General features: G+C 36.0%; 4 protein-coding genes, 1 long non-coding RNA gene and 1 other non-coding gene across 7 annotated transcripts; 3 read left to right on the top strand and 3 right to left on the bottom strand.

Moving 5' to 3' along the window:
• The first annotated feature begins 24272 nt into the window (after positions 1–24272).
• On the top strand, positions 24273–42038 carry LOC112727593 (kinesin-like protein KIN-7O). Of its 2 annotated transcripts, none has more exons than XM_025777401.3 (33): positions 24273–24543; positions 24635–24724; positions 24835–24953; positions 27952–28065; positions 28155–28236; positions 28375–28442; positions 28523–28594; positions 28763–28908; positions 28989–29091; positions 29379–29459; positions 29840–29908; positions 30027–30086; positions 30161–30322; positions 32000–32056; positions 33257–33499; positions 33578–33643; positions 33726–33908; positions 34600–34704; positions 35166–35234; positions 35386–35535; positions 35682–35795; positions 35872–35958; positions 36050–36253; positions 36371–36535; positions 37623–37829; positions 37954–38043; positions 38132–38272; positions 38929–39026; positions 40880–40955; positions 41029–41178; positions 41252–41371; positions 41447–41518; positions 41675–42038. In XM_025777401.3, the coding sequence occupies exons 1-33, from the start codon at positions 24420–24422 to the stop codon at positions 41897–41899; spliced, it is 3912 nt and encodes a 1303-aa protein (XP_025633186.1). In that variant the 5' UTR covers positions 24273–24419; the 3' UTR covers positions 41900–42038. The 2 variants fall into 2 exon arrangements, with proteins under 2 accessions (XP_025633186.1, XP_025633185.1); XM_025777400.3 differs by having other exon boundaries at positions 33575–33643.
• Positions 42039–46334: 4296 nt separating this feature from the next.
• Positions 46335–47516, top strand: LOC112730178 (uncharacterized). The gene has a single exon (XM_025780278.1). It carries the CDS (start codon positions 46335–46337, stop codon positions 47514–47516), a length of 1182 nt encoding a protein of 393 aa, XP_025636063.1.
• A 15325-nt stretch (positions 47517–62841) lies between these two features.
• On the bottom strand, positions 62842–66098 carry LOC112727592 (uncharacterized). The gene is made up of 7 exons (XM_025777399.2): positions 65508–66098; positions 65332–65424; positions 64251–64395; positions 64016–64126; positions 63781–63863; positions 63649–63706; positions 62842–63278 (listed from the first exon to the last, which is right to left on the bottom strand). Exons 1-7 carry the CDS (start codon positions 65766–65768, stop codon positions 63199–63201), a joined length of 831 nt encoding a protein of 276 aa, XP_025633184.1. The 5' UTR covers positions 65769–66098; the 3' UTR covers positions 62842–63198.
• A 7004-nt stretch (positions 66099–73102) lies between these two features.
• Positions 73103–73210, bottom strand: LOC112730792 (small nucleolar RNA R71). Its single transcript, XR_003166601.1, has one exon. It is a non-coding gene; the product is annotated as a small nucleolar RNA R71 (small nucleolar RNA).
• Positions 73211–92944: 19734 nt separating this feature from the next.
• LOC112730177 (uncharacterized) lies at positions 92945–93283 on the bottom strand. Its single transcript, XM_025780276.1, has one exon. The coding sequence runs from the start codon at positions 93281–93283 to the stop codon at positions 92945–92947; it is 339 nt and encodes a 112-aa protein (XP_025636061.1).
• A 29457-nt stretch (positions 93284–122740) lies between these two features.
• Positions 122741–125770, top strand: LOC114924870 (uncharacterized). The gene is made up of 2 exons (XR_003812718.2): positions 122741–123927; positions 125469–125770. It is a non-coding gene; the product is annotated as an uncharacterized lncRNA (long non-coding RNA).
• The last annotated feature ends 2970 nt before the right edge of the window (positions 125771–128740 follow it).

Raw genomic sequence — 128740 nt, 5'->3', positions numbered from 1 at the left:
ATGGAGTTCCACACAAACCATGGGCTCCCAAATTTGATTCTCCTTGTGCGATCCGGGATCCCACACTTTGTTTTGACACCCATCTTCAAGTTGATCATCACAATTCCAATTGGGTGGCATGACCTTAGAATTCTCAATCGAGCATCCAAACATTCTCCTAGACCCATGCAATTTGGTTTTACACCAACCATTGCCATTCAACTTTGAGCATGCAACCATCATGAACTTAGAGTGATGTGTCCAACCACTACACAACTCTCTCTTACTCTTAACTCCACAAAGAGCTCTAAATTGACCATCATTTTCAATCAAATCATATTCAAGTGGAAAAGTAAAGATTAGGGATAATAATTTTACCCACTTGAATGTTGTGTAGGATGGTGACTTAGGAAGGGGTGGTCCTAATGATCTTGCAAGTTCCACTCCCTTGTGCTCTTCTTTGACTACCTCCACCTTTTCACAAGTTTCTTCAATTTCAACCTCTTCCTCTTGGTAGCTTCCTTCCAATTCAATCTCTTCTTCATTGCTTACCAAGGGTATGGGAGGTGAGGTATCTTCTTCCTTACCCTCTATGTCAAACCCAATTGGAGAGGATTCAATTGTACATAAAAATTCTTCAATGATTGAATCCATCTCTTGGTCAACCTCTTCAAAGGCTTCAACCACTTCTTCCGGCTCAATTATCTTAACTTCCTCCTCTTGTTGCACTCCTTGCTTCAACTCCTCTTCTTCACCTTGAAGCTCTAAACTCACTCCCTCACTATGCTCCTTGGTTGCTTCTCCACATTCGTCAATGGGAGTGCCTTGGTTGCTTAGGCTTAGTCGGGAGGAGGCCATATTGCTAACGGCTTCCACTAGGATAACCATCTTGGCTCCTAGCTCTTTAAACTTCTTTTCATCCTCCTCTTGTCGCCTTAAGATATGAGATTCAAGATCTCTCAATTCCAACATGGAGGCTTTATCGAGAGGTGATGGTGGAAGAGAAAGTTCATTGTTTGAGGGGAAGGCATTATAGTTGGAAGGTGGTTCATTTTGGTAAGGGTATGGAGTTGGTGTATATGGAGGTGGTTCTTGGGAGTAATTGTGTTGGAATGGTGGTGGTTCCATGTGTGGTTCATATGGTTCATAAGGTGGTTGGTATGGTGGATAAGAATTAGGGTCATAATGAGGTGTTTGGTGGTAGGGGGCTTGTGAGTAAGGTGGTTCAAAGTCATGTTGAGGGGGTGGTTCATAGGCATGTGGTGGTGGTTGTTGACAATTACAATAAGGGCCACCACATCTATTAGATTGATATGCATTAGGATTAGAATTATACCATAAGAATCCGGAGGTTGCTGTTGCCAAGAAGGGTGATCAATCCTTTGAGGCTCCTCCCACCTTTGATTGTTCCATCCTTGATGCATATTGTCATTGTAGTTCTCATTCCCTACAACATAATTTGAGCCAAACTCATAGCCAAAGTGATGAGAATTCATAGTGAAAGAAAAAAAATAAAAACAAAAGCTAATAAAAATAAGCAACAAAGTCCTAAAGCTAGCAAAAACTAACAAATAAGCAAAAAGCAAACATATTCACAATATTCACAATAGCCAATAACATAAAACCATTGCAACTCCCCAGAAACGGCGCCATTTTGATAATGAATTTTGCTCTATGGTTTAGAATTTCTCTTCTAGAAATAAGAACTTCGTTGTAAGCATAGTTCTAAACCAACAAACAATTTCCACATCAAAAATTTGAGTTGTCACAAGTACAAACCCCAATAAGAATTAACCGAAGTATTTGAACTCCGGGTCGTCTCACAAGGAATTGCAATGAAGTGCTCAATTATTGGCTATAAAGGGGTAAGGGGTTTTGATTTTGTGTTTTGGCAAGAAAATAAATGGCAAGAAAAGTAAATGAACAATGAACTAACAAAAGAGATGGAAAAGAACTCTTGACTAGACATAGGTAATTGAGATTACCATCCTTGTCTACATACCAAATATTGATAATTATGAGAGGCCAACCTATTAAATCTACTTCCAAAGCCTTAAGTACGTAATATCTACTCCTAGGCTTGAAGTACGTCAAATAGGTTTGATCACATCAACCCATAAGTGCCAACCTACCTACTAATTAGATTAGTAGTGGGTTGGCATCAATGAGTATCAAATTGATCACCAAAGGATTCTCAAATCACCAAATCATTGAGACCCAATGACTCAAGTTCACTCAATTCCCTTAGCCTAGGCCAAGAGTCAAGAGAACTACTCAAAAACTAAAGGAAACATTTTAACAAACACCTAGTGTGCAAGAAAAGTAAGCATCATAAATGCAAGAATTAAGGAAACCCATAACTAACATAAGCAAGAAATCAATAATAACAATCAATATCAACATAAAAGAGACATGGAAATATAAAATTACATTAAGAGTAATCAAGATCCAACAATTGTTCATAAACATAAAAATGGAAAAATAAAGGAAATGACAAGTAAAACTAGAAGAATAGAGATGTAATAATAAGAAATTAAAAGGAAGAACTAAATCAAAACAAGAATTAAAAGTGGATTTAAGAAAATTAAACCTAAACTACCCTAATTTCTAGAGAGAAGAGAGAGCTTCTCTCTCTAGAATTCTACCTAAAACATGATGAAAACTAAACTATGACTACTTGGTTCATTCCTCCTTCAATCCTTGGGTTCAATAGCATCAGAAATGAGTTGGATTGGGCCCAAAATGCTTCAGAAATCGCTGGGGGCGATTTCACTTTAGTGGGCCACGAGCAGCATCGGCGTGCATGCGTACATGGCGCGTGCGCACCCCTGAACGTGAAGCAACATATGGAAAATTTTATATCATTACGAAGTCCCAGATGTTAGCTTTCCAACGCAACTGAAACCGCCTCATTTAGACCTCTGTAGCTCAAGTTATAGTCGATTGAGTGCGAAGAGGTCGGGCTTGACAACTTTACGGTTCCTTCATTTCTTCATGAGTTCTCCCAATTTGCATGCTTTTCTCCTCACTTCTTCCATCCAATACTTGGCTTATGAACCTAAAATCACTCAACAAACATATCAAGGCATCGAATGGAATTAAAGTGAGTTAAAATTGGCAAAATTAAGGCCTAAAAAGCATGTTTTCACATTTAAGCACAAATCAAGGGAGAATTGCAAAACCATGCTATTTCATTGAATAAATGTGAGAAAAGGTGATAAAATCCCCCAAAATAAGCACAAGATAAACCACAAAATCGGGGTTTATCACATACACACGGATACGGACACGAGACACGACACGTCACGCGACACAGCGACACGCAAATTCTAAAAAGTTGTCGGACACGGGGACACGCATATATTAATAATATAATATATTCATTAAATAGAGATATGTCTTAATAGAGATATTTTCAAAAACAACCATATGATATGCATTTCTTCCTAAAGTGTATAGGTATTCAAAAGATAAAATTCTAAACTCCTATGTCTTAATAGAGATAGTAAAAATTTTGTACATCATATATACACACACAAAAAGTTATCTAAAGTTATATTATTTCTCCATCATATATGGTTGATATCTTTATCATTAGAAAAAGTCACTCTTTCCAATTCCGGTTGATCAAGAGAAAGATGAGCAAGTTCAAGAACACCATTTTCTTCATCAATTGGTGAAAAAGTATCTCTAGCAATATCTCACATCATAGTTTCTCCTTTATTGTATTGTGAAGTTTTTCTTGAAAGAAGACGAAGATTAGTGTGGACAAATACTAAATTTTCTACATATTTAAGCTTCAACTTGTTTTTTTTAGGGAATGGATAAAAGAATATGTGCTCCAATTCCTTTCACAACAAGAAGATGAAGATGGTTGCCTTAGTAGCCTAAGAGCAATTGGTTGAAGAAATTTTGCTTTACCACCATGAATTAGCCACCAAGACTTTGCATCATCTATGCCTCTGTAATTCAAAGAGTCATAATCATCAAAGACACCTCTACCATCAGAAAAGCTTGCAAATTCAATGTTTACCTTTCTCCTCTCTTCTTCATCAGGAAAATACCTCTTCAAGCATTTAACTCTCTCATTAGTGATCTCAATATCTTGATGAGGAGAAACTCGTGTAGGATCTTCTCTCAACCATTGGTGGCTATAATACCTATATAATTAGTGTTTAAGCAGAAATTAATAATGATTTAATTATCTTCACTTATAAATAAAAGTTATAAACAATAAATATAAAAAATTACCTTGGATTCAATGAATGTGCTAAATAATGAAGAGGTGTGCTACTTTTCGTCCATCTTTGAACTAATATTGAGTGCACAACATTGTAGAAGGATGATGACTCTTGTTCATCTTTTCTTTCATAGAGATATATAGCACTTTTTAATTTCTTGATCATTGAATCCCACATCTCATGGACCAAATGAAGAGTAGGTGCATTCGTGTCTGTACTTCTTAAAACATCATAAATAGGATTTGTGAAAGCAAGAATATAGTCAATTTTTTGCCACCAATTTTCACTCAAAATCTTTTCTGTAATAAACACAGCTTTGCCAATATTATCTTCCTTGTATAAAGACCACTTCTCACTTATAATCATCTCTTTGAGGCATTGCTTTAACAACCTAAATCTTTTGAGCATCACAATAGTAGAAGCAAATCGAGTAGGAGCAATATTAAGCAACTTCAATGTATTAAATTTATTGAAAATAGATAACCTTATATGATGATTAACAATGAAATTTTTTTATAAAAGAAGCATCTTTAGCAATTTGAGTAATCCATGAGCATTCTTGATAAACAAAAATTAATCTTCTCTGTATTCTTAACTACACAAATGTCCTTTAAAGCAAGGTTGAGAGTATGAACAATATAAGGAGTCCAATAAACAGATGGAAATTCAACTTCAATCAATAAACCAGCCACTTTACAAATCGGCGCATTATCAATCACAATCTGCACTACATTTGAGAGACCGACTTCTCTTATCACATCTCTTATTTGCTTTGCAACATAATCCTTATCTTTGATCTCATTTGAACAATCTACAGCTTTCAAAAACATAGGCTCACTTTTAGTTACAGCCATAAAATTAAGAAGAGGCCTCCTTTAGGGATCACTCCATCCATCACTTACAATGCTCACTCCCTTTCCACTCCATGAATTCTTAGTAGGTTCTAACATTCTCTCCACATGTTGCTTCTCTTTCTCAAGTAAAGTTGTCCTCAATTTATTATATCCAGGAAGAATATAACCATCAATATAATTATTAGCAGCATAAGAAAAAGCTTTGACAAAATACGGATTTTTTGCTAGATGAAAAGGTAATCCAGATGAAAAAATATTCTAGCAATATGTAAATCTAGAGTCTCCCTTGCATTCACATTAAAAGCTTTCTCTAAAGATCCAGTAGCTCTTCTTTTTGTTGAATCAAGTTCACTTGCATTAGATAAGGGTAGAAGAGGAATTGACTTAGCCTTTTTACTTTCATGCAACAATGTACTTTCACTATCAAGTTTCTTAAGTTCTTCAAGCTTTGTTGATGTAACTTTTGCACAAAATCTAATTCTTTTTCCTGAAATCTTCAATAAATGTGCTCTTACTCTAGTATAAGAACCACTGAATAAAACCTTGCTAAATTTACATTCAAATTCAAGATTTCTACCCCCTTCAATTTTATCTTTCTTTGTTACAAATTTTCATAAAGGCTTATCAACACTTTCTTCAAAATTGTTTTGAACACTCTCTAAACTCATCTCTCACAATCCTACAATAATTTAAGAACCAAAATTATTTTTTTACAATTTAATTTCTTGAGCAAACCATAACCAAAAAAAGCATAGAGAGAAAACAAAACCAAAGAAAATTATTATATAATACTAAACATTTGTGTAAGTTTTTTATTGCTATTTATTCAGTTCTCCATCCAATTCAAGATAAACAATAATACGAACAATGATGTTATATCAACAAAGTAAGCTGAGTTCATTCCCAACTATTATTGTTTACTAAATTATTCAACACTTGACAAACATATAAGTTTATTTTTGACAATATTGAAAAGACACTTAATTTGACACTTAATTTTTGATTGCAAGCTTTTGTGCTATTTCTAAGCCCCATGCCATATATGTGTCACAAACTATGCTTATGATTCTGTTACTCCCACCATCCCTGGAATTAATGACCCTTATAAGCATTTCAAGATAACTAGGCATGGTTCTCACCATTGAAGCAATTAAACCAGCCACGTCACTTCTATCATCTTCAGGTCCTAACTCCTAACCCATCAGGAAGTGAGACTAGCTCCACTCTGAACCATCAAGAGTAACCTTACCATTCATTGCATTAAAAACTCTCTTGTGGTTGAACTCAGTGTTCACAAAGGTAACTTTGCAACCATGTTGAACTAGTTTGTGTGATAAGTGTATTAAAGGGTTCACATGCCCCTGTGCTGGAAATGGCAGAACTAGAACATGTTTCAGACCCATCTTTCTTATTATATATGCTAAAAAACACATTAACAATCAATCCAATTTTTTTTCTCTTGTCTTTCTTCTGTGTCTTTCTATTACTTTCTAGTTTATAATCTTCTCATAGCAGCCAGTAAAAAATTCTGAAAGAAGTCTCTAACAATACCTAATTCTAGAAGCACAAAACAAAACAAACCAAACCAAGGAGATGCACAGAACAAAATAAAAATCCAGAATCAAATGGAAGCACAGAACTGACAAAACAAATCAGAACCAAAGAAAAGCACAGAGGCCAGATCAAAATAGAAATACAGAACGAGAAATTGATTGATGAAAAAATAAACATTCTCCCTTACTTGAAATGGAGGATGCAGAAGAGCACGAAGGAAGAGCACGAGAGCAGGGCAACGGTCACGATAAAAGTGGCGACCGGAAAGGTGGCAAACATGGCAGCGAGAACTGGAGCAATGACGACAACAAGTGGTGGCTGGAGAAGCAGTGAACAGCAGCGAACAGCGATGACAAGCACCGCAGAAGAAGTAGCAGCAGTGAAGAAGAGATGCTGAGATTAAGAGTGAGGGGGTGTGGAGAGAGACGACGAACATCCACGGCGGTGATGACCGGAGGTGGCGGCGATGACTGGAGGTGGCGGTAGACTGGCGGTGAGGAGAGGGTGAGTGGGTGTGGAGCCACTAAGCCAGAGACGGGTTTGGGGGTAGAGGTGGAAAGTTAGGTTTTTAACTTTTGTAAAAGTGAAAGGGTAAAACTGAAGAGAACTTTCAAAAATACTATTGGGCCGTGTCCGTCCGTGTCTGGGCCGTGTCCGGGCTGTGTCTGACTGACTTTTTTGTTTTTTTTCGACAGGACACATTTGGACACGGGAGACATGCGTGTCGGACGAGTGTCTCCATGCGTCGTGTTCGAAATGTGTCCCACAGCCCGACACAGAAATTAAACAAAGTGCCCGTGCTTTATAGATTAGGATCAATTAACATTGATTATAATTATTTAGCATATCTGAATATTCTTTATAGGATATTACGTCTTTATTATTTCGATTCTCTTAACACTTATGAATATCCTTCTATATTGTATCGTTCTATACAACTTGAATACACTCAAATATTTTCTCTATTGCTCTCTCTTACCATTTCTAACATGGTATTAGAGTCATGGTATCCTCTTTGAAGAAGATGTGTTATTTTTTCTTTATGTGAAAATCACCGTATTTTTCACATTATGAAGATTCGTGCACGGATTCTAACTGCTCAGAGTCGATAGAAGAGTTATGCGGATCAGAGGAGGAAACCGCTAGAGTTTGAAGTGGGAGAATATGTATTTCTTCAGGTGACACCGACAACTGGGATTGGAAGAGCAATTAAGACCAAGAAGTTGAACCCAAGATATATAGGACCGTTCGAGATTCTGAAAAGATTCGGGCTGGTGGCGTATCAAGTTACCTTGCCACCTCATCTGTCTAACTTGCATGACGTATTCCACGTGTCACAACTCCATAAGTACACGTCGGATGCAGCTCATGTGTTGCAGCCTGAGTCGGTTGAGTTGAAGGAGAACTTAACTTTCCAAGTAACGCCAGTGAGGATCGATGACATTAGTGTGAAGAAGCTGTGAGAAAAGGAAGTCTCGTTGGTTAAGGTTGCTTGGGAGCGAGCAGGAGTTGAAGAGCACACTTGGGAATTGGAGTCCGAAATGCGAAAGGATTATCCCGAGCTTTTCTCAAGTAATTCAAATTTTGAGGGCAAAATTTCTTATTTGGTGCGGAGAATGTAAGAACCGTAACTAATCAACCGATTAATTACGTAATTAATATTGCCCAAATTAGATTTCGAAAAGTTAGAAAGAGAATTTGAGAATTTAAAGGTGATTTTTGGACTCAGTGGGTTTTTCTGAGTCAGAAAATGTACTTTTTGCGAAAAATCGTAAAAAACCGCGAACAGGCAGTTAAACCGGTTGAACCAGTTCAAGTATGCTCGGTACCGCATGAAAAAAAGTGAAAACCGGCAAAAACCTTAGAAAAATATTAGAAATAGAAAACCGGGCATTAATTTTAAAGATTTGGCCCGAAGTTGGGCCAAACGGGTAAAAAATGCTAACGAGTTGGACCTGGCCCAAGCCCAACATATAAAAGGGTTCATTAAGTGAACCAACTCACCACACAACACTCATAACACACACACATCAGAAAAAAGAAAAGAAGGAGAGGAGAAGAGATTGAGCACTATTCATCTCAAACTTCCAAAGCTCATATCTTGAGGTAGAGAGCTCCGATCGCCGCACCGTTTGTGGCTACGCGTTCCTCGTGAAGCGCTCTACAAAACTCATACAAGAAACTGGGGAGATAACCATGAAATCCCTTCTATTCTTCTCTCTAAAGTTTCGGTTCCTAGGGCTTTGGGGTTAAATGAGTTTTTGTGATTTTGGATGTTTAGGTTTGCTCTAAGCCTTGCTTAGCCTTGGATTTTGACATCCAAATTTGTTGGAAGAGGTAAGAGCCATTAAACCCTTGTGAATTTATGTATAATTGGAACCCTAGGTTGATTTGAGGTGAATTGTATGCATATAGTTTTATTATTGTGGCTTTGGGAGCTTTTGGAACCTAATTGTGCTTATTGGAGTGGAATTGAAAGCTTGGATTGTGTTGGAAAGCATAGCTTGTGCTCGTTTGGATTTTGGTGCATAAAGGGAATCGGCTAAGGTATGGTTTTGGTTTTCTCTATGTAGTATGTAATATTCATGGACACTTAGGCTAGTGACCCATAGGATAAGTTTGAATTATAATGGTTGATGAGTTGTTTGAAATATTAATGTATGATGATTTATGATGGTGTGATGATTATTGAGGTGAAGGTATGACGATTGCTAATGTTAAGATATATGTGAAATTAATGTTAATGATATGGTTATGTAGTTTGAAGAGTTGAATGGAGATTTGTTGTGATATTGCATGATTGATATTGATGGTTGGAGAGTGGTGAAATGTGATGAAAATATGTGGTAAGTGGTGAATTTTTTACCCAAGAGGGTAGTTGTGCTGTAAATGGGAGGTTGATGTTGTTTTGGTTGGAGGTGGTTTGAGAATTGTGAAAATTTGGTAAATTGTGACTTTTGGTAAAATGGGATTTTTGGTGAACTTTGCTCGATCATAACTTTTACCTCGATTTTCAAAACTTATTGAAATTTGTTTAATTAAAGATCTTTGAAAATCCTTTACATCGATATAAAGTATGTGAAATTTAGAATTTTGTAGAGGAAGTTATGATCATTCAAAGTTGGTGTTAAAAATCTGAAATTCTGCAAAGTTGCAGAATTTCATGATTTCTGATATGTGTGGGCGCACACCCTCGTGCGAACGCACACCCTGTAAAAATTTTGACCTGTGTGGACGCACACACCTGTGCACATGCACAGACAGGGAAGTGCATTCTGTTTGCAGCGCTAGCACACTTGTGCGTGCACATATCTAAGGAAAAATTTTAACCTGTGCGGACGCATACGTCGGGAAGGCCAGTCTGTTGGGCGAATAACTTTTCCTAGTGAATTTGCATTTAAATTGTTGAGTTTAATCAAGAATTTATTATCTTTTAGCCACTATGGATGATACTTTGAGTCTTGTTCATTTATGTTTATTTTAGGTAGCATTTGGTTGGATTTGATGGAGTTTCTGCAGCACAAGAACCAAAGGAGATGGCAGCAAGGAGCGACACGTACGCGTGACTGACCCGTGCGCGTGACTGATGCGTACGCGTGATTTGAAGATTTGCTAAGCGACGCGTACGTGTGACTGACGCGTACGCGTGACTGACGCGTACGCGTAACTGACGCGACATGCAGAAAACGCAGAAAATGCTGGGGCGATTTCAGGCCAAGTTTCGACCTAGTTTTCGGCCCAGAAACACAAACTAGAGCCAAAGAATAGCAGAGACTCAAGGGAGATTCACAAAGGAATGATTATACCCACTCCAAGTTGGGCGTGGACCCTACAAAGTAAGTGGTCCCCATCCATCAATTGAAGACATGCTGATTGCTTTAATTAATTCTGAATTAAACTTTATTTTATTTTAAAAAATAGAAAAATATATTATTTTAGTTTTAGAAGATAGATATTAAATTAATTAGGATTTGATATAAAAGGAAATTCCAACAGGGTGATTCGAACAGAACATTATTCCATTCCAATTTACAATCATTATTTTTCTCTGAACCATGAGCAACTAAACTTCCATTGTTAAGGTTAGGAGCTCTGTCTATTTGTATGGATTGATTTTATTGCTTTTTCTATTTTAATTCATGTATGGATTTATAATTTAAGAATTGTTTTCGCTCTTTATCTTATGAATTTGGGTGGAACGGAAGTATTACCCTCTTTCTAATTGAGTTCTTGTATAACTTGGAAAAGCTCTTTAGTTGAACAACAGCTTGAAAACACATTCTCCTAAATTTCTAGTTTATCTGAATTTAATGGGATACGTGACATATAATCATTTTATTTTTGGGTAATTAGGATTTTTGTGGCATATAAACTGGAATTTGATCATCACACTCTAATTAGAATTAATTGACCAAGGAATTGGCAGTTGATGAATTTTAAAGGAGACTAGAAAGGTCTAAGGAATTAGGATCTAGTCACACATAGTTTGCCATGAATTAAATCCTGCATAATTAAAATAGTTAGTAAGAAAAGTTAATCCGAAAAAATAGATAACTCTGAAACCTTAACTGTTTCTCCACACATTATTCCTAACTTATTTACTTGCCTTTCTTTAATATTCTTGCTATTGTTTAATGTCTTTGAACCCTCAAACATTACTTTCTGTGTGCCTAAATAAATAAATCAATTAACCATTGTTGCTTAGTCCTTCAATCCTCGTGGGATCGACCCTCACTCACCTGAGGTATTACTTGGTACGACCCGGTGCACTTGCCGGTTAGTAGTGTGGTTAGAAATTCCGCATCAAGTTTTGGCACCGTTGCCGGAGATTGATAGTGATTAACAACTATCAGTTGTTTGATTGCTTAGATTAGGCATTTTAGTTTTAATTTTTATTTAAATTTTGCTTAGTATTTTTCGAATTTTTTTTATTATAAATAGTACTACTATTTTTCCTTAATTTCTGAAATTAAGTTTGGTGTCACCTAATTAATTTCATTTTAATTTTCTTGTTTATTTTTTCTGTTAATTTTCGAAATTTTTGTTATATTTCAGTTATTATTTTCGAAATTTTTTCTATTTCATTTATTTAGTATTTTTATTTTATTATTTTACACAGGTTACCTCACTGGGAATTCTCTACACTCTAACGTAGAGATTCCCATCTTTTTTTTGTTTTCTGTTTGTTTATGCGTAGGAACAAAGACAAAGAACATCCCTTAGACTTTGATCCTGAACCTGAAAGAACTCTCAGGCGATGTTTACAACAAGCAAGACTTTGCAAGGCTGCAGAATCTACTATGGATCACAATAATGCTGTTAATGCCAATGTGACAAATCCGAATGGGGATGATCAATAAAGGAGAGTGATTGGCTCTTACTCTGCTCCTACTGCAGATCTTTATGGAAAAATCATTGTGGTGCCTCCTATAGCTGCGAACAACTTTGAGCTGAAGCCACAATTGGTCACCCTGGTGCAACAAAACTGTCAGTATCATGGTCTTCTCCACGAAGACCTAAATTAGTTTATTTCTAATTTTCTGCAAATTTGTGATGCTGTGAAGACAAATGGAGTGAACCCAGAGGTGTACAAACTCATGCTCTTCCCGTTTGCTCTGAGGGATGGAGCAAAGCTATGGCTAGATTCCTGACCCAAGGAGAATTTGGATACTTGGGACAAGATTGTTACTGAGTTTCTTACTAAATTCTTCCCACCAAAAAAGCTGACTAAGCTTAGGGTGGAGGTTCAGACCTTCAGGCAGAAGGATGGTGAAACTCTTTATGAAGCTTGAGAGAGGTACAAGCTACTGACTAGGCAATGCCCTCCGGACATGTTCTCCAAATGGACCCAACTAGATATCTTTTATGAAGGCTTGGGTGAAATGTCCAAGATGTGCTTAGATAATTCTGCAGGTGGTTCATTGCACAAGAAGAAGACACCGGAGGAGACTATTGAGCTGATTGAATTGGTTGCTAGTAACCAATATTTATATTCATCTAACAGGAATCTGTGAACTCTGAGGCTCCTCAGAAGAAGGGTGTTATGGAAGTAGAAGCTCTTAATGCTATTCTTGCTCAGAACAAGCTTATGTCTCAGCAAATAAATCTACTTACTCAGCATATGGGTGGCATGCAAGTATCAGCTATCAACACCCAAAATCCACCTCAAGCGGTCTCTTATGACATGACAGGTAATTTTGTACAAAATGATAATTATGATTATGCTCAATCCTTTTCTGAATAGGTCAATTACATGGGGAGCGCTCCTAGAAATCCCAATAATGATCCCTACTCTCAGACCTACAATCAGGAGTGGAGAAATCACCCAAATTTTGGGTGGAGGGACCAACCTTAGAGACCTCAAAATTTCAACAATAATTTTCAGGGCGGCTTCCAACAGAATAATCACAATAACCGCCAATTTCAATCTCATCAACAACAACCACCTTCACAGGCAAATTCAAAATCCTAAGAAGATTCTAATTGGGAGATGATGAGGAATTATATGCAGGAAACCAGAGCATCAATCAAGAATTTGGAGATTCAGATGGGTAAAATAGCCACAAGAGTTAATGAAATTGATCAGAGGACCACTAATAGCCTTCCTGGTAACACAATTCCAAATCCAAGAGAGGAATGCAAGCCTATCACCTTGATAAGTGGACAAGTGGCAAGTATTAAAGCACAAGTTAATGAAGAGCCAGTTGAAAAAGAAGATTGCAAGGTTATTCAATTGAGAAGTGGTAAAGTAGCTGGCTCTGAGACCAAGGTCAATGGAGAGTTAGTTGAAAAAGAAGCTCCAAAAGAGAAGAAGGAAGAAGTAGAGCACGTCCCTCCAAAGCGTGCAGACAACCCATTCCCAGACTCTCTTGACACTTATCCTACATTGCCAAAGGCTCCCGAGTACAAGCCAAAAATGCCATATCCTCAGAGACTTCAAAAGGAGACCAAGGACAAGCAGTTTTCAAAGTTCTTGGAAGTCTTTAGAAAGTTACAAATCAATATTCCTTTTGCTGAGGTTTTGGAGCAAATGCCTCTCTATGTCAAGTTCATGAAGGAGCTATTATCAAAGAAGAAGCCTTTAAAAGGAGATGAGACAGTGGTCCTGACTAAGGAATGTAGTGCCATCATTCAGAATAACTTGCCAAGGAAGATGCCGGATCCAGGGAGCTTCCAAATTCCATGCACCATTGGGAGCACAACCTTTGAGAAAGCATTATGTGATCTGGGAGCAAGCATCAATCTAATGCCCTTATCTGTGATGAAGAAGCTGCAAATCCAAGAGGCACAACTCACAAAGATAGCATTACAGATGGCAGACAAATCTATGAAGCCTGCATACGAATTAGTGGAGAATATCTTGGTCAAAGTGGGTAAATTCTTCCTCCTAGCAGATTTTGTGATTCTTGACACATGGGAGGATGAGAATGCCTCTATAATTCTAGGAAGACCATTCCTAGCCACTGGAAGTGCTCTGATTGATGTAGAAGTGGGTGAATTAGTGCTTAGAGTGCATGATGAGCAACTGGTCTTTCATGTCTTCAAAGATATACATTCAACAGGTGAAGAAGAGAGATGCATGCAGGCTGAGCTTATTGATCCAAACCTTCAAAAATTTGATGCGTAATTTCTAACCACACTACTAACTGGCAAGTGCACCGGGTCGTACCAAGTAATACCTCAGGTGAGTGAGGGTCGATCCCACGAGGATTGAAGGACTAAGCAACAATAGTTAATTGATTTATTTAGTTAGGCACACAGAAAGTAATGTTTGAGGGTTCAAAGACATTAAACAATAGCAAGAATATTAAAAAAGGCAAGTAAATAAGTTGGGAATAATGTGTGGAGAAACAGTTAAGGTTTCAGAGTTATCTATTTTTTCGGATTAACTTTTCTTACTAACTATTTTAATTATGCAGGATTTAATTCATAGCAAACTATGTGTGACTAGACCCTAATTCCTTAGACCTTTCTATTCTCCTCTAAAATTCATCAACTGCCAATTCCTTGGTCAATTAATTCCAATTAGAGGGTAATGATCAAATTCCAGTTTATATGCCACAAAAATCCTAATTACCAAAAAATAAAAGGATTATATGTCACGTATCCCATTAAATTCAGATAAACTAGAAATTTAGGAGAATGTGTTTTCAAGCTGTTGCTCAAGTAAAGAGCTTTTCCAAGTTATACAAGAACTCAATTAGAAAGAGGGTAATACTTCCATTCCACCCAAATTCATAAGATAAAGAGCGAAAATAATTCTTAAATTATAAATCCATACATGAATTAAAATAGAAAAAGCAATAAAATCAATCCATACAAATAGACAGAGCTCCTAACCTTAACAATGGAAGTTTAGTTGCTCATGGTTCAGAGAAAAATAAGGATTGTAAATTGGAATGGAATAATGTTCTGTTCGAATCACCCTGTTGGAATTACCTTTTATATCAAATCCTAATTAATTTAAAATCTATCTTCTAAAACTAAAATAATATCTTTTCCTATTTTTTTAAAATAAAATAAAGTTTAATTCAGAATTAATTAAAGCAATCAGCATGTTTTCAATTGATGGATGGGGACCACTTGCTTTGTAGGGTCCACGCCCAACTTGGAGTGGGCATAATCATTCCTTTGTGAATCTCCCTTGAGTCTCTGCTATCCCCTGGCTCTAGTATGTGTTTTTGGGCCGAAAACTGGGTCGAAACTTGGCCTGAAATCGCCCCAGCATTTTCTGCGTTTTCTGTATGTCGTGCATGTCACGTGTACGCATCAGTCACGCGTACGCGTCGCTGAGAAAATCTTCAAATCACGCGTACGCGTCAGTCACGTGCACGCGTCACCATGGAAAGCTCCAAATCACGCGCACGCATCAGTCACGCGTACGCGTCACTCCTTGCTGCCATCTCCTTTGGTTCTTGTGCTGCAGAAACTCCATCAAATCCAACCAAATGCTACCTAAAATAAATAGAAATGAACAAGACTCAAAGTATCATCCATAGTGGCTAAAAGATAATAAATTCTTGATTAAACTCAACAATTTAAATGCAAATTCACTAGGAAAAGATAGGAAAGATGCTCACGCATCAGGGGCGCTGGCACAGGTTGTGCGAGTGAACAGATTCTGAAAGTTTTGCCACCTGTGCGTACGCACACATTTTAAAATTTCCTGGGCGTGCGTACGCACACACCCCTGTGCGGCCGCACACGTCCTGTTTCTCAAATTTTGTTTATCTTTCAACTATTCTACCTTCCCAACAAGGTTGTAAGCTTCTAAAACACCATTTTAAGACTTTTGGGCCTAGTTTTGAGTAATAGAATATGGGATATGACTTAAGGGTCCCTAGTACATAATTTTATGATAAATTAGAAAACGGAGGCCTAGGTTTCTGGTATACTGAGAACGGTTTGACATTAGGTGAAGGGGTGATGAACATATGAGATGAGGAATGATGAACTTTTGATAAGTGAAAACTGAGTTATGAATGGACAGTGGTTGAGATGAGTCGAGGACTCGGATTGAGATGATGGATCTCTGTATACTGAAAATGCTTTTTGAAAACCACTGAAATAATATTTTTACTGAGATTATGAGACGATATGCGCCCGGCAGGGACGGTGGTTAATCCCGCCTGTCATGGTAGCGGTGGCGGCGTAAGGACGGTGGTTAATCCCGCTTACGTTAGGATGCGAGGTCTGAGGCAAGAGTATCCCGCTCGCATCCCTTAGGATCTATAGGCGTGCAGGCGCCGGTACCTAGACAGTGATCCGGGCACTATATCTTGGGGGTTCCCATATGAGAAATCCGAAGGGCGACGTCTCCATGGAGATGTGTCGGGTTAGCAGTTGAACCGACAATGTGATATCACGGCCAGTAGGGCAGGCATTCATCATATGCATTTTCTATCTATTTGTTTGCTTTGCTGACTTGTAATTGTATGCCTAATTGAATAACATGCCTAATTGCTTACTTGATCTACTTGCCTTGTATGCTTTTACTTGTGAATTACTTGCATTGTTATTAATTGTGCTTTCTACTGGGATTGAGGAGGTTCGGAAGGCGGTGGCGATGGGATCGCATGGAGGATATGTTGGTGAAGGCTATGGGACAGCAGTGTTTGGTTAGAATAGAAATCCCTTAAGATAGATTACCCGGTTTAATTATGATAAGGTTTATATTATGCTTATATTGTCTTAGAATGCTTTAAGTTTGAATCTTGTGATGGATATGGAGCTTAGGATTGCCTTTGGCATCCCGGGGTCTTATATCCTACATCACTGGGTACTGTTACCATATTGAGAACCTCCGGTTCTCATACTATATCTTTGTTGTGTTTTTCAGATGCAGGTCGCAACCCACCTCGGTGAGTTGCTTTGGATGGTGACAGAAGCGGAGGATTCTGGATTCTTTTGGAGTCTTTTTGGTTTATCTTGTTTATACATCTCTCCTTTTGTATTTTGTTTAGCCTAGAGGCTTGTATTATGAGAGAAAAACTTGTATAAGCTGTTTTCATTGTATAGTTCTGTATACTTGTTTATGGCTAGCCGGCTTAAACTCCGCGAGTAGAGGCTAGTTTTTTATGATATTATATACTTATATTTTGTTGTATCTTATCTGTCTCTTGTACCTTAAGCTAGTAGCTTCGTTAGTACGTTTGCGCTTTTGAAATCCTGTTTTTGAGCTATATCCTTCATCGGGCTTCTAGATTATATTATTTCTTCTATATATTATACGTATGAGCTTTAGAACTGTCGTAATCTCTGATTAACCTTTGATTTACGGCACGAGGTATGGCTTAGGGTAATTAGGGTGTTACATTGGTTCCTCCCACGACGGCAATCTTTTGCAATATGTCCAGGCAGTCCATAGTTAAAGCATATACCTCTTCCTATCGTTTAGTGAAACTGATCATAGTTAGTTCCTCTAAAGTTGCCTTGCCCCTGAGGATGCTGAGGAGTATGTCCAATTGTCCATCCTTCTTGAATTTTCGTTCCTTTGGTTGGAAGAATTCTCCACAGCATCGGTCGTTATTACCTCCATGAGTATCCCTTGCTAAAGCTGTAAGAACCGCGATTAATTAGCCGCTTAATTAAATTAAATTAATTGCCCAAAATAGGATCCAAAAATTTAGAATGTTAATTAGAAAATTTAAATATGATTTTTGGACTCAGTAGATTTTTCTGAGTTAAAAAATATAATTTTCTGCGAAAAATTGCGTAAAAACGCGTACCGATAAATTAGCCAGCAGTACCGGCTTAAATCTGCCCGGTACTATGTGAAAGTAGTAAAAACTGTAAAAAAATTTAGGAAAATAACTAAAGTTGAAAATCAGGCGCTAATTTTAAAGGTTTGGCCCAAAATTGGGCCAAATAGACTAAAAACGCTAACGGGTAGGACCGGGCCCAAGTTGGGCCCAAGCCCAACATATATAACCAATTAAATGAACCCCATTCAGCCCATTCATCACTTAAACAACACAAACACATTTGAAAGAAAAGAGGAGAGAGGTGAGAGCTTTTCCAAAACTGTTAGGTAAGGTAAGAATGTCTTGAACCCTTGTAGATTTATGATTTTGGTAAATCCTAGGTATTAATTATGATGAATTAATTGTGTATAGCTTGGAATTTATGATTATTGGAACTTTTGGATTGTGTATGATGGCTTGATTGAACTTGGAAACTTGTGAAAGCTTGGTTGAGGTCAAATTTTGGTGTTTGGTGCATATTGGGAATCGGCCAAGGTATGGTTTTAGTTTTGTCTATGTAATATGTAATATTTCTGGACACTTAGGCTAGTAGACTTTAGGATAGGATTGGATTGATTGTTGATAATTATTGAAATGAGGTTGTTATTCATAAATGGTGTTGATTTTTGAGTTAATGTTGCATGATGATGAATTATTGATGTTGAGCTATGGTTGGTGGTGGATGACTATTATAATGATGGGTGGTATGTGATGAATTTATGTATGAGGAATTATTGATGTGTGATGTTGTTGCATATTGTTTGAGAGATTAATCAATTGAATTATTATTAGGTGTGAAAATGATGAAAATGTGAATTATAGGTTGTGGAATAAATTGGAAGATATATGAATGTAATTTAGATACATTAGGATTGGTTTGGATGAAAAGCAATTGGTTTTGAATTGAGAGATTTAGTGAAATTAGATTTTTAAGGTTTTTGGTAAAAACAGATTTTGGGCCAACTTTGGTAGATCATATCTTGAGCTACAGTTTTTGAAATTGATTGAATTTTATATCAAATTAAAGATAATTCAAAGAGCTTTAAAATGATATATATTTTGTGGAAATTGGAATTTTGTAGAAAAAGACATGATCATTGGAAGTTGGTATCAAAAATCTGATTTCTGTGATGTTGCAGAAATTGTGAGTTCTAGTTTGTGTGCGCACGCATATTGTTGTGTGCGTGCTCTGAGCAGGGGCCATGTTTTACTTGTGCAGGTATGCACACGCACACCCTGTAAAAATTTGAAAACGTGCGTATGCACAGACTGGTGCGCACATACACACATGGATATGCCTACTGTTGAGAGCGTTCGCACACTTTGGTGCGCACACACACCATGTGAATTTTGCAAGTTGTGCGTACGCACAACATCATGCATACGCACACACTGGGAAGTGCCTTCTGTTGAGGGTGTTCGCACATATCTATGTGTGCACACACAATGGAAAATTTTACTATGTGTGCGTACGCACGCCTCTATGCGTACGCACAAGTTAAGAAAACTCCTCTGGGCGTGCGTACGCACAACCCTATGCATATGCACACTGTCTTGTTTTTCAATGAAAACCTTGTTTTTAACCGTTTTATCTTCCCGGCAAGCTTGTGAACTTCTGTAAAGCTTATCTAGGGTGTCTTAACTTGTTTTTAGGCTTTGAAACATAAAGAAATATCATAAGTGAGTTTAACTATATATTTTCTGGTATAAAGTTTAGAAGGCGAAGCCTTAGGATTCTGGAGTATTGAGGGTGGATTAGTTGAGTGAAGTGGTGAAGTACTGTAAAGACGATTGGTATGATGAAATTGTGGAGTTATGGATTTGAAGATATTTGAGACGAGTCTAGGACTCGGAGTGGAATGATGGTCCTACTGAGTACTAAAAATGATTTCTGAAAACCATTGATATACTATTTTATACTGAGATTGTTGAGACGCTATGCGCCTGGCAAAGATGGTTGGTTAATCCTGCTTATCGAGGTCGCAGTGACGGCGTAAGGACAGTTGGTTTATCCCCTTACGTTAAGGCTCACATCCTTTCGGATCACAAGAGTGTGCCTGACACTATATCCGTGGGGGGGGGGATCCCACTTATATTCGTGATCAAAAGGCGATGTAAATGTGTCGGGTTGGCAGTTGTACCGACGATGTGATATCACAGCCAAATAGGACAGGCATTCATCATGTGCATATTCTATATGTTTGTTTGCTTTGCTGACTTGCATTGTTTGCCTAATTGTATAATATGTTTAATTGCTTCTTGCCTTACTTGCTATACATGATAATTACTTGTACTTTACTTGTATGAATTACTTGTGTTTTCTGCTGGGATTGAGGAGGTTCGGAAGGCGGTGGCGATGGGATTGCATGGAGGTTAGGCTAGTGAAGGCTGTGGGGCAGTGGTGAACTGACAGTTTAGAAATCCCCTAAGTTAGTTGACCTGTTTAAGGATTTGTTTATCTGTTTTATAAGCTTGAATATTTATGATTGATATGAAGTTCTAGGATTGCCTCTGGCGTCCTAGAATCTTATATCTTACATTACTGGGCACTATTACCATACTGAGAACCTCTGGTTCTCATACCATATTCTATTGTTATTTTTCAGATGCAGGTCGTAACCCACCTTGGTGAGTTGCGAGACGGTGACAGAGCGGATAATCTTAATTATCTTTTGGAGTTTTTTGGGCTGAGGGGAAGAACTCGGCATTGCTTCCTCGGATAGAACGACTTCTGGTTGAAGGGACTCTACCCAGGGCTCCCCTGAAGTCTTCAGATCGGACATGTTAATGTCCCCTTCTTGGAGAGGAGGGACAATCTTGCCATCGTCCACAACCATATCCGGGTTAAGAGGAGAAAGGTCCAAATCGGGAGCAATAACCCGAATTTGAGACTTCAGGTTCTCAAACATTTCCTCTGTACCCTCAGCAATCGACTCCTCCAAGTTGGCATAATCATCCTTAAGTCACCACACCTCTTCCTTCAGATCCAAGTTTTCTCCAAAAACTCGGGTGTAGCTTTCTTCAGCCTTTTTCATTAACCCCTCGGCCATAGCACAAGAGGCCGCGGACTATCTTTCCTTCTCCCGAGTTTTAAGGAAGTCGGTTTCCAGTTTGGATTTCTCTTCCTCCCATTCATTTTTGCTTTACGGAGAGAGGCCACCTCGGCCTGCAAGGCCTCCAAAGAATGTTGAGTAGCATTCAAATGAGCTTTCCGTAACTCTTTAAGCAAAGTAGAGTGCACCCCAGCTGTTTGAATCCCACCTCGGATCAAGACTTGGAGGTGGTTTTTGATAGAAACATCATCCATAGCAATGAAGCTATGAGGAAGGATGTATTTCTCACAAAATCTCACTCTGTCAAAACCAATGTCGTAAATATTGACACCACCCGATTCCGAAGTCTTTTGCTTTTTGAAACTCGGCTCCGAAAAAGGGGGAATAGGAGGAGTGGAGACAAAAGGAGGAGGAGGAGAAGGAGAAGGAAGAGGGGTTACCGACTTGGAATGAGAAGAGGTACCTGAGTCTGATTTTGTCGCAGAAGGAACCTCCTTGACTCCTGCAGCTGTGCAGCTCGAGCTCTGGCGTTCCTCTTTACCTCCTGAATTTTCTGGTAAGCTTTCGAGCTGCTTTTCATTTTTTCTGCACGAGAACATGGAAGATCAGAAACAAGTCGGAGCAACAAACAAGTATTTACAAATATTAACAAAACTACCTGACTCGGTACGAACATAACTCGGCTTTCCGAGAAGTAACTTCTTCGTATCAAGGTTTGGAGCCCGCCCCCAAGCCTCTAGGAAGAATTCAACTACGACTTCCTCGACCTCATCCAAATCTATCAGATTATACTTATCGACAGGAGCTACCTCTACCCAATATAGTTGAAAACAGGGTTCATTATTTTCATTTAAGAAGAACGGACGGTGTCCCTCAGTAGTACGAACTTTGAAAAACAAGATTTTGAAGTCGTGAAATGAATCATCAAATATGGAGAATACCTTTTGACCTTGAATAGCCCGGAAGGAAACCCATTGTTGTTTATTCGAAATGGAACTGAAAGGTTTTGAAAGATGAAATAAGAAGAAAAAGATCTTCAAAGAAATCGAAAAGTCAAGCTCACGGCTAACAAGTTGGTAGATTTTCATGAACCCCCCAAGAATTTGGGTGAAGTTGGGAAGGAGCCACTTTGCAGTAGGACAAAACCTCGATTTCAAAGTCGGAAAATGGGGAAACTACCCCAAGTCGGGTGAAAAGATACTCGTACATAAAAAGAAAATGGGGTTCCGACATGGCAACTCGGCTAAAGCAAACTCGGTCTTCCGGGTCAGGGGCCACTATCTCAAATTTCACCTCATCATCCCTATAACTAAAAATCCTATGGTGTCTACGGAAATCGTCTACAAAAACATTATCTACTACAGGAACTACAGAAAGAACCGAAGAATATACCCATTTCAACAAATCCTCAGGGACCTTGGACGACATTTTTGAGACAGTTGAACGAGACATATAGAAGAGTTATACCTACATTACAAAATAAAAATTATCACTGCAAGTTAAAAGCAAGGAAAACTCCCTTCCACAGATAAAAATAATCAACAACCACAAAGGGAGTATCTTTGAAGAACAGAAAAATGGCATTGTTCTTAAAAAAGCCACAACAATCTCATTTAGGGGCATCCTAACACAAAAAGAGGACCATTGGCAGTATCATAACAGCGAGAAATAAACCAACTAATAAAGAAGTGCAACAAAACTAACTTCCATGAAACTACCAACAAGTAAAGATTCTACATTCAAAGGTTTTCTAATAAATAAGGAAACATTACATAATACGAAAAAGCTAACCTTTATTTTCTTCAAAGAAACCAAAAGCAAATACAGGTGCGGCAGAGCAACGGATGATTTCCTGTTCTTTAGAGTTCTTTGGAAAAAGGAATGAAGCTCGAATACAAGAAGATGAAAGGAAATGAAAAAGCTTGAGGAAGAAAGAAGAGCACAAAATTCACAGAGGAAGAAGAAACGAAATAGAAGAGAGAGAACGCGGAAGGGGTATTTATAAGACCCAAGGGGCAAAATTATCAAAACCCCTTCCCTCATTTAAAGAACATGCATGGTTACAAATGTAACTACATCCCACGTGTCGAAGTTGGAAGCCAACAGACGCAACAGTTGGCATTCTAAAATGACATCGGGTTTCTGATTTGAAAACGGAGATCTGAAAAACCCGATGTGATAGCTCTACCTCTCGGCACCTGTCCGACTTCACGCATACTTGTATCCGACCTAAGCAAAAGATCAGACTCAAGTAGGGGCACTATTCATACCTGGCCCAAAAGCAGAGAAAGCCCAAAAAATAGCTACCGTAAACGCTACAAAGTAATAACTCCCCCCCTAAAGGAGTTATAAATAACCCTTAATATCTCTTACCCACTTCTAGAAGAGAAATCTCAACAACTCCTAAATAAAGGAACGATTATCCACCATCAATAGTGAAACTACTCCAATGGTGATTATTGGCTCATCACCTATAAATACACTGACACTCTCAGGTATACTTAAGATCCAATACACTATAAACCTACTTATACTTTTGATGACTTAGACATCGGAGTGTTTTACAGATACCACCCCTTATCTGCTTACAAAACAACTCGGACGACGGCCACTTGACACGAGCTAAGTCGAAAATCACCTCACTAAAAGTTTGGACTTTGCGTTCAAGCCCAAACACAATCCAATTTAAGGTAACCCTCAGAACAAGTGTAATTATAAAGTTGATTTGGCATTTGAATTTTAGATAAGCTAATTAATTTGCGATTTTGCTTTCGTGATAATTATGCTATTTTTTATTCTTATTTAAGTTGAGAAAATATTTTATATTAGAATAGTGACTAATTTATTGTCTATTTTTATATTATTAATTAAATCTAAAATTGATGTCAATTGTTATTAATGGATTTGGATCCTCTAAATTTTGAAACTTACTTTAGAGGGTAAAGTATGATCTATCACCATTTATTTCATAGGTGGGACCAAGAGAAAACATGAGAGAGAAAACATTCAATGGTAAGAGATTTAACTTTATCCTCTAAAGTAAAAATCTAAAATTTAGAGGATCTAAATCCGTTATTAATATATTTGCGAAGATATAAATTTTAAATTTTAATTTTATTTTTTTATTTATAACTGAGTCGATCAATTCGACTAATAATTCACTAATTAAATTACTGACTAACCAATTCGATTTTAATATCTATCATTTTAAGAATATTTTTGTCATAATAAAAAAAAACAGAATATTAGTAAAAAATATTTTTATTTGCGAAGAATTAGAGATCATTTTAGGAATTTACCCAAACTTTAAAATTGAAAGGCGAGGGCTAGGATTTCAATAAGGAATAAACCCGCCCATTCTCTCTTCCTTACATCCTCATCTTTCTTCCTCTTGGCGCGTGCCTCTCTCTTTTTCTCTTTTTGAATTTTAAGCACACTTGAGAGCTCCGTTGCTGATTCCTTTGCCTGCATCGGAGAGGGAAGAAACACTTGAGAATGGAGAGGATTCATGTGAGTGTCCGTGCAAGACCCCTCTCCCTTGAGGATGCCAAGACTAGCCCTTGGAGGATCTCTGGCAATTCAATTTTCATTTCCAATCACTCCTCCAAGTTTGAATTTGGTGCTTCCTCCTCTCTTCATTCCATTTTCACTTTCTTTTCTTTTCTTTACTTCTCTATTTCTATTTTTTTGAATATTTTTCTGCTCCACAGATAAAATCTTTAGTGAACATTGCAAGACCGTGGAAGTATATGAAAGTCGTATTAAAGAAATCGTCGCTGCTGCAGTTCGCGGATTCAATGGTTTAGGGTTTCCTCTACTCTAATTGTTTTGCATTTTACTTTTTAGTCTTTAGTTTTCACATTTTCTTTGGTAATTTGCGATTTTTTAACTTGTGGTTTGTGATGTGAAGGCACTATTTTTGCTTATGGGCAAACAAATAGTGGGAAGACTCATACGATGCGGGGCTCAAAAACAGAGCCAGGAGTGATTCCTCAAGCCGTGCATGATTTGTTTCGGATGATTCAAAAGGTTAGCGTTCTGCTCCTTGTTGAGTCAGGTTATGTTGCTTGTGCACATTAGATGTGCAAATTATACTAATTGGTTACCTTGTTAGATTATAGTTGCATGTTGAAATTTTGTTATAGGTAAGCATTTATGGTAGTGCAGTAGCTTGTACAGTAAATTTTGTTATATGCTGAAAAAGCTTACATTTGGAGACTGCTTTGGCAACTAAGTCTGCTGGCCGTTCTTTTGAGGGATTGTGAGCAATTAGAAGCTTAACCTGCATCACTTTCTCTCAAACAAAGAACAAGCTTACCTCCATGTGTTTTGTCGTGGAGTGCAAAACCTGTTTGTGAAACATGACAGTGCTGAGGACCTGAGGTTATAATAGATTCATAGTACACAACCAGCCTGATTGTTGGAACTTTCGGCTCTTCCTGCAGTGATTGCCCCTACATAATATCAGCTGTTAGATCAATTAGGCTTCTGAATTCAGCCTCTATGCTACTAGAACTTGCCACATGGAGTTGTTTCTTGGTCCACTAAGAGATGAGATATTGGTCCAAGAAAGACAAGCTCCTAAAGTTGACCTATGATCGTCAACATATGATGCTCAATTATCATCACAATAACCTTTTAGGCGGTTAGGCCCAAATCCTCCGTGGCAGGTTTTAGCTACAGCCATGATGTAGAGACCAGCCAAGTATTGTAGCATCCTTTTCACAAGCCTTCTAATGAATATCAACAGGGAGGCTATGACTTGGCAACCTTTGTTGACACTGAAAGAAATTTCAGTTTTGGTTAAAATGGCATGTTGAACAGCCCCAAAAATGGAGCTATAGAGGGTGACATTCTGCATAGTACGTTTTCGTGTTTTAGACATTTTTAGACCTGAAACCATAGGAGGGCAATCCTTTTGCCTTCTCCATATTGCTGTGCTGTGGTAGATCTCTCAGTTGTTTATACTGAGATACAAATAGTGTTCCATCCTGCAGCATGTGCACATATATCTCTAGAAAATACTGCATAGTTACCACGTCCTTTAGAGAAAATCCAGTATCAGCTTTGCTGGTTAAATGCTGAATAAACTGACGAGATTAGCCAAAACATAGGTAACTTGGGACTTGTGGTTGCATGAACACTTATGGACAACAGTTGCTTCTCACAACCAATTTGTGTTACGCTGTTGCCAAGCCATAGCCTGAGGGGCTTGTTAAAGGCCATATAGTGCTTTGTGGATCTTACATTCTGATTTGAGCGATTGTTGCATGAAGACTTCCTCAGTTAGAATTTAGAACACTTTTTATGTAAGCATTGCTCACATCCAATTGCTTAAGCACCTACCCTTTGGTCAAGACAAGTGTAAGAACAACATGGGTAGTTGCTGGTTTTATCATTGCTGAGAAAGTTTCAGAATAATCAAAACCAACTTGCTGATGAAAAATATGGGCACAATAATCAAAACCAACATCTGGGTTTTGCTTTACTCAAAAAACCGATTTGTAACGAAGCAATGAAATGGTCAAGGCTTCACTTACATAAGTTCAGTGTGAGTTAGAAGTTCGGTGAGTAAAGGGAGGGTGAAAATGTATTAGGTATTAGGAGAAGGTGAAGTCGGTAATAGTCCACGAACCTTAGATCAAGTAATAACTCAATGAGAGGATGAGCGTGGAGGGAGCAAGGATGAGGATGATGATAGTACATGTCACTGGAAGAAGAGAGTGGGAGTACTGGCTGTTGCAAAGTCTGAAGATGAAATAGGGGTTTCTGGAATAGTTTGAGCTGGTGTGGAATCAGGATTGCAGGATTGGTGGATGTAGATGAGGGTTTAGTGGGGCTTCTGTTATGTGAAGGGGTGGGCATAGGTGATGTTGGTAACAAGGGGAATTCTGTTCAGTTAGAGGAGATGGAAGGGCTTGCTTTGAGGGGAAGGTGAAGGGCAGGGAACACATGCAGGTGGATTCAGAAGTGTAAAGAAAGGAATTAGAGTGAGATGAGAGGAAGAAGTATTGTGTTTTGGTATGAATAGAGAATGCTCCTTGAAGCAAAACTTAGTCTCATGAAACAATACTTTCAGAGATGATCAAGCAGCCATTCAAGTACAGGCAACTAAAACCTCTATGATGGGAACTGTATCGTAGGAAATTGCATTCATGAAAATAAAATTTATGTTTGTCGTATGGTGTTAAGAATGGAAAAAAAATGCACATCTAAAGACACAAAAGTGAGTGTAATAAGGTTTCTTGTTAAAACGAGTCTCAAAAGGTGAGGGAGAGTGAGGTTCAGATGGGGAATTTTTTCTAATGACATATGTGGTTGTGGCCACTGCATCATCCCAATTGCAGGGGCATAGATGCATGAGCAAGGAAGGGGAGGTCAGGTTTAGAGAGATGGTGATGCTTGCACTCAACAACACCATTTTCTTCATGTGTCAGAACAAATTAACCTCTAAGAGACACCTTGCTACTAGAACTAGTTAGAAAAAGCTTGAAATTCAGCCCCCTAATTAGACTGAACAGCCTTAATTTTGAAACCTAGCTGCAGTTCTACAGCAGCTTTGATTTGCAAAAATTCTGGAAATGCTTCAGATTTAGTTCAGAAAATATACTGATGTAAAACAACAAAAGGCATCAATAAATGCAATATAATATCTGTATTCTCAGGTAATGGTCCCCACAAGCCAATGAATACTAATTCTAGAGGATATTTGCAAGTATTGAGAGAAGAAGGAAGAAGATGTGCTTTGCCAAGATAGGACACAACAATTTTCAGACGTTCTATTAGAACATCTTTTGTGCTATTATCCAACTAAATACCAGTAAATCAATAAAGTAGTTTTAGCTATCAACATTACTACCCCTTGGAAGTTTAACCTAATTATGTATCAATACATCATTAGAAGATAGCATAAGAATTTGTATAGAAGTGTGAACTCTGTCTTTTGCTTCATCATTCCCATAATACATGTAATGATTATAATAGTAACGAACTAATGATAATCAAATTTTCTTTTAAAATGTTTTAGGATATAGATCGAGAGTTTTTGCTTAGGATGTCATACCTGGAGATTTACAATGAAGATATCAATGATTTATTGGCTCCTGAGCATCGTAAACTTCAGATTCATGAAAATCTAGAGGTTGTTGTCACTTCTTATTGTGATGTTTGTTTATGTTGGTTTTGTATTTGGATTCCTTAATATTTTAATTCATTTATGTAAACTTACAGCGAGGAATATATGTAGCTGGGTTGCGCGAAGAGATTGTCGCCTCGCCTGAGCATGTGCTTGATCTCATGCAGTTTGGAGAATGTAATTTTGATTTTTATTTTCATTTTCTCTCATGTTTTACCTCTTAACTCCTATTTTTGGCTTTCACTATAAGTGAATTCGGATTTCTTAACTCCCTTTGGTTAGTTTTGTTCCTTATATTTGTTTTATGTGTACCAGCTCATAGACACATTGGGGATACAAATATGAATTTATACAGCAGTAGGTCTCATACTATTTTTCGCATGGTAATCTGTTTCTTTTGTTCTCCCTTTTTTCCCCTATAAAAGAAATACTTATGGTTGTCCTTCCTTCATTGGTTCAACAGATAATTGAGAGTAGGGATAGAAGAGAAGATGAAGGCAATGGAAGTTGTGATGCTGTTCGTGTATCAGTGTTGGTATGTTACCACTGCAGGCAACAATGGTTTCTCTTTTCTTTTATTTTAAAACTTTGTATGTCGCTGGTTATGATTCACACATGTGTCTTCCTTCCAACCCCTCTTCTTTCTAACAAATTAATCTGTGTACTGTAAACTTTCTCCTAATAATTATTTTCTCATATCTAGAATCTAGTGGATCTTGCTGGTTCAGAACGTGTTGCAAAAACTGGAGCAGAAGGTGTTCGGCTCAAGGAGGGTTCTCATATAAACAAAAGCTTATTGACTTTGGGAACTGTCATTAAAAAATTGAGTGAAGGTGCTGAGAGTCAAGGGTAAGTGTATGCTATTACATATTTTTTTTCTACTTTCTATTTTTCAATGATCTACAAAGAAAGTATAATATTCCGTGCAGAGGTCATGTTCCTTACCGAGATAGCAAGCTTACACGATTTTTGCAACCTTCACTAGGTGGAAATGCTAACACAGCTATGATATGCAACGTTACACTTGCACAAGTAAGATTTGCCTGTATTTCTTTCAATGTTTTATATGCACAACTCTTTCCTTTCGCAATTACATGTCTTTTGTGGATTACCTAATTTAATGTTACTATTTAGTTGACGTGCTTGTTTGTGTGTACTTTTGATTTTTGATATACTTTGGTAAATATCTTTTGTAAAAGTAGAATAACTAGGAAAAGTACAAGATCTTTTTACAATATTTTCTTTCTCTATGGAAGAATCTCATTTTTTCCTTTAATATTATTTCGTCTAGTTATATCAGCATATTTGTTGTGTGGCAGATACATACAGATGAAACTAAAAGTAGCCTCCAATTTGCAAGTAGAGCATTGCGTGTCACAAATTGCGCTCAAGTGAATGAGGTTCCTTCTTAATTTAATGCCTGAATCACTCTTTTGTTTTGATTTTGTTCCTTTCTTTGAAGTCTTATCTAATATCAAATTAGTCTCTTGTTTCTATGATATTATTGTTATCTTTCTTTCTCGTCTCTCTTCCATCGTTAGCTTGTAATAGTTATATTTTAGAAAGTAATTTTGTTGTATCATCCCTTAAATACAAGTCAATTATTGGTGCAACCACATCATTGTTGGAAGTTGTAGAGCAGCTTAGTTTCTGTTTGCCACTTGTCCTGTGTTGTATGGCGTCGTTTGATTCATGTAGCCGACCCCACTTAGTGGGACAAGGCTTTGTTGTTGTTGTTGTTGTTGTTGTTTCATGAAGTGATGGTTGGTTCTCACTGCAGATTTTGACAGATGCTGCCTTGTTAAAGCGTCAAAAGAAAGAGATTGAAGAGCTTCGTGCTAAATTGATGGTTGATCTATTATACTATCGTTCTGTTTTATATTTGATTCTATATTTTGTTTTTGTTTGATATAAATTGAATAGTAAAAATGTTTTCTAAGCGCTGCTAAACTATGGTTGTTTTTCAGAGTTCTCATTCAGAGCATCTGGAAGAGGAGATTTTGAACCTTCGGAATACATTATTACAAGTGTGTGAATTTTCCTTCTTTGTTTATTATTGCCAAATGCTTGCTTATTCAGTATGTCATACTTTCTGTGCCAGACTGAATTGGAAAGGGAACGCATAGCTTTGGAATTGGAGGAGGAAAAGAAAAATCAAGCTGAATGGCAGAAAAGAATAAAGGAGCAAGCAAAGAAAATTGAAAATTTAAGCTCAATGGTTCTGTTTTCAAAGAGGGATGAGACATGTGAAATTATTAAGAAGGTATTCTTGGTTACATTTCATAATATACCTTTTATTTGCCCCGCAGGTGTTATTTACTGCTTTATTTTTTGCCATAATTATTTTTTAATGTTGTGTATCTAGTTTGTTTCCTAGGTCATTAAAATAGGCTTGCTTTCTTTTGGATATGTTTATATACAACCCGTACAGGGTTAGTTGTTTGTAGTGATATGTAGTGTTGACCCCAGAAGAGGACATAAGTTCGTTTCATATTCTTGTAATTAGAAATATAACCTGTGTCTTGCTTTAGTCAAATAAAATAGTCTTATGATGGTTCATGTAGGCCAAAATTATGGGGAAGGCACCCTATTGTGTCACTAAAAGTATTATAGATAGGATTTTATACCTCATTGAAGTTTATATTGTTTGCTTAAGGAGCAATAGTTTCTTTACTTCAATGGAGATGCAAGTCATCAACACTCTGCAAAAGATAATTCGAAGCTTTAATACTGCGTGTCTTTATAGTTTCTTTATAGTTGGCATTCAGCTTTCTTGATAATGATAAATGTTCCAATGGAACACGGCTGTGCAATTCTCTGCAGATTTTTATTTTTATTTTTCTTACTTTTTCCTTTTTGACCTTTTCCCATTTGTTTATGAAATCCATGGCATAGCAAATCATGTAAGGAGTCAACTTTGCGTTTCAGTGTATGTTAGACAAAGGTTATGATGTTCACTGCTAATATTAGGCTAGTGTCAAGGTAATGGTGTAATGGAGCTGGAAATTATATGGATAGGATGCTTTTATGAGTATATTATGCTTCGTTTGGGGATTTAGATGTCAGGCTATTCACGTGCTTTTGCTTGATAGCATGAGGTTTGGGTGAGATGGTTCTTATCATGGTATTGGATTTTGTACGAGCCTGGTATATGTTCGATTCTTGTTGCCCATGTTCTACCATTCTTTTTTATATTAAAAGCCAGAATTTCTCACGCAATAAAGTGTGTATATGCAATGTCCATGCAACCTCTTGCTTGAGGTGTTATGTTTGCTATAAATCCATTCACATGCCTTTTCTTGACAGCTTAACTATATGGAAGAAATGGTTCTTGAAAAGAATTAAAAGTTATCCTTAAATTAAGGGCTGCAACTGCAAGTTGCACAAGGAAACTATTTTGGGATCTTTGACAAATAATCAAAGAGGAAACAAGGATGTGCAGAGAATGTTAAAGTCTGAAACTTGTATAAGGGTAGAAATATGGGGACAATCATCACTTCATCAGATATTGGGGGAAGTGTGAAACTACTTCATCCACTCGTTCAATCAAACTACTCATCCTGGAATGAGAGTGTGGTCTTGATGCCACTGGAACTTGTAATCTTATTGAGTTGTAGCTCAGAGCTGGACCACAAATTCAGTAAACTTCACTCAAATCTAAAATACTGGCAGACATAGTTAAGAACAATATTATTGAACTATCAGCTGCTTCTAGAGTAGTCGTCACCAATCTAGTCTAGTGAAGAATTATAACTAATTTCATCCTGCATGAAGAACTGCTTTCCTAGTTTTATCTTCCATTCTTTTTTATTTTTAAGTTCACATTTGCTGCCTACCTAATCATATATTTATTTACCTTTTTCTTTCTTTTGGTTGGTATTACCTCAGATAACTCATTTGCTTATATCTGTTGATGTAAATTACTATGCATGCTTTGCAGGACAAGAGACGGGATACATGGTGTCTAGGAAAACTATCAAGGGAGAATCCAAGAGATGTAACGTATTTCTTTCATGCTAAAGATAATTTCATTAGTTCATATCATAGGGGACTTATTTTATGCGTATTGTGAATTTTTTAGTCTGTTTATGGGGCATTTTAAATGATTTGAATTGCTCTATACATCATTTATCTGTTGAGGTAGAGTATAGTATTTTTTTCTTTTGCCATTGAAACAAAGTATACTAATTTATGGTAGGATTTTGATAAGATTCTGAAGTGTTCAAGGATTTTAAATGTATTAAAAAGTTTACTTGTTCGGTACAAAATTTCTATTTTAGTATTCTTAACAAGTGCCCTAAGGGAGCTTGTTAGCAAAATCCTATATAGTATAGTAAAATTATAAAATTTTACTAGTGAGCATCTGTTTGCTTATAAAATTTCTTGTAGGCAACATGTGTGGTTTACTGATTGACTTTGTCTCAGTTAGTATCTTGATTATCTATGCATAGTTCCCGTAGAGCTGCATATCTCTATTCCTATAAACTTCGGGTGAGATGAGTGTATATGCATTCAATACACAATATGCTGTTTTAAGTATTTGGCTTTGGTCCATCAAGATTTGGTTTTTCATCATCAATATCATTCTCACGTGTTATTCATTGCTACCAAGTGTGACCTCATTGAAGGCACAACAAAATAGTAATGCTATAAGGAACTGATTGGAAAAAAGACCAAATGAATCAAATTTAGCAAATGCATGATGCTGTGTAGATGGTATTGGTGTTTTGAGGGAATCTGTGGATAGTCAATGGCCAATCTGAAGAGTTGCCAATCTGAAGAGTTGTTCTGCCTTATCTGATTTTTGCATTTGGTTCAAAGATCAGTCTGGTAATTCAAGGGGTTCCCTTGGGGAAAAAGAGTCAGAGTAGGATATCAAATGACTTAACTTGTTAATGCTAGATCTTAGTCTGACTTTATGTGCTCTTTTTTGAATTTAATTCCTTTCTTGTTCTCTCTAAACATAAATCATTACAAGTTCTATTCATTTCTTGACATGTTTGTAGGTATAGATAGGATTTTTATTTTTATCTTTTTATCGCTTCAAATTTTTAGATAAGTTGGTATTCATATGTTAGAAATCAGAAAATTACTTTCATTTTTGCTTAAGGTTGTTTCTTCCCCCTCCTAATATATTGTATGACACTTACGTTTGTTCTATACTTGTGATAATAACTAATTTATTTCTGCAATTCAGGCCTGCTCTAGCATCCAATCAAATGCTTCTACTGTAAAACCTGGAAGACAGAAGCAATGCATTGGACCACTTGTTCCTTTTGACGAACTTATGATTGAGGATGCTTTTGTGGAGCAGTCTTCTAACCAAGAGGACAATAAAAATGGTGATATGAATGAGGACTGCAATCTGCCTAACCCAAGTGCTTTATTGCATGTAACAAGCAGGAAAAAGATTCCATCACGGAAAAGAAGTTTATCCATGGTTTGTAATATTGCTCACCAATATTCCCTTGTGATCAACTTTCAATAGTTTTATGCTAATATCTTGCAAATATAGCAGGAGGATGATGAGTTTCTAAAGTTACAGGAAGAATATGAGAATTTGCTTTTAAGATTTGAAACTCAGGTTTTGCTTATCCTTCTTGATTTCACTGACTGTGAGCCAGAAGTTGCTAGACCCTAAGCTTGGCCATGTTTTGTTACTGCAGAGAACTGCGAGTGAGATAGAAATAAAGTCATTGAGAAAACAGCTAGTTGAGGCAAATTCTCTTCAATATACAGAACCTATTGGCTGTTTAAATAGTGCAAATGGTGTTAACTGGAATGAGAATAAAGATGTGAGTTTCCAAGAGTCAGAAGCTATTCTTGTCATCAAGAGACTTGAAGAACAGGTTTTCTTCTCTCTCTCTCTCTCTCTCTCTCTCTCCAACATTCTATCAGAGTGTTGGATTTTAGCACATTTGTAACATGTCATAGGAAACTAAAATATGCATTAGGAGATGGCTTAGTATTATTACATATTGTTGGAAACAAATCATGCATATATTGTCCAGTGTCTTTGTAGACATTGCTGCTTCTATCTATGCAGTGAACATTGAGATTATTTCTACCAATTTGATATTTCTCTCGTCTTACACAGTTACACCTCTTTTATCTTCGTACAAATTCAAACTAGCATTAGAGCAGTGTCATCCATTTTCTCTATTGCTTGTGAGTTGTTATTCTTCTGCAAAGTCCTACAATTGAAACTCATTTGCCATTCATGCCATACCTTCTAATACATTCTAAATATTTCTACAAATGTCTTTGGAAATAGCTTAATATTTATTACATGTGCTTGAAACCATGCTGCATTTATTCTCCGGTGGCTATAGCTGTACACAATGTTGCTACTATCTAAGTTACATTTGCATTTTCAGTCCAAACATTTCTACCAATTTGGTATCTTTCTACTGTTACACTCTTCTTTCATTTATTTTTAAAAATTTAACTCTTTTAATATTGACTTCCTACTTTCTGCTGCATGAAATTGTATTCAAATATATATATTGACTTCCTATTTTTATTCCTAATAACTTGAAGATTAAGGTTTTGGAAATGGAAAAGTTATCAAGCCAACAAAACCTGGACAATGTTGTTGATCTAGCAACTGAGCAGAATATATGTGATCGGAAGAAATTTGACGAGGTGATCATATTTAAGTTAGATCTATGCATAATTCGCATTTCAAGCCCAAAAGAAAGGATCTTCCATTTTTTTTTGGGGAGGGGGGGGTGTTAGAAATAGTTTCATGACATGGTATGTGAATTTCTATAACTGAAAAAAGTAGAGTTCAATATTTATTGCCCCAAAGAATTTTAGCATAAGGCAAAACAGATCCATGCGGATTCACGTTTCAAACCCAAAATAAAGAGATTCTTGTGTAAGGGGGTGTGTTAGATAAATTACTATTTATGTGTTTTTTACCTTTCAAATTTTTGGGATAAGTGGTTGCATGACATTAGGTGAATATATATTCTTTTCTGTGCATGAAGTTGATTAAAATATGTTGATGTATTTTGGCTACTCATCAATTATCCTTGAACTTGCTGTTTATTCTATTTCCTGACTTATATATTTATTATTCCTTTATTTCCCTCGTTTCTTAGTTGTATGAAGAGCTTAGTAAAGTACAGAAGGCAGCTCAAGTTGCTAACAAACAACTTGCTTGTGAAACTGTGAGTAAAGTTAATGTTTGCATTTCATGTTTTATGCACACAGAATGTTGCTTACTAAAAAAGTCATGATTATTTTCAAGATTAAGTTTATATGACTATGGTATATTTTGTGTCATGCCCAAGATAATTGATTCCCAAAGCTTTTATGTAGGATGAAAATTTGAACTTTGTGATCAATCTTTCAATGGAAGTTCAAGAAATATTTTCAGATGTACAAAATGCAAAAGAAGCTGTTCAAAGTGCATTGTTGATGGTGGATGACACCACTAAAAGTTTCTTTGCTCTCTGCAATGTGTTTAATGTAAGTACTATTGAGGCACTATGGAGTATATATTTGTAACAAAAAATGAAGTTCACTCTGTATTTTTGTATGATGTCTATAGCTGTTGTCTTTGATTTGTGTGTGATGTTAAGATTGTTGTTTTCATATGTTTGTCTTTATTGCAGGATTTTAAAACCTCAATATCTCAGCATGTTGCAGAACTAAGTGTAATCTTGAGTAACTACAACCAGTTGAATTCTTGCTCAAGACAACAAATTTCTGAGCTTGAGAATGAGAAGGTAAAGTTATCTAAACGTCTAGAGCTATTTCTAGTTGTATCTGTAATTCCTAGACGGGCTAACACTTTTGCTGCAGATTCTTCTAGACAACCAATTAGCTGATCTTCAAAAGCAGCTTCAGGATTCAAAAGTGGATTTTGAGAATTCCCAAAGTTCTTTAATGGTGGGTCCTTTCTTGATGTTGATATCCATGTTATCCCATTTTATTCGAATGTGCAGCGCAGCTAATTGGTAGCACTAAATCTCTATTACAGAAATGCATTGAACAACAGGAATTGCAAAATGCAGACCTGATTTCACATATCCATACACTTGAAAAAGAAATATCAGTTTTAACATCATCTTCATTGGTCAAGGAAAAGGAAACATTCAGAAAAGATCTTGAGAAAACAAAATCCAAGTTGAAAGAAACTGAGTCTAAGCTTAAGATTGCAGTACAAGAGAAAACAAAACTTGAGGTTCATTTTTTTTTGTTATTTTATCCAAAATTTTCTTGGTTTCCTTGCAATTGACTTGTTAAGTTCATGTATTTTATTCTCTATTCTCAATTTTCTAACATATCATATCTGCCTAAGGGTGAGAAAGCCTCTATTGAACGTGAGCTTAAACGGTTGCATGGTCAGAATTCTCTTCTTGAACGAGACATTAATAAACGTGATTCACTTGCTGGTAGAAGACATGAGGTGTTTGATCCCAAAAGACCAAAGAGTCTTGCTTCTTCTCTTGAGCAAACATTACAGGTTTGGACATTCTCTTGCATCTTCTTTTGCAGTTATTGTTACTAGCAAATTTAAATCCTGGTTCAAAGGTCAAAGAGCTTTAAGCTAAGGAGATCCCTTATCCTCTTCATTTCATCTCAGTGGTCAATACTCTTAGTTTTAGTTGAGTTTTTGACTATTGGCTAGTTAAAGGTCTTAAAGGTGGTATGGAGCCTAGGATGATAGGATGCTGGTTCTTTAGCCTTTCATTTTCGTTTTAGCTGCTACTATGTTTTCATTTTTGATTGAAGAAAGAGAAAATGAAACTAGTTTTTTTCATTCTAATCAACTTTTGAAGTTTTCTGCAAGTCTGTAGGTGTTAGAAGCAAAGAAAACAATATGATTTCACCATTTCCGTCACAAGATATTGAAAATACTCAATACCGAGTAGAAACAAGGTGGCTTTTATTGTAGTGATTAACAAAAAATCATATCAAGTGACATGAAAATAGATAACAAACTGAACTATACCCTAAGATGTAGCAGATTGTAGAAGTGTTTAATACTGCAATCTTGCAGTAGATTGCCCTATGCATTTGAATGATATATAATCTTTTCGTTTTTCACACAGAAGGATATAATATTGTTTGAATGATCAAAATCCCATAAGCTTTACTTTTTCTTTTGACAGGCATAAGCTTTACAATCTTAGAGTGAGTTGAGGAAGTGTCTAGAAGAGTTTAGAAGTGGTTAGAAATGGTCAAGGAATTCAACTGATATGTTAAGACAATGCCAGCTAGGATAGATTCCCCTAACTAACTTTAAGTGTGTAAAGACTCCTGCTCTTCTTCACTAGCTATCTGAAACACACTCCTCTCATGTATATAAGAACAGATTCAGTGCTTTGATGAATCACTTTCAGAATGAGCAATTCGCATTTCTCTCTCTAACTTTCTCTCTCTTTCTCTACATTCTATCTTACTTCTCTCAGTTTCTCAAACTCTATTATTTCTGATTTCTTGGTGTGTACAGTATATAAACATGTTGGTCTATTCTCTGATGATAAAGAGGTTCTCCAATCTCCTCAGGAATGCATTTAGTTTGATCTAATATAAATGTCACTGTACAGGAAGAGCTCAAAAAGATGGACGCTTTTGCATTTGAAGCAGAATCAAGAATCACTTCTTTGGAAGAAGAACTGACAGCTGCATTGAAAGAGAAAGAAGAGGTGAAATTTAGCAATGAGGATTTAACTTCACAGCTGGAAGGCTTGATGGAAAAGCTGAATGAATCAAACTCTGAACTGTACAATTTAAAGGAAGAGATTTCTGTTCTTGTAAGATTATCTGTGAAGTTCTTCTAAAGTTTCTCCTTTAAAATCACTTGTTGGGTGTGTTTACTAGATGTTATTATTTCTCATTCAAACTGTCAAACATGGCATCTTATTCTTGTCCACTCAGAGACAAATGTTGGAGGAATCTGATCAAAGGCAAGAAAAATTGAGAAGTTCTATCAAAGTATTGTTGGAAGAAAAGGAGGAGCTGGCAATGGTTGGCAACTGCAACTACTCTTTTTTTTTTCTTTTATTGTGATTCTACCTAATCAACATTATTTCTCCGGGTTTTGCAAATCTTGCAGCAACTCACAGATTCCCTTTTGGAAATAGAGGAGGAAAGGGCAATATGGTCTGCAAAGGAAAAGGCTACACTTCTAGCCATAGAAGAACAAACAAGAAAGAACAACATGCAAATTACATCATCGTCAAAAGAGTTATCAGAAGTAAGATTCTTGGATATGCTATTGTACAAACCTTGATTTGTTTCTTTTAAGTTTCTTACACGGTTTTTCCTTTACTTAGTTTACTTTTTTGTAAAGGAAATCATTTGATGAATAGGAGGATAAGCAATCCTCTTTACAATAATAAGATCAAAGAAGATGAAAAACTGTCAATAAAGTAGAGTATTCTAGTCTCTCAATATATTGAAGGGAGAAACTCTTCATGTGGTTTGCATCAAATAAGGGCCAAACATACAATTCTATTTTATCTCTCAAAACTAACTTGTTTGAGAATTCATTATCAAAAGGTGCAGGGGCCATGCTTAAAAATACATCAAATAAGGTATACGCAGCGTACCACCACAAAGACTTCATTTGTTTTCCCATATATCACAAAATTGATCATCATGAATTGATCCTAAGGTTGTAGTGCACACCAAATACTCATCAAAGATACCAAATGGAGTATCCCACAAATATTTTCTAAATGGCATAATGTATATTGTGATACAATTGATTGTCTATTAAGAAAACAGTGAGCGGAATAAGAGTCAGTATAGAAAGTTGGTGGATTTTCTAAGTTGTTTGATAGTTGAAGTTTCTTTTTAATTGCCATTTTTCATGATATCTAAAATTGATAAAAATTTTATAAATGTAAGGTAAGAAATGAACTAGCTTCCTGTAGAGAAGAATGTCAGACACTGCAAAAAAGGTTAACTACTTCAGATGAAAGTGGACGTCTCATGGAAAATATCAGGTTTGTTTAGCTTATTTAATTTTTTCCCCCACTCTTCTCCGCTTCATCTTTTTAAGGATTTTTGTTGTTATATGTAACCCTGTATCCTAGAAGTGTTTCTGAATATTTGATTTACGTTCAACCATACTAAATTCAGAAAGGAGCTTGGTGATTAAGCTTTCTTCAAATACATATGCTTTCCTCAATTTGACTATACACACAGTATTATCTAAAGTTAACCTCTATTATTAATGTAACTTTCGTGCTGCCATTGGCATTAATCAGGTTGATTCTACTTACCCAAAATGATTTAAGCAGTACCTACTATGCTAGAAGGGTTAGTACCTCATGGGGCCTTAAAAGTTTATTCTAGAAAATTTCAAAAGGCAATTGAATATTAATGATTTTCGACCTATTAGTTAGGTATTAAATCTTTATAAGCATAATGAAAGATGTTGCTGCCAGATTGTGCAAATTCTTTCTTGATGCCATTTCTTGAAATCAAAGTTCATTTACGGTAGGTAGCCAATCTAGATTTGGCTGTCATTACAAATGAGATGACAGAAAATGTTAGATCCTGGATAAAACATAGTTTTGATTGAAGAAGAAATGTAATTTAGAAAATAAAATGATAATAGAGAGAGCGTAAAGGACAAGAGATCTTCAATGCCATAAGATAGGAAAATACAAAAAGTATCAAAGGAGCAAAGAGCAAGACATTGGCTGCTAAGTAGGATTAGATGCCTGACATCTATAAAGCTCATAATATTTATAGATAAATCTTTTGTTTGTTTTGCTTTTGTGTAGGGTAGCCCTTCCTAATCCCCAATTTGTATTATCCTTCTCCTCATCTTAAAGGGTTTTTTTTTTTTTTTTTCTAATCTAACATGTTTATGAAGATATGTTTAGGTTAACAATAGTCTTCTTAGAAAGGCTTTTTCCCTAACTCTTTTGCTTACGACTTTGCATCTATCTGTCAATTTTCCCCCACTCTGGTCTCTGGTTAAGATCACTTGGGGCTTCCATCTTTTCAAGTTTTTATGATAAAAATGTTGTTCAGTTAAAATCTCTTGAACCTTTATTTGATTCTATTCATTTTTATGACACCCCTGTACTCAAGAACTTGGACTCTATCCCTGCTCCCAATGGATTTTTTCTTTTATAATCATTTTAAGCTCTTGCATTCCTCTCCTAAAAGAGAAGATTTGATTTCTACTTCACAAAACATTTACATGTACCATTGAAGTAACACAATTGACAGTGCTCCGAAAGTGCAAACCTCTCACTGCTTTGTCCTTGTATACATAATTAAGAGTTTTGGCTGTTGTAAAGAAGCAAAGTTCTTGTGGGAATCTTCCATTTGATATATCTGGTTATAAAAAAGTTTATAACTTGTAAGCATTTCTTTTTCAACCATAACTTTTTTGGTATAGAGTTACTCCTGCAACATCTCTTTGTTGCTTTGCTCATGATCTCACCAATGGCTTTTCTTTATCAGATATGCAAAAGGATTTGTTTATTTAACTGTATATTTTATCCTCTGGTTTTAATTGTTTACTTTGGTTCTCTGTCAAGACTCAAGATGCATTCTCCACTTTAGTAATGATTTCCTTCTCATGGACTTCATTTGGCTCTATTACACTTTATCCTATGTTTTTTTCTTTTTCCTATTAAATTTACATTCTGCTTTTGCCAGTCATGCTTTCGTTTTTGGGGTCATGGTTGTATTGGGTAGTTTTTAATGGTTACTTGCAAATTAGAGATGCTTCAGTTGTTTTTCTTTTATTTTATTCTTTCTTTTTTTTCGGTTATGATTTCCCATGAGCTTCAATTGCCAAATAAATTAATAAATATTATGTTAACAATGGCTGCAGAGAAACAACTTTGGAGTTAGACCAGCTAGAAAATCACACTGAAACAATCAATGCTGAGAGCAAACAATCACGAGAAGTAAGAATGTTTGATAATCATTTCATAGCCGATTTTCAATGCATAGCTGTCACTAAATTGACATGAATTGCAGAGTCCAAAAGCCAATTCAGAGATGCCGTTGCCAGAGCCGCGTGGCAGTCTTGAGAAAGATAACGCTGATGATAATCTAAGTGAGCTTTATGTCCTTGTTAAAGGCGTTGATCTCTCAAGTCAAAGCCAAGAACTTTCGAATGAGTTTCAGGTTTTCTTCATTGTCACAACTCATAGATGCATATACAGAAAATTGTCAATATATAACTTATGACTATGGACAGAAACTCAAGAACGAACTTGCTGTTGCAATAAGCGAAAGGGATAAATTGGCATGTCAGATGGAAGACCAACAGAAACATGTTACAGAAATGGAATTTCTGCAAAAGCATTGCCAAGCTCAGGTAAACTGAAGAGGTATATCATTTGGTAATTACCATATCAATCTCTGATTTCTGAAATCACATTATGCTTCTCAGTTGTCAACAGCAAAGAACCAGGTTGAGGAACTTAGTCAAAAAGTTTCTTGCTATGAAGCAAAAATGCACGCGGTGAGTGATATACTAGATCCTGCTTTAACTATCTGTATATATCTCACTTCATTGCAGTCCTAATTTTCAGGGAAAAAATTTTTTGTGGTAATTTTAGATCTTGCCTAAATGATCTCAACATCATTGACATTTTTTCCATTCGAATCTTCTGAACAGGATAAAGTAACTAACAACAAAGAGACGACCAAACTTCGAATGATGCTCCGTGGAACAAAGGCAAGGCTAGATGCTATCCTCACTCGATATAGAGAAGTAGTAGATGAATCAGATTTAATGCATAGGAAGTTTGAGGAGGCAGCAGCAAAGCTGAAGGACAAGTTGGCTACAAAAGGAATAGAGGTCCTTAATCTAAAGAAGCAACTAGCTGCAAAAGGAATGTAAAAAATATTTGTATAGAATTTTGTACAGGAAACCATGCGTTTCTTAGTTACAATATGAAAATATATAAATGATGGTTATTTGGTTCTCAAAATTGATTAACTAATGGTAAATATATATTTTCTTTTATTCCGGTGATGAATTAGAGTTATCACTTTTTGTTGAACTTTAATTTGCAAGTACCGTATAGAGTTGTAGAGATTACAATAAACAATGGGGTAATACTATGATGAAGAGTGAATTTGGGGGAAGAGTGAATATTACACTTTCTAATAAAAAAAGAAAATAAAAAAAATTAAAGATATCATATGTAATGTACACTTCTCTTAAAAACTAATTACAATTTTTACTCTTTACTTAACATCATTATTCACCAAAGAAATTTTCAAAAATGGATATTCTCAATTGTTAAAAAAAATTGAGGGAGTAAAGTGTGATCTCTAACCTTTCATTTTCTCTCATGTTTTTTCTTGGTTCTATTTATAAAATTAATTGTGAGAGATCACACTTTATTCTCTCAATTGTTAAAAAAATTGAAAAGATTCATTCCCGAAATTTCCTAAGCAATGAAGTTAGATTGTTATAAACAAAATAAAATGATTTAAAAGGTGAAACAAAATTGACATTTATATAAAAATGAAAATAGAAGTGCCAAAGTTATAGGTTTGTATGGTTGTATTTTATTGTGCCATAATCTTGCATTAATTTCTAGAAATAGATTTATTAATGCTGGCAAAAACCATAAAAAATACATAAGGAAAAAGATAAAACTAATAGAAAAAGGAGAAAAAGAGCTTAGTGTGTAAAATCTTTTGCTGATATTTATAAGATGTCGATAATGAACATCTTTTAATTGACACATTTACGATAGATATTCAAGTATTTCTATGTTAAAAAGCAAAAATAGAATTTGGAAAAAGAAATATTTGATAAGAGAATTAAATTAAACTAAGTAAAAGTGGGAGAAAGAAACTCTACCGAGGATGTGCTGCACAAATTATAAGAAATAAAGAACTTCAGAAAATGAACTAACTTAAAATAAAATTCAGTACCCAATCAATAACAAAGAAGACAAGACAGAAAATAAGCAATATTCAGAAAAGAAAACAAAGATTAAAAAGAAACACAACCTGAACTAAACGATCCTATGTCTCACACTACAAGGTTTTGAATTCAACGATTCTACGAGAAGAAAGCTCACGATCTAAATCACAAGATAGATTCAAAAATGATTGCAAAAGGAATTTGGATATATAGATGCAGTTAAGGACTGGTATATTTGGATAGAACGAAATATTATAATAAAAAATTGATAAGCTTAAGAATGTTACAAGGATGAAGTTTAGAGAATTCTATGAAAAACTCAAAGAGAGAGTAAATCTCACGATCTATCTATTTATCTATTTTATTTATATAAAAAGTTGATATACAAGTTTTACTATAATTAAAAATTATCTCATCTATTATTGTATTGGCACATAAGTTTTTTTTTTTATGTTGTAATTTTTTAAATTTTTTATTTTTTTAATTATGTCTATTCATTCAAAAGTTTTTATTAACATTACCTTCTAATTAATATTAATAATAAATTTGATCAATAACTTTTATTAGCATTATTTTTTAATTAATAAAATTAATATCACTATTAAATTATTTTGTAAGAAAAACTATCCTGTTATTTCTTTGTCATTAGCTATGTTTATTAAAATGTTATTCTATTTTGGTATATTTTGTGTTATAAATCAAATAACCTATATATTATATCTTTTTCTAAATTCTTTAATTTTAGATATTAAATTATAAGTTATGAAGTCAATTGATATTCAAAGATATTAAGAAGAATTATTAAAATATTTGAATTTATTCTAATTTTCTATAATTTTGTTTTCTTTAACTTATATAAATAATTGTAGAATTTTATTTGACGAAAAAAAATTTTGAAGTAGAATTTATGAGTCAAACTGTTTGAATGTCAATATATTACTTTTGTGTTTATATGTTATTTTTTTGTTTAAATATAATTTATCAAAATTAAATAGAAAAAAATTAATTCTTTTATATATTTTATCAAAAAATTCTACTTAAATAAATATTTTATTTACACCAACAAATAAAGAGAAGTCTATTTACTTATAAATGATTATATTAAATGATAAGATACGAAAAAAAAAAATATTGCATCTTTAAAAAGAAAAACACTCCTATTAATTTTACTTTATATTTTTTTTATTATTTTAATACTTTAAATATAATTATATTTTAAGATCCTTATAAAATTATAATTATATGTTTTGTTTACTAATTTTTAACTATAATTTACTAACACCTTAGGAAATATCTCTTCATATAATTGTGAGAAAAAAGTCTATGCCATAAAAAATTTAAAAATAGAAAATGCAAATAATTTGTGTAAGCCAATTAATGAAATAATAAAAATATACTTTTTACTCAAAATTATTGTGAACGAAATTAAAGAATCAATTTTAAATATTTTTTAATACTATTTTAAGTTTGTATCACTTGAGACACTATTTGATAAAGTGGGTCAAAGAAAAATGTTAACATATATTTTTATTTTATACAATTTAAATTAATCTTATTAAAAATAATTTATTCAATATTTATCTACATACGTAATAAATATTCTAAAAATTTTTATTCTTATTATTATAAATGTCATTAAAAAATTGCATGCATTAGGAGAAGAAGAACAAATAAATATCAAAAGAAAAGCTATAAAATCCGAAAAATAAAGTTAATATTTAAAGAATAAAAAAAAATATACAATTCATTTTAATTTACTTATTTACATATATAGAATATCATATACCTAATGCTAACAAATAAAAAATAGAAATTTTAAATAGAAAATTTTTTTACAATAATACATGGTTATCAAAATATTGTCCCAACAAAAAATACTAAAACTCAATTTCTATTATAACAAATAAAATAGGTAATACTATAAAAATTTCAGTTATTCAAAACAATTATTTATATTGCTCATTTATACATATAAAGATGGAACAAAAAAGACAATAAAAAATACATACAAATCAACAATTTAGAAAGAATATGTCCTTACAAAAACATATGACAAAAAAAAAAAGAAAAAGAAATAACTCAACAATAACCAAAAATAAAAAAAGACAAATACCACATAAAAAGATTAAGTCCGTCAACTAAAATAAATACGAAAACAAAAACAAATAAAAATGTAACTATGTACAACTTCAATATAAAAAAAATGTGTACTACAAAATATTTTAAGTAAAAAATACAATCAAATTTAACATTAATTTACATATATTTTAATTAATTTTTAAATAATATAATATATATTAAAATATATTATATACTATCATTATTTTTTATTATGCGCATTAGTATTTTATAAAAGTTGATACCAAAGTCATTCTACATTCAAGTGAAGAGATTACTTATAATTTTGCCATATAAATATTATGGTAGATGCCATTTTATTATGAAACCAAACATATATACTTATTTCTTTTTAATTTTAATGTTACTTCCTGAAATGGTTTTTACAATAATTAGCAAGATGATCCATACTACTAAAATCTCTTCTTAACAATATTAATGTCCTCTTAACTATTTAATTCGAATTTAGTAACTGTTCTCGTAATAATTAACAAAATTAATCCTATAACTAAAATCTTTTTTAAGTAATGTTAATTGTTTTTTAAATTATTCGATTTATATTTTTAAAACATATAATTTACATGTATATAGACACTGGAAGTAACATTTAAAGTCACAATAACGAATTAATAATGACAAATATTAAAAAATATTAGAGTTTTTCAAAAGAGTAATCGTAAAGAGGATGACATATAAAATCAACAATGTAAAGTGATACATAACGTATACCTCGGCAGGTAAGATATATAGATTTTTCGGATAGAAACGCAACCAAATAATAACAAACCCACCAAGTTCAGACGAGTTATAATAGAGCTCAGAAGTCATAACTAACACTTTCAAACGTTATCCTAAAGATAATCTCGGAGGCCATAACTAACGTCATCATAGAGATAATCTCGGAACTCATGGAAAACTCCGAAAAATACTATAACCGAACATATCAAAAATGCCTATATAAACAGATAGGTAACCTCGGAGTAAAACATGTTACACAACTCACTCTGATTCATTTTCTCTTATTTTCTCATAACTCACATTCTTACTTGAGCGTCGGAGTGCTTTTTGCAGGTGCTTCCGCCGCGGTGTTCCAACCCAGCCGACGTATACCTCTTCCACCTGAGCACAGTTGCAGGCAGAAGGAGTCGCTATACCTCGGCAACATCAAAACGGAACATTTGGTGCCACCGTGGGGCCGGAATTAATCTAATCCCACTATTACTGCTACACTGCGTTTTTCTCTTTTCTTTTGCGCAGGGATTTCGACCTTCTAGATATGGCTGAGAACGGAGCTCAACAATTCAACCAAGCCGAACTTCTAGGCCAGATGGCCGAACTCCAAGCAGAAGTCCAAAGACTTGCTGAACATTCCACACAAAATAATGCAGGAAAGCATGAAGAAGGTAGCTCCAAAAGCTCGGCCCTGGGGAACTCAGATCCTTTAAGCATCACCCCGCCAAAGGAAAAGCTGACGCTGGATAACCCTTTCTCCGAAGAAATCACAAACTTCAGGATGTTGAAGAATTTCGTGCTGCCTAACTCCCTGGAACCATATAAGGGGATTGGCGACCCCCGAGCTCATATAAAAAAATTCCAGTCTATGATGTTCTTTAACGGCGCTAATAATGAACCTATACTTTGTCAATCTTTTCCCACTTACCTTGACGGTGCTACTCTACTTTGGTTTTCTAAATTATCTGCAGGATCAATTTCATCCTTCGAGGATCTGGCGAGGTCTTTTATCGACTACTTCGCCGCCTCAAGGATTTACGTCCATGGATCAGACTACCTCGGGACGATCAAGCAAGGACAACATGAAAGCCTTAAAGACTACTTAACCCGATTCGCCGAGGCCACCATGGAGATTCCAGATTTGGACCCTAAGGTCCACCTGCACGCGCTTAAGACAGGCCTCAGACCTGGGAAATTCAGAGAAACAATTGCAACTACTAAACCCAGGTTGTTGGAAGAATTCCGAGAGAGAGCTGCAGGTCAGATGGAGATCGAGGAATTACAAGAAGCTCAAAAAACGGAAGAACAGCCGACAAGAAGAGAGGAAGAGAGGACATTCAAACCGCCGAGCAAAAAAGAGCAAAAGAAGCCCTTTAAGCTCACACCAAAGTTCGATACCTACACCAGATTCAATACAAAGAGGGAGAACATAATCAAGGAAATCCTCAACGCCAAAATAGTCAAACCCCCCGCCAGAGCAGGAAGCTATCAAGATCAACGGTTCGTGGACAGAAGTAAGCACTGTGCCTTCCACCAGAAGTATGGACACACGACGGATGAATGCTTAATAGCCAAGGACCTGTTGGAAAGGTTAGCTCAGCAAGGGCTCCTAGACAAGTATGTCGAGGGACGAAAAAGCAGGGAAACCAAAAAGGAGCCAGAAGAGCGATCAACAGAGAAAGAAAAAGGAAAATGGACAACAATAGACCCCCCAGGGGGATCATAAACTGCATATCAGGAGGATATGCAGGAGGAGGTGAAACAAGCTCGGCACGAAAAAGAAATTACCGAGCAATGTTGGCAATCGAAGGAACAATACCTACAACAAAGCACAACACAACAGAGCCATAGATAACCTTTAGTCAAGATGACCTAACCTCAACAGGCCCAAACCTCAATGACCCAGTGGTGATCTCCATCCAAACAGGAGAGTTATTGGTAAGAAAGGTCCTCTTGGACCTAGGTAGTAGTGCTGATGTACTATTCTATTCAACCTTTATAAAAATGCAATTATCTGAAAAAGGCCATGCAACCTTCATCGGGAGAACTGGTTGGGTTCTCTGGAGAAAGGGTCCCAATAAAAGGACACATATGGCTAAAAACAACCATAGGCAACCCCCCATTAGCAAAAACTATTGACGTCCAATATCTTATAGTTGACTGTCCTAGTCCTTATAACATTATTCTTGGAAGGCCCGCCCTGAATAACTTCAGGGCGGTAGTATCTACATTACAATTGTGTGTTAAGTTTCAAGTACAAAACAACAAGATAGCAACAGTACATTCAGACCGACAACAAGCTCGGCAATGCTACAACGCCAGCCTGAAGAAAACCAACATACAACCAAGGGCTAATCAGGGAACGAAAATAACTCACACCACATCCGAGGTATTGATGCTCGCCGACTTGGATCCAAGGGAGGACTTCCAGGAAAGGCCCCAGCCAACAGACGAACTCCAGAAGATTCCTCTGACGACAAAGGCCGAACAGTTCACTTATATCGGCCGAGAATTAGAAGGAGAGGAGAGAACAAAGCTAATAAGGGTGCTCCAAGACAACGCCGACTTATTCGCATGGACACCAAAAGACATGCCAGGAATAGATCCGAGTATAATCTGCCATAAGTTCTCCATAAACAAAACAAGTAGGCCGATCACCCAGAAAAAGAGGAACCTCGGAACTGAAAAAATGAAAGCAGCCCTTGAAGAGACAAAGAAGCTCCTCAACGCCGGCTTTATCAAAGAGCTCCGCTTCACCACGTGGCTCTCAAATGTGGTAATGGTAAGGAAACACTCAGGTAAATGGCGCATGTGCATCGACTTTACAAATTTAAATAAAGCTTGTCCAAAAGATGCCTATCCTTTACCTTGCATTGATAAACTAGTAGATAATGCTTCTGGGTTTAAAAGTCTAAGCTTCATGGATGCATACTCTGGGTATAACCAGATCCTTATGCATCCAGAAGACCAAAGCAAAACGGTTTTTATAACAGAACACGAAAATTTTTGTTACAAAGTTATGCCATTTGGCCTTAAAAATGCAGGAGCAACATACCAACGACTTATGGACAAAGTCTTCCAACATCAGATAGGACCAAACATGGAGATCTATGTAGATGACATGGTAGCAAAAACCTAGGCACAGGGATCACACTGTGATGACCTGGAAGAGGTCTTCCAACAGCTCCGAGCATATAACATGAGACTCAACCCAGAAAAATGCGCATTTGGAGTTCAAGGAGGGAAATTCCTCGGATTTATGCTGACCTCACGAGGGATTGAGGCAAACCCAGAAAAATGTGAAGCTATTCTTAAAATGAACAGCCCGAAGACAATAAAAGAAGTACAACAACTAGCAGGAAGAGTTGCTGCACTATCACGATTTCTACCTGCAGTAGCAAACCGATCATACCATTTTTTCTAAACAATCTCCAAGAACAAAAAGTTCAACTGGACAGAAGAATGCGAACGATCTTTCACAGAGCTTAAACAAATACTATCATCACCACCAATCCTCCAAAAACCAGAGCTCGGTAAACCATTATTTTTGTACTTATCAGTTTCTAACCATGCCATAAGTTCGGTGCTAGTGTCTGAAACAAGGGAAACACAAAACCCAGTGTACTTCGTCAGCAAAGTTCTACAACCGCCAGAAACCAGGTATCCGAAGATAGAACAGCTCGCATTAGCCTTGGTCACAACAGCAAGAAGACTGAGGTAATATTTCGAAAGCCACATTATAATAGTCAGAACAAATCAACCACTGCGACAGATTCTAACCAAGCCCGAGCTGGATGGACGTCTAACAAAGTGGTCCGTTGAGCTCTCTGAATATGACGTACAATATTAACCTCGGAAGACTCCAAGACTGCAAATACTAGCCGACTTTATCTCTGAGCTAACAACGGATTACAAGCAAATAGAACATAACTGGAAACTTTATGTAGATGGCGCAGCAAACAAAAACGGAAGTGGAGCGGGTGTAACACTTAAAGAAGGCGAACAGGTCATAGCCGAGCAGTCATTACAATTCTCCTTTACAGCATGCAACAACCAGGCGGAGTACGAAGCTCTTCTAGCCGGACTAAAGCTCACCCAGGACTTGCAAATATCTCACCTCACTTTATATTGTGACTCACTACTTGTCGTCCAGTAGATCAAAGGCGACTTCCAGGGAAAAGATTCTTTGTTAGAGAAGTACTGGCTCATAACAAAGGATCTTATTTCAAAATTTCATAAGTTTGAAATTATACATGTGAACAGAGAACAAAACACAAGAGCCGATGTTTTATCTAAGTTAGCAACAACAAGGCCACAATCACACACACCAACACTTTCACAATTAACACTTGAAAAACTAAGCTTTCAATTAAATAGCATATTGAGCATTACACAGGAAAGAGATTGGAGGACACCGTTTCTCGAATACATCAAAACATGAGTCATCCCAACAGATGAACAAAACCAAAAGCTCTTTCGAAGAAGAGCAAGCTACTATAGAGTAGTCGGAGACAACCTATACAGGCGAAGATTCTCGCAACCCCTTTTAAGATGCATAAGCAAGAACGAAGCCGAAATGGTAATGGCGGAGACGCATGAAGGAGTATGCGGCAACCACATTGGAGGCCGAGCATTATCCACCAAAATATTATGAACAGAGTACTACTGGCCAACAATGAAGAGAGATTGCATAGCCAAAGTAAAAAAATGTGACAATTGCCAAAAAAACGCCGTGATATCCACAACACCAGCCGAGAAGCTACACACTCTAGAGGTAAGCGGCCTTTCGATAGAAGGGGGTTAGATATTCTCGTCCCCTTTCCGAAAGCGCCAGGACAGGTAAAATTCCTTTTAGTATCAATAGATTATTTTTCAAAATGGATTGAAGCACAACCTCTGGCACGAATAACAGCAGAAAAATGTGAGATCTTTCCTATGAAAAAACATCATTTGCCGCTATGGTATACCTAGAGAAATAATCTCTGACAACGGAAGACAATTTACAGATCAAAACCTCGCCTTATTCTTGCAAAACTTCAATATAAAACATCATTTTAGTTCGGTTGAATACCCATAGACAAATGGCCAGGTAGAATCGGCTAACCGAATTATTTTGCAGGCCTTGAAGAAAAAATTGGACGACGCTAAGGGCGAATGGGCCGACCTTGTTCCAGAAGTCTTATGGGGATACAATACAACAATCCAATCAGCAACTGGGGAGACCCCCTTCAAATTGGTATATGGAGCAGAAGCCCTTATACCCGTAGAAATCGGAACGCCAACCCTCCGAGCCGAGCTATACGATCAGAATAGGAACAACAAAGAAAGAGCAACCGACCTGGACCTCTTGGATGAAGAAAGGGAAATACCAACAATAAAACCACTAGCGATGAAACAACTCTTACAAAAACGACACAACAAAAGAGTGGTTTCCAGAACATTCGAACATGGGGAACTTGTCCTCAGAAAAACAGAAGAGGCAAGAAAGCCCAAAACCCATGGGAATCTAGCAGCGAATTGGGAAGGGCCATTTCAAATTAGCAACATACTCGGCAAGGGAGCATATCAGCTAGAAACATTATTGGGAGATCCAGTACCAGAAAACTGGAATGTATCCTCTTTGAGGAAATATCAATCATAATCTATGCAAAGCGGATGAAGGTACTCTTTTTCCCATTTGAGGTTTTATCTCAAGTAGGGTTTTACTCAAAGGGTTTTAACGAGGTCGGACGCCATATCTTATTTCAAATACTAATCTTAACGTAATTCCAAACAAATAAACATGGTCCATGTAAATCGCAAAATCAATTATCTGAAAGACGTCTTAGCAATATATATATATATATATATATCAAAAGAAACAAACCGAGCTTCATACTCGGGCAGTTATAACAATCAAACCAAAAAGTCAAACAATACAAACCAAACAACGAAAGGTCAAATCCTGAACAATATTAACAAAACAGAGTTTATAAAACAAAAAGGCCTAAAAATCCTCATTCTATCTTATTATCGATACTTGAGCTATCACTCTTATCAGCTTCATCATCAATCAACTCCCCATTAACAATAATTTTTGTAGCATCCAACTTGGCGACATCAACCTCAGGAAACAAAACACGGACCTGACCGGTAGCCCGTTCGAAACCCTGTGCAAAGGCCTCATACACCCAGTCTCCAGTTCCTTAACCCGAGCCACAAGCTGACTATTTTCAGACTTCAATGTACCAGCTTCTTTGACAGCCAAAGAATGAAGTCGCTTTTCCTCATCAAGCTCGGTCCCCTTCTGCTTCAAAGTCGATGAAAGATCAACAATGGTTTTTTCTTTCTCCTGAAGAGCAGAAGACAACTCAGCAACATTCACAGATTCCTTCACCTCTGACTCGATAGCAAGTTCTTGAGCTCTCCCAACAGCAACTATCCTAGCACCCACAACCTGCGACAAAAGAAAAGCGATCAGACACAAAAAAGGAGAAATCGAACATAAACAAAGCAGCGCAGATACCTGAAGGAAGCGACTGATTCCAGCACGACCGACCTCCTCGATCATTTTTGAGTCCTCAGGAAAACGGCACAACTCATTGGCAAGGGTTGCAAAAGGGAAAAACCTTGACCACAACGATCTCATGTTATCGTCATCACGATAAGCATGAAACCGCTTCTGAGACTCATAAGCAGCCTCGACAATTGGCAAAATAGGAAAATCCCCCTCTTTGCTCTCAGCCAGATCAACATCTTTCTTACCCCTCTTTCTTTTCGGACGAGGATTAACCTCGGACGGCATACCAGGCCCATCTTTCTTTACGTTAGTTGTCGATCCCTCATTTTCATTCTTCTTCCTCTGACTGAAGAAGGACTTCAACCCAGCAGTAGTAATAGTCGGCGCTTTCTCAGCTGCAAGAACAGTAAAACAACGAGTCAGCAAAAACCATGCTACAACACTAGAAAATATTTCCAAAGTAAATTACCTAAATAATCCAACACAGCTTCCTTATCAGTATCCCACTTTAACAATTCTACAACAGACAACAGCCCTGTTGACTCCGACATCTCTAACAGAAACTCCAACATAATGTTCTCATCAGACACCCTATCGTCTACATCTAGTACTTGAACAGGATCGGGTGACCAAGAAATAGGAAATCTCTCCTCCAGAAACTCATTCAGGTAAAATGGAAATTCCTCTTCCACAATCCTTACTTTCACAAACATTGTCTTGAAATCCTTGAATGATGATTTGTAAAGAGAAAAAACAGATCGACGAGGGTGACTACTAAGGTTTACCCATAAACCACGCCTAACACCCTTAGTTTGAAACAGCGAAAAGAAAACCCTAAGGGAAGGAGGATATTCTAGGAGAGACATCAAATTCTCAAAAGCTCGGATAAAGCCCCACGAATTGGGGTGTAACTGGGAGGGAGCACAGTTTAACCAAAACAGAAACCCACACTCAAAATCAGTAAAAGGAAGACGAACCCCAAGCTCAGTAAACAAGCATGAATAACAGTAAAAGTAGGACCACCCCTCCACCCTCTCACACACACGATCATCCCTACCACAAGACAAAAATTCCACCCTTATATCGTGGCCGTCCCTAACCCACACATTAGACCCTAACACCTTCACTGACTCCACATCACTAAACTGGGATACACAACATTTTACCTGATCACTAACCCAGCTGCAAGGATCATCCTCTGCCACAACAGTCTTACCTTTTTTCATTACAATACGACAACAAACAAAGAAAATAGAGAAGAAAGGGAGAGGACTAGAAGACATCAAAACCTACCTTTTTCACTCATTTTCTCTGAAAAGATGAAAGTGCAGAACCAAAACAAAATAAAACTGGGGGCTCACTCCAAATAAGCCAGGCAATAAATCTACAAAGAAATTGAAACGATTTTTACATCCATCGATAACCGTCCCAATCCTCACCATCTATTTATTACATCAACATCTAACGGCCATAATAGCTCCGAAAGCCGAGCCACGATTCCCCATCAATCATTTTCGACGCGGAAAACGAAGCGGTCATTAAATGCTCCATATTTCTCTTCCCAACAAAAAACTAAGGCAAGCTTGGGGGACAAGACCACCACTAGATATATATTTTCGGCCGAGGTACACGGAAAAACTCAAAAGCTTGCCTTCGTTTTCTTACAACAAGGCAAGCTTGGGAGCTATGATACATAACGTATACCTCGGCAGGTTCTATGCAGATATTTCGGATAGAAACGCAACCAAATAATAACAAACCCACCAAGTCCACACGAGCTATAATAGAGCTCAGAAGTCATAACTAACACTTTGAAACGTTATCCTAAAGATAATCTCAGAGGCCATAACTAACGTCATCATAGCGATAATCTTGGAACTCATGGAAAACTCCGGAAAATACTATAACCGAACATATCAGAAATGCCTATATAAACAGATAGGTAACCTCGGAGTAAAACAGGTCACACAACTCACTCTGATTCATTTTCTCTTATTTTCTCATAACTCACATTCTTACTTGAGCGTCGGAGTGCTTTTTGCAGGTGCTCCCGCCGCGGTGTTCCAACCTAGCCGACGTATACCTCTTCCACCTAAGCACAATTGTAGGTAGAAGGAGTCGCTATACCTCGGCAACATCAGGATGGAACATAAAGTATTACATGTTATAAGATATTTAAAATAAGAGAACGAAAAAAATTTATATAAAAATAATAGCAAAGATATTTAAAAATCAATTCACATTTAAGTATATATATCCACATAGGTTCCTAAAATTTTTTTTTATTGAACGTTTTTGTCCTCAAAATTTTTTTATTATATTGAGATTTTTAAATTTTACAAAAGTTAACTTAAAAAGCTAACTTTTGAACTAAATCAAGTAGTCAACCTATGTAATTTTATTTTATTTTAGTATTTATATTTTAATTCTATCCAATGAAAGCGCAATCTATTTGTACTTATCAAAATAGTTGATAATATAGATATATAAAATTTTAATTTTTGAAAGAAAAATTAATAAAAATAAACTGATATTACGTGCACACACAAAAAATAGTTACTAACATAAAATAAATATTAAAATATAAAATACATATTCTAAATGGAATAACATAAATATTTATACACAAATATATAATGATTATTTTTTTATGTATATATAATATTTTTAATAAAAATAATTTTTGATATTATATAAATAATTACGTGTCTTAAAATTGTTATAAATTTACAATGTATATTTTTATGTGATTAAACTTTTATTATTTCACCAAATATTTTCTATTTTTATTTATAATTATGTATTTAAAATTATTTTATAATATTTATTAATTATTAATATCATTTATTCGAGTTCGCACAACGTGCGGATATCATTCTAATTAATAATCTTCTTTGTCCATTGCATATTCCATGAGCCTCTTCTTAAAGTGCTTAATGGATGGCAAACATATTAAGCAATTCACTAAGCATTTGTTACTTCACTGTATTGAAAACCATTAAACATTTAAAACTCATTAGAAAATTAAATAGAGTCTCTTTTAGAGTACTGAATGAATGACAAGTTTTCTAAATAATTCACTAATGTTGGGATAAGAACGTAATGGATCTCCATTTATTAATTGAGTGGCTAATCTTTTTTATATTAAAGAAATTATTTTTTAAGATAAATTTAAAATTAATGAAGTTGTAAAATGAAGGTTTGTTACCTGTATAAATAAGAGAAACTACACTTAAAACAAAACACAGCAATAAAAATAATTTTTTCTCTTTTATATGCTTTATGTTGCAACTATTCTGAATATTTCTCTTTCATCCTCTTACAATATATAGATATACATTATAACATGTAATATTAGTAAATACAAATATGAATCATCTCTATTATATTGAGATATTAATATTGGTGAATATTAATATTAGAGTTTTTTATTTATATTTTTGTATTTTATATTTATTTTCTCTTTCTTATTTATTTATTTTACAACACGTTATCAGCACGAGATTTTAATCAAATTTTTGGAAGACTCAGGTAATAAATTTTCATTATGTCAAAACTTTCTCATCTTGAATTTAATGCTCTTAATATATCTGGACACTACTTATCATGGATACTAGATGCCAAAATCCATCTTGATTCAATGGATTTAGGAGATACCATTAAGATTGAAATTAATGCATCCTAGAAGGATAAAGCCAAAGCCATTATCTTCCTTTGTTGACATCTTGAGGAAGAATTGAAAAACGAATATCTCACACTAAAAGATCTTGCAGATCTATGAAAAAACCTTGAAGAAAGGTATAATTATCAAAAGACAGTGATACTTCTTTAAGTCCGGTATGAGTGGACGTACTTACGTCTTCAAGATTTTAAATCCATAAATGAATACAATTCAGCAATGTTCCGAATTACTTCACAAATGAAATTATGTGGGAAAAAGATAACGGATAATGACATGTTAGAGAAAAAAACTTTCTCAACTTTTCATGTCTCGAATGTGCTCCTGCAGCAATAGTATCGAGAAAAAGAATTTAAAAAATATTATGAACTGATTTCTTGCCTTCTTGTTGCCGAGCGTAACAATGAATTGCTTTTAAGAAATCATAAAGCGCGCCTAGTTGGCACCGCCGTCCCATTTCCGGAAGCAAATGCGGTAAATCATTATCCCAGAAGAGGTAAATGGCAAGGTTTTGGTAATAAGAAAAATTATGGAAGGAAAAATAAATTATGTTCACAGGAAAGGATCTCACTAGAAGTGCGATAAAGAAAGAAATAATGGGTAAAATAAATCAACAAAGAATAAATATTTCCGTTGTGGTGGAAAAGACCATTGGTCACGTCCTTATTGTACCCCAAGGCACCTAGTCGATATTTATCAAGTATCTTTGAAAAAGGAGGACAAAGGAAAGTGGATGAATTTTGTTTCAAAGGATGTTGCTGAAAATTACACCACTCATTATGAAGTATCTGATTTCTTTGAAGATTTTGAAGAGAATATTGATCATTTGATCAATGATAAAAAAGTTTGATATTTGGCTTCAGTACTTAGGTAAATAAAAAAACTTGAGTTTTATTCCCTATGTATTTGAATTTGAAGTATGATGTATATAAATAATGTTTAATAAAATATTTATGTTTATAAATTTCTAAATTACTAAATGTGTCAAGTTCTAAAATAATAATAATAAAATTTTTAGTATATTTTTTTTGGTGACTGAAATAAATTAAACAAAGAAAAACAAAAGAAACAAAACAAGGAACTGCTTAAATAGAGGGACAGTCCCGTTTAAGACTACTCTTAAACTCCTCCCAAGGTGAAAGAAGCTCCACATGCGAAAGTTGTAACTTCATCGCCATCTTTGCCATAGTATCTGCCACCGTGTTTGCATCTCTCATAATCAAACGAAAGTCAACATGCCAATTCCAATGCATGATATCTCTTATTTTGAGCACCAGTGGATCAATAAACCCAAAACCATCTTGAGTAACAAGATTAAATGCTTCCACACAATCCGTCTCACAAATAACATCTCGTTGACCCACATCCCAAGCTAAGAGATATCCTCTCCAAATAGCAAACAATTCTCCTTGAAGAATACTATTACTCTCAATCATTCCCAAACACCCCATTTGCCAGCTCCCATTACAATCTCTAATAACACAAGCAAAACCAACACTATCACCCGAACCAAAATAACTAGCATCACAATTAATCTTAAAAGTACCAATGGATGGGGGATTCCAAAAACCATTTAGAGTAGAGGGAAGGGACATACATTGTAATTCAAAAATATTTCTAAGCTCCTTTTCTGAAGTTAATGCCAGACAAATGACTTTTTCCGGAGGCCAAGTTTCATGGGGATTAAAGATGTCGTTATTCCTTGCTCGCCATATCCACCAAAATTTTTAGTATATGATACTATGTATAGTACTTCTTAGAAAAATAATCAAGAAAATAATTTTACTCCATGTATACTTTTACTCATTTTATTATTATTATTATTTGTCTTTGAAAGAAATGGTAAAGATATATAGTGAAGATGTTTGCCTTGCGGATAGTGCAAGTTCGCATACCATTCTCAAAAGTTATATATTTTACTCATCTTATACCAAAAGAAGAATGTGTTAATACCATTATTGGCTCAGGCAATGTAATATAAGGCTCCGAAAGAACTATAATTTTGTTTTCCGAAGGAACAAAATTCATAATAAATAATGCACTATTATCTACTAAGTCTCTAAGGAACTTGTTATGTTTTAAAGATATTCGCCGAAATGGATATCATATTGAAACAATGAATGAGGAAAATCATGAGTACTTATGTATCACAACTCATGATTCAAATAAAAAGGTGATATTAGAAAAGTTACCCTCACTTTCATCTGGGTTATATTATACTAAAATTAGTACAATTGAATCACATGCCATTGTAAACCCATAAGTGGAGAATTATTGAAAACTCCCATGGACATTCACTAAAGAACCAGAAGATACTTAAATCTAGTGAATTTTGTTGTGCTACATGTTCTCAAGGAAAGTTAATTTTAAAGCTATCACCAGTAAAGATTGGATTTGAGTCCCCTAAATTCCTAGAAAAGATTCGAGGCGATATATGTGGATCTATTCATCCACCATGTAGATCTTTTAGATATTTTATGGTTCTAATAGACGCATCTTCAAGATGGTCACATGTGTGCTTATTGTTTTCTCCCAACTTGGCATTTGCGAGATTACTTGCTTAAATTATTCGATTTAAAACACAGTTTTCGAAAAATCCAATCAAAGTAATTTGACTTGATAATGCTGGTGAATTTACTTTCCAAGCCTTTGATGCTTATTGTATGGCTAACGGAATAAGCGTTGAACATCCAGTAGCTTATGTTCACACCCAAAATGAGTTAGCCGAATCACTTATTAAACGCCTCCAATTAATTGCTAACCCTTACTTATGAGAACAAATCTCTTAATTTCGGCTTGAAGGCATGCTATTTTGCATGCCGCAACACTTATTCATTTGAGACCAACAAGTTACCATCATTTTTCTCCTATTCAATTAGCTTTTGGCCAGCAGCCAAATATTTTCTATTTAAGAATATTCGGATGTGCGATATATATTCCCATTGCACCACCTTCTTGCACTAAAATTGGACCCCAAAGAAAATTGGAGATATATGTTGGATATGATTCTCCTTCTATAGTGAAATATATTGAGATACAAACTGGAGATGTATTTAAAGCCCAATTTGCAGATTGTCATTTTGATGAATTAAAATTTTCAATTTTAGGGGGAAAGAATAAGCTTCCTGAAAAGGAACTTAATTGGAATGCATCATCCTTGATGCATTTAGATCCTCGATCAGAGCAATGTGAACTAGAAGTTTAAAAGATTATACATTTGTAAAAAATAACAAATGAATTGTCGAATGTATTTTTTGATGCCAAAAGGATAACTAAATCCTATATACCAGCTGAAAATGCTCCAATTCAAATTGATGTCCCAATTGGAGAAATGGCCACCAAAACAAATTTACGCCAGAAGTGTGGTAGATCTGTCAGTTCCAAAGACAAAAATCCTCAAAAAAGAAAAGAGATAAATACTATTCCTGTTGAAAAAGATAAAGACATAATAAAGACACCTATAGTTGTCCAAAATTCTGATATAGTTTTAACGCCAGAAGACGTTCAGGTACCTAAAAATTGTGAAAATGACGAGATCTCAATAAGTTATGTCTTTACAGGAGAAAAGTGGGACCTAAATAAGATAATTGTCAATGAAATATTTGCATATAATGTGGCATTAAATATCATGCATAAAAGTAAGGATCTTGAGTCAAGAACAGTCGAAGAATCTCAACAAAACGAATGATTGGCCAAAATGGGAAGAAGCTCTGAAGGCTGAGTTAGACTCACTTGCGAAACGTGAAGTTTTTGGACTTGTAGTTCGTACACCAGAAGATGTAAAACATGTTGGATACAGATGGATATTTGTGAGAAAACAAAATTAGAAAAATTAAGTTGTACACTACAAAGCTCGACTTGTGGCACAAGGTTTTTCACAAAGTCCCGGTATAGATTATGAAGAAACATATTCCTCTGTAGTGGATGCAATAATATTGCGTTATTTTGTCAGTTTATCCACATATCATAAACTACATATGCATTTAATGGATGTGGTAATAACCTACTTATACAAATCATTAGATCGTAATATATATGAAAGTTTCTAAAGGAATAAAATATCTAAACCATCCAATGAATATTCGCAGAGATTATACTCAGTTAAATTGCAAAGATTTTTATATGGTCTAAAGAAATCTGGACGAATGTGGTATAATCGTCTTATTGAGTATCTGACTAAAAACGGATTTAAGAATGATGATATCTGTCCATGTGTTTTCATAAAGAAATCTACATCTGGATTCATTATAATTGCTATGTACATTGATGATTTAAATATCATTAGAACCCTTGAAGAAATTCCAATTATAAAATCTCTAAAAGAAGAGTTTGAGATGAAAGATCTTGAAAAGTCTAAATTTTGTCTCGACCTGCAAATTGAGCATACAAAAAATAGAATTTTTATTCATCAAATAACATACACAGAAAGGATCTTGGAGAGATTTTATATGGATAAGTCATATCCATTAAGTACCCCAATGATCGTAAGATCTTTGGATGTGGAAAATGATCAATTCCATCCTAAAGAAGAAAATGAAGATATTCTTAGTCCTGAAGTACCATATCTTAGTGTCATTGGGGCACTAATGTATCTTGCTAATAATACACGACCCGATATATCATTTGCTGTGAATTTACTAGCAAGGTATAGTTCTTGTCCAACCAGAAGATATTGGAATGTAATTAAACAAATCTTTTGATATCTTCATGGAACGGTTGATATTGGATTGTTTTATCCATATGGATCTAAGTCACAACTAGTTGGCTATGCAGATGAAGGATACTTGTCTAATTCACACAAAGAGAGATCTCAAATAGGATACCTGTTCACATATGGTGGTACAGCTTTATCATGGAGGTCCACGAAATAGACGATTGCAGCAACATCCTCTAATCATGCAGAAATACTAGCGATACATGAAGCTAGTCGCGAGTGTTTTTGGCTCAGGAGTTTAATCTAATATATTCTGTCATCATGTGGACTGGTTGATCATAAGATAGCTTCAACTGTTCTATTTAAAGATCATACAACATGCATTGCTCAACTTAAGAGTGGATACATCAAAGGTGATAGAACAAAGCATATTTCTCCCAAATTTTTCTTCACTCATGATCTTCAAATCAAAGAACAATTGATGTCCAACAGATCTGCTCAAGTGATAATCTGGTAGATTTATTCACAAAATGACTTCCAAAATCCTCCTTTGAAAGATTGGTACATCAGATTGGGATGCGCCAATTTCGAGATATTGACAAGAGGGGGGAGGCTGTACTTTTTTTTCCTTGGTCAAGTTTTCTTTCCATTGGATTTTTCTTGACAATGTTTTTAACGAGGCAATAATCATCACAAAGGATATTATACTCTTTTTTCTTCACTAAAGTTTTTTTCCATTAGATTTTTCTTAGTAAGGTTTTAACGAAGTATAATCTTAAATGGACATTTAAGGGAGAGTGTTGCGATAAAAAGGTAATGGATGCCCATTTATTAATTGAGCGGCTAATCTTTCCCATATGGAAGAAATCACTTTTTAAGATAAATTCAAAATTAATAAAGTTGTAAAATGAAGGCTTGTCTCCTGAATAAATAAGAGAAGCCACTCTGAAAACAAAATACAGCAATAAACAATTCTAAATACTCCTCTCTCTCCCTCTTGATATATATATATATAAAATATTAGTAAATACATATATGAATCATTTTTATTATATTAAAATATTAATATTGGTGAATATTAATATTAGAATCTTCTATTTATATTTTTTTATTTTATATTTATTTTCTCTCTTTCTTATTTATTTATTTTACAACAACTAAGCATTTATTACAATTAAAACTAACGTAAAAATGAAGACAGACTCAGACTTGGATAAATATCATTAAATTCGTATAATATATTAGTCCACAAGTAAGCTCTTTTTTTTTTTTGGATTTTTCACTGTATTTTCCAACCCAACAGATTAAGAACTAATTCATTGCAAATCGAAACTCTATTCAATGGTTTGTTACTGATCAATAGATTGCTGCATGCACAAAGTCGGATTCAAACCACCGACACTTGCTTAAGCGAACTAGTGAGCTAACTACTAAACAAACCTAACTTGATTCACAAGTAAGCACTTTTTATTCATGCATATTTGGAGTTCATGATGTAAAGAACAATCTTTTTTTTTTTAGCCAAGATGGATTAGACAACTCTCAATCTTGGATACTACAACACATCCACACTACACACTTACCCACACAACACTAAAAGACTCATATTTAACACTTGGCGCATTCGCCAAGGTTTGAACCCATGTGCAGCTCAAAGACTCGAGTTTCTCTCGAGTTTCTCTTGCTTTGGACTGTCTTAAGTATAGTTGCAATAATTTATTGTAGAATCTCTGTAACGGTTCTTGCTTTTGCTCTACTCATAGGACCGCCTAATCCTTGTATGTCTCGCCATTGATCAAGCTCAATTGTGCTGTTAATGCTTATACCATTATCAAGCTTGATTGTGTCCACAATATAGCCACTCTTGTTTAGCCAGGTTCTAAATTAAATTATTCGCCACCTTAGAAACTCCTTATTCCGTGATACTTTTGAACCCTAAATCAACAAGAACAAAATTCCTTCTATTTCCAAGGATACTTCCTTTAAACAAGTTTGTCGCTGAAGAAGAGAATTAGCAGTGTACATATGAAGTCATGATTTTAAATGCACATTAATATTGCATAATTCACTAGAATAATTGGCATTTATATTATGTAGGTCTTTTGGATTTGAGATAAGGAAAATTTGTGCTGCTTGCTAGTGTTATCTTGGTAGGGAAAATTACTGTTGAATTCAAATAAATAATGAATTAAAAAGCTCATACAAGAACACGAGAACAATTTTGCAATCAAAGCCACTCCTAAATATAAATAAACAACGAATCCAAAAACTTATACAATATAAGTAGAATATAAGTAGAAACTAGGACAAAAAAAATATACCCTACCCTTAATCATAATACATTATACATCACTGTAAACCAATAATTAGGCATGAGAATTAACTAATCTCCAATTCCTACAACAATGACCAATTCTATGATGTTGCATGAAGTGTTTAGCCACTCAAACTATAGTCTACTTTTGCACAAGGCCTTACATTCTTAGCTTTGCGCAAAGGGACATTGGTGTTTAACTGGGTACGGAAACAAAACTGCTCCAGAAAACTGTGCCTCAGGGGAATGCAAAGAAGTTAATTCACAATATTTTCCACATATCCTCGAGGGCATTACATATTCTCGCGATACAGTAAGCAGCACTTAGAGGGTATCCAGATACTGCATTCAAAAATCAAATAAGAAATGAACAGGGAACTAAAATTTTCCTCATAAAACAAGATATTATCAACAATGAAGGATAGGTAAAATGTAACAAAGAAAACTTAGAAAAGCAAAATTTTTCAATCACTGCATATCTGAGAAAGGTCTAAAGATGTTAAATATTTCTTTTCATAAGACTTGAACATGAGACCTTACTATTGGTAAAAGTCTCAGGTCCTGAATAGGGACAAGGCGATAGGCTAAAGCACCGCAAAGACAAAAGACTAAACAGAAGAAAATAAATGTGGCTAAAAAGGTGAGTGTAGAATTATTTGTATATAGCTATTAACAAAACCAGAAGGCAAGCGCATATATAGTGTATACATACTTGCTATGTAGTCCTCTGTATAATCTGTCTCAATTTTCCCATGGGCCATTGCTCCCACCTGAAAAATAGATTATTAAATTTCATATCAACCGAGATAATAACAATAACAGAGAGTTGAACTTCAGAGAGTACCACAAAGACAAGGTCTGTATTACTGGGTATAGTTGATACATAGTCCCTCATGGTTACCAGCTTGTCTGAACTGTAGGAGAGACCTAACATTGAAAAAGGAAAAAAAAACGACGGTAAAAGATGGAAACAAGCATCATACTGTTTTCTCTTTCCAACCAACAAGAGAAACTCCTTCTCAACAATCATTTAACCTTGCTTGAAACAATTTTCAATACAATTGTAAAAGAAAAGTTACCTATTTTTCTAGAGTTAAGAGGCAAATACTGGGTTACAGGGTTTTTTATTGCGCGTAGAAGCTTCTCACGCTTGCCAGCAGCAGATATGCTCAATTTTTGCAGCAGTTCCACTGCAAGATAGTAAAATTTATTGAGATTTGATAAATGAGAGCTCATTCAGTTTTCTCGCTGGAAAAATTCAATACAAAATACATAAAAGTGCACACAGATGGGAATCTACAAGTTGTAACTTACACATAACACCAGAGAACCGCTTAAATGTTCTGGGAATACGAACATATGGCTTAACCTCTATAAGAACACCTTTTTCAGTCTTTATATATACTGTGCGCAACCTCCCAGCCTTATTCAGTGGGCTATCCAAAATAGATAGAAGAGCCTAAAAACATAATTTGGCAAATATCAAGATTTAAAATAACACAGAGCAGCAAGAAAAAGCTATAATGATACAACTTTCAAGAGAAAAGTAAACAAATGAACACACACCCTGCTATTTAGAACATTGTTTGGAAGTATAAAGATCAGAGGAATGACAGTGATATTTTAATGATACCCATGTTTGAAAATGATTTATAAGGAGGGAATGGGACAAGAGAAGGCTTCAATCCATCAATAACAGTAAGCCCTAAGGGCTTTAGCAAACTGCTCAAAACGTTTGGCTATGTTTGGAAGATTTTTGGAGGTGGGAAGGAAGGGCCACTAATGCATTGGAGAGGAGAAGGGAGGCGCAGAACGGACCACCCTGTGCTGTTTGAGTGCTCAAGGGGAGAGAGGGCACTGCGCTCGCCTGTCTCTGTCTTAGACCCCCCGATTTGGAATCATCATTTTTACTGTTCGGAGACGGCAACTGAGGGCTTCTGCATCCTTCCAAACATGTTCCTCTTGACCAGTGCCACACCACTCCTTGCTATTCTATGTGCTATGCTAAAGCTCCCAAACATAACTTTTGTTTTTAATGTTAACCCTACCCTTCCATTCCACCCACTTATCAACAAATGGACACGGTCCTTCCTTCTGAGATGTACGCTAAGACCGTGGATTTCAATCCCCACGGTATAACTTTCTCAGTGTCCCCAAGACACTAGCCAGACGGAGTAAAAAATCCAAGAAATGAAGTGGAAAAAAACATACCATCTAAATTCATTTGGAAGTTGAAAATTAAGTTTAACGAGGTAAAGGAAGAGACTAACCATAGGAGTGACTCTGGTTATACGAACAAGGACCATAACAAAGCCAATTGAAACTCGTAGGCATGTAAATATTTGAAAAAACAAAGTCAAAAACAAATTCTAGAAAGTTCAACCAACAAACCAACCTGATGAGTAATGTCAGGCCTATAATCACCGGGGTTCTTGTTATTCTTTCGGAGGAAATGGCCATGTTCATCCGAGTTCAAGAGCTGATAAGTCTGCACTCAAAAGACCCCAATTTACAGTGAAACGCAATAACCAAAAGCCATAGGTCCAAAATGCAATTTAATAAAATTATTACCTTGCCAACTTTGGCGACCTCCAAAGAAGCCTTTTCGAGGATGAAGATGACGTTGGGCTTGTCAGTTTGAAGTTCGGTTGGGGCAATAGGGATGCCCGGCAGTTCTTCGTTGTTATCAGCGGGTGGTTGTTGCTGTTCTGGTTCTTGGCGCTTTGGCTGCGGTTGCTGGTCTTCTTGGTGGTAATCTTGATCTTCCTGGCGGTCGTATTTGGGCTCAGCTAGCTTTCGCTTCCGCCCCTTCCCGCCGTACGCCCTCGTCATTGCCTCACCCTTTTTCAGTCAGTCAGTGTGCTGCTAGGGTTGTGGAATGTGGACTTCCCTTGTCCTAAAAGTTCCCTTCAATACAAGGAATTGTCGGAAAGTAGATTGTGGAGTTTGGAGGACCAATTATTTAAACAATTTGGATTTTTTAAATTTTAAATTTTTAAATTTTATTTTAAAAAATAAATTATAATTTTTTATTTTTAAATTATTTTTATATTTTTTTAATTTTATTTATAAAATAAATGAAGAAAAGTTATACTTTATTATTTAAAATAAAATTTAAAATTTAAAAAATTCAAATTACAATTTAAAATATTCTATTTGTATGACCGGAATTCATTCTTTACCCAACTTTTATAATTTAGATTATAGTTCATAAAAAGATCAAATTAAAGTCATGCCTAATTCTAAATCCTACCCAAGTGTTCCTTCCTCATATTCTCAACGATTAAACCTACTTTTCACGTTGTCCATGACTTATTTCTCTCATGTCCAACAATGACAGATACACAATCAGACTTTATACTATGAAAAATAAATAAATTTAATGTACAAATATACCTATGCTGCATTACGAGTTACCACATTCATGCTCTCTTCCATTTTTTTATTTATAATTTTCAAAAATTGTTTGATGAAATTTCATTATTATTATTATTATTATTATTATTATTATTATTATTATTATTATTATTATTATTATTATCTGAAAGAAAAAGTTAATGAGGTCTACTGAAAAAATTTTAACAAATTAATTGTTAGAGATCTATTCAATTCAAAACCTCGATCTCAGTTTCAGAACCACAATCGAAAGTCGATGTTTCAACTTGCTCGTTGTCCACTTGAGGTAGAGGAACGAAGAGCAGACAATGTTGTTGAGCAAAGAGTAACTAAAAGAAGAGAAGAAAAAAACTATTGTTAACGGACAAAGCAAAGGACAATTTGCCAGCAAAAATGGAGTCGGAGTCCACAGTGGCAGTGAAAGAGTTGGAGTTGGAGTCATCTTCAGTACGGTCCTGTGAAAAATTTTCGAGGTGCTGTCTTTTTTTTTGTTGGAATTCGGAGAAGTCTAGAAGGTCGTCGATGGAAAAATTTTTGCCAACGGCACAGCCGTCATTGACGCGTTGAAGCACAGGTTGCCAAGTGCATCTGTGGTGGATGGATTGGTTCTTGTGATGAGAACCCCATATTTACAAAAGAACCCCAAAATTATTTTCTATTTCATTATGTTTCTTGGTCTTTTAAGGTCATGAAGATACTTTCACCACCATAGAAAGCTCCTCAATACAATAACTCTATAACACGTACACATTCAGTTTTCAATTTTGATCCGGACCAATGTATGTATAATCTGAATTTTTTATTTTAATAAATAAATTAAATATAATAATTATCAAATTAAATAATTTAAAAAATATTTATCGAAATAAATATTCTTCTCTTATTTCGTTTACACTGTAAACGAGATAATTTTGCATGTATCTCGTTTATAGTGTTCGGTAGCTCGGAGCTTCGGACGGGAAAGAGGGGTGCTCCAGATGAGAAGGTGGGGATCAGCCTGGATCTGGGTCTGTACGTGAGATGCGCAAGCCGACAACCTCTCGAGCTCTTCGTGAGGCGTGGGGGATGCCACCTGCAATGACACTCCGACGCCCAAGTCAGAAAGTACGCAGGTAACGTAGAGTAAAAAGGTGGTAGTGACGTACCTTGGGGAGGGGTAGGGCCCTCCCCTTTTATACCTTATCAGAGGGGTGGGTCCCACGAGGACAGACCCACCTTCCTCGAACTTTTCTAGCTCCAACTGTGGGGTAGCTGGCTCCATATGAGGAGAGGTGTCCGGGTCAGGGTCAAGACGTGTGATGCCCCGCAGTTCGGCCGCTCGGGTCGGGTGGAACCGTATTTTGGGCCGGGTCGGCTATGTGGCCAGCTGGGTTGGGCCGCAACAGTGCCCCCAATGTGCCAGCTATGGCCGTGAGCATCGTAGTTGGCGCGTTCAGTTCCTCTTTGTGTGTGTTGTCGCTTTGCCGGTCGCTCGTGCTCGGGACGCGTCTCCTGCGCACGTGAGTCTCTTCGTTGCAGGGGTGCGCCGCTTCTCGCCTCGTTTTTTGCGCTGAGCATTTAATGCTCATAATGAGTTATTCAAAATCCTACGTGAAATGACTGTTCTACCCCTGTCTTTCGCGCTTCTTCATGTCTTAGTTTCCTTTTGGTTTTCCTTCATTTTCGCGTCCAGTTCTTCCACTATCATCACGTCTCTTCCATCTCCTCTCACCCTTTCCAAGCTCCTTGCTGTGCATCTCTGCTTTGTCCAGATTTCTCCTAGTTTTTCATCCTTCTTCGATCACTACTATTAACCTGGTAAGTTATCTATATGTATAGCTTTGCTCTGCTGTTATACTGCTTGCTTTCCTATCTTGCTTTCGGACGTGCGTTGCTTGTTTGGTTGGATTGCATGGTGTTAGTGTTAGGTAGATGCATTAGGGGGTTACCATTCCAAAATGTTGATTTTTTAGGCTTTACTTTGGCCATAGATTTATCCTTTGTTTGACTATAGCTATCGAATAGGAAAACTGTAGTTTCTGGGCCATCTCGATCTTCCGGTCTCTTAGACTAACTGTGAGTGGTGCCCTCACTGTAGGTATGGCCCAACGTCCTGTTGCGCAGGCTTCCATTGCGAGAGCACCTTATGACCGGTACGCCTGGGTAACTTCGGACGTGAAGGATTCCCCTAACCAGATGGATGTAGCGGAGCTCACCGAGTTCCGACAAGCCAAATACTTGTGTGGTGGGAGTGACGAGGAGGCCAATTACGAGGTCTTCGTGCCCGCCCCTCACGAGCGGATATACCAACTAAACCTGCACTCCCCCCGGATTGCCGATTGGATCTGGTTTTAGAAGGCGATATTCACCCAACTGGGAGTGTGTATTCCCTTTCCCCTTTTCAAATGGTGCTGTTCAACTGGTGTGACGTAGCGCCGTCTCAATTGCATCCGAACAGCTGGGCTTCGATCCGCTGTTTCGAGATGGTCTGTGAATACTTGGAGCTGCCGGCCTCTGTCGAGGTGTTTTTATTCCTTTTTACTCTTACAAACCCTTCAAAGGAGGGGAAAGCCAAAAAAGGCTTTATGTCCTTCCGGTTCGCTCAAAGTCGGAGGATCTTTGCCCTTTTCGAAGATTCCTATCATGGTTTCAAGGACAAATACTTCAAGGTTCGTCTGGCTGAAGGTCGGCATCCCTTCTGGTTGACGTTAGAAGGTGAACGTCGTTGATGAGCGGATAATTTATACGCTTTTTGACATTGTTTTTAGTATGTTTTTAGTAGGATCTAGTTACTTTTAGGGATGTTTTCATTAGTTTTTATGTTAAATTCACATTTATGGACTTTACTATGAGTTTGTGAGTTTTTCTGTGATTTTAGGTATTTTCTGGCTGAAATTGAGGGACTTGAGCAAAAATAAGATTCAGAGGTTGAAGAAGGACTGCTGATGCTATTGGATTCTGACCTCCCTGCACTCAAAGTGGATTTTCTGGAGCTACAAAACTCGAAATGGCGTGCTTCCAATTGCGTTGGAAAGTAGACATCCAGGGCTTTCCAGCAATATATAATAGTCTATACTTTGCCCAATTCTGGCGTCCAGCGCCAGAAACAAGTTGCAAAGTGGAGTTCAACGCCCAAACTGGCACCAAAACTGGCGTTCAACTCCAGGAATGACCTCTACACGTGTAACACTCAAGCTCAGCCTAAGCACACACCAAGTGGGCCCCGAAAGTGGATTTATGCATCAATTACTTACTCCTGTAAACCCTAGTGACTAGTTTATTATAAATAGAACTTTTTATCATTGTATTCACAGTCTTGGTTACTCCGGTTCCCCTCTGGGGCCGAGACCAATGAACTCCATTATCACTTATGTATTTTCAACGGTAGAGTTTCTACACTCCATAGATTAAGGTGTGGAGCTCTGCTACTTCTCAAAGATTAATGCAAAGTACTACTGTTTTCTATTCAATTCATCTTATTTAGCTTCTAAGATATTCATTCGTACTTCAACCTGAATGTGATGAATGTGACAATCATCATCATTCCCTATAAACGCGTGCCTGACAACCACTTCCGTTCTACATTAGATTGAATGAGTATCTCTTAGATCTCTTAATCGGAATCTTCGTGGTGTAAGCTAGAATGATGGCGGCATTCAAGAGAATCCGGAAGGTCTAAACCTTGTCTGTGGTATTCCGAGTAGGATTCAATGATTGAATGACTGTGACGAGCTTCAAACTCGCGATTGCTGGGCGTAGTGACAGACGCAAAAGGATAGTAAATCCTATTCCAGCATGATTGAGAACCGACAGATGAATAGTCGTGCCGTGACAGGGTGCGTTGACCATTTTCACTGAGAGGATAGGATGCAACCATTGACAAGGGTGATGCCTCCAGACGATTAGCCGTGCCGTGACAGGGCATTTGGATCATTTTCCCGAGAGAAGACCGAAAGTAGCCATTGACAATGGTGATGCATTACATAAAGCCAGCCATGGAAAGGAGTAAGATTGACTGGATGAAGATAGCAGGAAAGCAGAGGTTCAGAGGAACGAAAGCATCTCTACACGCTTATCTGAAATTCTAACCAATGAATTACATAAGTATTTCTATCCCTATTTTATTAATTAATTTCGAAAACCCCATTACTATTTTATATCTGCCTGACTGAGATTTACAAGGTGACCATAGCTTGCTTCATACCAACAATCTCCGTGGGATTCGACCCTTACTCACGTAAGGTATTACTTGGACGACCCAGTGCACTTGCTGGTTAGTTGTGCAAAGTTGTGAACCATGGTATTGGCATCATGTTTTTGGCGCCATTACCAGGGAAAGAAAGAGCGATGAATTTTACATAATCAAAGTGTAATCACAATTTCTGCGCACCAAGTTTTTGGCGCCGTTGCCGGGGATTGTTCGAGTTTGGACAACTGACGGTTCATCTTGTTGCTCAGATTAGGTAATTTTCTTTTTGTTTTATTTTCAAAAATTTTTCAAAAGAGTTTTCAAAATTTTCTCCTTTGTTTTCGAAAAAAAAATTTTTAAAAATAAAATGTTTTCCAAAATATATTTTTCTTCAAAATTTTTAAGAATGAATTCTAGTGTTTCATAAGGCATGTTGAAGCCTGGCTGGCTGTAAAGCCACGACTGTAGGGTATGTCAGGCGTGTCATGTTTGAGTTACACACTAAAGCTTGGCTGGCTATTAAGCCATGCCTGACCCTTTGATTGGAGCTTTAGATTAAAGAGCATAAGATTCCTGGAATTCATATTAAAAATTTTGAAATCCTTATTTTTCTTTTTCAAAATGATTTTCGGAAAAAAAATTAAAAGAAAATACAAAAAAATTATAAAATCATAAAAATAAAAAATATTTTGTGTTTCTTGTTTGAGTCTTGAGTCATGTTATAAGTTTGGTGTCAATTGCATGTGCATCTTGCATTTTTCGAAAATTCATGCATTCATAGTGTTCTTCATGATCTTCAAGTTGTTCTTGGTAAGTCTTCTTGTTTGATCTTTGCATTTGCATGTTTTGTGTCTTTTCTTGTTTTTCATATGCATTCTTGGATTCTTAGTGTCTAAGCATTAAAGAATTCTAAGTTTGGTGTCTTGCATGTTTTCTTTGCATTAAAAATTTTTCAAAAATGTGTTCTTGATGTTCATCATGATCTTCATAGTGTTCTTGGTGTTCATCTTGACATTCATAGCATTCTTGCATGCATTCATTGTTTTGATCTAAAAATCTCATGCATTGCATCATTTTTCTTGTTTTTCTCTCTCTTCATTAAAAATTCAAAAATAAAAAAAATATCTTTCCCTTTTTCTCTCTCAAAATTTCGAAAATTAGATTTGACTTTTTCAAAAATTTTTAAAATCAAGTTGTTTCTTATGAGTCAAATCAAATTTTCAATTTGAAAATCTCATCTTTTTCAAAATCTTTTTCAAAAATCAAATCTTTTTCAAATTTCTTAGTTATTTTCGAAATTTTCAAAAATATTTTTCAAAAATCTTTTTCTTAATTTTACATCATATTTTCAAAAATAACAATAACAATTAATGTTTTGATTCAAAAATTTCAAGTTTATTACTTACTTGTTAAGAAAGATTCAAACTTTAAGTTCTAGAATCATATCTTGTGATTTCTTGTGAATCAAGTCATTAATTGAGATTTTAAAAATCAAATCTTTTTCAAAAAAAAACTAATTTCTATCATATCTTTTTAAAAATATCTTCTCATCTTATCTTTTTCAAAAATTTGATTTCAAAATATCTTTTCTAACTTCCTAACTTCTTATCTTTTCAAAATTGGTTTCAACTAACTAACTAACTTTTTGTTTGTTTCTTACCTTTTTCAAAACTACCTAACTAACTCTCTCTCTCTCTAATTTTCGAAAATATCTCCCTCTTTTTCAAAAATTTCTTTTTAATTAACTAATTATTTTAATTTTTTTATTTTAATTTTCGAAAAAAAAAACTACTAACCTTTTTAAAAAAAAACTATTTTCGAAAATCACTAACTCTTTTTCAAAAATTATTTTCGAAATTTTCCCCCTCTCATCTTATTCTATTTGTTTATTCATCTACTAACATCTCCTCATCTCACATCTCTGCTCTCCTCACCCTTGTGTTTCTTTCCTTACATTACATTCTTTGTCCCATTCCTTTCTTCCACTCACACAGGGACCTCTATACTGTGGTATAAAGGATCCCTATTATTATTATTATTATTTTTTCTGTGCCCTCTTCTTTGTCATATGAGCAGGAGCAAGGACAAGAATATTCTTGTTGAAGCAGATCCAGAACCTGAAAGGACTCTGAAGAGAAAACTAAGAGAAGCTAAATTACAACAATCCAGAGATAACCTTTCAGAAATTTTCGAACAGGAAGAGGAGATGGCAGCCGAAAATAATAATAATGCAAGGAGGATGCTTGGTGACTTTACTGCACCTAATTCCAATTTACATGGAAGAAGCATCTCCATTCCTGCCATTGGAGCAAACAACTTTGAGCTGAAACCTCAGCTAGTTTCTCTGATGCAGCAGAACTGTAAGTTTCATGGACTTCCATCTGAAGATCCTTTTCAGTTCTTAACTGAATTCTTGCAGATATGTGATACTGTTAAGACTAATGGAGTAGATCCTGAAGTCTACAGGCTAATGCTTTTCCCTTTTGCTGTAAGAGACAGAGCTAGAGTGTGGTTGGACTCTCAACCCAGAGATAGCCTGAACTCTTGGGATAAGCTGGTCACGGCTTTCTTAGCCAAGTTCTTTCCTCCTCAAAAGCTGAGCAAGCTTAGAGTGGATGTTCAAACCTTCAGACAGAAAGAAGGTGAATCCCTCTATGAAGTTTGGGAGAGATACAAAGGACTGACCAAAAAGTGTCCTACTGACATGCTTTCAGAATGGACCATCCTGGATATCTTCTATGATGGTCTGTCTGAGTTATCTAAGATGTCATTGGATACTTCTGCAGGTGGATCCATTCACCTAAAGAAAACGCCTGCAGAAGCTCAAGAACTCATTGACATGGTTGCTAATAACCAGTTTATGTACACTTCTGAGAGGAATCCTGTGAGTAATGGGACGCCTATGAAGAAGGGAGTTCTTGAAATTGATACTCTGAATGCCATATTGGCTCAGAATAAAATATTGACTCAGCAAGTCAATATGATTTCCCAGAGTCTGAATGGAATGTAAGCTGCATCCAACAGTACTCAAGAGGCATCTTCTGAAGAAGAAGCTTATGATCCTGAAAACCCTACAATAGCAGAGGTAAATTACATGGGTGAACCTTATGGAAACACCTATAATCCATCATGGAGAAATCATCCAAATTTCTCATGGAAGGATCAAAAGCCTCAACAAGGCTTTAATAATGGTGGAAGAAACAGGTTTAGCAATAGCAAGCCTTTTCCATCATCCACTCAGCAACAGACAGAGAATTCTGAGCAGAATCCATCTAGCTTAGCAAATTTAGTCTCTGATCTATCCAAGGCCACTGTAAGTTTCATGAATGAAACAAGGTCCTCCATTAGAAATTTGGAAGCACAAGTGGGCCAGCTGAGTAAAAGGATCACTGAAATCCCTCCTAGTACTCTCCCAAGCAATACAGAAGAAAATCCAAAAGGAGAGTGCAAGGCCATTGACATAAGCACCATGGCCGAACCTGTAAGGGAAGGAGAGGACGTGAATCCCAAGGAGGAAGACCTCCTGGGACGTCCAGTGATCAATAAGGAGCTTCCCTCTGAGGAACCAAAGGACTCTGAGGCTCATCTAGAGACCATAGAGATTCCATTGAACCTCCTTATGCCATTCATGAGCTCTGATGAGTATTCCTCTTCTGAAGAGAATGAGGATGTTACTGAAGAGCAAACTGCCAAGTTTCTTGGTGCAATCATGAAGCTGAATACCAAATTATTTGGTATTGAAACTTGGGAAGATGAACCTCCCTTGTTCACCAATGAACTAAGTGATCTGGATCAACTGACATTGCCTCAGAAGAGACAGGATCCTGGAAAGTTCATAATACCTTGTACTATAGGCACCATGATCTTCAAGGCTCTGTGTGACCTTGGTTCAGGGATAAACCTCATGCCCCTCTCTGTAATAGAGAAACTGGGAATCTATGGGGTGCAAGCTGCTAAAATCTCATTAGAGATGGCAGATAATTCAAGAAAACAGGCTTATGGACAAGTAGAGGACGTGTTAGTAAAGGTTGAAGGCCTTTACATCCCTGCTGATTTCATAGTCCTGGATAATGGAAAGGAAGAGGATGAATCCATCATCCTAGGAAGACCTTTCCTGGCCACAGCAAGAGCTGTGATTGATGTGGACAGAGGAGAATTGATCCTTCAATTAAATAAGGACAACCTTGTGTTTACAACTCAAGGATCTCTCTCTGCAACCATGGAGAGGAAGCATGAAAAGCTTCTCTCACTACAGAGTCAACCAGAGCCCCCACAGTCAAACTCTAAGTTTGGTGTTGGGGAGTCTCAACAAAGCTCTGAACATCTGTGAGGCTCCATGAGAGCCCACTGTCAAGCTATTGACATTAAAGAAGCGCTTGTTGGGAGGCAACCCAATGTTTATTTATCTAATTCTATTTCTATTATTTTTCATGTTTTCTTAGGTTCACGATCATGTGGAGTCACAAAATAAACAAAAAAAATTAAAAACGAAATAAAAAAAAAACAGCAGAAGAAAAATCACACCCTGGAGGAGCATCTGTCTGGCGTTCAGCGCCAGAACAAAGCATGGTTCTGGCGCTGAACGCCCAAAATGGGCAGCTTCTGGGCGCTGAACGCCCAGAACAGGCATGGTTCTGGCGTTCAACGCCAGAAATGGCCAACAAATGGGCGTTGAATGCCCAAAATGGGCACCAACCTGGCGCTGAACGCCCAGAGTTGCGTGCAAGGGCATTTTGCATGCCAAATTTGGTGCAAGGGTGTAAATCCTTGAACACCTCAGGATCTGTGGACCCCGCAGGATCATCTCAGGATCTGTGGACCCCACAGAATCCCCACCTACCTCCACTCACTCTCTTCTCTCTTCTCAATCATCCTCTCTTTCCAATAAACACTCTTCCCCAAAACCCTTCACCTATCACCTCCATCCCTCCCTTCTCTATATAAAGCCCTCCATTCTTCCTCATACTCACACAACACACCCCTCTATACCCTTCTTGGCCGAAACACATTCCTCCATCTCCTCCATATCTTCTTCTTCTTCTATTCTTTCTTCTTTTGCTCGAGGGCGAGCAACATTCTAAGTTTGGTGTGGTAAAAGCATAGCTGTTTTTGTTTTTCCATAACCATTGATGGCACCTAAGGCCAGAGAAACCTCTAGAAAGAGGAAAGGGAAGACAAAAGCTTCCATCAAGGGTCTATAGCTCAGTGGTAGAACATTTGACTGCAAATCAAGAGATCCCTGAGATACCTCAGGGGATACATTTCCTTCCACATAATTATTGGAAGCAACTAAGGGTGGAACATCAAGAGCACTCCATCATCCTTTATGAAATTAGAGAAGATCAAAAAGCAATGAGGGAGGAGCAACAAAGACAAGGAAGAGACATAGAAGAGCTCAAGGACATCATTGGTTCCTTAAGAAGGAAACGCCACCATCACTAAGGTGGATTCATTCTTTGTTCTTATTTCTTCTGTTTTTTCGTTTTCTATGTTATGTGCCTATCTATGTTTGTGTCTTCATTACATGATCATTAGTAGTTAGTAACTATGTCTTAAAGTTATGAATGTCCTATGAATCCATCACCTCTCTTAAATGAAAAATATTTTAATTCAAAAGAACAAGAAGTACATGAGTTTTGAATTTATCCTTGAACTTAGCTTAATTATATTGATGTGGTGACAATGCTTCTTGTTTTCTGAATGTATGCTTGAACAGTGCATATGTCTTTTGAAGTTGTTGTTTAAGAATGTTAAATATGTTGGCTCTTGAAAGAATGATGACTAGGAGACATGTTATTTGATAATCTGAAAAATCATAAAAATGATTCTTGAAGCAAGAAAAAGCAGCAAAGAATAAAGCTTGCAGAAAAAAAAAATAGGCGAAAAAAAATATAGAAAGAAAGAAAAAGAAAAAGCAAGCAGAAAAAGCCAAAGCTCTTAAAACCAAGAGGCAAGAGCAAAAAGCCAATAACCCTTAAAACCAAAAGGCAAGGGCAATTAAAAAAGATCCCAAGGCTTTGAGCATCAGTGGATAGGAGGGCCTAAAGGAATAAAATCCTGGTCTAAGCAGCTAGACCAAGCTGTCCCTAACCATGTGCTTGTGGCGTGTAGGCGTCAAGTGAAAACTTGAGACTGAGCGGTTAAAGTCAAGGTCCAAAGCAAAAAAGAGTGTGCTTAAGAACCCTGGACACCTCTAATTGGGGACTTTAGCAAAGCTGAGTCACAATCTGAAAAGGTTCACCCAATTATGTGTCTGTGGCATTTATGTATCCGGTGGTAATACTGGAAAACAAAGTGCTTAGGGCCACGGCCAAGACTCATAAAATAGCTGTGTTCAAGAATCATCATACTGAACTAGGAGAATCAATAACACTATCTGAACTCTGAGTTCCTATAGATGCCAATCATTCTGAACCTCAATGGATAGAGTGAGATGCCAAAACTATTCAAGAGGCAAAAAGCTATAAGTCCCGCTCATTTAATTGGAGCTATGTTTCATTGATAGTTTGGAATTTATAGTATATTCTCTTCTTTTTATCCTATTTGATTTTCAGTTGCTTGGGGACAAGCAACAATTTAAGTTTGGTGTTGTGATGAGCGGATAATTTATACGCTTTTTGACATTGTTTTTAGTATGTTTTTAGTAGGATCTAGTTACTTTTAGGGATGTTTTCATTAGTTTTTATGTTAAATTCACATTTCTGGACTTTACTATGAGTTTGTGTGTTTTTCTGTGATTTCAGGTATTTTCTGGCTGAAACTAAGGGACTTGAGCAAAAATCAGATTCAGAGGTTGAAGAAGGACTGCTGATGCTGTTGGATTCTGACCTCCCTGCACTCAAAGTGGATTTTCTGGAGCTACAAAACTCGAAATGGCACGCTTCCAATTGCGTTGGAAAGTAGACATCCAGGGATTTCCAGCAATGTATAATAGTCCATACTTTGCCCAAGTTTAAACGACGCAAACTTGCGTTCAACGCCAGCTCTCTGCCCAATTCTGGCGTCCAGCGCCAGAAACAAGTTGCAAAGTGGAGTTCAACGCCCAAACTGGCACCAAAATTGTGTTCAACTCCAGGAATAACCTCTACACGTGTAACACTCAAGCTCAGCCCAAGCACATACCAAGTGGGCCCCGGAAGTGGATTTATGCATCAATTACTTACTCCTGTAAACCCTAGTGACTAGTTTATTATAAATAGAACTTTTCATCATTGTATTCACAGTCTTGGTTACTCCGGTTCCCCTCTGGGGCCGAGACCAATGAACTCTATTATCACTTATGTATTTTCAACGGTAGAGTTTCTACACTCCATAGATTAAGGTGTGGAGCTCTGCTGCTTCTCAAAGATTAATGCAAAGTACTACTGTTTTCTATTCAATTCATCTTATTTTGCTTCTAAGATATTCATTCGCACTTCAACCTGAATGTGATGAACGTGACAATCATCATCATTCCCTATGAACGCGTGCCTGACAACCACTTCCGTTCTATATTAGATTGAATGAGTATCTCTTAGATCTCTTAATCGGAATCTTCGTGGTGTAAGCTAGAATGATGGCGGCATTCAAGAGAATCCGGAAGGTCTAAACCTTGTCTGTGGTATTCCGAGTAGGATTCAATGATTGAATGACTGTGACGAGCTTCAAACTTGCGATTGCTGGGCGTAGTGACAGACGCAAAAGTATAGTAAATCCTATTCCAGCATGATTGAGAACCGACAGATGAATAGCCGTACCGTGACAGGGTGCGTTGACCATTTTCACTGAGAGGATAGGATGCAACCATTGACAAGGGTGATGCCTTCAGACGATTAGCCGTGCCGTGACAGGGCATTTGGATCATTTTCCCGAGAGAAGACCGAAAGTAGCCATTGACAATGGTGATGCATTACATAAAGCCAGCCATGGAAAGGAGTAAGATTGACTGGATAAAGATAGCAGGAAAGCAGAGGTTCAGAGGAACGAAAGCATCTCTACACGCTTATCTGAAATTCTAACCAATGAATTACATAAGTATTTCTATCCCTATTTTATTAATTAATTTCGAAAACCCCATTACTATTTTATATCTGCCTGACTGAGATTTACAAGGTGACCATAGCTTGCTTCATACCAACAATCTCCGTGGGATTTGACCCTTACTCACGTAAGGTATTACTTGGACGACCCAGTGCACTTGCTGGTTAGTTGTGCGAAGTTGTGAACCATGGTATTGGCATCATGTTTTTGGCGCCATTACCAGGGAAAGAAAGAGCGATGAATTTTACATAATCAAAGTGTAATCACAATTTCTGCGCACCAGTCGTATCCCTACCTATTGGAGCTTTGATGTGGGGTCCAATGCCTTCACCAAAATGACATATAAATGATTGTCTGCCGAGAACAAGAAGGTTGCCGACGTCTTGTTGGCCGTTTTTGGTAGGAAAAATGTAAACCCCCATCTTCTCATGGGGGATCAAGACATGGCTAGAGGTTATATTGGTGGGTGGTCACTTGATCGCTTGTTTGTCTGTTGTTTTTGTCGTTTTATTATCCGTCTTACCAACTAACGGGTTCTATCTACTCTTGTAGTGTCGATGGCTGCCGACCAGGTTATTCTTGATGCTTTGTTCAATACCTTTCTCGTTAGTGATAGCGACGACGAACCGGCTACCGAGAACCAGGAGGTGCCTCCCCATAACGCCCTCGAGGCCGGAGCTCAATCCCTGCCCACCCAAGGTGAGGTGATCGGGACTAGGGTGGCCCGGATCCCCAGCCAGAGATTGAGGTTGAGAACCCAGATGTGATGATCGTTGACAACCCGATGAAGAGGAAGCCGTCTTCTAGCCCCGAGGGAGTTCTTATCGTGATGATGAAGAACTTTGATGCTGGGAGCTTTATTGATTCCCAACTGCTCCCGGGCACCGAGGACTTCTTCCATGGTGGAGATCTCCCTTCACAGGCCAGGTGGATGTACCGTACCCTACTCCGGGGAGCCGCCATAGCGAGGAAGGCGGAATTCGCCCTGGCGGGGACGCATTCATTGGAGAACAAGCTCGAGTCCTCCGTTCAAGCTAATAACAAGTACAAGGCCGAAGTCCAGTCACTTCGGGAGTAGTTAGCTAGTGCAGAGGAGAAGGTTAAGACTTCCGATGTTGCCGTGGCGCGGCTTACCAAGCGGGAGTTGACTCTGGAGGGTCAGCTCAACGCCGCTTAAGGCCGGGTGAAAGAAGTGGAGAAAGAGCGCGATGAGGCCCTTGCATCGGCAACCGCAGCCAAAAACAAGGCGGCTGAATTGAAAAGGAAGTATAAAGAGACCGTGAAGCAAGGGAAGAGCGCTATCTTGATGACTGAGGAGGCCCTCAAGGCTCAAGGGATGCTGCTAGCTCCCGACTTCGATACCTCGGCTGTTGGTGTCTGACGAACGAATTTTTGATGGTAAAGAATTTCATAATAAACTCTTGTTGCTAGTATAGTTTCTAAACCAACAGAGAATCCTTTCGTACAAAAGTTTTGGTTGTCACTAAAGCAAACCCGATAAAAATAAATAACCGAAGTATTCAAACCTCGGGTCGTCTCTCAAGGAATTGCAGGGAAGTATGATTTATTATTGGTTATGAAATTGTATATTTTTGGGTTTTTGAAATAGAGAACGAGTAATTTAAATGGCAAGAAAAATAAATTAATAATTATAAAGAAAACTCTTGGCAAGGTATAAGAACTGGAAATTCTATCCTAGTTATCCTTATCAGGTGTGATGAGAATTATTATTGCTCCTACTTAGTTAACCCTTACTAAATAAAGGAAAGTCAAGTGGACCAATCAATTTGATCCTCAAGTCCTAGTCAACTCCTGTGGAAAGACTAGCTTTAGAGCGATCCAAATCAATCAGCAATTCCCAATTTTCAATCAACTGCTGAGTCTGACTCAAGTGTTACCAATTACTTAACCAAAGCAAAAAGGGAGAAAATATACTCGAATAAAAATGCCTTCAGATGGGAAGCAGCAGTAACATAAATAAAATAAAGAAATCTTAAATCTGAAATACCTCAAATTATATTAAATAAAAAATCAACTCTAACATGAAGTTCATAAGCCAAATTGAAAAGATAAATAACAATTAAAGTAATAGAATAAATAAAAGTAGAAAATAAATTAAAGGAACATTGAACCTGGAATAAAGAGAAGTAGCCTAATCATAATAGAAATCCTAAATCTTAATCCTAATCCTAAATCCTAAGAGAGAGGAGAGAGCCTCTCTCTCTAAAAGCTACATCTAAACCTAAAATTATGAATTATGAATGTTGTCTCTTATTGTTTCAGTTGTTCCATGATGAATGGATGTATTTCCCCACTTTATAGCCTCTAATCTGTGTTTTTTGGACCGAGAACTGGGCCAGAAACAGCCCAGAATTCTCTGGTTGTGAAATCTGCCACGCTGGTTTTTTGTCACTGCGACGCATCCGCGTGATGCACGCATCCGCGTTGTCTATCCTCAGAGCAACTATAGCAAATTATATATCATTTCGAAACTCCGGATGTTATCTTTCCAACGCAACTAGAACCGCATCATTTGGATCTCTGTAGCTCAAGTTATGGTCGATTTAGTACCAGGAGGTCAGGCTGGACAGCATTAGCAGCTCCTTCAGTTTCTTGTATTCCTTCCACTTTTGCATTCTTCCTTTCCATCCTTTAAGCCATTCCTACTCTATAATCTCTAAAAATAGTTAACTCACATATCAAGGCATCGAATGGTAATAAGAGAGGATTAATATTAGTAAATATAAGGCTAAAGAAGCATATTTTCAATCATAGCACCAAATCAGGAAGGAAAACGTAAAACATGCGACTACATGAATAAGTGAGTAAAGAATTGATATAAACCACTCAATTAAGCATAAGATAAACCATAAAATAGTGGTTTATCAACCTCCCCACACTTAAACATTAGCATGTCCTCATGCTAAGCTCAAGAGAAACTATAAGAGTGAAGAGGAATGGTAGAATGTATGAAATGCAACCTATCTGTATGAATGCAGCTATATGCAAAATGCTTTTACCTACTTGGTTAAAAGTAAATAAATCTTTTAAGAACGAATATGAACTGGATTTCACTAATTCGAATCACAAAATAAAGTACAAGTGAACTTACAGAAGAAAATAGCTCATAAAAGTCGGGAACAAATAATAGAGAATCGAACCCTCACCGGAAGTGTATACACTCTAATCACTCAAGTGTTTACGGTTTGACTCTCTCAATTCTCTACTAACCTTGCTTTCTAAGGCTTGCTTTTCTTCTAACAATCAACAAAAATTTAATGCACAGATACACATATCAAGAGGTCTTTTAAGGGTTGTAATGGGGTTAGGGTCAAGGTAGGATTGTATTTGGCCAAGTGGACTAAAATATGAATCCTTAATTAACTTAAACTTTTCCCACCTAACTTAATACAATCCATGTAATCAAAATACAAAACCTAACTATCCATTAACCATGTTTTCCACATATCTATGCATTCTAATTTCAAGTATAGTACATATGCATTGCTACCAACATTTACTTTGGGGCATTTTGCGCCCTTTTATTATTTGCTCTTTTTCTTTTCTTTATCTCTCTTTTTTTTTCTTTTTCTATTTTTCTTTTCTTAATTTTTTTTTTCAATGCATATGATTAAAGTATTGAATGCATAAACATGTTGTTTAATATTTTTGTTCATATTTTCTCAAGAATGCACAACACCCAATTCTCAAACCAAATATTGGCAAACCCAATTTCCCCACACTTAATTCATGAGCACTCTTACTAGTCTAAGCTAACCAAGGATTCAAATTAAGGACATTATTTCTTTTCGCTTAGAGTTAATTATGTGCTAAAATAAAGAACAAAAGGGGTAAAATAGGCTCAAATTGGTTTGCAAAGGATAATGAAAGGTTAAGGCCATATGGGTATGTAAGCTCAGTGAAACAAAGGCCTTAATCATATAAGTGCATGCATCCATCAAACCATGGAAATATAGAATTAAGCAAGACAAAGATCACAATTTTAGAGAGAAAAACACACACCAAAAATAAAATATTGGTTGGTAAAATGCAACCAATCAAATAGGCTCAAAATCTCACTGGTTTTGTGTGTTCGAGCTCTAAACCATGTTCCAGTATAATATTCCTTCAAACAAGTTTATCAAAAATTTTTAATCAAATTAGTGAAATGTTATAAAAAGTTTCTTGAAAAAGAAAATATTACTTTAACCAAGTGGTGGTAAAATATGCACAAAATCAAACAAATATGCAATCAAAATGCAAATGCAACAATGAACAAAGAAAATAAAACATTCGTGTTGAGAAGGAAATAAATAACCCATGGAGATCGGTATCGACCTCCCCACACTTATAGATTGCACCGTCCTCGGTGCATGCTGAGATGTGCAAGTGGACGAGCTGCTGCAACTGATGTTTTTCTCCAAGGATTGTGCAGATGGACTTGTTTGTCGCCCCATATAGAAGCTTTCCCTTTCCCTTCTTTGGTGGCCATCCTGAAAGAAGAGGAAAAGAAGAAAAGTAACCCAGAAATAAAGATAAGAAAATAAATAGAGTCTGGGTGGGTTAATGCCAAATAATGAGGGTCTCAATTATATGGTAGCTACAACATGCAAGTGAGAAAATAATAGAAGCACATGGCATACCATTGGTGCAAAAGTTGCAACAATGGAGGAGAGAGTATGGGCAATGCAAGATAGTGTAAGTTCATGTCAATGCAAGATAATATAAGTATCATGAAGGAGTAGCATTGACTTATGAGTTATGAATAATAATACCCAATCAGAATAAAATAATTCATGAAGGACCAAAATAATACCAGAAAAGATGCAACAGTTGAATAAGGAAATTTAACACCAATGGAAAAAAAAATAAATTTAGAAAAGAAAATAAAAATATGCACAAAATTAAAATGCAATGAATGAAAGTATACAAATAGATTAAGTAAAATAGAATGGAAGTGAAGAAGGATGAGAAGTTAAAGAGATGAAGTAAGAAAGAAAGAAGAAAAAAGAAAAGATAGAAAAAATTAGGATTAGAAAAGAAAAGATAAGATAATTGGCGCTGATCTGGATAACTTGTGCGACGCAGGCGACGCGGACGCGTGGCTGACGCGGTCGCGTGGTGTGTGATATTTATCAGGTGACGTGGACACGTGGGTCACGTGGTCGCGTGGTCTGATTTGTGCTATTGGCGCGAGTGCAGCCCCGCGTTCACGCAACTCTCTGTATTAAATGCATTTTGCCAAAAATCTGGGTGATGCGTTCGTGTGGGTGACGCGATCGCGTGAATGGCCATATTTTTAAAAACGACGCGGACACGTGGGGCACGCGTTCGCGTGATAGGGCTTGTGCTTCTAGCACCATTCTAGCTCAGCTCCATCATAACTCTCTGCCATACACCTCTTTACGTCGATTTTGCAGGGCCACGCGTTCGCGTGGGTGACGCGGTCGCGTGGGTGATGTGGTCGCATGGGAGGCTCTTTTTTAGAATGACACGGACGCAGCATTGACGCGGTCGCGTGGGCGTATTTGTGCCTAAAGCACGCCTCCAGCCACGCTTTCGCGTGACTTTCTGTTCAATTCTATTTTCTTCCCAACGCAACTATGACGCGGTCGCGTCAGCGATGCTTACGCGTCGCGTGCATATTTTTTTTTATATATGCAGGATGAAAAATGCAATGCTGAATGCAGACTATATGCAGAAATTATAAGAAGATTATGAGAAGAGTCATTAACAAAAATAAAAATAGAATAAAATAAAATAAAACTAAGACTGAAACTGAACGATCATACCATGGTGGGTTGTCTCCCACCTAACACTTTTAGTTAAAGTCCTTAAGTTGGACATTTGGTGAGCTCCTTCTCATGGTGGCTTGTGCTTGAACTAGTCTTGAAACTTCCACCAATGCTTGGACTTCCAATAAGCTCTATCAATACCAAGTAAATTTCTCAAGCTTTGATGGAGTTCTTCACAAGCTTTGAGGTCCTAAATTTGATCCTCATATATTCCTGGATCCCAAATCTTGTTTCTGCACCCGTCTTCAAGTGGAACATGATGATTCCATCCGGGTGGTAAGCAATCCGAATTCTCACTAAGGCATCCAAACATCTTCCTTGACCCATTCAGTTGAGCTTTACACCAACCCTTGCATTTAAACTTTGAGCTCCCAACCACAACGAACCTAGGATTGTGTTGCCAACCACTAACCATCTCCCTCTTACTCTTAAGGCCACAAAGAGCTCTAAGCTGACCATCTGTTTCAAGTAAACCATATTCAAGTGGGAAAGTAAAGGTCAAGGATAAGAATTTTACCCACTTGAATGTTGTATTGGATGGTAATGGCTTTGGGGGAGGTGTTTCTAATGATCTTGCAAGCTCCACTCCCTTGTGCTCTTCTTTGAATTCCTCCACCTCCTTGTAAGCTTCTTCAATTTTAACCTCTTCCCCTTGGTAGCTTTCTTCCAATTCAATTTCCTCTTCATTGCTTTCCAAGGGCATGAGAGGTTGTGCTTCTTCTTCTGTAATCTTCATGTCAAGTCCAATGGGAGAGAATTCAATTGTAGATAAGAATTCATCAATGATTGAGTCCATCTCTTGATCAACCTCTTCAAAGTCTTCAACCAGGCTATGCCTTAGAGGTTGTACACCCTCCTCAACATCAATTTCAAATGTCTTTGAAAGAGGCTCTATAACTTGACTTTCCCATGGAGGTTCAGCATCTCCTAAGTCTTCAACCACTTCCTCCTCTTTAGTAATTACTGCTTTGTCCAGTTGTTTTTGTATAAAATCGTACTCATCCTTGATGATTTTCTTTCCATGACAACTCCTTTCGACTATTCCTTCATCTTCAAGGGTCTCTCCTATCTCCACATTTTGGGCCTCCTCTTGCTCTAAGACAAAATCAGACTCCTCTTTGATGTCTTCCTTCACTAATTCTTCAACCACTCCTTCGACTTCAAGGGTCTCCACTACCTTCATCTGTAGGGCCTCCTCTAGCTTCTTATGAAGTATGGATACGCGAAGATGATTCCTTCTTTCTTGTTCCATATCAATAGCATAATTGGGATCGTCTTGCTCTTGGATTGATGGATGTGGGTGCTCTTCCATGAAGGGTGGTGATGGAATGGAAAGATCATTATATGGTTGAAAAAGAAGTGTACTAGAGCTTGAGGGTTGAATATTGGAGGTAGAGGATTAGTTCATGCGGGATATAAGATTTTGGAGTGTAGAGGTGAGACCAATGATGTTAGAGATGAGTGTGTTGGTATCCAGTGGAGGTTGGGGTGGATAGGAGGGTTCATTTGTTTGGAGAAAGGGCTCATAATACGTAGGTGGTTCATCTTGATAAGGATATGGAGATGGTGAATATTGAGGTGGTGGTTCTGGGTGTGGTTCATGTGGTGGTTGGTGTGGTGGTTGGTGTGGTGGATGTGGGTTAGGGTTATATGGAGGTGAATGGTATAAAGGGGCTTGTGAGTATGGTGGTTCAAAGGTGTGTTGGGGAGGTGGTTCATAGGTGTGGGGAGGTGGTTCATAAGCATATGATAGGGCTTGTTGGTAACTACAAGGGGGTCCACCATATCTATCATCTTGGTATGCACCTCAGAATGGCTCCTGACCATAGCAATTTGGTGGATGTTGGTTGTCACGAAGGGGTCTACCATATCCAATGTCTGGGCATGTATTGTAGGATGGTCGTTGTCCATGGTATCTTGGAAGGTGTTGTTGCCGAAAGGGTTGATCAGATTCTCGTGGCTCCTTCCAACTTTGATTGTTCCGACCTTGATGTATGTTCCTGTTATAGCTTCCATTCCTTCCAACAATATTAGAACCAAACTTGAAACCAGAGGTGTGAGAATTCATAGTAGCAAAAGAAAATAAAAACAAAAACTAATAAAAAAATTAATAAAAATAAACTCCTAAAACTAGAAACACTTACAGCAATATAAGATAAAGATTTGAAAAAGGTTTAAATTTTGAAAAGATTATTTTTAAAATTTTAAATTTAAATTTTGAAATAAGATAAGATAAGATTTTGAAAAAGATATGATTTTTGAAAAAGATTTGAATTTTGAAATTTAAAACTAAGATAAGATAAGATAAAAATTTTAAAATAAAAATCTGATTTTTTTTTTGTAATTTTCGAAAAAATCAATTAAAATAAAGAGAAAAGATATTTTTGAATTTAATGAGGAAAGAGAAAAACAATAAAATGGCACCAAACTTAAAATTTTTAGATCAAAACGAAGAAAACAACCAAAAACAACTTGAAGGTCAAGATGAACACGAAGAACAACTTGAAAATCAAGAAAGAACAAGGAACATTATTTTCGAAAATTTTAATAACTAAATAAAAACCAATAACCTCTTAATTTACGAAAAATCAAAAATAAAAACAAAAATAAAAATAAATAAACAAGCAAAAAGCAAATATTTACAATAACCAATAATAAGGCACACGTTTGCAATTTCTCGGCAATGGCGCCATTTTGACGAACGGATTTTTGATGGTAAAGAATTTCACAATAAACTCTCGTTGCTAGTATAGTTTCTAAACCAACAGAGAATCCTTTTGTACAAAAGTTTTGGTTGTCACTAAAGCAAACCCAATAAAAATAAATAACCGAAGTATTCAAACGTCGAGTCATCTCTTAAGGAATTGCAGGGAAGTATGATTTATTATTGGTTATGAAATTGTATATTTTTGGGTTTTTGAAATAGAGAATGAGTAATTTAAATGGCAAAAATAAATTAATAATTATAAAGAAAACTCTTGGCAAGGTATAAGTACTGAAAATTTTATCCTAGTTATCCTTATCAGGTGTGATGAGAATTGTTATTGCTACCACTTAGTTAACCCTTACTAAATGAAGGAAAGTCAAGTGGACCAATCAATTTGATCCTCAAGTCTTAGTCAACTCCTGTGGAAAGACTAGATTTAGAGCGATCCAAATCAATCAGCAATTCCCAATTTTCAATCAACTGCTGAGTCTGATAACTCAAGTGTTACCAATTACTTAACCAAAGCAAAAAGGGAGAAAATCTACTCGAATAAAAATGCCTTCAGATGGGAAGCAGCAGTAACATAAATAAAAGAAAGAAATCTTAAATCTGAAATACCTCAAATTATATTAAATAAAGAAATCAACTCTAACATGAAGTTCATAAGCCAAATTGAAAAGATAAATAACAATTAAAGTAATAGAATAAATAAAAGTAGAAAATAAATTAAAGGAACATTGAACCTGGAATGAAGAGAAGTAGCCTAATCATAATAGAAATCCTAAATCCTAATCCTAATCCTAAATCCTAAGAGAGAGGAGAGAGCCTCTCTCTCTAAAAGCTACATCTAAATCTAAAATTATGAATTATAAATGTTGTCTCTTGTTGTTTCAGTTGTTCCATAATGAATGGATGTATTCCCTCACTTTATAGCCTCTAATCTGTGTTTTCTGGGACGAGAACTGGGCCAGAAACAGCCCAGAATTTGCTGGTTGCAAAATCTGCCACGCTGGTTTTTTGTCACTGCGATGCGTCCGCGTGATGCACGCGTCTGCATCATCTATTCGCAAGAAAACTATAGCAAATTATATATCATTTCGAAGCTCCGGATGTTAGCTTTCCAACGCAATTAGAACTGCATCATTTGGACCTCTGTAGCTCAAATTATGGTCGATTTAGTACCAGAAGGTCAGGCTGGACAGCTTTAGCAGCTCCTTTAGTTTCTTGTATTCCTTCTACTTTTGCATGCTTCCTTTCCATCCTTTAAGCCATTCCTACCCTATAATCTCTGAAAACACTTAAAACACATATCAAGGCATCGAATGGTAATAAGAGAGAATTAATATTAGCAAATATAAGGCCAAAGAAGCATGTTTTCAATCATAGCACCAAATCAGGAAGAAAAACGTAAAACATGCGATTACATGAATAAGTGAGTAAAGAATTGATATAAACCACTCAATTGAGCATAAGATAAACCATAAAATAGTGGTTTATCAGCGTCTTCAAGACTATTAAGGATGGCAAAATTGTTGACATGCCGAAGAAGTGACGTGGTCTTGCTTTTGTACTTTGCTTTTTGTAATATGTATATCTTTGAATACTTTATTTTGGTAAACTTGACTGCCATTTTGGCGTACATGTAACAAATTGTTTGTTTACCATTTTCTCAGTACATGCTTTGGTCGTTATTTCTTATCGTTTTACTGGTAGTTAGCGGTTTTGCTTGTACTCGTTTACCTTTTTCGTTGGTAATTATCAGAGCCGAATTGTGGCTTTTAACGATTTGACAGTCATTTATTGCGTCCTTCGTTGTCTTAGTGGTTCCCGGGGTGATTAGTCCCGGGGCACCATCTTGTTTCGTCGCTAATTACTTTGGTAAAATAATTTGGTCGGGTAATTTTTTGAACGCAAACAAAATTAATTGGGTATAAAATAGCAATGTCAAGTAATACGAATGTAAGGTAATGGCAAATAAATAACAAAGGGCAAACAATCCCACATATAACCATACAGGTCTTACTCAATCGATTGAACCGGTAGAACGCTTGCTCGCCTAGTGTGCCTCGGCCGCTAGGGGTAAAATCTCCTTAGGTTGCTCGCGTTCCAAGTCCTCGGCACTTCTTTGCCATCAAGCCGTTCCAGTTTGTAGGCGTCGTTGCCGAGTACCTCATTCACCCTGTATGGGCCTTCCCAATTCGCCGCTAGCTTTCCTTCCCTAGGTGTCGGTAGTCCAACATCGTTATGTCGCAAGACCACGTCGCTCTGCTCAAACTCTCTCCTGAGTACTTTGGCGTTGTAACGCAGGGCCATCCTCTACTTCAACGCCATCTCCAATAAGTGGGCCGTCTCCCTAGCCTCGTCTATCAAGTCCTTTTGTACGGCTTCTTTGACTCCTCCTAGGAGTAGCCGTGGGCTTGGTTCACCAATCTCCACGGATATTATTGCATCTACCCCATATGTGAGTCGGAAGGGGGCCTTCCCGGTAGATGACTGCTGAGTTGTGTGATAGGACCAGAGGACCGAGGCTAACTCGTCTGCCCATGGTCCCTTTCGCAGCTTCGACTTGGCCGTTGGTTCGGGGATGTTCAATTGATGAGAATTTCTACCTTATGCCCAAGCCGGCGAGAAACTTTCCGAATTTCTTATCGGTGAACTGCGTCCCATTATCCGAGATGACGACTTCCGGGACTCCAAACCTGGCTATTACTTGCCTTCACATAAACTTCCGACAATTTGCTGAGGATATGCCAGCCAATGGCTCGGCCTCTATCCACTTGGTATAATAATCAACGGCCACTACTAGGTACTTGAGCTGCCTTGGCCCGACAGGGAAAGGTCCTAACAGATCGATTCTCCATTGGGAAAAAGGTCGGGAGGCCGTTAGCAGGCTCAGTTCGGCCGCTGGCGCTTTGTGAAAATTGGCGTTCTCCTGGCATCTTCTGCACCTTTTCACGAATTCCTTAGAATTCGCCATCATAGAGGGCCAGTAATAACCGGCTCTAACGAGCTTTCTGGCTAAGGCCTTTCCCCCGATGTGGTGACCACAACATCCTTCATGGACTTCTCTAAGCATGTAGTCCGTTTGGTCGGGACACAGGCACTTCAACAAGGGTTGGCTAAGTCCTTTCTTAAACAACTGGCCTTGTATGATCGTATACTTGATCGCTTCTCGCCTTATCGTCTTTGCCAACTTCTCGTCACTAGGGAGTTTGCCACTATCCAAGAAATCAGTGATTGGGTTTATCCAGGAAGGATCTGCCTGGATTAAATGCAAGGTCACTGATGGTTCTTTTACCAAACCCTGAATGAGAGATCGGTTCCCCGTCCCTGGCTTTGTGCTCGCCAGTTTTGATAGGAGGTCTGCCCATGTGTTCCTCTCTCTCGAGACGTGCTGCACCGTGACTTCCTCGAATTGCTTGCTCAACTCTTTGACTTTCTCCAGATATTTCTGCAATAGTGAATCTCTGGCTTGGTACGTCCTATTTATCTGTGAGGTCACGACCTGCGAGTCACTATATATTTCTAGTCTGGTGGCTCCGACCTCTCTCGCTAGAACTAGGCCGCCCAGCAGAGCCTCGTATTCTGCTTGATTATTTGATAGCGGGAATTCGAACTTGACTGCCTGCTCATATACAACTCCGGTTGGACTTTCCAGGATGATTCCTGCTCCTCTGAACGTTTGGTTGGATGCTTTGTCCACATGGAGCTTCCACCGTGTGCTCGGTGTCCCGATAGGGTCTCCTGTGACTTCTACTAGGAAGTCAGCCATGGCTTCAACCTTGATCGCGTTCCTGGGTTCATATTGCAAGTCGTACTGGGACAATTCGACAGCCCAAGTCATCATCCTGCCCGCCAGATCGGGTTTTTGGAGTACCTGACGGATTGCCTGATCCGTCCTGACAATTACCTGGTGTCCTTGGAAGTATTGCCGCAGCCTGCGGGACGAGGTCAGGAGTGCATATGCTAACTTCTCCAGCTTACTATACCGCATCTCTGCTCCTTGTAGTGCTTTACTCACAAAATATATTGGTTGCTGGATCTTTCTTTCTTCTCGCACCAAGACCGCCGCCAGAGCCTCATCGGTTATTGCCAAGTACAGGTATAGCACTTCTCCACTCTTAGGCTTCCCGAGGACATGTGGTGCCGATATTATCTCCTTGAAGTGCTTGAAGGTTTCTTCACATGCCGGGGTCCACTCGAACACTATCCCCTTTTTCATCAAGTTGAAGAATGGCAGAGCTTTAGCCGCCGACGCACCGAGGAAGCGGGATAGCGCGGTAAGTCTTCCCGCCAACCTTTGGACATTATTCATACATCCCGGGCTCTTCATTTGTAGGATTACCTCGCACTTTTCTGGGTTGGCCTCCACTCCTCTTTGGGTTATCATAAACCCCAAGAATTTCCCATTTTCCACGGCGAAAGCGCACTTGAGCGGATTAAGCCTCATGCCGTGTCGCCGAAGGGAGGCGAACACGTTCTCCAGGTCGCCGATGAGGTCCTCAGCTTTGGTGGTCTTGACCAGAATATCGTCTACGTACATTTCCACCGTCTTGCCGATAAGAACATTGAATATCTTATTGATCAGCCTTTGGTACGTAACCCCTGCATTTTTTAGTCCAAACGGTATCACTTTGTAGCAGTACGTTCCTCCTGGCATTATAAACGCCGTTTTCTCTTCGTCTGGCCGGTGCATCGGTATCTGATTGTACCCAGAATAGGCGTCCATGAAACTCAGATATCGGTATCCCGCCACCGCGTCAATAAGAGCATCAATGTTGGGGAGGGGGAAGGAATCCTTGGGACATGCTTTGTTAAGATTGGAATAATTCACGCACATTCTCCATTTCCCACTGGGCTTTTTAACTAAGACTACATTCGACAGCCAAGTCGAGTAGTCGAGTTCCCGAATGAAGCCCGCTTCTAGTAGATTGGCCGTTTGCCTGGCCACCTCCTCCGCCCTTTCTTGGGACATTTTCCTTCTTCTTTGAGCCACCGGCTTGGCCTCTGCCCTCATGGCCAGGTGGTGTGACATGAACAGGGGGTCTATTCCCAGCATGTCGGCCGGCGTCCAAGCGAACAGGTCGACATTAGCTCTGATCATTTCCACCAAATGTTCTTTCAAGTCATGGGGTAGGTTTCTATTCACAAAGGTGAACTTTCCCTCCGAGTCGCCGACCCTGAACTTCTCGAGGTCCCCCTTGGGTTCCAGCTTGGGTTTGTCGTCTACCCTGGCGTCCAGGTCGGCGAGGAAGACTCCGGATGCCTCTTTAGATTTCTTCCTAAGGGAGAGGCTGGCATTGTCGCACGCGACTACCGCTTCCAAATCTCCCCTGATGGATCCAATCGACCCATCATCTGCAACAAACTTCATCATCAACAGCTTTGTGCAAATCACTGCTCTGAATTCGTTGATAGTCTTTCTTCCCAAAATGAGGTTGTAGGTCGTGGAGTCCCTCAAGACCACGAACTCCGCCATCACCAACCTCTTCCCTCCTCCTCCTCCTCCTATGGACACCGGTAGAGAGACTATTCCATCTGGTTTAATAAAGTTATCCCCCAAGCCAACTACGCCGTGTCGGTGAGACTTTATGTCGGCGTCTCGGAGGCCCAAAGCATCAAACACATTGTGAAATATGATGTTTGAGTCGGCTCCAGTGTCCACTAGGATTCGCTTTACTAAGCTAGTTCCAACTCTAGCTGTGATCACCATCGGAGGGTTCTCTGATAAGTCGTCAAACCATTGGTCCTCGGGTCCGAATGATATTGACGGTATCCTCCTGGAGTGTTCCCTGGGCCTTTCCCCGCTACTGGCCTGACGGGTATGGTTGTAGGCGGGCTGCCGTTTGTTGGCTGCCACGACCTGGCTAACCTCTTCATCATTGATATACTCCTTGGCCACGTTCTGGATTTCTTGCATTGTCTACACGGGCTTGGTGGTGAGATGTTTTCTGAAATCCTCGTTCAACAACCCGTTCGTCAAGCACAAGCTGGCCACCGAGTCGGTTAGGCCGTCGATCTCCAAGCACTCGTCATTGAACCTATCCAGGTACTTCCTGGTCGGCTCGCCATTTCTCTCTGTCACCCCGAGCAGGTGGATCGGGTGCTTCGCTTTAGTGATGCGTGTGGTGAACTGAGCTAGAAAGGTGCGACTGATGTCGGAAAAGGTGGTTACAGAACCCTGAGGGAGAGCATTGAACCAGTGAATTGCTGGTCCAGCTAAGGTCACGGGGAAGGTGCGACACCTTACTTCATCACCCATCCCTTCTAGGTTCATCCTGGCCTCAAAGGCCGTTAGGTGTTCTTAGGGGTCTTGGGTCCCATCATACCTCATATCTGTTGGCTTATCGAAGTGCTTCGGTAGCCGGACCTCGAGGATCGAATGGTAAAAAGGGGTTGCCCCCATGATCACGGGTGGTCGCCTTCTCCTCGGTCTTTCTCTGCTGTCTTCTCGGTTCTCCTCTGCAGTATTTCTTGTCAGGGGTCGGGTGTAAATCACGGGATCTCGACGTCTCCTTGGCACTTCCCTGCTTTCTCCTTGACTTTCTGCCTCCAATCGGGGGCTCGGGGTACATCTGGAGTGACTCCTTCGGGGACTTCTCCATCTTATTTGAGGAGACCGGGAGCGCTCGTGCCTTGGAGTTGGTCGGTGGTGCTCTCTGTTGGCCACCTCCCACACCAGGTTTTGCACTCTGTGGCGTAAATCTTGTATTATTCTGGCACTATCACTACGTGTTCCTCCGAATGGTCGCCTCTCGTAGGAGCGCGAAGGGAGCTCAGGTTGTCGAAAAGGGGATCTGGTGCGTTTGCGAGAGGAAGTCACTGAGGCTACCCTGCCGCTTCTTGGGACCATTTCCTCCCTGCGTGGTTCACCTCCATTGTCCGCCTCTACGGGACCTAACAGAAAGTCCATCTTGGCCAGGCAGTCCCCACAGACGCCGCCAATGTTCGGTAGCTCGGAGCTTCGGACGGGTAAGAGGGGTGCTCCAGATGAGAAGGTGGGGATTAGCCTGTGTCTGGGTCTGTAGATAAGATGCGCGAGCTGACGACCTCTCGAGCTCTTCATGAGGCATGGGGGTGCCACCTGAAATGACACTCTGACGCCCAAGTCAGAAAGTACGCAGGTAACAGTGAGTAAAAAAATGGTAGTGACGTACCTTAGCGAGGGGTAGGGCCTCCCTCCCCTTTTATACCTTGTCAGAGGGGTGGGTCCCACGAGGACAGACCCACCTTCCTCGAATTTTCCTAGCTCCAGCTGTGAGGTAGCTGGCTCCATAGGAGGAGAGGTGTCCGTGTCAGGGTCAGGACGTGTGATACCCCGTAGTCCGGCTGCTTGGGTCGGGTGGAACTGTATTTTGGGCTGGGTTGGCTATGTGGCCAGCTGGGCTGGGCCGCAACATAGTGTAAACGAGATATATGTTATCTCGTTTACACTGTAAACTAGATATATGTATTTATAAATAATTAAATATAATTTTTGAAGATAATAAAAAATACTAATGCTTTTAATTTGACCAAACTCTTAAAAATGGATTGTTTCAAATAGTAGGAAAGATAAACCGTCCATTTTGAATAAGAGGAAAGATAGACTGTCCAGTTAAAATAAGCACGTTAACACGTTCATAAGTGCACCGTTAAATTGTCCACTATTAACACGGTTATATTAGATTGACTCTTAATGGAATCATCCAACCAATCAATCCATCTCCATTGAATCTGGGATAAGATTATTTAAATTATATTTCAAATTTTTATGTACTCCCATACAATAAACGAAATTTCGTAAATTTAAAATTTAAAATTTCAAAAATTATATTTAATTATTTCGTTTAAAATTTTGAAACAGTTAAGAGAGGTTGACGAGAGAGAATTGAAACGGTTATCTCCCACGTGAATAGTGGGAGATAACGTGGGGAGATAACCGTTTCAATTCTCTTCCCACTATCCCATCAACCTCTCCTAATAATTGACAAACGGTTATCTCATTTTTTTTATTTATCATGCATCAACTTCAGGCTTCCTATCCCACTATCCCTATCAACCTCTCCTAATAATGGGCAAACGGTTATCTAATCTTTTTGTGTTTTATTTATCATGCATCAACCTCACGCTTCTCATAATTGGATCATAAGTTAACCTAAAATTTTTTAAGTACTCTTTTTGAGTACTAATTGATCAAATATATCCATCTTAATCTCTTCTACCAACTTTTTTATGTACTAATTGCATGCTAAAAATTTGGATTATTGATATTATTAGTATTTTTTTTATCATTTTCAATTATTTTTTAAAAATACATGTATCTCGTTTACACTGTAAACGAGATATACACATGTCGCGTCCAACTGTCTTATCTCGCTTACACTGTAAACGAGATACATGCAAAATTAGGGGTATTTATTTCGGTAAATATTTTTTTAATTATTTATTTTAGTAATTATTATATTTATTTAATTTATAAAAAAAAATCCATGTATAATCTCCTTTTTATTATTTCTTTTCGAATAAATGCCTTTAATATTTTTCTGTATCACTTGTAGTCATTAATTGAATTCTTTTAATTTAGTATTTGCCTTACAATTAAGAAAAGAGAAAGTATTAGAACATATACTAATTATGTACAATGTGTACAATAAATTAAAAAAAAATAAAATTAAAAATTAGATTATTAATTAATTATTTAATTTTAAATTTTAAAATTTAAAAAATTAGGATTAGCATTTAAACTCATTCAAATTATGTACAGTTATTTCTAATCTTACCGTAACCTCCAATACACGTCTAAAATTCACCGTCATCTTCTCCGGTCTTCACCTCGCGTCACTGAATTCCTTGTCGGCCATACCGACACCGCCGCATCCTCCCGCCGTCACCTCCGTCGGTCAGCCCAACGCACCTCACTCTCCGACGCTCAGCCCAACGCTGCTGCCGTTGTTTTCACGCTACTCTTTTGAACTAGCTTCGCTTTCTCCCATTCCTTCAAGCTTCTTCTCACTAAGGATATTACCATGCTCTTATTCTTCTTCGGATCCAAACATAGTTAGATTCTTTTATGATTTGAGCCATATGCTTCTCAACAATGCCGCTTTTGTCATGCCTAATCCTTCAAACTATGTTTTACCACAAGTTCCAACTATAGAATTATTCAACTACTTCCTAGACTGATTATTAGATCTTACTACAGACATACCATTTATTCATTAAAGTGTTGGATGAACATAGTTATTTTTTCTGTTTATTCATCTTCTTCTATTTTAATGGTCAATTTAGGATGATCATTTTAGTAGGTATGCGGATGGTTATTTTAATTTTATATAGATGATTATTTTGATTGGATTTGGTTTAGTTATATATAATTAAAATATGTTAGATGTTCAATTCATTAAGTATGCGGATGATTATTTTTATCCTTAAGTGGATGGTTATTTTTACTAAGGGTGAGTGGCGTGTGGCAAGCCAAGCAACCACGGTGAAATGGGATGATGAAGGTGGGAGTGGCCGCCGGTTGAAATAGAAGAGAGTATTGGAGTGAAATACTTTAGTAAATTAGGATTTCAGATGGTTATTTTTTTTTGAAATAACTAATTGAATTTTTTAAAGATTTGAAATTTGAAATTGGGAGATTTGAAATTTGAAATTTGAAATTTGATGTTAAATAACTGAATAAAAGTTTTTAAATTTAGGTAGTATGTGAAGTGATTTTTATTATTTATCTCTATTGGGCTAAATAACCAGCCCATTGTACACATTGTCAAGATTCTTCATTGGCTCCCTAGCGGAATTCGAAAAGAAAAAGAAAAATATGTGATACTTAAATAGTAGATATTTAAAACACATAACGAAAATTTATTTTTTTTTTATCAAACTCAATAAATATAATGAATGATTTATAACTTTTGAAGATGATAGAAATGACAATATTATTAATAAAATAGGTAAAAAAAATTTACTTTCATAGACAATATATTCTTAATTAAAGAATTGAAGTATAATCGTTTGAGTATTAGTCAATTATGTGATATAAGATATATAGTGACTTTTAAGAGGCTTGAATGCATTGTTCTTGATGAAATTTTTAAGGAGATTTTATTTATTACTAAGAAATATGATAATGTGTATGGTTTAATTCTAAATGAACTAAAATGTCAAAATATCACTTTTTTCATCTTTCGAATATTAAAAATTTCTTTGGCTGCATTTTAAATTTCTAAACTTGTAAAAAAAAATTAATGAGAGGTCTTTCTAAAATCAAATTTGATAAAAATGTCACCATAATGCTGTTACCTATTAAAAAAATCATACATATTACATGTTATCCTAAAGTTGTTCCAAGTTTTCTTAATGTTGAGGATATCAGGAATAAAACTCAAGACCAAGAGAAATCAGATTCACTGCAAGTTGTACTAGAAAATTCTATAACAAAAAATTCTGTAGGAGACAATTTTATGAGGAGTGTTAGGAAGTCAGCAAATTTTGTTATTTGTAGTCATCAATTAATTATCATTAGTATTTTTAATGGTGTGAGATTACATCTAATAGTGTAGGATTACTCACTTTTCTTTACTGGTTAAGTATTGGCCAAATTTTAATAAAGTGTTGGTCCCCTAGACTTTTTTCTGGAGTAACTAAAAATCTTAAAAGCCCCAACTTGAATCCAAATCTACCCCTAAGAGCTCCAAACTTATGAAATGGATATTTTTAAAAAATTATCCACATAATTTTATCATTGGAGATCCATCACAAGGTGTCATTACAAGATCTTCATTAAGAATAAGAAAGCTAAACAACTTAGCTCCAGTTTCTCAAATTAAACCTCCAAATATAGAGAAAACATTTAAAAATTCTTCATGGGTTAAAATTTTAAAAGATGAACTACTTCAATTTAAGAAAAGCAAGGTTTGGACTGTTGTACCCGATTCCAATGGGAAGAAAATGATCAAAATAAAGTGGATCTTTTAAAATAAGTTGGATGAAGATGGGACATTACAAGAAATAAAACTAAGTGGATATTAATTTTGATGAATCATTTACACCCATTACAAATATAGAAACCATAAGATTATTGCTTGCTTATCTCTTAAACCATCAAGACAAACTAAAAATAGCATATTGATCCTTTATTCAGTGCAAAGCACATGACCTTTTTTATATGGGACTTCTTTAACAGATGCTTAGAGTATTTAGTTGTGTTTTTTGTTTATTTATTTGTAGTGGAATTTTTCTTCCACTATATTGAATATTTGAAAAATTAGATTAGAAAAATGATTTCCATTCATCTTAAATGAAATTACTTACATTTTGTTCTTGCCCAAAGTGTAAATTACTTGCTGTGCTGAAGAATCGGCTATTTTCAAGTGCTTTAATCTTTACCAATTTTTTTAATTACACAAATTTTTTTAAAAAACTAGTAAATGAAATAGCGGTGATTTACAATTGGCGCAAAAACCAATGCCCACACCTTAAAGGACGACGCTCTCACAAGCATCGCAGTATTATTTTGCGGCAATTTGAAATTGTCACAATTCATATAAAATTACTGCTAAAATGAATGTCTTGTAGTGAAAGACAAAATTGATGAGGTGCAATACAGGATAATGCTTTAAAAAAAGTCAAAATCAATTAGTATAAAAGATCAACTATTCTAGTATGCCCATATTTATGATAGTTACGGTAGTTATGCAAGTATTGTTAAAATTAAAGGCATACTTTTTTATATTTTGGTAACGCTTTTTTAGCAACACTTTAAAAAGCATTGTTAAATAATAAAAAATATTATTTTTATTTTAGCAATATTTGTTTAGAATACCATAACACCATAGTATAAGCATACTAAAATTCACTTGATGTTGATGAGTTTTAGGAAGAAAAAGAAAAACTAAAAAAAAAAACCAAATAGTGCATGAAAGCACACAACATATTGTGTATGATTAGAATAGATAAGTAGATTTTACATTTACATATTTTAGTTGAAGGCCCATGCAACTCATGAGGTTTTGTAAGTTTTTAGATGCAAAATCTCTTAGGACATTCAATAGTAAAAAATAGAAAAACAAAAAAGAAATCAACATAAAAATTATATAAGACAATCTATTAGATAAAAAGATAAAAAAGTATGGTTCTATATTTATAGTCAAACATAATTCTTTTTTCCCCCTAAGAACCTTCGAAAATAATTTATAATAATGCAAGTGACATATCTAAAAAAGAAGTTAACAACATATTATTCAAAGAGCAAGCTAAGAAAGTGATACTGAGAAATTGGGAGTAAAGAGTTATTATTTAGTTTACAAATCATCTGCTTCTAGATTATTAGCACCATAATCAACTTGTTCGGTCTCTATGCAGTGAAAACATATTCTAGGTGCATAACTGATCTTAGTGTACGTTAGTAAAATTTGTGCATAAACTAATTATTTGTTGCATGAAATATGCTGTGCAATTATTTTCCTTGACTCTAGGATTTTTGAGTGTTTTGGTAGGATTTAAGAGGAATTATATCCAAATTTTGAGAGATTTCTCCGAGTCTATTCAAACTACAATGGCAGCGACTATCGCCTCTTTGAATCTTGATCATGTGAGTCTTGGTGTAACAAGGAAGAGGAGGATAAAGTGATTAAGCTTAATGATAAAGATATCTGAGAAGGAGTGGAAAATTGCTCGAAAAGTTTGGTCGGCAAATTACTCTCGGATAGAGGTTTTAGTGCTAGAATTATGGAAATGGCGCTCTTTGCGATATGGAGACAACCAGATAGCTTTAAAGTTCTAAATTATGGAGATAATTAATTTATTTTAATTTTTCTTTGATAAAGAGATTGATCTGATTAGGTTGGAAAAGGAGCACCTTGACTGTTCAAGAATTATGTCTTGAATTTAAAAATCTAGGAGAAAAATAAAACCATCAAGAAAGAAAAGTTTGCTCATGTATAGATCTAGTTGTAGCTGTGGGAAGGCATTCGGAAGAGTCTTAGATGTGGACCTATTTACAAAGAGGAAAAAGGAGGAGAGAATTCTCAAGGAATAGGTGCTTACGGATATTACAAGACCTTTGAGAAGAACACTAAAAATTACAGGCAGTAGCAATCACTACAAGAAAACCACGCTTTTGTTATGCTTTTAAAGCATGGCCAAAAGTTGAAAAAAGCACAACGATAGCTTTTTGCTATGCTTTTTGAGTTACCGACACGCTTTTGATAGGATCACATTTGCAAGCGTGTCGGTTGCTCTATCGTTATACTTTTGTCGATCTATTGGCACGCTTTATTTTTTGTCATGCTTTTATCTGTTGCCATGCTTAAAAGTGTGGCCATATGTAAAAGATATGGCTATGTTTTTAAAGTGTACCAATAGTAAATATATGGCTACGTTTTTGAAGCGTGCCAATAGTCGAAGATATGGCTACGCTACTTAAGCTTGCCAATAGTGTGGTTATGGCTATGTTTTTCGAACGTGGCTATTGATAACTACTGTACAATATGACCACTCTTTTTAAGCGTAGCATTAAGTTTGTTCAGTAACCTATTGTTCTCCTTTTTTAATCTTCCTAAAAAAACATCTTACAAAATTCATATATAATTTTAAATCATAGTTTAAAAGAGTAATTCGGACAATGACCAATAATTTTAAATCAACCAATCCAACATATATGAATTTGTCAACAAAAAAATATACTTTGATCATATGATAGCATTCTAACAAAATACCAAAAATCAAAGTCATAACAACTATTAATAATTTCCTAATATGTGAATTACAAATAAAATACAAACATTCTTTACAATAACAAAGTTGACATTCATTCCTCAGCGTGGGAGAAATTAATTAGAAACATGAAATTAAAGGGTGGATGCATAAATTTAAGCAAAAGTGGAATAGCTCAGCCAGCAATTGTGTCTTGTCAAATAATAAAGCAAGCTACATTTGATCATGAATATTTTCTCGGCCATGTTACAGCCACTTATATGTCACCCTACAATTTCACGCAACATCTATGATTTTCATTTTTTCTTGTCCTGCACAATCAAGCAAGGTTTCAAATAAATTGGTCAATTCAGATTATATTAAAAAATAAGATAGTAATATACATTATAACTTATACCAAAGGCTAAATTTTTCTTTCACTTTTGTAATTGAAGAAAATGAAAATAAAAATGATTAAGTGGATTAGTAGAATTATAAATAGTCATATAGTATGATACTTTCGGAACTTTTATTAAAAAACCATCAACCACCTATTAAGTAATCAGAAAAATAAACTTGCTTTTAAGTGCTAATTCACAATATGCATACTGGGGTTTATTCTTAAAAATTGCACTCATCACATGGTGGAATTGGTCATTCAAACAGTAATAGCAGCACTCGTACCATTGAATGATTTGATAATCTATACAGTACAGTCAATTAATGAAACTAGGCAATATTTTATAAGCCAAATGATACAGTTTTAACAAGCACCAGATGTAAATAGAGGCCTGGAACTTATAGGAAATAATGAACGAATTCATTTTACATGTTGGATAAGGCCTTATATGCTCCATGCTGGATACGTTCATTTGAAATTCAACATGGTCATGGAAGACGGATCATCATTAGAGTAGCTTTAGAGTGAGTTTACTACCATTGTGAATACTCTTTGTGGCAACTCTTAACACAGCACGACTTTTGTATAGCCTATTATGGTCATAAAAGACATTAAGAAATCAAAATGGCGGGTAAAGGAAATAGCCATCAACATCTTTTACAAAGCAATTCTCAGTAAACTATAAACTATCTTGAAAGAACTCTCTTTATTGTCTTATTTGCTAAATTGCTAGGTAAAAGACAGGTTGTTAGTAGTAGTAGTAGTAGTACCGTATCCCTTATAAATCGGGAAAACCGAGTTATACCTCGGTGGTGGTGGTAGTAGTAGTAGTAGTATCTCTTCTAAATCGGGCAAACTGAGTTATACCTCGGTAAAAGAAAACAAATTCTAAAGCAACAACCATCCACCGTAACAACTCCCTCCCCATATCTCGAACACTCCTAAGATATCGGCTCTGGAAATCTCGAAAAAAATCACCAGCTAATTGACCTACAACGATTATAAATAAAGTTCCCAGCCGAGGATATAGGGCAGAAGAAAAAAAGCATAACACAATGTCACATTTACTCTCTTTACTTCAAAGATATTTCACTGTCTTGAGCGTCGGAGTTCTTTTTGCAGGTTTCACGCCCGGGTCCGAGTTCTGAGGATTACTTCCTTGCTGATCAAGAGGCTTCAAAGACTCGTAGAATAGCATGGAGCCGATCTATAGCGCGGAAGAGTATCCTTGACGGAATATTTGGCGCCCACCATGGGGCCCAACTTTGAGTAATCCCATGCCAATTTTGTCTTACCTTTTTTGTAGGACCGTGGCCGACGATGATGTACCTCAACCCCTCCCCCGACTCATGACGAGTTAGTAGCCATGAACCCTGCCCTTCAAGCCGAAGTTAAGAAAATGGCTGACATGTTAGCCCAAAGCAAAAATGGGGATCCCATCTCTTAACTCTTTTGGAGCTATTATTTTTACAGTTCACTTTTGTGTAAAGTTTTCTGTGCAGGATAACATCGTCGCAACAGTACACGCCGACCATAAGGATGCTCAGCAATGCTACAATGCGGGCCTAAGGACAAAAATAACACAAAAGGAAGGCATCAAAAGGGTCAACTCTGTCTACAATACGGAGAACATCCCAACTTTGGCCGAATTGGATCCACAAAATAATACTAGTCGACCTGCTCTAACAGGCGACTTACACAAGGTACAACTAGCTGATTTTGGTCATTTTACTAACATTGGTTCTGTTTTCTCTATAGGAACCGAGCACCACCTTATCAAACTGCTAAGATCCAACTCCGATCTTTTCGCATGGACACCTGCGGACATGCCGGAAATTGACCCAAATTTCATATGCCATAGACTCGCAGTCAACCCTAATGCTTGCCCTGTACGACAGAAAAATGGAACTTAGGAACAGAAAAAAGAAACGCAACAGTATCAAAAACACAAAACTTGCTCGATACAAGATTCATCCGGGAACTCAGATTCTTATCATGGTTGGCAAATGTAGTTATGGTAAAAAAGAGCTCGGAAAAGTGGCGAATGTAGGTGGATTTTGCATATCTGAATAAAGCATGTCCAAAAGACTCATACCCACTGCCGAACATTGATAGATTGGTAGACAATACTTCAGGATTTGAAGTACTCAGCTTCATGGATGCTTACTCCGGCTATAATTAGATACTAATGCACCCAGACGACCAAGACAAAATGGCATTCATAACTTACCACGGTAATTTCTTTTATAAAGTTATGCCGTTTGGATTAAAAAGTGCAGGGGCTACTTACCAGCGACTGATGGAAAAAGTCTTCAAAGACCAAATCGGATGAAACATTGAAATATGTGTTGATAACATGGTAGTTAAGTCAAGTTCAGAGGAGAATCATCAAGCTGACCTTCTTGAAGTTTTTCAACAACTTCGAGATGCAACATGAGGCTAAACCCTGAGAAATGCGCATTTGGAGTACATGGAGGCAAATTCCTTGGATTCTTAATAACACACCGAGGAATAGAAGCAAACCCTGATAAATGTCAAGCTGTGATACAAATGCAGTCACCTCAGACAGTCAAAGAAGTACAACAACTCACCGGTTGTTTGGCAGCTTTGTCACGCTTCCTGCCTGCGGCTGCTGCAAAATCATATCATTTTTTTAATAACTTGAGGAAGACCAAGAAGTTCATCTGGACAGATAAATGCGAAAAGCCTCCACTAAATTAAAAAATATCCTCAATTCACCACCTATACTTCAGAAACCTCAACAAGGTAAGCCCCTCTACTTATACCTTTCAATTTCAGCTAATGCAGTCAGTTCTGTACTTGTGATAGAAATAGGTAAAGAGTAGCACCCAGTTTATTTTGTCAGTAAAGTCCTATAGAACGTAGAAACAAGATATCCAATAATAGAAAAACTTGCATTTGGTTTGATCACTACAGCTCGGCGGTTGCAGTACTATTTCCAAAATCACCAAATAATAGTTTGGACCAGCCAACCACTACGCCAAATATTGGCACGACCGGATCTAGCGGGACGGCTTACAAAGTGGTCGATAGAGCTCTTAGAATTTGACATCTGTTATCAATCGCGGGGGTCATCAAAAGCACAAGCATTGGCTGACTTTATTTCAGAATTCACCACCTCACAAAATATATCCCCCAAATCGGAGCTATATGTGGATGGGGCCTCCAATGAAACGGATGTGGGACTGGAATCCTACTCAAAGACAACATCGAAGTACATGCCGAACAATCAATAAGATTTCTGTTTCAAACAAGCAATAATCAGGCCGAATATGAAGCATTGTTGGCCAGATTGCGATTGGCAAACAAGGTAAACGTTCAAAATCTAAGAGTATACTGTGATTCCCTCTTTGTCATGCAGCAGGTAAGTGGTCACTTTCAAGAACTCGATCCTTTCTTAAAAAAAATATTTGAATATGTCAAAAGATATAATACAATATTTTCAAAAATTTGAAATATCACACATACCCAGAGAACAAAATCATAGGGCAGACATTTTATCTAAATCAGCTACTTCTAGAATAACTGATTTTGCAAATACTATGTCATATGTTACATTAACTAAGCCGAGTTTAGATGTCAAGCCCGTTTTCAGTGTGTCACAGGAAGAAGACTAGCGATGCTCGTATGTAACATATCTAAGAACTGAAGAAATACCACCTAATGAACAACCAAAGTCATTCAGAAAAAAAGTGAGCTATTAAACTCTCATAGGAAACGACCTGTACAAACGAGGTTTCTCTCGACCGTTGCTAAAGTGCTGAGGACCGTTAGAAGCAGATGCCACCATATCCAAGGTCCATGATGGCATTTGTGAAACAGGAGGATGGAGTCTAGCTACAAAAATCTTGCGAGCTGGATATTACTGGTCAACCCTGCGGAAGGATTGCATGGACAAAGTACAGAGTTGCGATGCATGCCAAAAATGTGCACCATTCATTCATAGTCCCGCCGAGCTATTGCATACTTCCGATGTTCCCTGGCCTTTTCATAAATGGGGGATGGATATCCTAGGACCATTCCCAATATCGGCATGATAAGTAAAATTCCTGTTAGTAGCAATTAACTATTTTACAAAGTGGATAGAAGTACAACCACTTGCAAAGATAACCTCTGACAAACTACGCTCTTTTATTTGGAAATCACTCATATGTAAATATGGCTTACCCAAAGAAATTATTTCTGATAACTGTCATTAGTTCACTGATAAAAAAATTGCATCATTTCTAACTGACCTTTGCATTAAGCATCACTTTTCCTCCGTCGAGCACCCGCAAAGTAATGGGCTCGCAGAGGAAGCTAATAAAATTATTTTGCAGGCTTTAAAGAAAAAATTAACAGAGGCCAAAGGACATGGACCGAGCTTATACCAGAGATCCTGTGGAGCTACAATACAATACCACAATCTTCAAACAATGAAACTTCGTTCCAATTAGTATACGGCACAGATTTTATGATCTCAATTGAGATCACCCAAGGTTCAATTCGGACCGAGTTTTTTTATGAAACTACCAACATGGATGCAATATCATCCGAGCTCGATATGATAAATGACGAACAAAATTTGGCCAAGCTTTGACAGAAGTCCATGCAATTAGCTATGCAACAAAACTATAACAAAATAGTACGACCTAGAGTACTACAACAAGGAGATCTAGTGCTACGAAGAATAGAAGAAGTCTGAAAGCCCACAGGACATGGCAAGCTAGCAGCAACATGGGAAGGACCTTTCAGAGTCTGTAAAGTCATTGAAAATGGAGCTTATCATCTAGAAACATTGGATGGAGATGCGATACCCAGCACTTGGAACATTTCATCGTTGAAGTTCTATTATAGCTGACTTTCATTGTAAAAAGTTGGGGTGGATAGGTACTCTTTTTCTTGATCACGAGATTTTTTCCCAAAGGAGGGTTTTACTCGGAAAGGTTTTAACGAGACCGACCTCACCACACCTTCCACATTGGAAGGTCTTTTCACTTGGTGTGTGCTTGGGCTGAGCATTGAAGTTTTCACGTGCATAGGCTATTCTTGGAGTTAAACTCCAGCTTGGGTGCCAGTTTGGGCGTTTAACTCCAATTCTGGTGCCAGTTTGGGCGTTTTACGCCAGGAAGTTTTTGGCTGGCTTTGGATGCCAGTTTGAGCCATCAAATCTCGAGCAAAGTATAAACTATCATATATTGCTAGAAAGCCCAGGATGGCTACTTTCCAACGCAATTAAGAGTGCGCCAATTGGGCTTATGTAGCTCCAGAAAATCCACTTCGAGTGCAGAAGGGTCAGAATCCAACAGCATCTGCAGTCCTTTTTCAGCCTCTGAATCAGATTTTTGCTCAGGTCCCTCAATTTCAGCCAGAAAATACCTGAAATCACAGAAAAACACACAAACTCATAGTGAAGTCCAGAAATGTGATTTTTGCATAAAAACTAATAAAAATATAATAAAAAGAAACTAAAACATACTAAAAACTATGTAAAAACAATGCCAAAAAGGGTATAAATTATCCGCTCATCACAACACCAAACTTAAATTGTTGCTTGTCCCCAAGCAACTAAAAACAAAATAAGATAAAAAGAAGAGAAAATACAATAAATTCCAAACTTATCAGTGAACTTAGTTCCAATTAGATGAGCGGGGCTAGTAGCCTTTTTGCTTCTTAACAGTTTTGGCATCTCACTTTATCCTTTGAAGTTCAGAATGATTGGCATCCATAGGAACTTAGAATTCAGATAGTGTTATTGATTCTCTTAGTTCAGTATGTTGATTCTTGAACATAGCTACTTTATGAGTCTTGGCCGTGACCCTAAGGATTTTGTTTTTCAGTATTACCACCGGATACATAAATGCCACAGACACATAACTGGGTGAACCTTTTCAGATTGTGACTCAGCTTTACTAGAGTCCCAGTTAGAGGTGTCCAGAGCTCTTAAGCACACTCTTTTTGCTTTGGACCACAACTTTAACCGCTCAGTCTCAAGCTTTTCACTTGACACCTTCACGCCACAAGCACAAGGTTAGGGACAGCTTGGTTTAGCTGCTTAGGCCAAGATTTTATTTCTTTGGGCCCTCCTATCCATTAATGCTCAAGTCTTGGATACTTTTTACCCTTGTCTTTTGGTTTAAAGGGCTATTGACTTTTTCTGCTTGCTTTTTCTTTTTCTTTCTCTTTTTTTTCTTTGTTTTTTTTGCCATATTTTTTTTCTTTTTTTTCACAAGCCTTGCTTTTCACTGCTTTTTCTTGCTTCAAGAATCAATTTTATGATTTTTCAGATTATCAATAACATTTCTCTTTTTCCATTGTTCTTTCAAGAGCCAACAATTTTAACATTCATAAACAACAAATTCAAAAATATGCACTGTTCAAGCATTCATTCAGAAAACAAAAAGTATTGCCACCACATCAAAATAATTAAACTAATTTCAAGATAAATTTTGAAATCATGCATTTCTTGTTCTTTTGTAATTAAAAATATTTTTCATTTAAGAAAGGTGAAGGATTCATAGGACATTCATAGCTTTAAGACATAGACACTAGACACTAATGATCATGTAATAAAGTCACAAACATAGACAAAACATAAAGCATATATTTTGAAAAACAGAAGAATAAGAACAAGGAAATTAAAGAACGTGTCCACCTTAGTGATGGCGGCTAGTTCTTCCTCTTGAAGATCTTATGGAGTGCTTGAGCTCCTCTATGTCTCTTTCTTGCCTTTGTTGCTCGTCCCTCATGGCTCTTTGGTCCTCTCTGATTTCATTGAGGATAATGGAGTGCTCTTGGTGCTCCATCCTTAGTTGCCCCATGTTGGAACTCAATTCTCCTAAGGAGGTGTTGATTTGCTCCCAATAGTTTTGTGGAGGAAAGTGCATCCCTTGAGGCATCTCAGGGATTTCTTGATGAGGAATTTCTTCATGCTCTTATTGAGGTCCATGAGTGGGCTCTCTTGTTTGCTCCATCCTTTTCTTAGTGATGGGCTTGTCCTCATCAATGAGGATGTCTTCCTCTATGACAATTCCAGCTGAATTGCATAGGTTACAGATGAGATAAGGGAAGGCTAACCTTGCCAAATTAGAGGGCTTGTCCTCCATCTTGTAGAGTTCTAGAGGTATAATCTCATGAACTTCTACTTCCTTTCTATTCATGATGCTATGGATCATGATAGCCCGGTCTATTGTAACTTCAGACCGGTTGCTAGTAGGAATGATAGAGCATTAGATGAACTCCAACCATCCCCTAGCCACGGGTTTGAGGTCAAGCCTTCTCAGTTGAACCGGCTTGTCTCTTGACTTTCTCTTCCATTGAGCTCCTTTCACACAAATGTCCCTACGGACTTGGTCCAACCTTTGATCAAAGTTGACCCTTCTAGTGAAAGGATGAAGATCTCCTCTTATCATTGGCAAGTTAAATGCCAACCTCACATTTTCCGGACTAAAATCCAAGTAATTCTCCCGCACCATTGTGAGCCAATTCTTTGGGTTCGAGTTCATACTTTGGTCATGGTTCTTAGTGATCCATGCATTAGCATAGAACTCTGGAACCATTAAGATTTCAATTTGTTGGATTGGGTTGGTGAGAGCTTCCCAACCTCTTCTTCGAATCTCACATTGGATCTCTGGATATTCACTCTTTTTGAGCATGAAGGGGACCTTGGAGATCACCTTTTTCTTGGCCACAACTTCATAGAAGTGGTCTTGATGGACCTTTGAGATGAATCTCTCCATCTTCCATGACTCGGACGTGGAAGCAATTGCCTTCTCTTTTCTCTTTCTAGAGGTTTCTCCGGTCTTAGGTACCATTAGTGGATATAGAAAAATAGAAAAGCAGAGCTTTTTCCACACCAAACTTAAAAGGTTTGCTCATCCTCGAGCAAAAGAAGAAAGAAAGGAGTAGAAGAAGAAGAAATGGAGGAGATGGAGGGTAGTAGTGGTTTTGACCAAGGGGGGTAGTAGTGTGTAGGATGTGTGAAAATAAAGGTAGTGAAGAGGGGTATTTATAAGGTAGGAGAGAGAGGGAATTTGGTCATGAAGGGGTGGGTTTGCGAGGAAAATGGTTTGAATTTTTGAATGGTGAGGTAGGTGGGGTTTATGATGGATGGATGTTAGTGGTGAAGAGAATATGGAGAAGAGGGTAGGATTTGATAGGTGAAGGGTATTTGGGGAAGAGTTAATGATGGGATTGGTCAAGGGTATTTGGGGAAGAGTGTTATGGAAAGGTGTGAAGAGGAGAGAATAAGAGGTGGGGTAGGTGGGGATCCTGTGGGGTCCACAGATCCTGAGGTGTCAAGGAATTCTGCTCCCTGCACTATTCTGGTGTTCAAACGCCCTCTATGTGCCAATTCTGGCGTTAAACACCAGCTCTGCTACCTTTCCTGGCGTTAAACGCCAGTCTGCTGCCCCTTTCTGGCGTTTAACGCCAGCCAGACGCCAGACACCCTTTTTTGGCGTTAAACACCCAGAGTGCTGCCCATTCCGGTGTTTAACGCCCAGAATGCTGCCATGCTGGGCGTTAAACACCCATTCTGCTATCCTTACTGGCATTTAAACGCCAGTAAGTCTGTCCTCCAGGGTGTGCTATTTTTGATGCTGTTTTTTATTTTTGCTTTAATTCTGCAGTTGTTTTTATGACTTCACATGATCATCGACCTAAAGAAAACATAAAATGACAATGGAATATAAATAAATATAATTAATTAACATTGGGTTGCCTCCCAACAAGCGTTTCTTTAATGTCAATAGCTTGACAGTGAGCTCTTAGAGAGCTTCACAGAGACTCAGAGCTTGATGATGGCCTCCCAACACCAAACTTAGAAGTTGACTGTGGGGACTCTGTTTGACTCTGTATTGAGAGAAGCCTTTCATGCTTCTTCTCCATGGTTACAGACAAAGATCCTTGAGCCTGAAACACAAGGTAGTCCTCATTCAATTGAAGGACTAACTCTCCTCTGTCCACATCAATCACAGATCTTACTGTGGCTAGAAAGGGTCTTCCAAGGATGATGGATTCATCTTTATCCTTCCCAGTGTCTAGGATTATAAAGTCAGCAGGGATGTAAAAGCCTTCAACCTTCACTAAGACATCCTCTACAAGTCCATAAGCCTGTTTCCTTGAATTGTCTGCCATCTCTAGTGAGATTCTTGCAGCTTGTACCTCAAAGATCCCTAGTTTCTCCATTACAGAGAGTGGCATGACAGTTATACTTGAACCAAGGTCACACAGAGCCTTCTTAAAGGTTATGGTGCCTATGATACAAGGTATTAAGAACTTTTCGGGATCCGGTTTCTTCTGAGGCAACTTCTGTTGAACCAAGGTATTCAGTTCATTGATGAGCAATGGAGGTTCATCCTCCCAAGTCTCATTACCAAATAACTTGGCATTCAGCTTCATGATTGCTCTAAGATACTGAGCAACTTGCTCTTCAATAATATCTTCATCCTCTTCAGAGGAAGAATACTCATCAGAGCTCATGAATGGCAACAATAAGTTCAGTGGAATCTCTATGGTCTCTATATGAGTCTCAGATTCCTTTGGTTCCTCAATGGGGAACTCCTTATTGGCTAGTGGACGTCCATTGAGGTCTTCCTCATTGGAAATCACTATCTTCTGACTCTCTCCAGGTTCGGCCATGTTGGGTATATTGATGGCCTTGCACTCTCTTTTTGAATTCTCTTCTGTATTGCTTGGGAGAGTACTAGGAGGAGTTTCAGCAACTCTTTTACTTAGTTGACCAACTTGTGCCTCCAAATTTCTGATGGAAGACCTTGTTTCAGTCATGAAACTGAGAGTGGTCTTAGATAGATCAGAGACTATGGTTGCTAAGTCAAAGAGGCTCTGCTTAGAATTCTCTGTTTGTTGCTCAGAAGATGATGGAAAAGGCTTGCTATTGCCAAACCTATTTCTCCCACTATTATTATTATTGAAGCCTTGATTATGCTTCTACTGATCCTTCCATGAGAAATTAGGATGAATTCTCCATGAAGGATTATAAGTGTTTCCATAGGATTCTCCCATGTAATTCACTTCTTCCATTGCAGGGTTCTCAGGGTCATAAGCTTCTTCTTCAGAGGAAGCTTCTTTAGTACTACCAGATGCAGCTTGCATTCCAATCAGACTCTGAGAAATCATATTGACTTACTGAGTCAATATTTTATTCTGAGCCAATATTGCATTCAGAGTATCAATCTCAAGAACTCCTTTCTTCTAAGTTGTCCCATTATTCATAGGATTTCTTTCAGAAGTATAAATGAACTGGTTATTTGTAACCATTTCAATGAGTTCCTGGGCTTCTGCAGGCGTCTTCTTCAGATGAAGAGATCCACCAGCAGAGTGATCCAATGATATCTTGGACAATTCAGACAGACCATCATAGAATATACATAAGATGCTCCATGCTGAAAGCATGTCAGAAGGACACCTTCTGATCAATTGCTTGTATCTTTTTGAAGCTTCATAGAGGGATTCACCTTCCTTCTATCTGAAGGTTTGGACTTCCACTCTAAGCTTGCTCAACTTTTGAGGTGGAAAGAATTTGGCCAAGAAGGCATTGACTAACTTTTTCCAAGAGTTCAGGCTTTCTTTAGGTTGTGAGTCCAACCATATCCTAGCTCTGTCTCTTACAGCAAAGGGGAAAAGCATAAGTCTGTGGACCTCAGGATTAACCCCATTGGTCTTAACAGTGTCACAGATTTGCAAGAATTCAACTAAAAACTGATGAGGATCTTTCAATGAAAGTCCATGAAACTTGCAATTCTGCGGCATTAGAGAAACTAATTGAGGCTTAAGCTCAAAGTTGTTTGCTCCAATTGCAGGAATTGAGATGCTTCTTCCATAGAAGTCAGAAGTTGGTGCAGTAAAGTCACCAAGCATCTTCCTTGCATCTCCACTATTGTTGTTATTTTTGGCTGCCATCTCTACCTCTTTTTCAAAAATTTCTATTAGGTCCTCTCTAGAGTTTTGTGCTTTAGCTTCTCTTAGCTTCCTCTTTAGAGTCTATTCAGGTTCAGGATCAGCTTCAACAAGAATGTTCTTATCCTTGTTCTTGCTCATATGAAAAAGAAGAGAACAGAAAAGAAGAGGAATCCTCTATGTCACAGTATAGAGATTCCTTTATGTGAGTAGAAGAAGAGAAGAATAGAAGAATGAGGTAGAGAGAGAATAAAGAGAATTCAAACACAGAGAGAGGGAGAGGGTTCAAATTTTTACGAAAAAGAGAAGTGTTAGTAAATAAATAAAATAAACAGAAAGAGATGAGAGAGAAAAGAGTATTCGAATATTAATAAAATAAAAATATTTTTTATTTTTATTTTAATTATTAGTTAGAATTCGAAATTTAAGAAGAGAAATAAAATTAAATTAAAATTTAAAACAATTAGTCAATTAAAAGGAATTTTGAAAAAGTTATTAGTGGTTTTCGAAAATTAAAGAGAGAAAAATAGTTAGGTGGTTTTGAAAGAGATAAAAATAGTAAACTTTTAAAATAAAAAAAAGTCAAGTAGTTAATTGAAAAAGATTTGAAAATAAATTTTGAAAAGATGAGAGGTTAGAAAAAGATTTTGAAATTAAGTTTTGAAAAAGATATGATTGAAATTCATTTTGAAAAAGATTTGAAAAGGAAATTAAAAAGATTTGATTTTTGAAATTAAAGTTGATTACTTGACTAACAAGAAACTAAAAGATATGATTCTAGAATTTAAAGATTGATCCTTTCTTAATAGGCAAGTAACAACTTGAAAATTTTTGACTCAAAATATTAAATGTTGGCAATAATTTCAAAAATCATGAAATAAAAATAAGAAAAAGATTTTGAAATTTAATTTTTGGGAATTTTTGAAAAACATGAAAGAAAAATGAAAAAAAAGATTTGATTTTGAAAAAGATTTGAAAAGATAGAATTTTTAATTTGAAATTTTGACTTGACTAACAAGAAACAACTAAAATTTTAAAATTTTTTGACCAAATCAATTCAAAATTTCGAAAATTATGAGCAAAATAAGGGAAATATATTTTTTTGATTTTTAAATTTTTAATGAGGAGAGAGAACAACAATAAAATGACACATGACATGGAAATTTAAGATCAAAACAAATAATGCATCTAAGAACATTTTGAATGTCAAGATGAACACCAAGAAGATTTTGAATGTCAAGATGAACATCAAGAACATATTTTTGAAAATTTTTAAGAAAAGGAACACATGCAAGACACCAAATTTAAAAATTTTTAATGTTTAGACTCTATGAATTCAAAAATGCATATGAAAAACAACAAAGAACACAAAACAAGAAAATCACAAGATCAAACAAGGAAAATCATCAAGAACAACTTGAAGATCAAGAAAAAACACATGATGGATTTTCGAAAATTCAAGAGAAATTAAAAACATGCAATTGACACAAAACTTAAAATTTGACACAAGACTCAAACAAGAAACACAAAATTTTTTGTTTTTATGGTTTTATTAATTTTTTTTATATTTTTTTTCGAAAATATTTTGGAAAAAGAAAATAAAGAGATTCAAATTTTTAATAAGAATTCCAGAATTCGTGCAATGTTTATTCTAAAGCTTCGGTATAATAGAATTAGAGATGGCCAATGGCCAGCCAACCTTCAGCATAACAATTACAGACATGTCCTTTCTACAATAGAAAGTGGAAACCTCGGTCCAAAAGATTAGACATGGCTTAACAGCCAGCCAGGCTTCAACATATCTCAAGAAACTCTAAAATTCATTCTTAAAAATTCTAAAGAACATACATTTTTTTTTGAATTTTTCGAAAACTAAATTTTTTTTGTTTTTTTTTCGAAAATAAAAAGCTTAAACATAAAATAAAATTACCTAATCTAAGCAACAAGATAAACCGTCAGTTGTCCAAACTCGTACAATCCCCGGCAACAGCGCCAAAAACTTGGTGTAGAAAATCGTGATTCACACTTTTCATATCTCCGCACAACTAACCAGTAAGTGCACTGGGTCGTCCAAGTAATAAACCTTACGTGAGTAAGGGTTGATCCCACGGAGATTGTCGGCTTGAAGCAAGCTATGGTCATCTTATAAATCTCAGTCAGACGGATTTAAATGGTTATGAGGTTTTGATAATTAAAAGATAAATAAAACATAAAATAAGATAAAGTTACTTATGTAATTCATTGGTGAAAATTTCAGATAAGCGTCTGGAGATGCTTTGTTGCTTCTGAACCTCTGCTTTCCTATTGCCTTCTTCCAACCATGCGTGCTCCCTTCCATGGCAAGCTGTAGGATCCTCTCAGTGAAAATGGTCCTCTACGGTTTCTGCATGGCTAATCAACGGTCGGATTTCTCGTCTCGAATTAAAAATACCAGGCACAGCTACCGCATGGCTAATCATCTGTCGATTCCCGCTAGCGTTGGAATAGAATCCATTGATCCTTTTGTACACTGTCACTGCGCCCAACATTCGCAGGTTTGAAGCTCGTCACAGTCATCCCTTTCCAGATCCTACTCGGAATACCACAGACAAGGTTTAGACTTTTCGGATCCCAGGAATGCTGCCAATGATTCTAGCCTATACCATGAAGATACTAATCTCACGGACTCGGTTCGTGTATTAGATACCCAAGAGATACGCACTCAAGCTGCGCCCAATGACTACGTTGAGCTCAGATAGAATGGGAGTGGTTATCAGGCACGCGTTCATAGGTTTGAGAATAATGATGAGTGTCACGGATCATCATATTCTCCATATTGAAGTACGAGTGAATATCTTAGAATAGAATCAAGCGTGATTGAATAGAAAACAGTAGTAATTGCATTAATTCATGAAGAACAGCAGAGCTTCACACCTTAATCTATGGGGTGTAGAAACTCCACCGTAGAAAATACATAAGTGAGAATAGTCTAGGCATGGCTGTGAGGCCAGCCTCCATTGTCTAAGGACTAAATGTCCAGAGATGTGAATACAATAGTAAAAAGTGCTATTTATACTAAACTAGTTACTAGGGTTTACAGAAAATGAGTAACTAAGTGCAGATAGTGCAGAAATCTACTTCCGGGGCCCACTTGGTGTATGCTTGGACTGAGCATTGAAGCTTTCACGTGCATAGGCTGTTCTTGGAGTTACACGCCATCTTGGGTGCCAGTTTGGGCGTTTTACGCAAGGAAGTTTTAGGCTAGCTTTGGACGCCAGTTTGGGCCATCAAATCTCGGACAAAGTATGAACTATCATACAACCGGTAGTTGTCAATCACCGTCAGTCCTCACCAACGGCACCAAAAACTTGGTGCGGATTTTGAGAATATCCACAACTGAATCGGCAAGTGCACCGGGTCGTCCAAGTAATACCTCAGGTAAGTGAGGGTCAATTCCACGGGGACTGAGGGATTGAGCAACAATGGTCGACTGATTGTTTTATTTAGGCTAACAAAAAAGTTGCTTTGGTGGTTTTCAAAAGCATTAAACGATAAAACAAGAATAAAGAAAGCAAATAGTGAGATTGGTGTAAAGTCAGTGAGAGAAAACAATTAACGTATCGGAGATGTTTACTTTTCCGGGTTAAGTTTTCTTACCAACTAGTTTAATCATGCAAGATTCATTTCATGACAAACTGTAATTGACTAAACCCTAATGTCTTAGTGATTTAGTCTCCTCTAACCTTCATCAACCGCCAATGTCTTGGTTACTTGATTCCAATTAGAGGGTTAAGTTTAAATCTAGTTTATGGCCATAAAAACTCTAATTACCCAAAGCTAAATGGATTATATGTCACGTATCCAGATTAGTCCAAGTAATTAGCAATTTCGGAGGAGTTTACTTTCAAGATGTGTCCAAGTGAGAAACCTATTCCAAGGGTCACAAGAATAAATCTAGAATAAGCGTCATACTTTCGTTCTACCCAGATTCATAAAATGAAGAATGGAAGTAATCCTTGAAACTAAATCAATACATTAATTAAAATAGAAAAGCAATGGTCTTAATCCATAGAAATAAACAGAGCTCCTAACCTTAATCGAGGAGGTTTAGTGGCTCATGACTTACAGAGAAAATAAGGGTTCTAAAAAGTATGAAAGTGCGGAAGTGAGAAGATCCCCTAAAGGGTGAATCTTTTTCCTTTTATATCTAACCTAATTTGATTTGAAAATAAAATAAAATAATAAATCCTAAAACTAAAAGATATTGTTTGTAAATAAAAATTACAAAAATAAAAGATAAGATAACTAATAAAAGCTAAATCCAACTAGATATGCTCTAAGAGTGTAAGCGAGGTCCGGATGCATGGCGCTAAATGCTAGTTGGGCGTTTAGCGCCCAAAAAGGGCAGCAGCATTTCTAGCTTGCTGTGTTGTTGGCGCTAAAGAGGCAGCTTCAAGTCTTTTCCTTTTTTTCACAAAACTCTGCCAAATTGCTTCGAATTTCACCTGAAATCATAAAAATACTAAAACAACTCAAAGTAGCATTTAAAGAAAAATTTTGTACTAAAATATAATAAAACTTAATAAATTCTAACAAAAAACAACTAAAAAATAAGAAAAAAAAGAGTACAAGATGCTCACACATCAATAACTGTGTATCGTATCTCTTATAAATCAAGTAATATATATAAATGATACGGCCATATTTTCATATGAAAATTTAATTAAAAATAAATTAAAAAATACATGAATTTTTGTATGTGTGCAATATATGTAAATGATATTGTTGTGGAGAGGAATTTTATTTCTTCATCTAATTGCTTCTTAGTTATTTTGTAATTTACATCCTGTTATTAGTTAAAAGAAATAAATGATATTGTTGTAAATTTAAATAAATAAATATTATAAAATTGAATATTTTTTATTAGAATTATCATTAAATTAAATTTCTTGTTGTTAATTATATTTATTTTGCATAAAATAAAATAAAATATGTGACAAAAATTTAATTATTATATATTTGTATATATTACACGTAAAAATATTTCATGAACACAAATATTTAGCTACTATATATTTATATATAAATATATATAATATTTTATTCAATTTTTGTAATAAAATTATTATTCTCTGAATAATGGTATAGAAAAAGAATTAAACTTATCATAATCAAGTACTTAAAACTTTTTCATAAATACTAAATATGTATTCTTATACAATGGCTGATTTTTTGTATTTATATAATATAATTAAAAATTATTTAACATACATTTTTTATATATCAAAATTAATATTAGTATAAAAATTTATAACTTATATGAATTTAAGCCGATATATTATAGTTTTATTTCAAGTTAAATTTTAACAAAATTTGATAGAAATAGTCTTAAAATAGGTGATTATAGTTTAATGGTTGGATAAATAAAAGGATAATTTACATAAATAAATTATTTGAGAAATAATTTGTTTCAATTGTCTTAAATGAAGTTGCATTACATAATTGCACTACATAATTGTTTATCTTTTTTTACAAAATTCTAAATTCTAATGGTCAATCATTAATACTCTAAAATCAAAAAAAAAATTTTTATATTAATAACTGTTAGTGAGGCGATTTTATTTATATACTAAAATCGAATTTTATTTAAGAGTAGAATAAGATTTAATTTATTTAAAATTTTTAAAATTGAAATAGATGTATACAATATTAAGAATCAAGGTTACGAGAATCGGACCGATAATAAACCGATAAGGTCATTAGTTTAATGATTCATTGGTTTAGCCGAAGTTCAACTGAGATTCATCGGTATAATTAAATAGTAAATAAAATTATTAAAAAAATTATTTATAATTTTAAATATATAAATTAAACAATTACTAACTTAATAAAATTTAAAATTTTACAATTTCACATAATTAATTATCCAGAAACAAATTAACTCAGCAAATAAATTTAACAGAATTATTCAACAATTCACAACTCAAACATTCAGTAAATCATTAAACTCAGTATTATTAACAAACAATAGTACAACTAGCAAAAATAAGCAACTCACAACTCAGCTAATTAACAACTCAATTTCAAACAACAGCAAAAATAATTTCAGACAACAGTAAAACCACTAAACTCAGACATTCAGTAACTCACAACTCACAACCCAGCTAATCAGCAATTCAATTTCAAACAATAGTATAACCAGCAAAAATAATTCCAAGTCACAATGCTTATCGGCGGCAAGGAGGAAGGGGAATGACGGCGATGACAGAGGAGATGGCGACACCGGAGAACACAGAGAGAGAGAGCTCAAACAGAGGAGATGACGACAATCACAGAACTTTCACACAACAGCGAGGGAGCCTCCTACGACAGCGACACAACTTCTTAGGTGCTGGGATGTTATATTTTGAGTTGTCGGTTATGTATTTATATTTACAGACTCTTCTATGTATAAATAACTTATGTTTAATCCTCTTAGAGAATTTTTGAAGAACTAGGTGTTACTTTATATATATATGATATTCTCTGGCCGACAGAGAGGATCTGTTTGAGAAAACCTTAACAGAGCACTTTTACCCTTAACAAAGCACCTTTTTTTTTTGTAATATTTTAACTGTTTGAATATCTACTATGTTGATTTGCTTACAAATATAGTATAATATTTTGAGAAATATTTGAATGATATAGAAAATAAGTTTAAAACTTGTTTTGAATTTGATTTTTCAATTTGATATTGATAATCTATGGACTGTAGTTGATTTGTTGTTCCAAATTTCAATTTGAAATTAGGTTGACGTATAAGTCGGTACAGGTGAATATGATAGGAGACAATTTTATATGATTGTAGACAATGATTTGTCTTTGAATTTAAATAAAATATTAAAAAATTAAAACGAATAAGAATAGAAATTTAAATTTTGTATTTTAGTTCAAATTTTAAAAGATTTATACTTTTACAAACTTTTGAATCTAAAACGAAACAATAAATGATTTCTAAAAATTTATTAAAAATTATCCTTTATTAGGGTTAACCTTTAAAAATGCCTCGGATTATTTAAACCCTGACAAAAATACACTCAAATTTTAATATCGACAAAAATGCCTTCAAATAATTTAAAAACATAACAACAATACCTAACAACAAATATATATTTTCAAAAATACCTTAGAGATTGAATTTTGATACAATTTTTTGTAAGTATGATTATAAAAATAAGATATTATTATACATAAAAATTAGTGATTTTTCATTAAGTATATATTTTTTTATAATTTTTTTGTTAACAATTAATAATACATTTAAAAAATCAAAAAACAATATATACTTAACAAAAAATCACCAAATTTTAAGAATAATAATATCTCATTTTTTTAATTATTCCTGAAAAAAAGGTGCATCAAAATTCAATCTCTAATGTATTTTTTGAGAAATATATATTTAATGTTAGTTTTTTTGAGATTATCTAACATTAAATATGTATTTCTCAAAAAATACATTAGAGATTGAATTTTGATACAATTTTTTTCAAGCATGATTAAAAAAATGAAATATTATTCTTAAAATTTGGTATTTTTTTGTTGAGTATATATTTTTTGTAATTTTTTTGTTAACAACTAATAATACTTTTAAAAATCACAAAAAAATATATACTTAGAAAAAAAATGACCAAATTTTAAGAATAATAATATCTTATTTTTTTAATTATGCTTGTAAAAATTCACATCAAAATTCAATCTTCAAGGCATTTTTTGAAAATATTTATTTACTGTTGGGTATTGTTGTCGTGTTTTTAAATTATTTAAAGACATTTTTGTCGATAGTAAAATTCAGGTATATTTTTGTCAGCGTTTAAATAATTTGGCGATATTTTTGGTGGTTAACCCAAAAAATTATTACTGAAATTTTTGATATTAAAAAAATTATTATAAAGTATAACTCCCAAAGCTGATTCGATTTACTGTGGTTATCCTATACAAATAGTAAATCAAAAGAAGTTGATTTAATTTACTACTGATACTGCATATACATAATAAATCGAATCAATTTAATTTGATTTATTACTTATACAGAAAATATGATAATTCAATTTATATAAAAATATATAAAACAGAATGTGCAACCAATTCTAATTTAAAACATTTGCATAATTTTAAACTCATATTTATTTTATCAATGTAAATTATCCTACTTAATAACGCTCTGCTTGCCACCATCTCCGCTTTGCCTTTGTTAATATATATATATTGCTTAAAAGTTATCTACTTATGTTCAATATTATGTTTATATTTATTTAATTTTTAATTTTAATTTTGATTTATTTTTTTAAATTAATCATATTTTTAATTTTAAATAATTAATAAAGTAAATATTAAATCTTGTTAAATATTTATAAGGATAAAGTATATTTTTTGTTCTTAAAGTTTGTTAAAAATTTTAAAAATATCCTTAAATTTTATGTTGTTTCAATTTTGTCTCAGAAATTTTTAATTTGCATCAAATATACCCTTAGCGACTAATTTTTCAAAGATTTAGGATAAATTTAGCTACACTTTTATAAGAACAACCTTCAATACAAACAAATCAGACATAGGTATCATGTATTATTGCTGAATCGGTGCTAAATTTTTTAAAAATTTAACTGTAAGGAGTATATTTGATATAAATCGAAAACTTTAAAGACAAAATTAAAACAAAACTTAGGGATATTTTTAAAATTTTTGACAAACTTCACAGATAAAGTATACTTTATCCTATTTATAAATAAAAAAACAAAAAAATAATTAATCATAACATACTTTCTCTGTTCATAGTTATGCTATATTTATTAAATATTTTTCAATGAAATATATACCTAAAAGTACGATAAATATAAAATAAAAAAATAACTATTTATACTCATAAATTTTACGAATGTTGATAAAAGTATCTATTAAAAAAGAAAAATAACATTATATCTATGAAAGATAAATTTCATGTGACAAACGTATCCATCCTAATTTTTTATTAAATTTTTAATAAAATTTTTAAATTAATTCGCCCTTTATATTCAACTTCAACTCTATTGCCGGTTCTTCTTCCCGAAATTCCAAATTTTAACATGAATTCCTCCTAATCTTTATCACTACTTTCTCCTTCTATTAATCACTATCCACTGTCGCGAACACCTGTCATTGCCCACTACCACGATCACCATCCTTTACACTCATTATCGTCCCATACCATCCCTTTTCAAACCCCCACATCTTACACCACCTACCCACTATTGCTACCATCATACCGTTGCTCCCTTCTCATAATTGTGGCGACACCATGAATTCTTTATACCCCATCTGAAACTCAACTTATCAACTCCACTCAACTCTCGTCACACACCAAACTTTGGTTATCACCCTTTTTACTCACTGCTACTTCCTCCAAAAAGTCTTTCCACTCTCATAACCACCACTACTAAGAACAACAACGATACAAACAAAAACAATAACCACCACCACCAACACTTAACACAGATTTCAACAATAGATTTAACAATAGAAACAAAATAAAAAATAGATAGCGAAAAAGTTGATGATGACAAGCGAAATAGTGAAATATGCAGAGATTGTTACTATGGGTGATGAAGGAGACAAAGGTAGTTATGACAGCAACAAATAATGAAAGAAAGAGAATCGGGAGATAGAAAATGGTGGATGAGGTCAATACGAGTTTGGATAATGGTCACGACAAGGAAAGTGAAAAAGGTCGAGGTGGTTGTAACGACAGTGAATGGTGGAGAAGTTAGATGCGATGGTAATGCATGGTGTATGAAAGAGGTAGAGTGGTGATGGTGGTGGCGGTGGTGGGGGATTTGGAAAGAATTGAAGGTTCGAAGAGAGAAAAGAAGTGTAAAAGTTTGAAATTTTGGGAAGAAAAAACGGCAACAGAATTAAAGTTGAAGATAAAAGGTGGGTAATTTGAACATTTTGTTAAAAAGTGAATAAAAAAATGGGTTTAGATACTTTTATCACACGAAATTTATTTTTTATGGATATAATGTTAATTTTTTTTTGTTTAACGGGTACTTTTATAGTGTTCACAAAGTTCATTAGTATAAATAATTATTTTTGTTTAAATAAAATTTAAAAATTATTATTATAAAAAAATAAAATTTTATATAATTATTAAATTATGATTGTATCAGTAGTTGAGTCAATCACACAATTACTGAAACAATTAAGTTAACCAAAAAACTTAAATTTAAATTGTAAAAGAATTTTTTTTAGTAACATACATGATAAAAAACATTCAAAAATAAATATAAAATAAATATATAAATGAAAGAAAAAAAATTACTAATTTGTTATTAAAACAAATGTGACAATAACAAAAAATCAAATAAAAAATAATATATATTACATTCTAATTTATATTCTATACAAACAATTAATTTGATTATTATTTTTTATATGTACATAAAATATGCTACAATCTTATAATATGATAATTCCATTTAATTTTCGTTTAATTATTATAAAAAGAAAATTAAGTCATCAAATCTTTGTATAATATGATCCTTCTAGGACCTTCGTTCCTAAAGTCCAAAAGGAAAAGGGACTAAGACTAAGGAAGACATCTACACCCGCTTACACACATCTAAAAATGACTCCGCACAATGAATCATTCATTAGATATTAGTATAGGTATCGCTACTACCCTACTATGTACGTGCTCTCTTTTAAAAATAGAAAGATACATTTGAGTTCGCTGAACCAAGACACTTGGATCTTCAGACAGTGACCACTTTTCCCATTAACAATGACAAAGTCTCCTTGACCTTCAATTCAATTCTTGTCCACATCTCTACCAATAAATAAATTAAAATCTTCTCATTTTCTTTCTCACTCGCATATTCATTCATCACAATTTTCTCACCCTAGCTACCTCTTTAATTGCTGCCGTACATATTCACTATCACGGGCCTGCAAGTACTCTCTAGTAGTACTTTGTCTGGATACCTTGTATCCTTTTTCGACAACAGATTAGTTCAAATTCAATTAGCATCTATCAGAACAAGTTGGGTTAAGGAGTAACTTTTTTTTCCGATTAATATTATTTTTTATGCAGTAAAGAGATTTGAATGTGTTCGAATATATATGTTTTGAATTATATTTTTGGTTGCTAGGTAGTAGGTATCTGTTAATTTAGCAAGTTAATTATTAATTTGTGGTGATTGGATCAAAATTTTATCTAAAAAATTTATTATTAATTAATAAATTATTACATTTACAAAATATGATTCGAATTTTTTATAGTTATCTAAATACACAACGAGACTAAACAAATTTTTTGGAACTAATATTAACTTTGAGTCAAAGGTGGAACACAAAAAATCTCCGACGGTCATGATTTACCAAAATAAGTTCCAACATGTACGTTGGTGAATCCCGATGTGGTTATTTTCTTCCTTCCACTTTTATCTTTTAGTAATTTTCAGGGTCGTGGGCACTGACAAGAAAAGGTGCAAGGTTTCTGGTCATGACTCATGAACGCTGAAGAGCTAGGTGGAGCCGCAACAGAGAGTTTTGAATGGTATAGGTGGCTCTTCAATTCTGAAGAATAGAAAGAGAAAGTTGTTACATGCATGTTACGGTACACAATGATGGCTTTGGTTCTCCTCACACTTTCAATCTTGGTGCTTCCGGTGGTGTTGCCGCCGCTGCCGCCACCGCCTTTGAGCCTTCTCCTTGTTCCCGTTTTCATCTTGCTGCTGCTATTTTTCTTGGCCTTTTCATCAACACCCTCCAAATTTCCAAGCTTTGCTGTTCTTTTCTCTTCGATGTATTAGTGATTTTGTGAGATCCAGAACAAAGTCAATAAAGCTGTGGAATCTTGAATTTGTTTCAGCTTTCTAGGTTGCACGGATTATTCATGTTTTCGCTGTCCATATGGAGAGGTAATGAATTTTGTTCATGATTATTTTCTGGGTTGTTTCATTTAATTTCTTAGATTTTATCGTATTGCCTTTTTAGTTTCATGTATGTTGTGATTATAATCATGTTGGAATTAATGGTTTTTCCAAGCGGTGACAATTAACCGGCACTGGGGATTTTTTCCAAATAATAATCAATCCAAATACTGAAATACAATATAAAGATATGATAAGTGATAAATATGTTTGATTGTTCTAAGCAGAGATAGTATGTAGGACTAGAATATACAGTCTTCAATATTAATTTCAAAATGAGGGATGCTAATATTTTTGTATTTATCTCCATTGTACATCTCGTGTTATCTTGTTTCTCTCCCAAACGCATTTCGGGCATAGGATTTGTGTACAAATTGCAATAGTGCCCCTAAACATTGTCAAATTGATCGAGTCCTGTACTCCTGTGAATATGATGAAATATCAGGAATTTTTTACATAAACAAATTAAATTAATATTGTATTTTAGGTTTTTTTTTTTTCGGAAAATTTTCATGAAGTTTGTGGAGGAATTGGGTGGACTTCATGAAAACTCCGAAAAAAATGAATCCTAAAGTATAATGTTATTTAATTTGTTTTTGGAATTTAATTTTTTTTTACTTTATAATAAAAAAATCCTAAAATATGAACATCGGTATTCAGGATTTATTTCTTTTAATTCCTTCTAATTTTATTAGCTTAGTATGGACGACAATTACATATGCAGGTTCTAGTACTGTTCGGTGTTTTGGGGACATTAGTTTGTTTGTCTATTTTTTTGTTGAGGTGATATACTTTGGTATTTACAAGAAAGTCAAGATCGTATAGTCAATTTAATTTGTTGCGGTAAAAGAATTGGTCCCATATGTGAACAGGAATGTTTTTATTTTCGCTGGTTCGCCCGTATGTTTGTCTGCACGGTTTGGTGGTGCTCTGTCAAAATATTGGCCACTTATCGGTATTCCAGAACATTCTGATATTGCAAGTTTTTGAGTTTTGTAAAAAAAAAAGAGGAAAAAAAAAAAAAGGAAGTAAACCCAGAATGGGGGGATTTGTTGGTTTAGTGTTAGCTATTAAACCACATTTTTTTATTTGAATAAAAAAAATTATTTACTCAAATAAATTGGATTATAGAAATTTATCATTACGTGTATTAGATTCAATCCGTATATTTGCGATATTTATTTGATTTTGATATAAAAGTTGTGGATGTGATCTTATCTACAAAGCTATCAAATTGAATCGGATGTAATTCACACACTCTTAAGATCGGATAGCAAAATTTAGGTAGTTATCCACATATTTGATTTACATATTTCTAAATTCAAAAAAAAATAAATAAATAAATATTTTTTTATATATTTTATTTTAATTAATAATAATTATATTTATTATATTATTTTATTTTTATTATTTAAAAAATGTGTTTAATAATATTTTAGGAGTAAATATGTTAAGAAAAAGTGAAAAAAGAATTTTATTGATCTTTTTTAATAGAAAAAATTTTTTAAAAATTTTTTTATGTTTTGCAGATATATCCGATCCGATTGGCAAATGTGCGGATTGAATCCAATACTAAATTGGATTTGTCCTGACCCGATGATTTTAGTGCAAATCAAATAGAGATTTTAGCTATATTCGATCCACGTAGACTCTTATATATTACATATATTTAGTTGTATTTTCAGCTAGGCTGAAAATGCAAAAATAATATTTACATAGTTTATATAATGTATGATTGCAAAAATGTACGCAAAAACATAAATCATTTTTTGTTTTTTTTGTAATACCCTAACTTTTAATACCTTATAATCACATTAAAAGTTCATGCACTACTTACTTTTACTCTTTTAATTTAGTACTATATTTATTTAATATTGAGTCTTCGCAAATACAAACTGGATTTTTAATTATGAAAATGAAAAGCCTTTGTTTTAAACCATTTAATCACATAAGTATATTCACATAATATATAATATATAACGTTATTCAACAATCCTCAAATATAAGTTCTGTCCCTCTAAAAACTCAAAATGACAAATGACGATGGAAAAAATCTCAACTAAACTAAAATTCAGAAAATACAAATACATATAGTTCTGTAGTTCAGTTGCGGTTTCGTGCTAAAACTTCCTGAACCTGTCACTAAAATATTGGATATAAAAAGGGGTGAGAATATCATCCTTTCGGGTTCTTAGTAGAGAAGAGAATACCATCAAAGCAAAGAAATACTTGCAAATAGAAAGAATTCCATTATAAAAATAGTTTATCTTTTAAATAACCATTTGGAAGAGCTATGTGAAAAATCTTATTTTAAAAAAGTCGTAATGAATATTCTTTAGTTTACAACTTTGTAAGGTAAATTGTTTAAAAAGGGAAAAGACCAAAGGCGTGCCTAAGGGCTTCCTACTCAATAAATTTACATCGCTCATTCTTATAAGTCCAATATATAAACTAGAGTATCAGGGCAATACCAAGTCTAATTTGCCTCAACCTCCATCACCACATCAAGAACAACCCTCAGCGTCACCATCGCCAACAGGAGGGATCTCTCAGTTTTCAAATACGGACAAAGCAATACAAAAAGTATACAAATAGAGAGAACAGATAGAGCAATTAGATCAAATAGCAGATAGATCCAATTATTTAAATAGACAAACCAAATAGAAGATTCACACCAAAATAATACACACAAATGTAAATAGTGCATGTCTGTTCTATAGCTAATGAGCTCATTTGTCAGTTATACAGTCAAACCCGACATGTCTGGTAGCTAACCCTGGACAGTCCCTCGGTGTGCACATTTCTCAAGAGGAATTCACATCTCTTGGAGGAATTATCCGGAATGGTCTAAGTGTCCGGTCACATCTTGCGACGGAGGGTCAACGAAGTCTCAAATCTCAACCTGGAGCAAGTGAGGGCGAACCACTACATCTACACAGGAAGATTCACGACTCAGATATCCGAAATCACATATCATATCAATTAATTCATTTCATTATGCAAGCGAGATAATACCCAGACTTTGCCAACTCAGCCAATCCGCCATAAACAGTGAAGTAGATCATAACAGTCAACATCATCACCAAATTTATCATTTAGCATAATCATAATCATCACTAATCACATCATTAATGACATAATCATCATCCTCAATCATAATCTCTCGCATATATCTTAACTTAATCAAGTTCTCATCATAAACTTTAGATTAATCTCACTTATCATCAATGATCTCATACTAGACAGAATTCTCATCATTATTATAAACTCCACTCCGTACACTCTTATACTCACCAAGTTAGGCTTAGGCCGTTACATACAGCTTACGAGTATGAGGTCTCTAATATGACACCCTAGACTTGAGGTCAAGGTTGCGAATAAACTAGCGTATAGAACAAAATCATTTATACTTAACCTCAAGCTAATTCAAATACCATCATGTCTTTCTTATTCAAGCTTATTATACCATTCTTTAATTTATCACTTGTAGGCTAACAAACCAATCTTCCATAATTCACAATTTCAGTTTAAAGTACTCTCAATGTCCTCAACTATTGTCTCATAATTCTTATAAATTGCCACTTAACTATACGTTTCACAAGTATCTCTTTTTTTCTTCAATTCCATTACTTAGCTCTATTAACCCTATCTCATTTCACAATTCCTAAATCCGAACCTATTGATTAATAAGTATTTGAACTTTTTAAACTTCAACTAAATAAATAAATCCATTTTTGTTATTCAAAATTAAATAAGTTAAATCACAAATCAATTTCAAAACCATTTCAAACTTTAAAACTTTTTCAATAAAGTTCCAAGCCATATTAATTAAAAATTGAAAATTCTAATTCAAAATCTCAAAAGTATTTATCCTCAAATCAATTACATGCTATAAAATCTTAAAAGTACTCAAGACATATTTCTTTCAATGAATTAATCAAACTAAACTCATTTCTAAAACCATAACCAAAACTTCCAAAACTCTTCAATTTTTACAAAAACTCCGACAGAACTTTTTCTAAAAACTGGAGTTTACCACCCTTTGCAGGTTTTCTCAATTCAACTTCAACCAGCTTCCATAGTCAACAAAGCCATCATCGGCCATTTATTTTCAAACTTTAAAATCACATTTCAATCTTTTTCCCAACTAAACTTTTACTGAAAAATTAAAAGAATTGCTTCCAAAGATTCTAAATAATCTTTCAAAAAATTCAAACACAACAAAATCAACCAGTCCCACCAAAATTCAGAAATCAATAAATCACTAACAAACATAACATATTCAATTACAGTAGAAAATCATTTACATCACTGGCATTCATTCATTTGCATTAATTTACTAAATTTGTCAATTATTCAAAGTTTAAAGAATTTTAATTTAAATCCCCTACCTCAATTAACCGTAATTTGCATAATTAAATACATTAAATCTCTTTTTTCTTTTGGCCCGCAATAGCAGTAGCTGTATCTGTGGCTTCGTTTACTTCTGCAACAACAGCAGCAGCTTTTATTTCAAATCATGCAATTACCAGAACTCGATCCTAGAATGTTAACATCGCGAAATTCTCAATAACAAATAACCAAAACACTAGCAGTGATAGTTTCAGAATATGGTTAACTTACTGCAATAAAAGAACGAAATAGCAGTCTCTGAAGTGACCCGACAGCAGCTCTGCGACCAAAAGCTCCGGTGGTTCAACAGCAACCTTAATTTTTGACATGCAATTACCGAAACTCAACCCTATGGTACCAACACCTCAACATCTTTAACAAACTTTAACAAAACTCTAATTTTCGAGGG

Source organism: Arachis hypogaea, chromosome 12 (assembly GCF_003086295.3).
Source record: "Arachis hypogaea cultivar Tifrunner chromosome 12, arahy.Tifrunner.gnm2.J5K5, whole genome shotgun sequence".
Lineage (NCBI taxonomy): Eukaryota > Viridiplantae > Streptophyta > Magnoliopsida > Fabales > Fabaceae > Arachis > Arachis hypogaea.
Note: the sequence above shows the minus strand (reverse complement) of the source record. Positions and strands in the feature narration are given on the sequence as shown.

Excerpts from the sequence above, each read along its gene's own strand:
- LOC112730177 (XM_025780276.1), bottom strand. The coding sequence starts at position 93,283 with ATGGGTGATGAAGTAAGGTGTCGCACCTTCCCCGTGACCTTAGCTGGA.
- LOC112730178 (XM_025780278.1), top strand. The coding sequence starts at position 46,335 with ATGGCTGAGAACGGAGCTCAACAATTCAACCAAGCCGAACTTCTAGGC.
- LOC112727592 (XM_025777399.2), bottom strand. The coding sequence starts at position 65,768 with ATGACGAGGGCGTACGGCGGGAAGGGGCGGAAGCGAAAGCTAGCTGAG. Across the intron at positions 63,864-64,015 it reads TCTTAACTCTAGAAAAATAG|GTCTCTCCTACAGTTCAGAC; the intron begins GTAACTTTTCTT and ends TTTCAATGTTAG. Across the intron at positions 63,707-63,780 it reads ATACAGACCTTGTCTTTGTG|GTGGGAGCAATGGCCCATGG; the intron begins GTACTCTCTGAA and ends TCTATTTTTCAG.
- LOC112727593 (XM_025777400.3), top strand. The coding sequence starts at position 24,420 with ATGGAGAGGATTCATGTGAGTGTCCGTGCAAGACCCCTCTCCCTTGAG. Across the intron at positions 28,595-28,762 it reads CTGTTCGTGTATCAGTGTTG|AATCTAGTGGATCTTGCTGG; the intron begins GTATGTTACCAC and ends TCTCATATCTAG. Across the intron at positions 41,372-41,446 it reads AAAAGCATTGCCAAGCTCAG|TTGTCAACAGCAAAGAACCA; the intron begins GTAAACTGAAGA and ends TATGCTTCTCAG.